The following is a 144,179-nucleotide window of genomic DNA, read 5'->3' on the forward strand; positions in this document are numbered from 1 at the left end:
AAGGATAGATAGTTTATTATTATTATTATTATTATTATTATTATTATTATTATTATTATTATTATTATTATTATTATTTTGTTCCCTTCATGTAACGTTTCCTTTTTCTCGGTAGTGGTAAACACAACACTCGAAACATTCTGCTCGATCGTCTGAAGGCAAGACAACACAGAGCAGCAAGCAAGCAAGGGCTACCTCTTTTAGAACGAATGGATGCTGCCAAGTTTCAAGCTACGTTTTATCAGCAACATGCAAAGTTGAGTAGCAGTAGCGAGACAAGTGCAATTACCGGCGTATAAAATCATATGATAGCACAATAATATTTTACGTTTCACTTCTAGATAGTACTTTCTGTGAATCGAAGCAAAATATAAAAATCTATTATTAACAATAGTCAGGGCCGGCTTTAAGCAGATTGGACCGATTGCTCCTAATCGGGCCCCGCGCCTAAGGGTGCCCCGCGCTATTGCCGTCTACTCTACCCTGCAGTCTAACCTACTCTCTAGTAACGTTTTAACAACGTATTGGGCCGCAGAGTAAACAAGTGTGTTGTGGTCCCTATGACTAAATTTTGTTCCTAGTACATGTACTTAATACATGGCATTTTGCTCGCGTGGTCCGCGGCCAAGAACATATTGCAATGCAAGTAGAAAAATATATCCATGGACTCCACAAGGGAGGGTATGGCCTCTCCCTAACAAGTAAATGAATAGTTTGTATTAAGTTACCGGGTATAAGCAAAAATTTTCTGAATTTAATGCTACAGTAGTTTCTTTATTTTTTTACGCTTACAACTTTTGTTGTAAAAATATATATTACGTCCATGGAGTATTCTGCACACACCCCAACACCTTAACACTTTCCCAAATTTCCTTACACACACCCCTTGGCGTGAAAATATTGATTTCTTTGAGTTTGTGTAAAAATGCATTGTATATCATTATTCTGGGTGCACAACCATTTTATTTTGAACACCCACTAAGTAAAAGTTCCTGGGGTTCTTACTGATTATACTATGTGATAGTACCGTAAATACCTAGATGGTATCAAATAAATCAGCCTCAGTGCGACTTCTTTGCATATCCTTTCTCTTATTATAACTATATTAAAAATACAAAACCAGAGAACAGATTTTGCCCTCTCCTGGAAAACATCCCGTGGATGTATTATTTTTTTTTAAATCAAGTCACGAAAACCGAATGTACAGAGACTCACTTTAATATTCTGCCACCACATTGTATTGGTGTTTTATCTTATATTATGAACTACAGTAAAGTAGAGTGATAATATTGTTTACGCTATGTGAAACTATTTTTTCTGCAACTTTTTACAACAATTAAACCATAAAATTTTAACTCTAACGTACAAAAATCGGAACATTTCTTCTCAAACACAAAAATCGTAATCACTTTAATATTCCGCCACCACATAATGTGGAACTTTCTTGTTGCCTTCTCGGATGCAAGAAAAAGGTTTTAATACCTAGTTGGATACATTTTATTGCGTATCACCTCCTTCAAGTGATTTTGCATATTTCCAGTTATTTTTGCTGTATAATTAGGAGCAATATTGGCCCATTCTTCTATTAACCTTCTCTCAAGTTCCACCTTTGATGTTACCGCTACATTCCGAACTCTAGCGTCGAGTTCATCTCACAAATTTTCAATGAAATTGAGATCCGGACTTTGTGGTGGAGTTTCGATAACTTTGGGGCAGTTGTACAGAAACCACTCACGCACAACATACGCCTTACGTTTTGGGCCGTTGTCGTGATAAGATTTAAAGGTCTCGCGGGTTCCAAATTTGTCCGCATTCTTGTGTAAAGTCTCTTTTAGAATGCTCAGGGATTGTTATTTTCTCATTTTAGCATTTATAACCTGAATTCATCCACACTGACAGCAGACATGCACTCCCAAACCATTATGTTACCACCACCATATTTGACTGTTGCTTGTAAATTCAGTTTCCTTAGTTCTTCATTTGTCTTATCCATCTTACTTTAAAATGTTGAATTTGCTTTATCTGACTTTAAACTGTTGAATTTGTTTTCCTCAGCAAAAATTACGCTTTTCCATCATTCTGGTTCCTTTTGCACATAGATTTTAGCGAACTGGAATCGTTTCTTTCTGCTCAGTTTGTCCACAAATGGTTTCTTTCTAGCTATCTTTCCGTGGTATACTTCGTTTCTCAGTACTTTCCGAACAATATCTGGGTGTACATCCTTTCCACACCCTTGCAACAATTCCGCTGCAATCTTCGGTGCACTTAATTTTGGGTTTTTCTTCACCTTTCTCACAATTGTACGTTTGTCTCGCTCATTTAGGTTGGTAGGCCGACCCTTCTGATTCACGGATTCTATCCTGTCTTCGTTCTTCTAACGTGGCAGGATATCACCGACTGTACTTCGTTGTATTTTCAAGAGACGGGCAATATACCTATTGGAATCGCCCTTTTATGACGAAAAATGACCAGCTGGCGCTGCTCAAACGTTGTGTTACAAATTTTTCGCCCCATTGGAAGTGTTATACTCCAAAGCCAATACCCATTCACACTTTCTAACACGAAGATGAGATATGAGTTAAATACTTACGATGTTCCTTCCCCCAATGTTATTGTTCACTAAACTGGAGATACAGCAATAAGATCATCAAGTCACTTTAGTGGCTGAATATTAATGTGGCATGATATGAAGCACTTTGTAGAAACATAACATTATAGGCGTAGTTTACATTTACAACTTTTACACATTACGAAATAGTACACGAAACATGATAATTGTTCCGTGACGTCGCTTACAAATTCCTATGTATTTACATTAATGCCTCCTTTGACATAAGTGATAACAATACTCAGACAACACGTACGTGTATGACACATGTGCCCTTTCCATGCATAAGCCGTACATGTGCACATGTGCATTTGTTTGGATGATGAACACATACATAGCCCGTGCATAAGCCGTACACGTGAATTTGCGTGGATGAAGCACACATGCATAACTCGTGTATGTGAACATGTGCATTTGCATGGGTTATGCACATGTACATAACCAGTGACTAAGTCGTGCATGTACACATGTGCATTTTCATGGATAAAGCACACATTTATGTAACCCGTGCATAAGCCGTTACGTGCACATGTGCATTTGCGTGGATGAAGCACACGTATAAAACCAGTGCTTAAGCCGTTATGTGCACATTTGCATTTTCATGGATGAAGCACACATTTATATAACCCGTGCTTAAGCCGTTATGTACACATGTGCATTTGCATAAATGCAGCGCACGTACGTAACCCGTGCTTAAGCCGTTATGTACACATGTGCATTTGCGTGGATGCAGCGCACGTACATAACCCATGCTTGAGCCGTGCGTGTACATATGTGCATTTGCGTAGATGAAGCATTTAAATTCCGGTGCTTAAGCCGTTGTGTGCACGGGTACTGCACGTGTGTATGAGACGTCCATAATACCGTGCAAGTGTATACTTTTACTTTCATTCTTTTACTCTCATTCTAATCAACAATATAAAGTAACCTCCATTTTCGGTAGGTGTCGTTTTTCCTTCAGGCGGTGTTATAGAGACTTTTCTACGAATGACAGCTGAATGATTGTAAAAACTCCATAACGTCCTCTGAGCTAGGATACAAGATCAACAGGTGGCAGAACTGTACCGTTATAACTACTGTCAGACAGTTCATAGGATTACAAAATTATTTTCGTGACCGATTATAGAAGAATATCTTGCGTTATTTGTTACTTGGCAAATATGTGAAAGATACTACCTAAAGCTTTGCTCGTTGCAAATAATAAACTCCAAAAGTAAAATTCTCACTGACAATTATTAATTATTTGTGAAATACTTTGAAGGTGATGTCTATTGTGTTCCGAACTGGCCACCTGGAATCTCTAACCAGGTAAAAAAAATAGGGTATCCGTAGCTGGCGGAGAAAAATAAACAAGTCGTTTAGGTTTTCCATCCCCCTTGGTTGAATTTTATTCGCGAACATCTTACATACGGTTGGATTACTTACCTCATCGAGGTAAATGAAACAACCGTCGAATTGTTTTGTGCCTCTACGGAGGCGAACACATTACCTTGATCTTATCTTTAGACGACCTTGCTATTATTTAGGTTTAACGAATTATTTTGATACTCTCCTCTTCGGAGGCAGAGGTAGTTGAACAAACCAGTTGACGACTCAGGCATCTCTACCGGCTAACGAATACTTTCTGTGCTTCCTCTTCGGAGGAAAAGGCATATTAAAGTACAACATTAGAGCAGCGCTCTAAGAACATATCTTTTCCTAAGTACTCCACTACCCTCCTTAGTGGTAAGCTGGCGCCATCTCCCACTTTCGCTATCAAGATGGCTTCTCAGAAGACCCCAGTCAAGACAGAGAAGAAGACACAATCATCCAAAAATCCTAGTATCAGGGGCAAAATAATGAGATCAACGTATAAGCCGGAAGATTTTCTTCTGCCTTTAGGCAAGAAGAAGCAATCATCCGCTCCAGCGAAGCAAAAAGTGAAAACGACAACTACACATAAACAGTCAAGTGATTCGCAGCCATCAACGTCCCATAACACTGACGATATGGATTTCACAGTGGTGGGAAAACTCAAGCGACGAAGGTCTTTTTGGAGAACCTCAACAAGGCAGAAAAAATAATTAATAGCACCCAAGAATATCCACCTCTTCCCGCCAGTAATAAGTTCGATATTTTATCACCTGAACAAGCAGATAATGCTAGTACCAGCAACAACAATGCACCGACTAACAAGCTCTCCAGTTTCAGTCCGCCTCCGATTTTCATATACGGAATAACAAACACATATACATTTATAAAGACCTTGTCGCGAGCATTGAAGGAGCCTCCCTTAGCTCAGCCCAATAAGGAGCGCATCCGAATTCAAGCGGCTACCAAAGATGACTATAACGCTATCAAAGCTTATTGTGAGCAAACGAAAACTGAATATGCCACAGGAGTAGCAAAAAATGAAAGGCCCATAAAGGTAGTTGTCCGTAAACTGCATACTGACACCGAATTAGATGACCTGAAGGAAGAACTTACACGATTAGGCTTCAAACGAATAAGTGTCCACCAAATGTCTCGCAAAAGCAAGACTGATGATAAGAAAATACTGATGCCACTGTTCTTGGTAGCTTTGGATAGAACTGCAGCTGTTAAACAGATATATGCAATTAATAACTTGCTGTACTACAAGGTCCAGATCGAACCCTATAAGCCTCCTTCAGTGCTGCAATGTTACAAGTGCCAACGCTTGGGGCATTCTCAAGATACCTGCCAAGCTCACCCGAGGTGTCTCAAATGTGGACAACTTCATTTCACACAGTCTTGCAGTAAACCAGACAGATCAACACCCGCCACTTGTGCAAATTGTCAGGGGGATCACCCGGCAAATTACCGTGGTTGCCCGGTATTTAAGTCTTACTCTGAAGCACTAAAATTACCGGCACAGCAGCCGAAGAAACACCCAGAAGCACCCAAGAAAAATTTACAAGAACCAACGACAGAGAAAACCTCCATTCCCACTTCTGTTAATAACCAGCCAATGACTACAGATAATGATCCTGAAGCTCCCATTTCTTCCAACATCGAGACAACTTCTGCACTCAATCAAGGGAACTCTAAAGAAGATCTGGACTTAAAGTCCGTTCTTTCCTTCCTCAAGGAATTACCTTTCCGTAAAATAATAACTCATATTAAACGTGGGATTACACGATTCCGACAAGCAGTCGATTCAGCTTCTAAGGCTGCAGTTGTAATAGAAACTATAGCGAAAATGGTTGACGATGGCTGCTCCTAAATCCAAGGTTCTCCATCACTCCCTTATTCTTGCTACGTGGAATGCAGATGGTCTCGAAGGGCAGAAACACCTACTTATTAGATTTCTCATCCAACATAAAGTTGATATTATGTTTGTACAAGAAACGCATTTTACTGCTCGAATCACTAGCTGGCGCTTACCTAACTACATTGTGTACAGACAGGATAGAGTGGGTAGACAGAAAGGAGGATTATTACTTATCATCAAAAAGTCATTCCCAGTCAGGTTGATTACAATACCACCCCTACTAACTTTGGAGGCCCTTGCTGTTGAGCTACTAACTCCAGGCGTTCCACTAATATTGGTCACTGGGTACAGGTCCCCAGCCACACAACTAGAGCCCACAGACTTTGATATCATAGCTAGCTTAGGACCAAAAGTCATCTTGGCTGGAGATCTTAATGCTAAGCATGGCGAATGGCACTCAATTAAACCTAACAACGCAAGGGGCGCCTTACACCAATATATCCTAACGTCTAATTTCATTATCAGTGCTCCAAGAGACCCGACTTATCATCCAAAATTCGGTGGTCAACCCGATGTTCTTGATGTCGCTATTTGCAAAGATGTATCCTTTACTGTATCCCTATGTCATCTCGGATTTAGACTCTGATCATGATCCTGTCATTTTCCACGTTTCACACCGCAGCCTCGCACATACCAGCCCTCTCATCAAAACAACAGAAACTGATTGGGATGTATTTAAACAGGAATTAAACAATATGATCGATCTACGAGATAGACTAGCCACTATTGAGGACATCCAACAAGCAGTTTCTCACGTCACCTTAGCACTTCGTACTGCAGAGGCAGCGAGCACCACCATCAAAATCTCTTCAACCCAAACCGGTCAATGCGACAGATTACATCTACAACTGTATATCCATCTAAAACGCTGGGCTAGGCGTCGATGGCAGCACACACTACATCCAGCATATAAGACACTATGGAACAAACTGCGTGCAAAGCTCAAGATATTGACTATGCGACAAAACCAACAATACTGGGAAGACACTTTTCGAAATGTTACAGTAAATGATCGCAAAATCTGGACGTACTCCAAAGCATTCCAACGTACTACAAACGCTTCAAAAGCTAGAGTCCTCCAAGGACCCCAAGGACTGACTCAAGACCCTCAGTCGCAAGCGGATATTTTCGCCGACTCTTTGGAAAAGCAGTTCCAACCCAACAGAGCTATTCTCGATCCTTATTTCCAACAGCACATTCGAACCACCTTATATACCATAACTAAAGAAAACCCTACAGATGATATCACTTTAGTAACACCTCGGGAAATAGAAAGACATATCAAACGTCTGCCGGCAAGGACAGCATCTGGACCTGATGGGATTCGAACTGAGATACTGAAACACCCAACAAGGAAATTTCTGGTCTTCTTAAGTTATTTATTTAATGCCATCCTTCAACTATGCTACTTCCCAAAGACCTGGAAGGAAGCTCGTATCATTACCATACCCAAACCTGAAAAAAATCCGCTGCTCCCCGAAAGCTATAGGCCGATCAGTCTTTTGTCACACTTGAGTAAATTATTTGAGCATGTTTTACTCTGGAGGCTAAGACAGCATGTAGTCAATAACGATCTCATACCATCCCATCAGTTGTGGTTTCGTGCACAACATAGTACTACTACGCAACTCGTACGCGTAGTAGATCACTTAACAGTGACTTTCAACAGAAAACAACACACCCTTGGAGTATATCTGGATGTCTCAAAAGCATTTGATAAAGTCTGGTTAGCAGGGCTATTATATAAACTATACACCCAGGGTCTTCCAGATCGTCTTCTGCATTTACTTCGTACTTACCTCATTGCCAGAGAATTTCATGTGTCTGTTGACGGTGTCAAATCCTCCTCTAGGACTATCAAAGCAGGTGTTCCACAGGGCGCTGTACTTTCACCTCTTTTATATACTCTGTATACAGCAGATCTTCCGACCCTACCACATTGCTTTCTCGCAACGTATGCCGATGATACTGCCTTTTTTACGACCAGTAGCTCTCTTGCACAATGCTACATCTATATGCAAAGACAACTAACAAGTTTTCAGGAATGGGCAAGACGTTGGAGGATTAAAGTAAATACAGACAAAAGTTGTGCTGTCATCCACAGCCGACGACGCATCCGCGTCCCTCGATACCTTATCTATGAGAACGCACATATTCCTCACGCCACCCACGCCAAATACTTGGGAGTGACCTTAGACCGTGAGCTAACTTTCGCCGCACATATCAGCAACATCAAGCAAAGAGCTTTACGAAAAATCTCAGCGTTATATCCCATCTTCCGCTGCAGTTCCATTTCTCATGAGGTCCGCGTTCACATACCTAAGATGATAGTTCTGTCCGCCCTCACATATGCATGCCCTGCTTGGCAACACGCTTCATACAGTCTGCTTCGAACACTTGAAAGTGTTCAAACTAGAGCTGGTCGTATAATCACTGGTCACGACAGATATACCCGAAACAAACAAATTCTGGAAGATTTGGAACTTCCTACTGTTACAGAACTACTGCGACATCTTCACAGTAAGTTCTGGCGTACTTTACCCCGACACATTAATTCAGCAATAGCTAACATCGGCACCGAATTCGCTCTACGAAATGTCTATCGCACGCCACGCATTTAATATCTTTCCAGCGATCGCACTGATATCATCATCTGCCACTCTGCGACAGTTGCCGATGTAGTCTACCACGCCTAACAAAACAATAGTACTACCCAACAAACCACCTGCACATGTTGCATATATCTTTTATACCATGTAATTCATGGAGTCAGGGGCTTCGGCTCGGTTCTCGATCCACCCGCTAGTGAGAAACGCAAAGCTTGCAGAAGAAATTCTACTGCATCAAATTCTTCCTGCAACACCGAATCGTGTTCGGTACGCTCGCGTTCTCGATCACCACTTGTGTGCGATACTTTTGTGCAACCAGGTACACCTCCATCAAAACGCCATCACACCAATCGATACACCGATGACGTCCCTAGCGATAACGATCAGGACTTCCCAACACTTGAGTCTACTCTGAAACCGAAGTGGTATCCATTCAAACTCACAAACTATGATACCAAATTCGAAAATCCAAAACTTCTGCTCCAGCAGATCACTAAATGTCTTCGAAGGGAAGCTGTATCGGAAATTATCAAAACCCGGAATGGCATTATTATTCGATCAACTGATCCCCGATTTGCAACCATCATTCGCAATAAGTTCTCTTACGAGATTTTCGGCAAGCAAGTCAAGCTTGAAAAGCTACAACCACCAACTGCTAAACAACTTCCGCCGCCTAGGAAAGCACCTGTAATTATCCGTGGCCTCGACCCTATCATCCAAGACGGCGAAGTCGAGGAAGAACTAAAGCTAGAAGGCATTGACATCCATAAGTGCATGCGTATTCGCAATAACCAAGGCCCGACTTACATGGTGAGAATCCTAACGATTTCGCAAGATGCGATTGACATACTACTTTCCAACGGCGCATACATCTTTAAGAAACGCCACCGTGTAGAACCTTCTCGAACTTCACAACCCTTACCGATTCGGTGTGAGAGGTGTCAAACATATAACGACCATCCTACAGCTAATTGTAAGAGAGCTTCGAAATGTGGTTATTGCTCTGGTCCCCATGCTACTAATCAGTGTACAAATTTGAAAACGCCACCTGTTTGCTCTGCCTGTCCTGAGAGTCACCCTACATACAGCTTTAAATGTAAATCACGCCCAGCACCTGACACCACAAAACCAAGTCTAGTTGTTCCAGTTCGGCTTCATACAACACAGCAAACTCAAATGCCTCCTACACAAACGCAACAAACTGTAACCGTAGCTCAGCTACTCTCCTTCATAACCATCGCTCTTCAAAACATACATCCCTTTGATAGGCCACATGTTCTTCAACAAATCCGATATGCTGCCAGAAATGTTTTTCATATTAACCTCAATGCTACATAGACCGGACAATCTGTTTATTTCCACGCTGCCCCCCTCGAAACAGCAGTCTAAGCATAAAGTGATCATGGAACTTGTGTTTATATTTCTTAATGTCCGATCGCTACTAACGCACAAGCTTTTGTTCGAGCATCTTCTTCTTGAAGAAAAAGCTAACGCATTTCTATTGAATGAAACGTATCTTGCATCCAAGCAAAGCTGTAAGATACCACAGTATCAACTTCTGCGTCACGATAACACTGTTCCAGCACAACGCGCAAATGGCGGCGTAGCTATTGGCTATCCTGTTACTCTTGCCATCCGACAACATTTCCTCACATTTCGACTTCCGGAATACCTTTTAGTCACGACCTATTTTCGCCAACTGTATGTCACTCTTGCAACCATCTATATACGTCCAGGTCACCCTATCCCACTTAACTTCTTTCATTATATCTCCAATAACTTCCGTAACTATATCATTATTGCAGATATTAACATTCATAGTCGGTCAGAGCGAGAGAAACAACAGTTCACTAACTTCATTGAAACAAACACGACAGGCATCATTCATCAACTTCCAGCGCACACACGACCCATCTCACAAAGCACCCCAGACATTGTGATTACCTCTGCCTCCCTTCATAATCGCTGTAATGTTACAGTTGTGGGGAATCTGGGTAGCGATCATTTACCAATCAAGTTAACAATCACATGTTTAAAATCTCAAACCCTATCCAGTCATCCTGCTCGACGTATCCTGCGTTTCGATAAAGCAAACTGGGAAGCTTATATAACTGATATAGCTACTGCGTTGGCGGAAACTCCTAGTCCAGAAACCGAAGAAGCAATTTATACTACACTAGATACTATCAACACAGCACTTCAAAATGCCTGGAATAAACACATCCCTACTACCAAGCTTACTTCTCCAAGCCGTCCTCCGTTACCTCCGCAATACTTACCTCTCATACGACGTTCCAGAGCCCTTTACAAAGAATATCTCCATACCAGAAACGAAGAAGCTCTTCGTCATCATCGTCAACTTCAACGCACCGTCTCCAATTACCTTAAAGCTTATAAATTACGCAACTGGATAAAAACCTGTAATTCCTTAGCCGAAACAGCTTCCAACACAATACTGGAAGCGCTTCCGTCAGCTCACAGGACAATCCACTCGTACTTCATATCCGTTAATATATAAAGATTCCCCTTTACAAGGTGACAAGGATAAAGCCGACGCTTTTGCAACGTATCTCCAGGGAATCTTTACCCCGTTACCACCTGTATACTCTCAGCGTCTTCATCCGGTTGAGAAACTTAATTTCGACACCTTTTGTCTTCAACCTGACATCTATCACACTCTCCCGCACAAGACTGCTCTTACAAAACCAATTACAGTAACTGATATAACTCGAACTGTCCAGAACAAGAAAAATACTGCACCTGGTTTCGATGGGATTACTTATCGCCATATTAAAGAAGCGCCTTATCAGCTGCTTTACCTTCTTTCTCTCATTTATACATTTATCCTGCGGACAGGTTTTGTTCCTTGTGAGTGGAAGACTTCCAAAACACTGATGTTCCTAAAACCACACAAACCACCAAACATTGTTTCTTTTTACCGGCCCATTCAACTTACTTCTGTGTATTGCAAAATTCTTGAAAGAATCCTTGTTCGACGCCTTCATTCTTATCTATAAGAACGTAATATAATCCCTCTGCATCAGGCTGGTTTCCGCCCCGGTTTTAGTATCAATGATCAATTACTTCGTCTAATATTATTACCAATCAGTTTAATACACAATTTCCATCTTGTCTAGTGCTCTTCGACCTGGAAAAGGCATTCGATAAGGTACGGCATGCAGCTCTCATATATAAACTTATCCGTCTGACACTTCCCATATCATATATCAGGCTTATCTATAATTTTCTTTACGACCGTATTGCTTATGTTGCTCTTAATGACACTCTCTCGCACACGATATTTATTCTCTCTGGAGTACCACAAGGGTCTGCCTTATCACCTTTGCTGTATCTTCTATAAGTAGCAGATATGCCACCATTGCCGCCAAACATACATATTTTTCAGTACGCAGACGAAACTGCATTTCTTACATTAGGCCGGACTATTCATCGTATAAGTACTGAAATTAATGCAGCAATTCAAACTTTTCTCACCTGGTGTACGAAGTGGCGTCTGAAACTCAACCCAGATAAAACACAAGCAATAGTCTTTCTCCCGCCAAAACGCAGATCACGGGTACATCGAAATCCTTCACTTCTGAATATCCAAGTAGATAACATGCGGGTCCATCCAGCTAAACATGTAACGTATCTGGGAATTATTTTTGACCACCACCTCACTTGGCTCCCTCACCTTCAGAATGTAATACAGAAAGCATATAACAGGATTAACCTCCTCAAACGCCTCACGGGTACTACTTGGGGACCGCGCGCTAATTCCTTTCTAAACACCTACAAAATATTCTTACGACCAGTCCTGGCCTACGGATTCACAGCATGGATAGCCGCACTCCAGCGTCATTATGAAAAATTGAAAATACTAGAACGACATGCCATACGAATAGCTTACAGAATAAAACTTCCTAGTCCTACTCAAGATCTTTACGAAATTATGCCTTTTCCACATCTTCTGTTCCATCTTGAAGCTTTACGGACGAAGTATATTACTAACCGATTCGAGTTCCGGCATCCCTTACTCCTCACCACAATGCAAGCAGACATCCCGTTCAATCCACCTCGCAAATTACTGGATACACCTTTGTCGCTACTCTTTGCACTTTACCGCTATACCCTACCTCCTGATCATCCGGATTTAGACGCAGTTGCAGCTTTTTCATCATCCGTCGTTCATCATTACATAGCACCTTCATTCTCTCCACAATAAGAACCTCATGTCATATCAGGGTCGTTTGTCTTCATCACGTCCAAAGTTGGACAGAACATAACATTCCTCTGTTACACTTTCACGTATGTGTTGTGTTGTGACAGTGTACTTCATGTTCCTCTTTTCATTTACTTTTCCTATTTTTTTTACCATGCTCAAATAAAATAGAACCTGAATAAAATGATGATTCACTCCCATTTAATGAAAATAAAATAGAACATCCTGCTCCTACTTTACGAACATCTTATAGCCCATCAAATTATAACTGAACTCCAATAAATTCTTTGCATAATCTCTTCCCGCACAGAAGGCGCAACCTTCTAACGGCTGCTGGCTTTTCGCTGGCATAGGAAAAAAATTTGGTGTTGTAGATTGCGTAAGGCACCAAATATATAAACTCTCTTTTTCCGTTGCATCTCGAATATGCTTTTACATTACTGCGTGTAAGTCATTTGGATACTGCGTGTAAATCATCTCTGTCCTACATGTAAATCATCTGTTTACTGCGTGTAAATCATATCTGTCCTACATGTTAAACACCTGGGTACTGCGTGTCAATCGCCTGTGTGCTACGTGTAAATCACCTTTGTCGTACATGTAAATCATCTGGGTACTGCGTGTAAATCACCTGTGTGTTACGTGTAAATCATCTGTGTTCTACATGTAAATCACCTGGTTACTACATATAAATCACCTGTGTGCTACATGTAAATCACCCCTGTCCTACATGTAAATCGCCTGTGTGCTACGTGTAAATCGAATATGTGCTACTTGTAAATCACCTGCGCAGTAGGTGTAACTCACTTGTGCAGGACGTGTACGTGTGCATTGCACATGTCCTGTGCACGTGAAGATGTTGAATAAGGCTTATGACGTGTATGTGCATCGAATGTACAGGCGTGCATTTATACAGATGATGCACATGTTGCATCCGTGCAATTGTACATGTACTATACAGGTACTGTACGTGCATTGTGCTGTCTGGGTATGGGGTGGCCGAATATTAAAGTGAGTCTCTGTATACTGCTGCGTATTGAATAGGTGGCTGCTTAGGAAGGTTTGTCTTCCAACTGGTGTAATCAAAACCAAAATATGTAATCCATTTTCCAACAGTCCCTTAACGTTTGTGATCGTCTCATCACCATTTCATTTTGTCTGCAGTCGATAACGATTTCAAGCTGATTATACCTTTCGTAAGTAGCTACCTACGATGTTCTCACTAGCATATATTAGGTTTTCCTGACTTGAATTATTTTCAAAAAGATACAGCTGTTAAGAAATCTTTGACCAGGGGCGTAATTTAGGAAGGGCAGGTGGGGACAATTGCCCCCTCCCAAGAGTTTGAGGAATGCATATACTTTAATCGATTGTCTACTAATATACTAGTACAAGACGAGGAAGTCTTATGTCGGTGGTGCTCTTGCCCCCCTCAAGCGAATTTGAAATGACGGCCCTGCTTTGAACCAACGAATTCATATCAATGTTCATTCCATTATGTCTTACAAATATAACCTTATGAAAACATAGACTCACCATTGTACTTCTTTTAAAATTCTAGCCCCATTTGGTATTACATGACCCCTTTTCTATTTAAAAAAAGTTGAGCGAGATACGAGATGGGAGACTTCAAGATAGCGGTCATGATAAGCATACCCCTAATAAATGTTTACTTCCTCCCGGTGTGGGTTAATGTGTTTTTTATCCTTTTTACCCGTTTTATAAATAAAATGAAATTTTCAAAGCTTGAAACACATTGTTATGGCCTATTCTGATCAATCAGGTTTTTGGCCACTGCGACCGTCTTTATGAACGGAAGCACTTTAAATTTTGCACGCGCTCTTTTCTTGATATTCTACACTTCTATCCCAAGTTTGGTCAAGAAACTAGTTTTCGACATTGATAGGTTTACTTGTAAGAGAAGAAAAGTATGAAATACTCGTACAGACCCTTCTTAAAAAAAAATTGAGGGAAGGGTGAAGTACTGTATGTATTTTAAAATTCATTCACTGTCTGCATTTCCATTTGAGTTATTTCTCTGAAAAAAATAGCCGCTATAAGCAATGAACAGGATGCGCGTTTTCACCAATCATTTTGCAGATGGAAAGAAGTTACAAAGGGAAATGATACCCGTCCATAATGAGAGATTTCTGTTAGTTTCCCCTGAAAGAGGATTCCACAACGTAGAAACGGAAAAATGTTTGGAAACTGTCTTTGCCGTTAATCATTTTTCTTAATCAAGCTTATAAGTAAGCATGCATGATGTTCCGGTAATAAACTGACAGACTTACCATATGTGTTCAGGATCTCAATACAAGAAAAATGTTTCTCTGCCACTTTGGTAGTAAACCCTTAATTACGAAGAGAGCTACTTAAAAGTAATTATTGGAATCAGTCATCCTCCTTGCCCTTTTATTATCCCTATCTCCGTAATTAAGCGTTTTCGATCAAACTTGCTGATTTTTTCTTGTATTGAAGTTCTTAACACATATGCGAAGTTAGAGCTCCTTCGTAGCTAAGCGGTTAGTGTATACGCCTTTGGCGTGGGAAACCCGGATTCCATTCCCGTTGGGAGCTCATGTGGTTTGGATTCCACGTTACTCAGTAAGTCCACGTCTCATATAGCCTCGCTGCTGAACAGGACGTTAAACTCAAAATCAACTCACTCAACATATGCGAAGTTTGAGGTTTTTCCTGGAACATCATGTATATGAATACGTTATTGCATATATGAATACGTTTACACATACGTTTGTAAATTATGTGTTGGAATGTTTAGTATCACACACATGTATTTCTTTAATTAAAACTTAGAACTTATCTTCATAAACACCTTTTTACTTTAAATCTCAAATTACATTTACTCCTGTCAGCCAAGGGTGCCCATTAGGGAGCAACGTGGGGCGCTCGCCCGCCTAGAAGAAATCGTACTTCAGAATATCGAAAACTTAATTGAATTTTTAGAATAAATACAACAAAATTTGAAACTATATTTGAAATGTCGTTTATACGTGCCCCCATTGGAAACTACAACATGGGCGCCCTTGCTGTCAGCAGTTAATCATCATCATTATCATAGCAGAAAATCTGAGGGTAATATCGGTGCGAAAAAACGGATTGCATTTTCGTTTTCAGGACATGTGAGTTAGTAACGATTGTGTTGCTTTATCTCTGCATGTTTTTGAAACTTGAAATTTGTAGATACTGTATGTGTTGTCAGTGCTTTAAAGCTTATTACTGAAATTATATATGTAAAATATATAAGTAAATAAATATATAAATAAATAAATTGAACCCGTGGCTGCTATTACTTACGTTATAGAGAGTTTTAAATTTAGGTTTCGCCCTACATTTCTTGCTTCTTCGCTAACCTTACTAATCAACAAAAATAATTGAAAGAGGGAGCTAGTGTAAGCTATGTGCAGGACGATACTGAAGTACACCCGTCAGGTCGACAGATTTACATTTGTTTGTGTCACAAAATAAAAGAGGGTGTCACTTGTGTGCGTTTTCGTGTTGTAAACACATTTGATTGTACTCATGCCCAGTGAAAGGAATAACTCAAATCCTAGGACACCAGTTTAACTGACGTGGAACCTAATGCATAAATTGTCATTGAACCCAGCGGCGTCGCCAGGTTTCGGAGGGGGTTCGGGAGTCCTCCAGGAAAATTTTTTGGCAGTGTGTGGATTCGAAACGCAATTTTCGGCTTTATTGTAATGACTCTTAAATCTTTCGGGGGTCCGTTGGTTCTCCCCTAAAAACATTTTAGCAATATTTAGACTGGAGACGCAATTTAAGGCTTTATTTTAACAGCTTTTTACAATTTCCGGGAGGTGGTAAACAGACTCCATGACCCTCCCACTGGCTTCGCCATTGCATTGAACTCAGTGTCTACTAAATATTAAATTGAACTATTACTCATTTGAGTAATTTGTGCGTGTAGTAAAGCTGTGAATTTATTTGTTTTGAAGTGATGTGAACAACATGGTAGGTTTTCCAAAGAATCTGATTTTACTTGAGACAGTGTTGTAACTAGATAGTAATAGGCTATTGACCATAAGAGCTCCGAAAAACCCACTCGCACTTCCAGTAATTTCTGCTTTGAGAACTGAACAGGGAATAATACCACAATTTCATTCCAGTATTTTATTCATTCCCTCATCATCACCGTTTCTTTTAGCCTAGCCGGCATAACTATGTAATTTAAAACTCAAATATTTCATTTCATTCTGTTTCCTTTATTTCATGTTTTGGCAAACGCTCACAACAGTTACTTCGCCCAAAACCTTGCTTTCCTTGTAGCGTTTGAACTAATAGTTATATCTGTTTTCAGTTAGTGTATTTTATATTTGCAATTTGTCCTAACACAATTTGAAAGGAAATGAGATGAAAAATTGTTACATAAAAATGTTCTCAGTCTCGGGGTGAAGTTAAAAGAACATGGCATAAAAATCACAGCAGACATAAATTAGTGTTAGCGTATTACTCGAAACCACTCGACTTTTCCTCATGCTCACTCGTTTTTTCACTTTTGTGTTAATTCTTTGCTTCACAAACGAATTCAACTCAAGTTACGGCGAATGATTGGAAGCTAAATCTCTTGCAATGTTTGAATATATTTTTTGAAGAAATCAAATGTTCTGTTTTACTCATAATATCTTATAAGGTTGAATCCTTGAAGGGATTTGAGTTGGAATGAATATATGTAACAGTTTTTAAGCACTCTAAAGTTACGTGTTGTGGTTAGCGAATCTCTAGAGCATCTAGGTACCAATTAGAAAGTCCGGGTTCTATTTCAGGCACAAGACATTGGAATTTTTAACATGCTTGAATTTCAATTTCAATCCATACTTAGTGTGAGGAGCAAGAGATATCATCTGGAAAAGAAAAAAAAAGATGTTCAAGGAAAGCGGAAAAAACAAAAAATGTAATAAAATTATATCATGAAATTGCTCGAGATTCTGAGCTAATTTCAACATTAATTAAACCATTTTCTAAATCATGTATGAATCGTTTTTCTTTTTCCAGTCGAAGCTCAAGTGGTTCTGTTCAATCTTAAGGTATAGGTCAACGTTTAATATACACCGTGATCAAAAGTATCCGGACACCTCGCTGAAAATGACTTACAGGTTCGTGGCGCCCTCCATCCGTACTGCTGGAATTCAATATGGTGTTGGCCCACCATTAGCCTTGATGACGGCTTCCACTCTCGCAGGCATACTTTCAATCAGGTGCTGGAAGGTTTCTTGGGGAATGGCAGCCCATTCTTTACGGAGTGCTGAACTAAGGAGAGGTATCGATGTAGGTCGGTGAGGCCTGGCACGAAGTCGGCTTCCAAAACATTCCAAAGGTGTTATACAGGATTTAAGACAGGACTCTGTGCAGGCCAGTCCATTACATTAATGTTATGGTCGTGTAACCACTCCGCCACAGGCCGTGCAGTATGAACAGGTGCTCGATAGTGTTGAAAGATGCAATCGCCATCCCAGAATTGCTCTTCAACAGTGGGAAGCAAGAAGGTGCTTAAGACATCAATGTAGGCTTGCGCTGTGAGAGTGCCACGCAAAACAACGAGGAGTGCAAGCCCCTCAAAAAAAAAAAAAAAAAACACGACCACATTATAACACCACCACCTGAGAATTTTACTGTTTTCACTACACACGCTGACATATGACGTTCACCGGGCATTCACCATACCCACACACTGCCATCGGATCGCCACATTGTGTACCGTGATTCGTCACTCCACACAACGTTTTTCCACTGTTCAATTGTCCAATGTTTACGCCCCTTGCACCAAGCGAGGCGTCGTTTGGCATTTACCTGCGTGATGTGTGTGGCTTATGAGCAGCGCTCGACCATGAAATACTAGTTTTTTCACCTCACGCCTGGATTCTGATGCAGTTTGAAATTCCTGTGTGATGGTCTGGATAGATGTCTGCCTATTACACTTTATGACCCTCTTCAACTGTCGGCGGTCTGTATCAGTCAACAGACGAGGTCCACCTGTACGCTTTTGTGCTGTACGTGTCTCTTCACGTTTCCACTTCACTATCACATCAAACACAGTGGACCTAGGGATGTTTAGGAGTGTGGAAATCTCGCATACAGACTTCTGACACAAGTGACACCCAATCACCTGACCACGTTCGAAGTCCGTGAGTTCCGCGGTGTGCCCATTCTGCTTTCTTACGATGTCTAATGACTACTGAGGTCGCTGATAATGACTACATGGCAGTAGGTAGCAGCACAATGCACCTAATATGAAAAACGTATGTTTTTCGGGGTGTCCGGATACGTTTGATCACATAGTGTAGATTTTGATACGAAATGGACGCAAGACACTAGTCCAACCAACCAATCTCACATCCAGTAAGTGTTTAGATAATACATTATAGACGCAAAGAGTTCCAATGCCATTAATATATGATATTAAACAACACGCTCAAAATAATAGAGATTCATCTTACCGTTAGAATGGAGAAATGTTTCTTTCTTAGGTCCAGGGTCTTAAGGAAGTGGCTGTACCAGTGATCAGAACATAATGTACCTTGGATCACTCACTTCATGTAGGCGGAATTATTGGAAAAGAAACAATAAATTCGGCTTTTTGTAAACATTTTACATTACACACCTTGTTGCAAATTTTCTATTACACACTTTGTGCATGACTATCTTTTAGATATGTATGTTTTCTATCAGGTGATATGAAACTGTTTGAATAGCATTCTTCATGACTTTAAGGTCTACAGTATTTCGTTTTCCCTCGCTTTACTTCGTGATATTGTTCTGCAATAAAATTTATCAATAAATATAACATTATATACAGGGCCGCAATTCCCATTAGACCAAATAAGTTCGTGCCTAGAGCGCAAACTCTTTTAAGAGCGTGAAATTTAGTAGTTATAACTTTTTCCAAAACATTTTGAGTTACAAACTTAAAAAGAGCAAATTAAGGGATCTTTTACGTTAGATAGAAGCCAGTGCCCTTCAAATCTATGTTGAAATAAATACAAAAACAGTCATCTGCATTAACAAAGAAGCACCCCACATCTACTCAGTAACGATACAACACGCTTCTTTTTCCTATACAAGGAATGGTCTCCACGCCCCTTCAATTAATTTGGAATCAAAGGAAGAGGGTGGGTGCCAACATATTTGTTAGGGGAAGGGGTCGCTGAGGTTCTAAATGCAGAGCTGATCGTGTACCTGTAGCCCCGATGAACACGGGCAATAAGTGTCGCACGATCAATCCGCGACTATTTCCTGTGTTGTTGATGCGAGGTCGTGTAGGCATTGCAGTGACAGTTGGCATTATTGGCAGCAGAAACAAATCTATGGATACGCATTCAAGATCGAATTTCACAGGAAACTAGTTGCTTTCGTATAGTTAGTTTATAACTTTATAAAGAAGAAAAGGAATGAATTCCCATTTCTTTATATTCGAAAAGCAATGGGGATACAACACTCGGGTACATCAATAGTTTATTGATTTCAGATAGGCCTACGACTTGGGAAATATTGTATTGGTAAGAAAAAGTATCCTGTTTTTCGATCGGTATGTAACGCAATATTTTTCCATACTATTTTACGGTAAGTTTTTAATTGTCAGTAAACTTTGTTACTTTTAAATGAATGAAGCGAGATAATTTTACTTTGATGTTTTAAAAGCTGGTCATTTGGGGATTCGAGGAAATCATTTGGGGGGGCTGGCCCCGATGGGTCCCCCCTTGACTACACCCCTGGCGCTTACCCATTTGAATCCATGTGTATGTGCTAGTATCGAGGGTGCAACCGCGACTTAAACCTCGATCTCGATCTCAAGATCTCTTCGGCATGTCCCTACCCGTAAGTGTGCTGCTTGGTTGCCTTTGCACAAACACATTTGAAACAAACAATTATGTTTTAGATGTTAGAAATTTTAACTTCCATCTCAATGTTTTAATTGCTTATTATTTTTGATAATGGCAATCAAGTGAGAAATGTTTATTTTATTTTATTTCTATCAAATTAAAAATCTTGTGGCTGCGGCTCACCCACAAGATTATTTGTGTGGGTGCTAGAGCCACGGAGCACCCACGTAGTCGGCGCACATGTATCGTACAGTTGCAATAACTTATTGAATGCTAACTTAATAGATTGGATGATAATTAAAAAAAAAAAAAAAAAACAGAACTTTTTAACGTAATATAATTTCATTAAAATATACGTTATTACCGTTTTCATATCGTAGCGAAAAAGAAAACTAACTGAATAACATTATTATGATAGGTATTACGTCAACTATTACTCTCATAATTATTGTATAAAAAATAATGCTATTGACAAAAAAAAACAGCATTTTTTACTAAGATTAAGAATCAGTTGCGTACAGTTGCATTAATGTTATTGAATATTATTGTGGTAAATCGTAAAGGAGAAGACTTGCTAAAAAAAATGGAAACGAAATATTTGAATTTTATGTCCCATACTTATGCCGGATAGGATAAAGTGCATGACGATGGTAAGAATAAATGAAATGATTGAAGAAAGTCGGAAGAGACGGGATAACCATAAGAAAAATCACACACATTGTGTTTGTCCTCCATAAAGCCACTTGGCGCAAGCTGGCATCGAACCAGAAACCCCACGCTGCATTGGTGAACGCTCTACGACTGAACTACCGCGGCCTCATTCCTTTTTCATGCACGACTAATCTTTGTGTAATTAATGAAAATTATATTAAAACTTAACCAATATCCAATATTTGTTAAATTTAAGAATACGTTCTCCCAAAGGGACAGAGTTTTGGAATTCCATCCATAGACGCTTCAGAAAATGTTAAGCACGGAAATTGAAGAAATTCTGATTAATTATTATAGTAACTCGTAAATGTTACAGGAAAGTGAACTATTTCAATTTTGAATTCAAACGATTAAATTATAACCAGCGTTTTACTTCTTCTGGGCACTTGTGTTTTGTGCGGGACGCCTGGGGTTGATTTCCGCCATGAGCTCATGTGATTTGGATCCTACGTAGGACACACCACACAAAGTTTTGACAGTAAAAATTACATTAAACTCCAGACAAGTAAGCTTGTTTTAATCACTCTTCAATGTCATATTTTCCATTGTCTATGATTGGTTAATTGATTGGTCTGGAGTTTACCCGTATTAAGCACTGAAGCTATGTGAGACGTGGGTCTATAGCTTACGTAGAATTATGAGGACTTGATTTTCTGCCAGGAATCAAATCCTGCTCTCCCACACCAAAGGTTTGTACAGTAATCATATAGCCACGAGGGAGTCCCATGTTCTATGAGTTATTAAAATAAATATGAAGTGTAGTACTTTCAAATTTGTGCCTGCATACGATGGAGGGCGTTTATTTTTAAACAATAGCATAAAAAATAATAAAAAAAACAAAGCACTCGGACTTCAGATCCATCAATTGCAACAGCACTATGAAACCTTAAGTAAAGTTATCTTCCAGTGTAGTTTACCTACTCGCAGAGATAGGAATACAAAGTAAAAACTGGATCCAATTAGCTAAGGATAGAAGTCAGTGGAGAGCTTTTGTGAACGCGGCACTGAACCTCCGGGTTCCATAGGCCATAGAGTTAGTTAGTTAGTTAGTTAGTAGTTTACCTACAACAGGTCATCAAATGAATTTACGTTTATGTGAAAAAAAATATGAATCATTTTGGTTCGCTGCTATCTCAATTCTATAAATACAGATATGAAGGTCTTTCAGGCAGGTGAAGTTTACGTAAGGTTTACTCCAGTAACGCCTCATTTTCTTCTTCATAACTAACTGACTTGACGAATTCTGTGGCCTATGGAACCCGGAGATTCGAAGCCGTATTCAAAAAAGCTCTCCATTGAGTTCTGTCTTTAGCCAATTGTCCTTTGCACTCCTATTTCTGTAAGATCCATCTTAATTTTGTCCTTCTACATACGTCTAGGTCTTCCTAATGGTATTTTCCTGATTTGCTTTCCAATTAATATCTTTAAAGTGGTTCTACTTTCTTCCATTCTCGCTACATGACCTGCCCACCTGAACCGCCTAGCCTTAATGACTAACGATGTTAGGTAAATTATATAAATGTTGTCGTTCCTCGTTATGAAGTTTCCGCCATTCACCATTTTCATCCCTCTTGGTCCGAATATTCGCCACAGGATTTTATTTTCGAATACTTTCAGTCTGCGTTCTTTCCTCACAGTAATTGAGCAAGTTTTGCAACCATACAGCCCAAGAAGCATAATAACTGTTTTATATATTTTAAGCTTCAACTTGTTTTTCTTTTTAGAGAATTCAGGAAGACAAAAGAGTTTGGACTGAATTCAATCCTTTCAATCGACATTTAACTTCTTCACGGATATGATTCTGGTCTGATAATGTGGATCCTAGATATTTGAAAAGGTCTACTATGTCGAAAGTATTGTTTGATATTTTAACGTATCCATTACTTGAGTATTGTGATCACGGTGCATTTTCATGTATTTAGTTTTATTCTGTATTTACTTCTAAGCCCATATCCCTGCAGGCATTTAATAAAACCTCTGCATGTCTTTCAATTTTCCTCACATCATCTCCTATTAGTTTGACATGATCAGCATAAGCCATAATCTGCTGAATGCCATTCGGCTCTAAGGCCTTGTTGCTATATTTAATTTTCCTTATAGCATATTCCAGAACAAATTTGAATAATAATTGCGACATTCCATCTCATTGTTTTAGTGCATTATGTATGTGAAAGATCATGACAAAATATTTTCCTACCCGGACTTTACTTTGAGTTTTATTTAAACATATCTTTACTAATCTAATTAGCTATTTTGGTATACACTGTAACCAATAACCGTGAAAATAAGTGCCTCCTACCATAAAAAAATATATGGTTTACCGTTTTTCTAAAATAATGGTAGGTGACCGTTTTCCTGTCAGATGCTTGTGTCGGGCATGCGCATTGGAGAGAAAAAGCACATGTTCGAAGCGAGGACTGATGGCGCGTAGGTTCGGATGTGTTGTGCTTTGTTTTGTTTCTTTCTTTCGTTTGTTTGTTTGTTTGTTTAGTGTGTGGTTTTCTGGTGTGATATATACAATAGACCTACCACTGTTGAAGATATCCTGGATATTCAACATTAAGCAAGGTGATGTATGGGAAAGCACCATGTTAATATTTGAACTTTGTTCGGTGACAAACAAAACTTTAGTTGGCTATCGTGGCAAGCAGATCGCTCCAAAGTGCGACGATTCAAAACCAAGAAGCTGCTGGATGTATAAAGTCTTATGATAATGTAGCCAACTATGAGTGGTTTGTGAAGCTAGAATTAGAATCACAATGTTGAAATACTTTAAAAAAATATATAAATAAATAAACTTTTAGGAAAAGTGCTTCGTAGTTTACCGTAACAGCATTACATAAATTGTGTTGCATCAACTGGAATTTTTCATGTTACAGAAACAAAAGTATACTGTCACTCATGTGTGCCCGAAGGAGGGGCAGGGGGTCGCTCCCCTAGCTAGTGAAAACGTATTAAATTTCTTAATACAAATAAAAAATATCAGGGTATATAGTAACCAGGGAGTTGAGTCCCCTAAAATTTTCATCGGGCGCCCATGCTGTCATTATTTTTTCTGGATAAATAAATTGTTAGATTTGAAAAATATTTATGTAAATGTTATTATCTTTTATTTTGTTCTGAGTACCTATAATCTGTTCTGGTGTCTTGTTAATACATTTGAGCGTTTAATAGTCTAAATATGCAAAAGTTCGATACTCTGGAAGTTTGATGATTTTTTTTTTTTTTTTTTTTTAGCATTGATGCCACTGTTTCATAATTATGCAAACACGTATTTATTAATTTGAGATAGTGGATACTGGATACTGTAGGCAGTGTTGTGAGAAGTCATATGGTTTTACACTTGTTTTGTCGTACTTCTGGTCATTCTCAACTATGTTGTCGGGTGTATGCTTGGTTATCTGAAACCATAATAATGCGACTAATCGAATGAATCGCTGATTAGAATATTTGAGGTCTATTAGTCTACTGGTACTCATAGCGAAAATACATGCGATAAAGCTAGTCTTAACACTGTAACAGAATATCGATTTATGTATTTCTTAAAAGGGCATGGATTTTTGTTCCAACTACATCTTCAAAGCGTGCGAAAACTCAGCTATAAAATTCAAGATTTTTTTTTTTTGTATGTAATATCGAATCCTCTTCTGGTGTTTTGTTCAATACAAGACAAAATTAGTAATTTTGAAAAGAAAAAGCAATGTATGTTCAAGATGATATCAGAACAAGGGTTCGATATTACAAACTAATTAATTTCAACTTTTATTCTTATGGAAATTATGCACGTCGTAGGTGCAACGCTTCTTTCGTTCACGTTTGTTTTCTTTAGTTAAGTAGTCTTTAACAGGAGTGGACCAGTGTGCACTCTAGTTGCATCCATCCAGCAAAAATTATTGCTAGCCAGTATGTGTACTGATACAGTTTCCAGCAATTCGATGAAAATTGGGTCAATATATATATTGACCAGCAAGAATTCTTACTGGATCTAGCAAGAGGGCACAGGTGTGTTATTACCGTAAATCTTGTACGGTAATAACACACCTGTGCTTTTTTTTTAAAAAAAAAACGACCCCTAAATATTACGGTAAATTACCGTAAAATATACGGTACCAAATTTGTTTCTAAACACGGTCAATATTATTTTGCTTCTAAATATACGGTCTGCCGTTTTTATGAAAAAACAGTGGTCCGTAAAATTTAGGGTAATTGGATGGCAGCGAGAGTTGACGGTAATCGGTCAGTAAATTTAAGGCGAATTTTTTTTTACAGTGTATGCCGAGTTCGGTAAGAATATTGTACAATATTTCCCAAGTCGAAGGCCTATCTGAAATCAATAAACTATTGATGTACCCAAGTGTTGTATCCCCATTGCTTTTCGAACATAAAGAAATGGGAATTCATTCCTTTTCTTCTTTATAAAGTTATAAACTAACTATACGAAAGCAACTAGTTTCCTGTGAAATTCGATCTTGAATGCGTATCCATAGATTTGTTTCTGCTTCCAATAATGCCAACTGTCACTGCAATGCCTACACGACCTCGCATCAACAACACAGGAAATAGTCGCGGATTGATCGTGCGACACTTATTGCCCGTGTTCATCGGGGCTACAGATACACGATATCCTGAATACAACCTAGGTCCGTTGTGTAACTCTGTGAGAGACTCAGCAACAATTTGTTTAACTTCAATACCTTGTACTTTTAAACGTGTTTTTCTGTTTTGTTATTGTCACAACTTAAGCTGGATCGCTAGTCACCTTTAGGGTAAAACTTTCTCACTAGATGGCAGAGCTCATTGCGATACATGCGATGTTGCCACATGAGTTACGGATGAAAAAGTGTTTAGACACGATCGCATTTTATGCATGATTTACAACAAAGAGAAATGAGAGCTTTTATTCCCATTTTACTCAATACTGCCTGCTTTAAAATATGAATTAATTATATTCTTTGATCAAAAGTAATTTTTTTTTAACTCATGAAACGTTATACGTATCTCTCAAACTAGATGTCTTTATGATGTAGATTAAGAATGCCTATACTAGTACAAAATCATTACATAAATTTCATCTTTTGGACAAAACAGAGTCTCAGTACGCTCAAAAATGGGGTTTTATAAGCGTAGTTGTAATCCTTGATGTAAAACATCTCTACTTTAGAGATTTAATATATCATGGCTAAAATTCCATTGTTTTCTGGTCAAAGGGCAACTCAATTTGCATTTAGGGGAAAATTATATCATTTCTATGGTAATAGTGTTTTAGAAAACGACAGTTAAACGTTATACATTTATTTATAATTAGATGCCTCTACGGTGCAGATTAAGGATACGTGTACAAATACAAAATCATTACTTAGGAAGATAGGACAAAACAGATTCTTAGTAGGTTCAAAAATGTTATTTTATAGGCGAAGTTGCAATCCTTGGAGCAGCTTTACTTTAGGGGCTTAAATATCATGCCTAACATTCCAGCGTTTTCTGCGCAAAATTCGATTCAAACTGCATTTAGGGGTAACGAAAACTGCAAATTACAAAGATATACGTTTATCTGTAACTAGATGTCTCAAAGATGCAAATTGAGAATGAGTATACAAATACAAAACCATCACACAAATCCGATCTTTTCAACAAAACAGACTTAGTTCCTTCAAGTGTGGTATTTTGTCAGTTGTATTCCCGTGCAGGTATTTTGTAAGTTGTGTTCCCCAGTGCATATATTTTGTAAGCTTAATGTCTTAGTGTAACTTTACTTTATATGGCATAATCATCAGGCCCATATCCAGGGGGGTTTAGGCGGGCCGGGCCCACCTAAATTTTGGCTGCCCCCCTAAAATTTTCACGGTAGGCTTGCAAATGAACTATAATATGGTGATGAACTATAATATTTTTGGATCGAGCCCCCTTTAACTTCAGCCGGGCCCCCCTACAATTTTGGAGTGGCTACCGGGATGATAATAATTATGGCTAAAACTCCAGCGTTTTCTGGACCAAACATGGCTTCGTTAAATGAAAACTATCACCAACTTTTACTAGCTTGCTTACTTACATAGACAGATTTGTTCCACAATCCAGGTGGAATGAGGAATCTGAGATAGGGCTTTATGCAGAGTCGTTTTGACATATGGTTAGAGTCATACTAAAGGTCTGACTACTGCAGGAAACATATGTTAGTCGAACTCTTTAGTAATCACGCGTCAGAATGACTCTGCATAAGTTCCCACAGCGAGTAAAACTACGGGATTAGCACGGGTGTTAGGGCGCCGAAGGCGCTATTTTAAATTTTCTAGTTTAATATTCCAAGATCATAATACGAATCTAAAAGGAGCAGTGATGATGATTATCGAAATGGTGGACTGAAGGAAGTGGGAAAACACCGAGAAAATCCACGCACACTATGGGTCCTACAGAAAGTCTTCCTGGCGAAATGTGGGATCGAACCAGCGATCTCGTGCGCCAGAGGTGATCTATCTACCAAGCTATTTACAGCTAATTTTATTAAAATCTACTAGTATATTTAACCTACTTCATTTCTCCAAGTGTGTTGCAAGTACTTGCTTTTGAACCTTGATTGCTGTACTTCATATATCACATGATCTTCAACAATAATAAGCTCAAATATGAATTCTGTAATTCTTGTTTATAGTAGCCAGTGGCGTATTTACGATTTTGTTTCGGGGGATTTTGCTAACTTTCGGGGGGCTTTGCCTGAAAATGTGAAAATTCTGCAAGATATTTCATATACTTCACTATAGTAAGTAAGATTTCGGGGGGCTTAAGCCCGGAAGCCCCTTCCTAAATACGCCTCTGGTAGTAGCATATATTCAAAACAATTTCACGCTATCTTTTAGTACTGGTTCATACTTGATTGTATGCACACTTGAAGATAATAACAGTTCCGAATAAGAACAATTTTATCTAGAAACACCCGCAGGACTTTTCCAAGGTCGGAGAAGGTTCAAAAGCCCGACGCACATTGATGCGCATAACGCATGATGCAAAACAGTTATTATTGAGGCATAAAACAGTTATTGCATAACTTTGTAGACTACATTAAATAGGTCTATATTAAATATTCAAGTAGGTGTAACAAAATATAATGTTCCTTCATGTGTGTTTTTGGGTAAAAGCGTTTTGAAACAACAAAACACGTTTCGAAAATGCAGGATAAAGGGATTGTTCCCTTGCCTTCACTGCGGACGCTCATGGCCTGATCGTTGACAGAGCATATGGGTCTATTGCTTTATTCAATGGTGTCATTCACCTAGTTCGCCCGAATCGGTTATTAAAATTTCTGAGGTTCTTGGAACCGGTTGTTAAAATTGTATCTCCACTTCCATATCCGGTACTTACGGAAACAACAATTTTCTAGTGTTGCGAGGTGTCAAAAAAAAAAACAACTTTAAAACTTTAAAAAAAGGAAAATATTGAGTGAGTACGGAACAAATGAATTTCATTTTTCTACACAATCCACTCTACGCTCATTATAAGTTTCCCATTACTTACAAAGTGTCCCAATGCCTCTAAAGATTTTTTTTTATTGGATACGCAATCAGTTATACACTATTCGTTGCACCTCTTCATTAGATTGCAACTTCTTTATCTTTAGTGCCTTTCACCACCGAGGCGAGATTCGGTAAGAAAGGAGAATGAAATGATCTTCAATGATCTCAGCCATTGCACAGGCAGTAGTATGAGGCCGAGTATTGTTATGTTATAGAGGAAATTTGTTTTCAGAAGTCCGTATTACTTCGTATAGGTTTAGGGCCTTTTTGGAGATCGGAATACTAGCTATCTTTGACTATGCGTTCCCTAGGCTATAATGCTCAAAAATGACACCCTTTTGGTCCCAGAAGAAAGCACTAGCTTCCCTGTAGATAGTTGTGTCCGATAATGGATACTGCCATTGCAGGCTCGCTTTCTTACTTCCGGAATGTAATGGTGCACCCATGTTTCATACACAGTAACGTATCTCTTCCGAAAGTCACTACCTTCTCGTTTACGGCGTGGCAAAATCTCGTGACACATCAACACATCGCTGCTTCAGTTCGTCTATCAACTGGCGTGATACCATCCTGGCACACACATTCCGAAATCTGAGCACAGCGTGGATAATGTTACACATTGAACAGTGACTTATGCCAATGATTGTAGCTACTTCATCCAGTTACTCTGCATTGCCTCTTATCACACTTTCAATTTACATAGAGCAAAACGGTATGCAATAACAAGAAATTACAGTGTGTCCCACTAGCTTTCGAACCCGAAAAAAACGTTATAATTTCCGAACAAATGTACATAAGAAAATGAAATTCACAATACACGTACCTTTTTTCATGCTAAACACGAGAAAAGGTTGAACAGAAGCGCACACGTGAAAACAAAGACTATAGGTGGCGCCAGGGAAAGTGTTGCTTGGCGTGGTGCGCGTAGTGGGACTCGAGTCGCTGCATCGCGAGGATGATTCTGTACACCGTACAGGAACGCGTGTTCATTGTTAAAAAATATTGGATATCGGGATCGCATCAGACCGTTCAACGTGAATTTTGCCGTGAATTTGGATGCCGTAAAAGACTATCGAAATCATCAATACATCATTTGGTGAACAAGTTCGAAACAACAGGAACGTTGCTTACGAGACGTGGAGGCGCGCGTCCACGGATGTCCGAGGAGACAGTACAGAATGTGCGGCAACGTCTTTAGCAGTCCAGTAAGAAGAGCCTGCGTCGATTATCACAAGAGGGAGGGATGTCAAAGTCAACTGTGCAAAGAGCCGCCAAAAGAGCCAAGCTGTTTCCATATCGCGTTACAGTCGTCCAGGAGTTGAAGACTACAGATTGGGAAAGCGCGTGATGTATTGTCGTTGGTTGCAAGCTTTGTTGCATGACAGTCCAGGAATCCTAGACTATACTTGGTTCACAGATGAAACTTGGTTCCATCTCTCCGGTTTTGTGAACTCGCAGAATACTCGGGTGTGGGCTGCCAAAAATCCGCATGTGTACCATGAGATTCCACTTCATCCCTTGAAGGTGGGAGTTTGGTGTGCAATTTCCCGACAGCGTATCATTGGACCCATCTTCTTTGAAGATGCAGTAAACACACAAGTTTACTTACACATCTTCAGTGAATTTGTGAATCAGCTGGACGATTAAGAACTGCGTCGCGGTTATTTTCAATAAGACGGAGCAACATGCCATACTTCCAACGTGGCCATGGCAGAAATTGAGTCCTTTTATGGTGACAGGATAATCTCCAAAGGATTGTCGCCGCCAAGATCCCCGGATTTGACACCACCTGATTTCTTCTTATGGGGTTTTCTTAAAGGTTGTGTCTACAAAAACAACCCACGATCACTGCAAGAGTTGCGAAACAACATTGAGAATGCGATTCATGATATCACACCGGAGACTCTACATCGGACTTTTCACAATATGGAACGCCGTGTACAAACATGTCTTGACGTCCAGGGAGGACACTTTCAGCATCTGCTGTGACGGTCATGTATTCAGCATGAAACAAGGTACGTGTATTGTGAATTTCATTTTCCTATGTATATTTGTTCGGAAATTATAACGTTTTTCTTGAGTTCGAAAGCTAGTGGGACGCACTGTATTTGTTGATATAGATTCAGCGTCCCAAGCATAGGTTCCATCTCCGCTCCTTATTCTTATGTTGAAACCGCAAGCGGTAAACGTATCACTTACAATTTGGAATTCACGGACAATATTCGTCAGAGTATTGGATCAATAAGAGCTAGACATAGATCACTCACTTCTGGTGGGTCAGGTTATTGGCTGGATCCCAGCTCGCGCCAAGTGAACTTTGTGGTGGACAAACCGTAAGTGGAGTTTCCTCCGGGTACCTCCCTTTCGTTCATTCAACCATTTCATTCGTTGTCATCATCACCTTCTATCTTTCCTTCGAAGCACAATGATAGGACGTTACAGAAAAAAAAAAACTTCATGTCTCTCGGTTATGCCATATAGGTTAAACGAGACGGTGATGATAAGAATGAATTAAATGGTAGAATGAGAAAGTAGGAGCACAAAGAGAAACTCTAAGAAAATCCACACACACACGCACACACACACACATGATGTGTATCCACCAAGAAGCTCACCTGGCTAAGCTGGGATCGAACCAGTGACCCCGCATTCAAGATGTCAATGCTCTTCCACGGAGTCACTGCAGCTCCGGAGTAGAAAAAGGATTTGCATTTCTACATGAGTGGTTGCGTTTCTCAAGTGAAGCTATAGGGTCTGAATACTTTCTTTTCATTAAAGGAAAAAGAAACAAAACAATTCAAGCTTTACGGTTTTATGAATTTTTAAATACTAACTAGAGAAGGCTGCGGGATATTACTCTGACTTCGTTTCGATATTATGACCAGTCAACGCCTTTTTACGTATGAAACAATTAGGCAACCAGAGAAATCCTCAATCGCAACCGTGTTCGAATTATGAGCGTTAAAAATTCAAAATTGAACAGATTTTGCAGAAAGTTTGAAATACCATTTCTTGAGATAGACGCTTCAGTTTTGATATCAGGAACTTCTGGATACCAACACAGTAGTAAGATCAAAACGTATGCATTTTGCAAGATAAGGACAATTATTTGGAATGGTATGAAGGGTAATGACGTTTTACACCATGCAAATTGCCTTCCATTTGACATACTGGGCCAACCAGTGTTAAAAGTGGATCTGAAAAGGTTGGGGGATGGTAGGTAGCGGCATGACGCCACGCCGTTCCCCTGCCTATCTTTGCCCATTATAGTTTTATTTTCGGAACTGGGGGGACGCCTTAATTTTTTTCGAGGTTGGGGTGCAGCGTCCCCGCATTCCCCTTCACTTTTACCCCTGGGGCCAATAGGCTAATAAAATGTATTTGATACCCCTATTCGACTATATTGTTATTCAAATACCACTTTCCTGTGTGGCCATCTTCAAATTTAACAATCACATTTGTCTTGGAAACGCTTTGTCAGGCGTGCAAAATTCAATGAAGAACGACGTAATATTCATAATTAAATTTGTGATGATCTATATTGTTGTGTTCTTCCTAGTCCCGTATCCATGGGGTCTAGGGGGCCGGGCTCCCCCTAAATTTTTACTGCTCCCCTAAAATTTTCACGATAAGCTTGCAAATGAACAATAATATGGTGATGAACTATAATATAGTTGGATGGGCCCCACTAACTTCTACCGCTTCCCTGCATTTGTGGACTGACTACTGGCTTGGTTCTTCCCCTTCTGTAGCTAGGTCCAAACAGCTCGAACAGCGCCAGACAGGCTTGCTCTGCCGCGGTACTCCGAATCCTGTCGGCCTATGCTTATGCATCGCAGAATACGGTGTTCCAATACATCATCGCTAGCCATGTGCTTAGTTTTCAGCAATTATAATGTCGATTATGGAGAAATATTGGTCAAACTCCAGGAAATATTTTAATATATTCAACGAGAAAATAGACCGAAACATTTAAAAAAGAAAAAAAAATGGTTAGCGGAAATGTTCGCTCAAAGTTGTGAACCAGGTGACTTTTATTCTCGAGAAAACCGCTGTTTGCATACATCATCTTTAGCCGATTGTTTGTTTTTTGGTCACATTTCTCGCGAAATACCGTAAAATATTGTCTGAAGTGTGTCCTCTATTTTAAGCAATCGCCATTGAAATTCGTTGAAATTTTTTAAAAATGGCTAGCGATGAAATATTGAAACACCGTCTTCCACAATGGATACCATCATGTCCATGGGTTTACTCGGGGTACTCCTGTTTCCTCCCTTCTTCTCATTCCATCAATTCTTCCATCATCATTCACTTGCCTTAAGCATTGTCTTCCTTAGCCTAAAAGGTATAATCATCGGATGTTAAACTGAAATATTTAATTTTTTCCACAATGCACAGAGGCCGGCTGGGTTGGGAGTCGCGTTGAAGTTAGTCCCGCGGCAAAGCGTTTCGGAGACAAATGTCATTGTTTAATGTTTAGGTGGCCACACAGAAAGTGACATTTGAATGACAATACAGTTGGTTTGAAATAAATTTTATTAGCCTATTTATCCGTTGTTCCAAATAGGATGCAATTTGCAAGTTGTAAGACGCCATTACCCTTCAACCCTTCCCCGAAAAGTTCCCTTATCTTGCAAAATGAGTACGTTTTGACCTCACCATTCCGTCGAGTACCCAAGAAAACATTCCAGTACCAAAACTGAAGCATGTATCCCAAAAAATAATTTCATCAAACTTTTTTTTCAAAATCTGTTCAATTTTGAAATTTTAACGCCCATAATTCGAACAAGCTTGCGATCGAGGATTTATCCGGTTGCCTAATTGTTTCATATGTAAAAAGGAGTCAACTAAGCATCAATATGAAGTCAGAGTAACACCCCACGACCTTCCCTAGTAAGTGGAATTAATTACTATTTTCCACTAACGGATTCAGGCAACTATTCGTGTATGTATGAAAGCTCAAAAATATATATAGATTATTTTCAAGAAGATATAATATTTTACCTAAGCAGATTAAGTTTCAGCAAAAATAAAGAAAGAAAGGAAAGGAAAGAAAAGAAGAAAGAACAATATTAGGCTACATATTTAACGTTCAAAATGATCGTCAAAATAAACTATCTTTGTATTACGTGGAAACAAACAGTTGAAAATTGAAAAGCACCTAGCTATTTCTTCAATTTATTCCCCCTTTCTCTTTGCTTCCTTTGGCTCTTCGATCTTTTTCTTAGAGTTGGATTCTTCTTTGTATATAGGGGGCGCGGTGGCTCAGTGGTAGAGCGTTCACCTCTGGTTCTTGGGGTCCTGGGTTCGATCCCAGCCCCCGCCAAGTGAACTTTGTGGTGGACAAACACCGTGCTCGTGGGTTTTCTCGGGGTTCTCCCGTTTCCTCCCACTTTCTTCATTCTACCATTTCACTCATCTCTCATTATCACCGTCTCCTTTAGCCTAACCGGCATAACCGTGGGACGTAAAACTTAAAGATTTCATTTTTTTCTTATATATATATATATATATATATATATATATATATATATATATATATATATATATATATATGATTCCTTCCGTTTCCCCATTTTCTACTTTTATTAACTATAATAGTTTTGTCACAATTCACAGGTTCCGCCTCTGGACTTCAAACGCTAACAAGAAATTGCCCTGCTACTGTGACTGCAACAGTACACATGTAAGTTTGGCAACGAAGCATTATGGCGTCCTGCGTAAGCATGAGATTCAGCCCCTAAAACTATTTCCGTAAACACAAAATAATATTTGGATAAAATGTAAAACATAACACGAAAAACGGGAATATAATATCCCTATTACGTAATGAGACAACTACTTGTAAAATAATTAATGCATGTAAGTAAAATTTTCATAAAACTAAGCACGGGAGTAGCAAAATCTAATAGCAAACACCATCTTGCGTACTCATCTTAAAACTAATCAAGTTTTCCTCTTACATGCTACTTTTTTAGCTAACAGAATACATAAGTACAGAAAATAGTATCTCATGTTGTAGCTGACGCATAACTCTATTTTATAGTGTAATACTTATAATATGTGCCATTTCTTTACGCGTTAATTAAGGCAATGAACTAATGCTTATACTGACTTCCCGGTAGTGATCCACCTAAACGGATTTAGAAGAGTGGCCATATATTTTCTGATGTAGGTCGTCTTGACATTTTGACCAGTTGCCCGTTTGAACAGGGTCATCATAGAGAGTTGAGATTTTTCTATCTTCTTTTATTTAACAATAGCTTTCATACAATATGGTACTTGACCCCTGGTTCAATTTGCCAATTTTGAGTTGTACCCCGCCTGGGACCCTGCGAGTGCCCCGGGGGCAACATTTTTTTCATTCAAAAGGTGGTGAGCTCCCAACACTAATTTGATATGTATTCGCTGAGTTTCCTTACCTGACCGTTTCCGAAAAATCTGACCCGGAAGCTGACTTTGTAATGTATAGTATGGAGCTCAATTTCTAACTTTTCACGCTTATATCTCCGCAACGGTTGCGATCGAGGATGTATCACTTTTCGTGTTATGTTCTTGTGGGACAAGGTATCCAACAACCATAGTCTCGACTCGAAGTCAGAGTTGCACTTGGATAGGTTCCCTCATCAGTGTAATAAAATAATTGTTGTTTTTTTTTTAGTCACGAATAATAAATAAATATTTTTGTCAGGAAACCATAAAGAAATTAAGTGAAATTTCAAAGAAAATCAATCTTGTGTACATAGGTTCTGTATACAAGGTCTTCAATTTAAATATATCAAGGTAACCAAGAAATTTTTTGTTGCTTTTTCACCCACAACCTTCAAACATCGATATGTCACCTAACAAGGAATATCAAATTTAGTCCCCATCGGCATCGACGACCTTCTGAAAACGTTCTGGAAGGCCATGGAATCCATCGCGGAAGAACTTGGTGGGCCGTGAAACGAAGAACTTATCACGTGCATTTTGGACTTTTACTACACTGAGAAAAAAAAATGTAGGTGGCATACTTAAAAACGTAGGTTACATTCGTAATTCCTGTAGTTTCTGGACTTAACGTACAACCGTATATAACATCCTGCAGCAAACGTATAGCTGAAAAAGTATGTATTATACGTACTGTCTGCACAAGTGCAATGACGTCATTCGTGTGACGTTATCTGCAGTAACAAGTATATACGGAGGTAATATCTAGCTTTGTGACGTCAGGGTCGTATGTAGCATGTGGGTTAATAATGACGACATACACTGACTATCAGGACGGAGCATGATTTCAAGAAGTATGCAATATACGTTCTGTACGTATGTTTCTTGCGTTCAACCCCGAGACAGCATCTATATTGTACTTGTGCCCCATACGTACGACTAGATACAGTATACGTATTGTACGTATGTATTATACAGATTTTCCTTATGTCGCACACAGCTTGTCCAGATACAGCATACAGAATATCCGTATGCACCATACAGAGTGCATATATGTAGCTTACAGACTGTCTGCATGCAGCATATAGATTATACGTATGTCGCGTACAGGTTGGCCATATGTAATGTATAGATTGGATGTATATAGCTAATAGGTTGTCCATATGAAATATACAGATTTTACCTGTATCGAATACGTATTGCCTTCTTGTAATGTATGGATCGGACATATGCAGGATCTAGAGTGTACGTATAGTGCACCATTATTAAAGTGCTGCAACATACTGCAAAGTGCATGATACATTCTTACTGTAATGTTGTCAAATATTGTTTTACTCTGTATGAAAACAAAAATAGCTTAAAATATGGTTGATCTCCTTTGTGCCAATAATAATAAAATTAACAATACTACACTTTTCAAATCTTAGTTTGGAGCAGTGAAACTGTCCAAAGAAATGTATTTACCTGCAGGGTGTCCTATAAGTTTGGGCTTCCTGCTAATTCGTTGGAAAGCTACTGCAAAGTCAAGTGTTGAAAAGTGACACAAGCGTTAATTTTAAAATTATGGGCACAAAGCAGGGGCGGATCCAGGACGGACTTCTGGGGGGGGGCGGTCGGCGGTAATACTGCTACTTTTAAGAGCTCCAAACTTGTTATGGAGGGGTTTATTTATATATAAAATAAGAAAGTTTCCTCTTGTGGGGGGGGCGATCGCCCCGATCGCCCCCCTCTGGATCCGCCCCTGGCACAAAGGAGGTTAACCATATATTAAACTATTTTCGTTTCCATACAGAGTAAATCAATATGTGATATATTACTGTAAGAATTTATCATATGGTTTGCAGTTAGTTAGTTGCAGCACCTCAATAATAATGCAAAATGCACAGCCTTATACAATCCTATATTCAAACTCAAACAAGATTTACGTACAATCATTTATTAAGCTGTTATCATCCATTGCTTGTACGATATAAAGATTATTTTACCTCATTCTTTTCCTTAATAGTATCTTCTACTAAAGTGCAGTTGTTACCACAAGAGGCCTGAATAGAATTTTCCAGAAATAACTTCTCTGTACATTTTAATTAACAGTTTTTTTTTTTTTTTAAATGTCGCAATAATTAAAAGTGTGGTGTCAGCCGGAAACGCATTCGCTTACAATATTATTCCTACTCAGTACTCGCCATTAAAAATGAAACACCAAGAAGGAGACTGGGTAGATGCGCCAAAGTTCCCAGGCCGATACCTAATAGTAAGTGCAGAATACTCTTAAACGTTCGCTGTATTCGCTGTGTGACAACGTGGTGACAGCGGAGGCGTTGTGCAGCCATCGACTAAACATATTTATTCTTCCCTGCTATAGACATTCTGCAAATTTGGACTTTCCTGGATGCATCCTTCTTAGTGCAACATTTTAAGGAAAGAGCAATTTAACAGTCTCATACATTGCTTAAAGAAAGAGCAATGATTCTCAGAATTACTCGGAAGATATATATACACAATAATTTAAAACGGTTATTTCAAACTTTGCAATTCAAAGCACGAAAAGAACTATAGATAAAGGAACACTGATTTTAGCCAAATAGTAATTAGTAAACTCAATCACACTCAGTACCATTAGTTGCTTGGTGTTATCCGTAAGTCAGAGATCACGGTATCTCATTTCGTATAGATTTTTGCATTTGTTTAACGCTAAAAATGTATTTTATCGCTAATTGAACCCAGTACCATATATATACCGACAGGACGTACCTTAGTCACAAGGTGACATGAGTGAAACACTAAACTATTCGATTGACACCTGCGGCCTTGTCAACACTAGAGAAAGTTACAAAGTGATTAAGTAAATACGGAACATAGTTCATACAAAGTATAGCGATGTATGAAGTCTCCGTTTCATACGACTTGGATAAAGGATACATCTGAAATAGCAACAAAGAAATATATAATGATTTCTCTGGATAATTTGGATTAGTCCAGAATTCGAACACACACACGCTGGTAAGTCCAACATTTTTTTTTTTTTAACTTCTTTCTTCGGATTCCCAATAAAGTTGACTACTGAAAAGCTGAGTTATAGATTCTGTATTAAAACAACACCTTCGCTAGACATGTTCAGTATACACATTGTCTTACATACAGAACAATACATTAGTTATTAATGCATGTCTGAAATAATAGTGCTTCGTATAGAATTTTACTTCATCCAATCGCAATAGCACAAAGATAAAAAATATTGCTAGGGATAATGTTCTTATTACAGAGAAAAAGAATTAAAATGACTTAACATTAACAATCGTTTTCTTTAAACAGAGATAATATTTTATTATAATTTATGGAAGAAAGAAATAATTTGTAGTACAGTATCTTTATTAGGGTTATATATTCGTACAAAATAATGTAAGTACAACTGAGTCTGTCTTCAGAAAGGGCGTACTTTTAGCCACAACCTACACTGCTTCTTTTGACTGTCTTTCAAGCAGAATCCTGGTTTGATGCACGAAATACCTGCAACAAAAATCAGAAAATATTTAAAATGTTATATTCAGTGTGCTTAATTTGGTTGTACTTAACAATACAAAGTATCTTAACATTTTTGAGATTAAATGGACAAAATCTGTTAGGTCAGGTATGGACTTTTGGGTTGCACGTAGAAAAACTATGAAGTGTTTATTGATGCTGAACAACAACTCAAAATGTATTACCATTCAAAAGTAAGTGGGTACCTCAATGGTGTTCGGGCTACCATGGGGTACCTAATGTCTGTATTTTTTAGATATATGAAAATATATGTCTCTAAAATGTAAGGAACTGACATCTGTTTACCGAAAACCTCAACTCGGTAAGCCTTATGGATATCGAGATATGGGAAAATAAAGAGCGACACTACAGAACTGTGGAGTTTGCGTACTAGATGGTGCAGTTTCGGAAACGTAATTACGAGGGCTTACAACAACCTCAAAAGTAGTTTCAATTAAATACACTACACACACGCCCTGATGGGGGTTTTCGGGTACCATGATATTCCCAGAACTCTCATTTCTAAATATTCTAAAATATGTCTTAATAACGTTTTAAAGAACGTTAGAGGTGTGTGTTTACCGAAACCGCAAGTCGGTACGCCTAACAGTTACCGAAATATGGTGAAATAAAAAGCGACACCATAGGTACGTGGAGCTTGCATATTAGACAGTACAATTTAGAAAATTAATTAAAATATGACTATCAAGATATTGTCAAATAAAGGGAGGATCCATATAGTTATGGGGTTTTCGTGTTAGGTGGTAAAATTTCCGAAACCGGTCATGTAAAGTTAATAAGCATCAGTAGCAATTTCATCTTAAAATAATTAGGTATTTCCATGGAGTTTAAGAACATCATGGGGTCTACCAAGATTAAATTTTAAAAGTTTTGTAAAATATATTTTGACATTTGTAAAGAGTATTAGAAATATGTATTTACCTAAAAGTTCCAGCTAGTACATCTAGCAGCTAGAGAGACACCATACAATAAAAGCGTATTAGATCTTGAAATTTCAGAAAACAATTATTGATCCTAACAAAAGTTAAATAAGATGGTACTTATATGGGTTAAGTGAGAACCTCAGACTCGTCAGTACAATTTCGATCGAAAGATTAATTCAGCTCTAAATTTTCTTTGGACAATTCCAAGCGTTCATCGGGCTCTGAAATAAAGTGAACATTTTTTGTCAATATCTAATATAGCAAGCGAGATATAAGAAATTATGTATTTTATGACGTCGTAAAAATAGAGACCCACATGGATTTGTACTTTTGAGTATTTGCTGTAAGAAGAAGAAATTTCAGAAAACAACCGTATATACCTTAATAGACAATTAAATGGGCGGGGGCACAGTGGCTTAGTGGTAGAGTGCTTACCTCTGGTGTATTGGGTTCTTGGTTCGATCCACGGCCAAGTCAGTTTGTAGTGGACATCGTATTCGTGGGTTTTCTCGGGGTACTCTCCTCCCACCTTTGCATTCCATCAATTCTGTCAACAACATTCACTTGCTTTAATCATAATCTCCCTGAGACTAAAATGCATAATCGTGGGTCGCTACACTGAAATATTTCCTTTTATTTAATTTTAAAATTAAATAGGGAGTTAAGTATGATCGTATTTCTATGGGTTAAGTGAATACTCCAATAGTTTCTGCAAAAAAAAAAAAAGATTAGTTAAATACCCTACCACTAAGCTACTGTGTCCCCGCCCACTGAATTGTCTATTAAGGTATATACAGTAGTTTTCTGAATTTTTTTCTTTTAGGAAAGACCCAAAAGTACAAATCCATAAAGATCTCTATTTTCACGTCATAAAATATACAGGTATAATTCCTTATATCTTATTTACTATCTTAGATATTGACAGCGAATTTTCATTCTTTTGCACAGCTCGATGAACCCTTGGAATTGCCTGAAGAAAATCTAGGACTGAACTAATCTTTCGATCGAAATTGTACTGAGGTACTGATTTAACCCATAGAAGTACCATCTTATTTAATTTTGTTGCGACCAATAATTGTTTCCGAAATTTCAAGCTTTTATTTCACAGTGTTTCTCCAGATGTTAGATGTACTAGCTGGAAGTTTTGGGTAAATACATATTTCAAATACTGTTTACAAATGTCAGATTATATTTTCAAAAGCTTTTAAAATTTAATTTTGGTAGACTCCATGATGTTCTAACACCCCATGAAGATATCTAATTACTTTAAGATGAAATTGCTACTGGTGTTTATTAACTTTCCATGACCGATTTCGGAAATTTTAGCATCTAACACGAAAACCCCTTAACTGTGTTGGTCCTCCCTTTATTTGACAACATCTTGATAGCCGTTAGTCATATTTTAATTCAATTTCCGAATTGTAGCTTCAAGTATGCAAGCCACACATACCTATAGTTTATTTTCCCATACCTCGGTATCCATAAGGCTTACCGAGTTGCAGTTTTCAGTAAAAAAAAAAAAAATCAGTTCTTTACATTTTAGAGACATGTATTTCCATATATCTAAAACGCAGAAATTAAGTACCGCATTGGAACTCCATTGGAGTACTCACTTACTTTTGCATAGCAGGGTAAAAACGCCAGTGGTTCTCACTTTAAGGTTGAAAACATACTATTTTGTCTCTTCTCTGAGCATCGTGAATCTGTCGGAGCTGTACCATAGTTGGAAAGACTCACTGATCCTTCCTATAATGACCATGTAGTTAGAATTAAAAAAGGAGTAGCCGTTGGAGGAAAAACAATATTTTAAAATCCTTGCACCAGTAGTCGTCACCTTAAAATCAAAATGTTCCAGTAGTAGTCAGGATTTTCTACCAGTGTTCGTCACTCAAATAACTTGACATAATTTATTCAAAAACGCACTGTGTATCAGTTTAGGGTTAAAAATACAATATAAAGTAGTAAGCTTAATAACTTTGCATCACTTTTAGCACTCAAGAAATAAAATAAAAACGTTTTTACATACTTTTTAAAGCAATTTCAGAGAGAAAAATGTTAACTGAATTCAAAAGTTAACTGTATATCACTTCCACGTTAAGAGTACAATATTAAATACTATGTTTAATAACTATACGTCACTTTAAACTCTCAAGAATGAAAATAAACGTTTGTACATACATTTTAAAAACAATCTGAGAAACAAAATAAGTTAACTGAATTCAAAATTTAATTATACATCACCTTAAGCTTGAGAATACACTATAAAATACAGAGATTAATAAAAATGAAATCTTTAAGTTTAACGTCCCACGATTATGCCGGTTAGGCTACAGGAGACGGAGATAATGAGAAATGAGTGAAATGGTGGAATGAAGAAAGTGGGAGGAAACGGGAGAACCCCGAGAAAACCCACGAGCACGGTGTTTGTCCACTACAAAGTCCACACGGCGCGAGTTGGGATCGAACCAGGGACCCCAAACACCGGAGGTTAACACTCTACCACTGAGCCACCGCGCCCCCCTGAGATTAAAAATAATGCATTACTGAAGAATGAAAACAAAAATGTTTTAGCTACCTATATTGTATTTACATGTTACCGGTATTTCTCATTAACTTTTTTTTTTTTTTTTGATACCTCATGATCAAGTGTAGGGATGCGCAAGAGAAAAGATTTGAGATTGTCTCCTCTCGAAAAGGTGCCGCGAAAGTTATGTCTCGTCTCGAAAACTGGATCCGTTTCTATTGGAAGAGCTCTATCTCGTCTCGAATTTCGTAACAAAAATTCTGTCTCGTCTTGTCTCGTGCGCATCCCTAATCAGGTCCATAGCCAAAAACTTCATTTCGGAGGGGGTTCGATAGGGCTTTGGGATATCCGAATTTAGATATAGATAATCGATATTGACAAACTATCGAAACTTGTTCGAAATATCGAAAAATACAGCAATATCGAAATATAAACAATATCAAAAATCGAAAATATAGAAATATGAAAGAGATCAAAAATATGGATATATCGATCAAAAATGGATATATGATCTTGGAATACGATTTGGTGGAATAATGAGGGAGAAAAATAATCATTGATTAAATATTAAATTGAAAAGAAATAAGAGCCTGACGCTCAAATACTTATCTATCCGGCACCCATCTTGATCCCCATAAAATATCATGAAGTGCTTGATTGATTCTAAACCCAATAATAGTAATAGTAATTTAAAAACAAACACAGAATATATAATTTACGCACCTTGAAATGTAGAAATTAATGATTGTAATCCCCAGCTTTCCAATAGACGTTTGATTTCTCCAAATGAAGATTCGGATATCTTGTTTCTTCTCAAGCAATAATGGGTTACAATAATCAGTTGCAGTCCAAAGCCAAGTCACTAAGTTAAGCATGAAAATAAAGAATTCATTAGTTAGATGCATACAAAATCTTACGCGTATAAATCCGAATCTACTTGTATTAAATTGTAAATTTAAACAAACTAAATTATACTACTTTGGAAAGCGTCTCCAAATATAATGTTTTCATTCTAAAGTGAAGAAATTTTTAAAATCGGATGACCCGTTTGCGCTGTACACTCGCTATGCGTCCAATGTGAAATGAAAATGCAGCATTGCCATTTACCTGGACCCACAACGTAAGTGAGTGAAGTTACTGTCTTTTACGCTAACATGTCGATGGCCAGCCCCCGTTTCAAACAGTAACTTCATTCACTTATGTTGTGGGTCCAGGTAAATGACAACGTTGCATTTTCATTTAAAATTGGGTGCATAAAGAGTATACAGCACAAACATCTCGTCCGATTTTTTTTAAAAAGTGTTCACTTTAGATTGAAAACGTCATATTTCGAGATGTTTTTCCTCTTACATTTTGTTGTAACTCTGATAATAACAGAGTTATCCTATGTCAGGGAACGTTTGAGACATCCTGTATACATCATAAGAAGTTCCTTTCTAAATTCTACACGGATGTGGTTTCATTGAATGTGAGGTGGGTGATACACATTAGGCCTTTTGGGAGTACGTCACACGGACGACCGTAATTTTGTGTTCAAAATTTTTATGAATTGATGGGATATGTGATACATATGGCCACGGACTAGAATTTTCTCAGTATGTCAAATATGCAATCAGATTTCATGCAGCTTAATTTGGTGAAAAGCTATTGCCAATTGAACGTTACATTTACCTCTTTCTTGCAGATGTTGAACCATGCCGTTAGCACGTGAGGAATGGATCGAAATAATCAAACTGTGGGGCGGGAGGAGTATATGTGCAGTGGTTGCCGATTGCAGTCATCCACAATGTGACTCTGTGTCACATGTTTCAGTGTCACAGTAATTAACTAAATTTGAGAAGACGGGGACATTCGTGAACATACATCGTAGCGGTTCAAACTCGCGGAACCTTTTTCCTTCCCCATTTTGAACCGGTACATGAAAATGCCATTTTCTCCATGTTTGCCTGCGCCGATTTTGAAAATTCCTTCACTAATCGATTTCTCTCGACGAGTACTACAAGAATCAGTTAAAATCTCGCGGAACCTTTTTCCTTCCCCATTTTGAACGGGTACATGAAAATGCCATTTTCTCCATGTTTGCCTGCGCCGATTTTGAAAATTCCTTCACTAATCGATTTCTCTCGTCGAGTATTACAAGAATCAGTTAAAATCTTGCGGCCCTTTTTTCTTCCCCACTTTGAACCGGAAAATGAAAATGAGATTTTCTCTATGTTTGCCTGCGCCGATTTTGAAAATTCCTTCACTAATCGATTTCTCTCGACGAGTACTACAAGAATCAATTAAAATCTCGCGGTCGTCTTTTCTTCCCCATTTTGAACCGGTACATGAAAATGCGATTTTCTGCATGTTTACCTGCGCCGATTTTGAAAATTCTTTCAGTAATTTATTTCTGTTGTCGAGTACTATAAGAATCAGTTAAAATCTCGCGGGCCCTTTTTTCTTCCCCAAGCCAATATTTTTGTATATTTTGAATGTATTCAAGTATGGAACAAAAGTATTATATAATTCCCTTAGTAGGTTTCTCAACTTCATATTTTTCAACTTAAATTTTATTTATTTTAATTATTTATTTTCTTGTGACTCAATATTTAATTGCAATCGTTCATTGGGGAGAAGGGTGGCCATTCTCAAATATATAAATATAGTATTCTTAAAATTTATGTGTTCTCGTACTATTAGTTTCTTCCACTAGACCTGGAAATTGAAAAATTAATACCTGGAAAACCTGGAAAATTCAGGGAAATTGAGTTCCATATTTATATATGAACACTGCTATTTACAATTTTTTTTTCGAATAGGGAGAACTGTACAAAAGGGTGTTTTGGGAATGGTATAACAATAGGTTTCTGGGAGTGTTGTTCGAAATGAAATCTTTAAGTTTTACGTCCCACTATTATGCTGGCTAGGCTAAAGATAACGGGGTGTTGTTCGCAGTGTTGAATTCAGACATTTACACCCGGGGGGGAATGTCAACTGCTCGGGGGAGGGTTATTTTTCTGTATTTTTTTCAAGAAAGCAGCATATTTAACAATTCCATTCACATACACATCTTACCTAATATTGAGACTAATTGCTGATAAATATTCAATGAGATTATAATTTTAAGAAAACAATCGTTTGATTTCATCTAAAACATTAAATAAAGACTGGCAAAAATAGTTTAGACTAAACTTTAACTGCTATTTACAGTAACTATTTTTATTATTTCCTATATTCAGTAATTACTGTTTGTTACTAATGTAAAAATTTTTAAAAAGATTTAAATTAACTGAAATATTTTTTCTCCTAAAACAAACATACTTAGGAATATCTTAATAAAAAGTTATCATTCTTTCTCACACTTCTGATTCTAAATCAAACATATTAGCCTTGGTTTCTTCACTGCATATACATCAATAGTTTAGTTGACGAAATCTTCAGTAGGATTAGTGCCGTGTCGTGGAAAATCAGCGCTTGGCGCGAGAGTATACGACGGCATCCCCGTATATATGAGTGAGGTCGACAGACCAGCCGCCAAAGGTGGGAAAATTTTAAAAAGTAAACCCTGCTTTTCCTTGATTTTGAGCACTTTTCATTACTTTTTTCCTTTCATTTTATATATGTCCACATGTATTTCATTCCTCTGTTTTTCTTTCCTTCTTTTTTCTTTTTCCCTCCCGAATTTTTCACCCCTTACTTCGGCGCCCGGGGCCGTCGCCCCGCTTGCCCCTCCCCCATGGAACGGCACTGAGCAGGATCTTGGCCACCTTCAATAGCAATCTTTCACTTATATACTATTATCATATTGATAAATTCTATATAAGTCTCTAATCAAGGAGGGATAACTGTTCCTCCCTGATCCCTCTAAATGACGCCCACTGAATCTCACCCTTTAACTGAATTATTTTTAATTAAAGAAAGATGTGTTTACTTTAACAATCGTAAAACACATTTACGTCTGTTACTTCCGATGCGAGAAATGGGATTTAGGCGCCCTATTTCAAATAATGTAGGAACTGTATATTTTCAAGAACTGAAGTCTGCTGACATGAGAGATTATATGGAATGATCGAAAGATCTTCCCTATCTTTCCTTTCGTATCTCAACCTGTGCTAGTGCTACCTACTAATATATAATATAGGGCGAGAGTATAGTACCTACTAAAATACAAACCTTTCTTCAACAGTTAACAATTTCATGTTCTGCCAAACTCAGTCATAGCGTTAAGAAATACAAGTTTTATTCACTATTTGGTATTCTATCTTAGATGTTACATGTTAACATTTATATAGAATGGGTCTGCGTCATTTATATGTATATTGAGAGATCGGATTTCGTCTGCACGTACACGGACAGAAAAGCAAATAATTGGGTGAAGTAATTTCTACATTTTGTGACTGAAATTTTGGGAGTTTCTCCGGGGGGGAATGAATTTTCTTCGGGGGGGGAGATTCCCCCGGGCTACCCCCTGAATTCAACCCTGGTTGTTCGGTGGGGGTCAATGTTGCCAATTTTGGGTAAAGTCGCTAAATAAGGGGAATTCGACCTCAACGATAGCGTAGGTTGACCATAAAATTTTCAGTTAAAAACGGGACAGGTTCTTGCAACCCTAGACTTTTAGATCTACCTTTGTTCTTATCAGTGCCTTGATATCAGATTTCCTCCTCTCTCTCTTTGTTACAGAACGGGTACTTATGAAAAAGGAAAGACACGTTGAAATTTGTTCAACACACAACCAACTGCTAAAACCTCTGCTGCCTTTCGAGCAGTACTACGAACTATAGAGTATGTTTAATATAGGGAATTTCAGTTCAATTTTTGCCTCTTTGTTATTATTAATTATTAATACTTTTAAAAGGAGTAAAGATACTGGGTTTGTTATTTACTTCTTTCATTTACATAGAACGGGACGAATACTACTTTTTCCATCTACTGACGGGACGGCCGGGACACGCCACTAAAACGGGACTGTCCCGGTCAAAACGGGACGTATGGTCGCCCTACGATAGCGACAAAAAATATTTTTTTCCGATTGGAGACTTTTTTGGGTGATTTTTAAATGACGATTTACCTACTTACACATTTAGCGACTTTCTGCTCCAAACAAAATGTTCATCTGTAGAGAAGCATTATTAGTTCAAAACAGTTTTTACGTTCTTTTTTTCTGTTTGTTTGTTTTAATCAGCGCAACTGATGAAGAGTTTGGAAATACAGCATACTCACTGCCCCACAATCCTGCATTGTTATGTTACCCTTGCCCTCTAACGAAGAACAACTACAAACTTGATGTCCTTTAGTTCGCAGAGTTTCCGTTGAGAAACACACGTAATACATCATTACCGATAGCAACAAGATTAGCTATAGATTGCGTGAATAAAGGCGAAGAAGATGTTTGTTATATTTGTCTTTTGGGGTCTTTTAATTATTCTGCACTTTTTCTTTTACAAAAAAATGATCCCTGAATTAAAGGATTGGTTGCGCCCTATTTACAAAGATGTGAGTAGAACCAGCGGCGCAAATCTGTCTTCAACATTGGGAGGGGGGGGGGGTAAGACCGTTACCATACTTTTTTTTGACGATGTCCAAAATACTTATGAAGTTGAAAAACAATGTTGTGGAGGATCAGAGTTGTTTTCAGCGTTGGGAGGCTGCAGATTTGAGGCTTATCTGGGGGACATCTATTTTATCTCACGTTCCTTTGTAGCAATCGGACAAAAATAATCGAATTTCTCCCAAAAAACACATTTCAAATCGAATTATTGGGGAGAAGTCCCCCTCAGTTCCAAGATTGGAGGGGACATGTATCCGTCATCCCCCCCCCCCACGGATTTGCGCCAGTGAGTAGAACATATTGTTTAGTTTACATCTACAACTTTAAAACAATGCTTATAGACAATGAATTTCTCTATTATTTTTTATAGCGACTTTTCACCCAAAATTGGAGTCGTCATATCCCGTTTCGCAAACTTATTGCCAACATTTTGGAAACTGGTTGCGAAGAGAGCTACAATGGATGAGTCGAGTTATTTCGTCGCTTCCGCTGTGAACCTAAGTACAAGATTCCAAAGAGATTAAGAAAAAATGAAATGAAACCTTTGAGTTTTACGTCCCACAGTTATGCCGGTTAGGCTAAAGGAGACGCTGATGATAAGCAATGAATGAAAGGTGGAATGAAGAAAGTGGAAGGAAACGGGAGAACCCCGAGGAAACCCACGCACAAGGTGTTTGTCCATCACAAAGTTCATTTGACGGGGGCTGGGATCGAACCCGGGACCCCAAGTACCGGAGGTGAACGCTCTACCACTGAGCCACCGCAGCTCTTAAGAGATTAAGAGTCACAAACATAGTCACTTTCAATTTTGTAATATATATAGGTCTATATATTGCATCACTGACTAATAACTAAAATCCTTGGATTGTATATATAAAAGTCGCCCCCTGCCCGTAAAAAGCTTCATTCGAACTCGGAATCGAACAATTGCATCTGTAAAACAGTGCTGATTTGATTTTAACGTTCCTTTCAGCAGCAAGGCTGTATGAGACGTGGACCTACAGATTAACGTGGAATCCGAACCACATAAGCTCCGGCCGGGAATCGAAAAAATGAAATGAAATCTTTGAGTTTTATGTCCTACGGTTATGATGGTTAGGCTAATGGAGACGGTGATGAGTAATGAATTAAATAGTGGAATGAAGAAAGTGGGAGGAAACGGGAGAACCCCGAGAAAACCCACGCACACGGTGTTTGTCCACCACAAGGTTCACTTGGCGGGGCTGGGATCGAACCCGGGACCCCAAGCACCAGAGGTGAACCTTCTACCACTGAGCCACCGCGGCCCCCGGCCGGGAATCGAACCCGGGTGTCCCACGCCAAAGGCGTGTTCACTAACCACTTAGCCACGAGGGAGCTCATCTATAAGCAGGGGTGCCCACAAGGGGGGGCTATGACGCAAACTGCGTCATTGAAATATTTGGGGGGGGTTAAAATCTATATAAATATGTTTGATGAGGGGGGTAAAATTAATCGAAAAGAAGATTTTTTTCATGGAAGAACACCTACGGATAGACAATTGGGGGGGGTGCGTCATACACATAAGGGGGGTGGGCACCACTGCTATAAGGCAGTGTAAGCAAACAAAAAAACGCACACTGGATGTTTGCGCAACTGAGGATCAAAACATTCTCAATGGAGTATGAGAAATAGTTAACGCCAATCAAATTGTGCTTTTGCTTATTTATTACTTCGTTAATACTTAATTCCTTCTAGAAATAGTGAAACTATACTATGAAGAAACACTAATAAACTAATAACAATTACGTTGTATTTCTTACCACACCACGACCATTTTTACCACCCATAGAATTTGAACCTAGTACTATACTGCATTAGTCACGCCGTAACGAAAGATGAACATCTGGCACTCGTAGCTGTTGAAGCTACCTGTATATCACGCGGCCTGCGTTGGTACTCCTCAACATAAATACCTCACAGCCCAAAGCCAGGAAACATCACAGACAGAAGACAGGGGCACAAGCAGTGCCTGACACTTCACGAACTCTAAACCCGCCAAGACTCAACTCAACATGACCTTCAATTACGTTCTAGAAACCAAACCAATGCTAAGGCACAAACTTACCAACTTCCTATATGAAAACACAAGAAAAAAAATCTAACTTTTTTGGTTCCAAAGTGATGACATAACAATAATACTAAAAAGGTTTTAATTTTCAGTAACCCAAACATTAATTAACTAGGGAACATAACAAAGCAAAAATAAATAAAAATAAAAATAAATTAAATTAAAAAATAAAAATCTGACAAGTAAACTCTCCCTGACTACTTTTTTTTTTTTTTTTTAATTTCAGTGAGGCTGTAAAATATGTTAGTATCTTCGTAAAATATATATATTTCAATGTAAACAAGTTCTTTAAACAAAAGAAAGTTTTGTAGTAGAGCGCTTACCTCTGACGCGTTAGGTCCCTGGTTCGATTCCTGCTCCCGACAAATAGCCTTTTGGTGAACACTGTAGGTGTGGTTATTCTTAAGACTTTCCAGTTTCCTTACATTTTCTTGATTCCACCATTATCATGTATCTCATTGTCACTTTCTCTCTTACATTGATGTACAATCATGGGGCGTTAAACTAAAAGCAAAAAAAAAAAAAAAAAATTTTTGCAAATATCCTAGTAAAAATGAGTTTTCTAGACTACACAAGTGGCCCCGCGTAGGGTAGTCGCTAGCGCTCTCGCCTTCGGTGCGAACGGTTCCGGGTTCGATCCCGGGGGAGAACTCGGTCGAAAAAGTATCAAAAGATTTTAAGTCCAGCCATCCTGAATGAGGTTTCCTTGGGTTTTCCTCATTCACAGCAGGCAAATGCCGGAGTGGTACCTAACATATAGGTCCCAGGCCGTTTTCTTCCTTCCCAAATCCTTTCTTCCCTTCCTTTCCCCGGATAGTGTACTCGCCGAGGAAAGTCATCCCTCATATGGGGTAACAAGGCCATTGATGCCGAAAGCCCAGAAATCTAAATCCTAAATCTTCACTACACAAGGAAATTTCCGCGCTGAAAACGGTTTATTAGCAATTATGTTAAGCAGCCCTGTAGTAAATCTGCACCAAGTAATAAATCGTCACATATAAAATGGAATGAATAAACACATAACATTCATTTTGCTACCTTGAAACATAATATGTTTCAAAACATTAATATTCAAAGTTTTTTCAAAATTCAGATTCACCCATTCCATTCTCCTCAATCATTTACGAGTTACAATAGTAAGAATTGTAGTCATAAACTACATTACTTACTTAGTACTATATTAAAGCAAGTTACACTAAAAGAATATATAATTAATGGGAATATTTAACTAAAGTAATAGTTAACTATTGTACTTACCCAGGCTTCCCAGGTTTCCTTCCTCTCTTCTGTTCCGTTTGTAAACAACCTCGTTTCGCAAGCAAAAGACGGTAGTTCAATGACGTCAGCCATGGCGAAAGAAAGAGTGTCTATAGGCGGTCTGGATCTTACACACAGATGGACGTATATAACGTATAGCTGAAGTATTTAACATACGTATACGTATGTAAAATACAGAAGATTGTTAGATATCAGACATCCTGCAGAGACATGATGTAATATCTAAGCGGGTAAAAGGCAGTACCTATGTAGTATATGGATAAAGTACGCTCCGTACAGATTTCCTTAGTAAACGTAACGAATCCTTGTATTTGTACAATATACCGCTGTCCGGATAATGGATTTTTCTCAGTGTAGGGATTTGAACTGGCGTTGTCCAAGGTGATTGTCCAAAGAATGGAACAGGTAATAATCGGACGGTGCAATACCCGGGGAATATAGTGGTTGCAATATTGTTTCCCATCCAAGGCGGGGAATGGTGTCCTTAGTCATCCTAGCCACATGCGACTTAGCGTTGCCCCGTAAACGAGGACCCATTTGCAATTCAGAAGTGATGGCTCCAGAGTTTTGAGTTTTTCTTGAACACAGCTCAACTGCTGACACTACACAGTTGCATTGATACTCTGACCAGCTAGTAGCAGTTCCCGATGCACGATGCGCCAAACACACAGAATGACCTTCTTCTGGTGCAGTGCTGGTTTCGGCTGTTTTGAAATCGGTTCATGGGATGCTAACCAATGATGACGGCGCCGTGGAGCATCGTATAGGACCCACTTTTTATCACATGTCAATACCCTGTCCAGAAATGGCTCCGAAACAGTAAATAAACACAGGCGACTGTCGTGTTGCCATCTGGCCCGGAGTCAAAACATGTGGGACCCATTGACCCAACTTGTAGTGCTTCCCAAGTTGATGGATGTGATGCCGAATGGTTTCTCCACTCACACTGAATTGTAGCCTCAGTTCCTCTTGGTACATGTGTTGGTCTTCCGGCACGTGGTGTTTTCAGTTGTTTCATCATCGTCCTTAAACTTGTTAAACCATCGCTGCACAGTCCGCGTCGTCACGACACCCTTACCAAAGGCCTTGCATATCTTCTGTCCCTCTGCAGCGGCGTTTGACCTCCATTTGAACTCGTTCAGCATACATGCCCTTATGACGCTCTGTGGATGTCCCATGTGCCCTCTGTCTTTACGCAAGTTCACGGTGTGTCTGAATTGCCACAACCAGGCAGTATGTTGGATATACCAACACCAACAACTGAACTTTGTGGTGGACAAACACCGTGTGCGTGGGTTTTCTCGGGGTTCTCCCGTTTCCTCCCACTTTCTTCATTCCACCATTTCATTCAGTGCTCATCATCACCGTCTCCTTTAGCCTAACCGGCATAACCGTGGGACGTAAAACTCAAAGATCTCATTTCATTTTTACCAACAACTGACCTTCGCCTTATTTCCACTCTCATTCAAGTAACGGTGTGAGGGCCAATTTAACACAGACCTCCACAAAAAGTGACAGAACTTCCTTAGTTACCTTTATAGTTATGCACAAAAGTGGGTCTCGTTTGGTCCCGGGCAGTAGTTCTTGATTAAGCATAATAAAAACTACCTTGAATGTAATTTATGGATAATAATAATAATAATAATAATAATAATAATAATAATAATAATAATAATAATAATAATAATAATAATAAGCTAAAATAGTGTTTTTATGTTTCCAGAAGGAAACCAAAATTTTCCTTTTTTTTCCAGGCCTCAAAAACACTAGCAGCAACACATTTTTTTCCTTGTACATTGTAGCTGCCCCCCCCCTCAAAAACAACGCCGCCCCTACATAAACCTGCTGGCTACACCCCTGGTAAGCGCATGCCGAAGATGTACTCTACGTGGCGACCTAGAGGTCGACCGCGAGGGTGAATTAGTGGTCGCAATGATGAACAACTGAGTTTGACATCGATATTCAGCGGAAGCATCACTGTGGCTCGTGTTTTCATTGGTTCTCCCTGAAGCGCTGCACGGAGTAGTCTTCATTTGTTTAGAAGTTCGTCTGCAGCGGATTGTGTGTGTCTCTGCTCAAGAGGTTTTGCTGCACTATTATATTTGATTATGAAAGACATATTAATAGAACTAATCAGGTATGTTCCAGCAATATGGAATAAGAAATACAAACAACAACATAATAGGCACGTTTTAAATACAGAATGGAAGAAAATAGCAACTGAAATGGGAATGTCAGATAAGTTATTTATTTGAGAATTATACTGTAGCTTATTATTATTATTATATAACGCAGTGGCTGTCACAGGGAGGGGGTTTTCGGACTGAAGTCCATAAATTGTAGAATTTTTAAAGAAAAAAGAAGCTACTGTTAACCATATCTATGCTTAAAAACTCCACGCCGCCCCCATTTCGAGTATTAAACGTATATAGTGCCTTATATAATAACAAGCTACAGTATAATTCTCAAATAAATAACTTATCTGACATTCCCATTTCAGTTGCTAAGAAGCTATTGTAAATAATATCTATGCTTAAAAACTGCACGCCCTCCCCCAATTCCGAGATGAATAAACAGGGTTTCATCTAAATTCGTTATTGACGTAAGGTAAAGAAGTACCTGTAAAGACAGGCACGTATCCATAGGGAAGAAACGTCGAATAATGGAATCGTAGTGAAGCAACTTCATTTGCTGCAGTTAATACCCCCTCCACCTCGAAAAATGAAGACCTATCTGATTTATTTATGTATTTATCACTTTATTAAATTTTACTTGAAAACGATTTCTCGCCTAAGTGCTGAAAGAGGGCATTTCCTCACAGAAAATTGAATAAAAGGTAAAAGTCTTTAATTTAGAATATTGATAGAGATGAACAAGAGATGAGACTCAAATACTTTTGCGAAACAAGAGACGAGACTTTGGCATTTCTCATATCTCATCTCGCGTCCATCCCTATTTATAAACTGTTTGGTACTTTCAATTTCAAACTGTAGTTTTGCAGTGATTTTTATGCACTGACGTCATAATTTACATGCGTCAAAGCAATATTTTCCCTTAAACTGAGAACTTAACAGCGAGGGTGCGACCTCCTCGCTATGTGTGCCCTTCATCCATCGCGACCTAAACATCGAGGAAGCGACCGCGACTTAAATCTCGATCTCGATCGCAAGGTATCTTCGGCATGCATTTACTGTAAGTCAGTTATTTTGTAGTTTATGTTAAGAACAAAACCCTTATACAGTTATTTCTGCAATACCATTAAAATTATTTGTTTTTATGAAGATTTTTTCACTTTAATATATGGTGTTTTCTTTTAGTGACGTGTTGATAATATCATTGCCTCTTGCGATCATTGTGTATCATATAAGTTGTTTTAAAGTATACACTTAATGGTACGATTACATATGTTGAGGATATTCATTACAGTAACTTATCCTTAACCTTGGACCCGGGTTTGAACCCGTTTCTCTTGCGTTTAAATCAGATGTGTTAAGACAGCCCCAACTTATCCTTATAGTACCGGTATATTTTATTTTATCACACCACAGCCCTTTATGACAGTGTTCAGAAAACATTTTAACTAAAAGGAAATCAATGAAAAAATATCGAGACTCCCCTGAAAACACATAACAAGTCCTGCCATTGATATGCACCCACATAAGTTTCGGAAAGTCGGCACCGTTGGTACGATAACCTCAACAACGAAATGCTTTCTTCGCCTGCTAATAACCTTATTTTTAATAAGTACCGTAAATGTGAGAGTAACATTTGAAATGATACCTATGACAATAACGTTACTAAATTGGTTTCGTTTTTCGTTACGATACAGGAAGTGTAACAAATAACAAATATATTTGATGCAATTAAATACAATGATATGAAGTTAAACAGTTATATCTTTAACATTATAATTATTACGTTATAATACTTTAACGTTATTTCAGCATAACTCAACGTTAGTAACGAAATGCTCTCTTCGCCTGCCAATAACGTTAGTTGTAATAAGTACCGTGATTGTGAGAGTAACATTTGAAATGATACCTATAGCAATAACGTTACTGAATTGGTTTCGTTATTTGTTACGATATAGGAACGGTAACAAATAACGAATATATTTACTACAATTAAATGCAGTGATATTAAGTTAAACAGTTATGTCTTTAACGTTATCATTTTAATGAAACCTATTACGTTACCATACATTAATTTTTTTTGCAGCAGTAACCCGACCTTAATAACGAAATGCTCTCTCCATCTGCCAATAACGTTATTTTTAATAAGTACCGTAATTGTGAGAGTAACATTTGAAATGATACTCGTGGCAATAACGTTACTGAATTGGTTTCATTATTTGTTAGGATATATGAACGGTAACAAATAACGAATACATTTACTGCAATTAAATGCAATGATATTAAGTTAAACAGTTATGTCTTTAACGTTATCATTTTGATGAGACCTATTACGGCACCATATATTAACTTTATTACAGTAGTAACCCAACCTTAATAACGAAATGCTCTCTTCGCCTGGCAATAGCGTTATTTTTAATAAGTACCGTAATTGTGTCGGTAACAGCTAAAACGGTATTTAATGCAGTAACGTTATTCATTTAGTCTTAGTTTCCGTTATCATATAGGTATGGCAACAAATAACTAATTAAAAATAACGCACATTATGTTAAGTTAGCAAGCCCTGGTAAATATGTCCTGAAGGTACTGTGCAAAAGCATTAGCCTTGTCAGTATCAGTATGAAGAGGCGTATTATTGTCGATAAGAAGGTTGTTCGAGCATTTTGCCCAGTGAGTTGCCGAAAACGCTTCCAATACTGCGTTGGATGAGAAAGAGGACCGAGATGATTGCAAGTTTTAATCCAGCACCGTAGTTTGTAAGCTCTGAGATAGTTGTGGACGGTACGTTGAAGTTGTCGGTGGTGATGCAGGGAGTCTGGGCTGCCAGTAGCAAGGAAATCCCTGTACAACTGACGAGAACGTTTTACCAACGGCAGGTATTGTGGAGGCAAAGATGGTCGAAAGAAAGAAGTAGTAGATGTAGGAAGGTATTTGGCAGTAGCATTTTGCATGACAGTAGTTAGAGATTCGAGACAATGATAGAGGTCTGATTCGATACGTGGTGGCAATAGATCAGAAAGATTTTCTGTGAGATGCGATGTGTATGCAGTCCAATTTGCCTTATCATAACGATAGGTAGTTCGTGGAGGTATATCCTGAGAAGAAGTAGTTGAACGAGTTGTAATAAGGAGTTTGATAGGAGCATGATCGCTGCCAATCAGATCAAGTACCTCAACAGAGCTACGATGAGATATGTTGCTCGACACAATAACTATATCCGGGGTAGTCTGGCTAGAAGGCCTGGTAGGTTTCGGCAGTGGTAGTGTCACACCGGTAGTATGGCTAGTGATGTAATTGAGGAACTGCTCTCGCTGAGTGGCCGACCGGCTATGTAAATTAACATCTGCCATGATTATGTAGGTGCGAAAATTATTAGAGATGTATTGAAAGAAACTGAGTGGAATGTCAGGACCAGGACGGATATATAAATTCGCAACTGTCACATAGAGATCCTTATAGTATAAGGACGTAATAAGATGTTCAGGAAGATTGTGTAAAAGTAGCAAATGACTGCGAAATAGAATTGAAGGAGAGAATCCAATCGCTACACCCACGCTTGCTAGCCTAGCTGCTATGGTGCTATCCTGTCGTAATAATTGAAATCTGGGTATGCGGCATGTCAGGTTATGTCTGAGATGTGTCCCATTGAGAATAAAGGCATGGATCATTTCTTCAAGCAGAAGAGCTTCAAAAAGCGGCTTGTGTTGTGGCAAAGAACGGATGTTCAAAAACAAGAATGAGAGAGCCATAATGTAATGAAGAATGATAAGATGGCTTTCAAACTTCGGTTTCCAGTACATTAGAATGATAATGTACATGATTGCCGGAATATTTAGGACAGATGTTAGCGTCGGGACCGTAATACGCCAAATTATGGAGGCGTTAAAATATTAAATAATGCTTTTGATAAAGTGGATACTTTCAAATATTTAGGATCAATATTAACAGACGAAAATCATATTCACGAAGAAATTAAATGTCGACTAAAAGCAGGGAATTCGTGTTACTATTCGGTTCAAAATCTCTTGTCGTCGCGAATTCTGTCGAGGAATTTGAAGCTTTAAATATATAAAACGATAATCATGCCTGTTGTTCTGTATGGTTGCGAAACATGGTCGCTTACTCTGAGGGAAGAACATAGACTGAAAGTATTTGAGAACAGGATCCTGAGAAGAATATTCGGACCCAAGAGGAACGAGAATGGGGAATGGCGGAAGCTTCGTAACGAGGAACTACATAGTTTATACGGTTTACCCAACGTTGTTAGGGTCGTCAAGTCTAGGAGGCTTAGGTGGGCAGGTCATGTAGCTAGAATGGAAGAAAGTAGAAACGCTTTCAAAGTCTTGACTGGTAGACCCATTGGAAAACGACCATTAGGAAGACCTAGTCGCAGATGGGAGGATAATATTAAGATGGATCTCGCAGAGATAGGAATACAAAGTAGAAACTGGATGCAATTAGCTAAGGATAGAAGTCAGTGGAGAGCTTTTGTGAACGCGGCACTGAACCTCCGGGTTCCATAGGCCATAGAGTTAGTTAGTTAGTTAGTTTTAGTTAGCATGGAAAATTGCCTTGGCTGCATACTGGATTTGTTGAGCGATGTGGTTACGTAAGAACGGAAGAATGTTTTGTAAGGAGAGAGTGAGAAATGTTAAAAGCTGATGGACACTTTTGGACTGCTGGATTTGTAGGTGGTTGGATTTGTTCAAGTATGCGCAGTGGCACTACTGTCTCTGGTTTTGAGAGTTCAGGAGCAGGTTTGGATTGGCATTTATAGCTGTATGTTGGATGAGAATTTTCTTGACATGTGGAGCATGTCGGAGGTGATTACAAATTAGAACAGCTACGTGTAGGACGTAGACCCGAACAGTAGCCACACTTAAACGGGTTCCTGCACTGAGAAGTAGAGTGCTGACCATAGACCTGGCAGCGCTCACAGCGAACAGGTAATGGAGAAGAACTGCGAGAAGGTTTCACACGATGACGCTGTTTGTAAATATATGCAACACGAGTAAGCAAATCATCAATACTCTGTTGTGAATTGGTAAGGACACGCACCATGTAGGTTCGACCATGGTCGCCTTTGATCCGGAAACATTTGATGATAGTGTAGCATTCTAGTTTGAGTTCTTCAAGGATCTCATCATCAGTATAGCTCGGATCTATCCCGCGAATAACAACAGATAGAGTGGGTGATTTTTTCGGTGGTGGTGGCCGTTTGGTGCGTTGGTCACTGAGCTTGGTCATAGTAGATTTTGTTCTGAAGATCTCGAAGCTGAATTAAAATAAACATAATTGTAACGGTTTTATTGTGACAAGCAACGCATACATACATACATACATAAAAGCATTTCATTTCCATCATGCGACGGGCGGGCCGTAGACGGTTACGCCGTCTCTGTGGCCAGAGTAATAACGAAACTGATGAATAAAGAAAAGAGAGATGGTCAAAAAGGATATGATTAAAGCTGGCGGAGTATGTTATTCAGCCTTGTGGCCAGGTGGATTGAAGAATTTGATGATGTTTGCTACGGGAGACGAATAAACATTGGAGTAAGTGAAAGTTATGTGGGATAGATGGACGGATGGCTGTGATAGATGCAACGGTCCGGGTTATAATCAGCGTGTGTGCCTCTCTTTCATAGATAGCCAGGAGATGATCCAAAGGGGGATATGCACGGCGAGGAAGTGCAGGTGTCTGGTCCAGAAGTTCGGCAAGAATTGGATGGTTATTATTGATGTGCTGTGTGATATAGCGGGTCCGGAGGCGATAGATGTGGTGTAGAAGAACCGGCATGAATGTTTGCTAATATAAACAAGTGCGGTGGGTGTGCGAGCTGATAGTGAATATGCTATGCGAATGGCTCGGCATCCCAAAACTAGGAAGCGATCATAATAGAGTTTATGGGCTGACAGCTAGGCGAGATGGCCGTAGGTGATTACGGGACGAACGAACACCTTATAGGTATAAAGTAGGAGGGCGGAATCTAAGCCCCAGGTAATGCCCTTTAGCCGACTCAGTAGATATAAGCGCTTGTGGACGTTTTGCTCCGAAGTCCGAAGGTGGAATCGCCAGGTCAGATGGCTGTCGAAATGCACACCCAGGTATTTAAGACTATTGCTGAGAGGTATGGTGGAGCCCAGGACGGTGATGTGTAGGCGGTCCGGATTTCGTGTAGGGCAATATTTGTTTTTATTAGGCCCGAAGAGCGTCATCTGGGTTTTAGTTGGGTTGATCTTTAGTTTGTACTTTAAGCACCAGGCTAATAGAGTATCTATGGCGGTTTGTAAATGGGTGGAGATGCGGTCCACCGATGATCCCAAGGCAAGATAGGCGGTGTCATCTGCATATTGGAGCGCATGCACCGGTGGGGGTGGGATCGGCATATCCGAAACATATCATATATATGAGACGGGGGATAGAACTGACCCCTGGGGTACCCCAGCTCGTAGTGGGAATTTAGTGGACTGTGCACCGGTGATATGGATAAATGTCTGCCGGTTAGATAAAAAATTGGCAATGAGACGGACATATGGGCCGTTGAAGTTTGTAGAGCAATCCTTCATGCCACACTGTATCAAAAGCCCGTTCAATATCAAATGAGATCAGGACCTCCGGAAGATATTAGTAGAGTGGGGACACTTGGGGGAAGTTTTTTCCTACTGCGCATGCGCAAACCCTCGACGCTGATTGGCCGGCGCAGGTCACGTGACCCGGCCACGCCCCTTCACGCTGATTGGCTGGCCACGCCCCCTTGACGCTGATTGGTCGGTGGAGGCCACGCCCCCCGCCACGCCCCTTGACGCTGATTGGCTGGCCACGCCCCTTGACGCTGATTGGTCGGTGCAGGCCACGCCCCTGACGCTGATTGGCCGGCGCCGTTACACCCCTTGACACTGATCGGCCACGCTCTTTTACGACCTCCTATCTACTGCGCTGACTGGCTGGCAGCGGACCCCCGCCCAGTTCACGCCGATTGGCTGGCGCAGGACCCCCGCAGATTGGCCGGCACCGGACCTCGCCCCCTTAACGGCGATTGGTCACGCTCTTTTATGACCGCCATTTTAGGAGTACCGCGCTGATTGGTCGGCGCCGGGCCCCACCCTCCGCGCACATGCCACATAAGATTCGTTCCCTTTTATGAGCACTTTACGAACACATAACATAGCACATATAGCATAGCAGAGGATGTATTCGTCCCCTTTTATGAGCACTTTTAACATAGCAGAAATTACACGGAGACTACGAACACATAACATAGCACATATAACATAAGACTATCTAACATAGCAGGGGTGCACTCGTTCCCTTTTATGAGCACTTTTTTCAACATAGCAGAAAATGGAGACCAATTTTTGACCTACTGCGCATATGCGCAGAAACATAAAATAAGACATAACACCCCTGTTCTCTTTTACGAGCACTTTATAGCAAAAATAACAACCACACATCCACGTTCCAATTAATTACACATTGCACTCATGCGCAGAAAAATTACACTAGACTACACCCTGTTCCAGTTGCAGTGCTGGTTCCGGTTATTCATCCCCTAAATAACATAGTATACACCCACACTTGGTTGCGTATGCCAAATCCGATTTAGTACAAATAACACGCATGCGCAGAAACATTTACATTTCCGATTCGACCATGTTGGTAAAGAATACCACACTTATTTCTACCAGGGTCTTATAGTTTATGTGGCATACGCCCTTTCTATGACAATTTTAACCGATTTGGATGAAACTCGGTATATGAGGGTTTTCGAACATGCTGATTACGAATATCATACTTATTTTTACCTGGGCCTTATGGTTCATGAGGGATACGCCCTTTCTATGATAATTTTAACCGATTTGGATGAAACTCGGTATATGGGGGTTTTCGACCATGCTAAGTACGAATATCATACTTATTTTTTTTAACTGGGTCCTATAGTTTTTGTGGGATACGCCCTTTCTATGACAATTTTATCCAATTTGGAAGAAACTCGGCATATGGGGGTTTTCGGGCATGCTGATTACCAATACCACACCTACTTTTACCTGGGGCTTATAGTTTATGAGGGATACGTCGTTTGTATGACACTTAAAACCTAATAACTCAAAAACGGAGCCACATATTGAGATGCTGTTTCCACATTTAGTAATTGGTTATCAACTACTACAAGTTCCAAAATAATGACCATCGAGGTCAAGGGTCAACATACTTAAAACCTAATCACTCGAAAACGGAGCCAAATATTGAGATGGTGTTTCCACATTTAGTAATCGGCCACCAACTACTACAAGTTCCAAAATAATGACCATCGAGGTCAAGGGTCAACATACTTAAAACCTAATAACTCGAAAACGGGGCCACATATTGAGATGGTGTTTCCACATTTAGTAATTGGTCATCAGGTACTACAAGTTCCAAAATATTGACCATTGAGGTCAAAGGTCAACATACTTAAAACCTAATAACGCGAAAACGGCGCCACATATTGAGATGGTGTTTCCAAATCTAGTAATTGGTCATCAGCTACTATAAGTTCCAAAATATTGACCATCGAGGTCAAAGGTCAACATACTTAAAACCTAATCACTCGAAAACGGAGCCACATATTGAGATGGTGTTTCCAAATCTAGTAATTGGTCATCAGGTACTACAAGTTCCATAATAATGACCATCGTGGTCAAAGGTCAACATACTTAAAACCTAATAACACGAAAACGGGGCCACATATTGAGATGGTGTTTCCACGTTTAGTAATTGGTCATCAGGTACTACAAGATCCAGAACATTGACCATCGAGGTCAAAGGTCAACATACTTAAAACCTAATAACACGAAAACGGGGCCACATATTGAGATGGTGTTTCCAAATCTAGTAATCGGTCATCAGGTACTACAAGTTCCAAAATAATGACCATCGAGGTCAAAGGTCAACATACTTAAACCTAATCACTCGAAAACAGACCCACATATTGAGATGGTGTTTCCAAGTCTGGTAATTGGTCATCAGGTACTACAAGTTCCAAAATAATGACCATCGAGGTCAAAGGTCAACATACTTAAAACCTAATCACTCGAAAACGGAGCCAAATATTGAGGTCGTGTTTCCACGTTTAGTAATTGGTCATCAGGTACTACAAGTTCCAAAATAATGACCATCGAGGTCAAAGGTCAACATACTTAAAACCTAATCACTCGAAAACGGCGCCACATATTGAGATGGTGTTTCCACATTTAGTAATTGGTCACCAGGTACTACAAGTTCCAAAATAATGACCATCGAGGTCAAAGGTCAACATACTTAAAACCTAATCACTCGAAAACGGAGCCAAATATTGAGATGGTGTTTCCAAATCTGGTAATCGCTCATCAGGTACCACAAGTTCCAATATAATGACCATCGAGGTCAAAGGTCAACATACTTAAAACCTAATCACTCGAAAACGGATCCACATATCGAGATGGTGTTTCCAAATCTAGTAATTGGTCATCAGGTACTACAAAGTCCAAAGATACATTATTTTTTGAAATATACTTGTGTTGAATACGATCGTGAAAACCACGCGTCACAGCGGTCAAAAATAAGCCGAATATAGATTTTTTTTAAAAATAAGCATTTTTTGAACTTTGTCAAAATTTTCGGTGGTGGATTTTAAGTGTTCCTCATAACCTCACCCATGAAAGATTATTTTTTGAAGAATACGTTGTGTTGAATACGATCGTGAAAACCACGCGTCACAGCGTCCAAAAATAAGCCGAATATAGATTTTTTTAAAAATAAGCATTTTTTGAACGTTGTCAAAATTTTCGGTGGTGGTTTTGCAAAGTAAAATTCCGTTTTTTTTCTATTTACAGGTTTAGAAAGAATACGTTATTGGGAAAAACACTAATTGGTGTTCTATAGTTGGAATAGCCCCCAATTACTTTTTCTTGCAAACACCTGATTTTTCCGAAAAGAATTTTGGAAATATATATATATATATATATATATATATATATATATATATAAGCATTGCTTTACAGTGAATAATTGTTGATCGTTAAGAATAATAGGTTATTGGGAAAAACACTAATTGGTGTTCTATAGTTGGAACAGTCCCAATTACTTTTTTCTTGCAAACAGCTGATTTTTCCGAGAATAATTTTGCAAAAAAAAATATAGCGTTACAGTGAATAATTGTTGAACGTTAAGAATAATAGGTTATTAGAAAAAACACTAATTGGTGTTCTATAGTTGGAAGACCACAATTAAGATTTTACAATATTCTAAAAGTTAGATAAACAGCAAAAAATGGAGCGGTTTAATATAATATCCGAATCTCAGCAATATTATAGACAGTTTAAAGATAATGGGAATTTACTGACAATTGAATGAACTCCTCCCCCAGAGGGAGAAAACCCCCTTGAATGGGTAGAAAATGGTATTAATGATTTGGTACGGTATGTAATGAGAGGTGTGCTCCCTCATCATCGTGTAGGGTTGACTTTTATAAACCAAAATCACCCAGATAAACCATTCTATTTGTCGTTTCGAACTGCTAATAATATGACTGCTGAAAATGTGTGGGGTTGCGTTAGAAAAAGTAATTCAATCCAATACTTCATTCTCATATCAAGATCGCTTTATTCTCTATTTTCACCACGTCGAATTACCTATTGGTATGGGACGGGTGAAACAGAATTTTTCTGACATAAACGAGTACATAAAACATAACAGAGGTATTATAGTCATTAAAAACCCTGAATACTATTGTTTGGGTCAAGCTCTGGTGGTAGCTATAGGGCTTATTGAACATAAAAATCATACAAAAGAAAGAGATAGATATCGAAATCAAAGCCCAAAACATATGTTTCAAAAGGTATCTGAGTTAAGTGAAAAGGCTGGTGTTAGCCTAGAGAATGGCGGGGGGATACCGGAATTAAAAAAATTTCAGGCATATTTAGCGGATTATAAAATCACAGTGTATGATGGGTTATCGGGAGAAAAAATATTTTTTGAGGGTCACGGTCATGGCAAACATATTAATTTGTTATATATTAACAACCATTATAATGTCATCACTAGTCTGACAGCAGCCTTTTCATGCGGATACTTCTGCGAAGAATGCCACAAAAAATTTCAGACTAAAGACAGGCACGTAGGGAAGTGTAAAGCTTTATGCAATAAATGCCAGAACAGACCACCATGCACAATTACGAAAAGTGTAGTATACTGCCGGGAATGCAATAGATGTTTTTATGGGCCTCAGTGTCTCAAAAACCATAAGGCTTCATTGTGCGATATTCTGAAAGTGTGCCCTCAATGTCGTAAAGCCTACGTGGTGAAGAAAGGGCGGAATCCACATGTCTGTGGGGAGGTATTCTGCACAGGGTGTAATAATATGATGCCGTCAGTCCATTTATGTTATATACAACCCTGCCGAATGCGTACCCCACAGAAATGGATATTAGTGTTTTACGACATTGAGTGCCGCCAAGATAAAGAAGTAGCCGGTGGTATTTTTGAGCATGAGCCCAACCTGTTAGTCAGCCAACAGGTGTGCTACTGTTCTAAAAACAGTGAGACTGAACGGTGTGGTGTATGCGGCGATAGAACACATGTATTTTACGGGGACAAATGCATTGGCGAATTTTTAGACAATTTAGCACAAAGGCGTTCTGAAATAAATAAAATAGTCGTCGTAGCCCATAACGCAAAGGGCTACGACGCCCATTTTATTTTACGTGCAATGATGCTTCATAAAGAGTGGACACCGCGAATAATTATGCGGGGGTGCAAAATTTTATCGATGGAGTATTTATGTTTAAAATTTATCGATAGTCTAAATTTCTTGCCGATGCCTTTGGCAAAATTAGGCGACGCGTTCGATTTGCCCGTCTCGAAGGGTCATTTCCCTCATCTATTCAATGCAAAAGCTAATCAGGAGTATAGGGGTGCTTTACCGGGTATCGAGTATTACGATGTGGGGGGTTTGAAAAAGAAACAGAAAGAGAAGTTTTTGCGTTGGTACAATGAGGAAAAGGAAACACTTGGAGAGACGGGTTTCATTTTAAAAGAACAACTTATAAAATACTGTATGAACGATGTAAACGTGCTGCGCAATGCTTGCGTAAAATTTGTGAACGAGTTTGAGGCTATATCTGGCGTCAACCCGTTCCTCGAGAGTATAAGCATTGCCAGCGCGTGCAACTTAATGTATCGAAAAAAGTTCCTGCGAACAGACACCATTGGTATTATCCCGCATAGTGGGTACAGGTGGCGTGATAATCAATCTGTCGGCGCCGTTCAATGGCTCGTGTACGAGGCCGACAGATTGAAAACACGAAACCAGCATTCGGGTAACGGGCGAGAGGTTGTGGTGAGAGGTGGGCATAAAGTGGATGGATATGCACACTATAATGGTGAAGAACACGTTTGGGAGTACCAAGGGTGTCTATTCCACGGATGAAGGGAGTGTTACCCCACAGGCCGTGACAACCCCATATATAATGACGCGCACACTACTTTCAATATGCGTTATGAAAGTAGTGTAAACAAAATTATTCGTTTAAAAGAGCTGGGGTATATAGTTCATGAAATGTGGGAATGCCGGTGGCGCGAGTTTTTAAAAGAACACCCACCGGTGAGTATATTTGTAAAAAACCACATCATGACTAAAAAAGCCCCAATTCACCCGCGGGATGCCCTGTATGGCGGTAGAGTCGACAACGTGAAACTCTACAGAAAGACAAAAGAGGGAGAACGTATCATGTATACAGATAAAATCTCCCTCTACCCTTACTGTTGTAAGGTGAAAAAATATCCTGTGGGTCATCCGAAAGTTTATGTGGGCGATGACGAGTGTCCCGATATTTCAGCGTTTGAGGGAATAATAAAGTGTTCGGTTTTACCCCCGGCCAATCTCTACCACCTGGTGCTGCCCTATCGGAGTGGTGGAAAATTATTATTCCCCTTATGCCGAACGTGCGCGGACACTCTGAATGAAGAAGAAGAATGCACGCATTCAGAAGGGGAAAGAGCTTTGACTGGAGTGTGGGTTGTAGACGAAGTGCGGGTAGCTGTCGAGAAAGGATATAGAGTGCTAGAAAAACACGAGGTATGGAGCTATGAGGTTGTAATGTATGACGCTGAAAAGAAAGAGGGCGGTCTTTTATAACGACTTCTCAAAAAGATAGTCGTAAACCTGGTTCGTTTGCTGAAATAAAAATCCGAAGTGGTAGTATTTCTTTGGCATGAAAATATTAGCTTTGATAATTAAATACCATTAATCTCACCTTTTTAATAAAAATGACAACGCCTATAAACGGTGCTAAACTGGTTTATTATTTGATATAACTTATAATATCCTTTTCTTAAAACTGTTAAGTACACAAACTCACTGACTAGGTAACCATAAAACATGTCCATAGCAACAACTATCCCATAATACTAATCTTACATATATTAAAAACATTCTTCTTTTGTTAATATGAAATTAACATTCTACTAAGTATAGTGCACATGTATGAGTACTTTCTGCCCCAGGTACAGGTAAATATTACACAAACCAAAGTATTTTGTTATATAAAAATGTCGCTCGACAAAGGGACTGAATATAAAAGTCATGAGTTGGCTTGGCTTTTATCTTCAAGAACCACTGGTCCGTTTACATTAGTGTTCTTACATAGCATATGTCCATCATATTTTGATCGCACCTTGTATATCTATTCATTACATTTCACATATACATATATATATATAAATACATTCATAACAAATCTTTCATTTCATCAATATTTATCTTTAATTACATTAATTATATTTATTTCATTATTATCCATTATATTATTAATATATCTTCTTATTAAAATATCGTCGCTTATTTAATTAGTCGTCGAAGGGTGCGATTTCAAAAATCGTAAAGGACAAACGTGGGTTATAAATAGTCAGAGCGCATTATATAATAAATAAGTTAGATGTTACATTTAAAGGTATACATCGTAGCACTAAGATGTTATAATAAAGAAGAATCTCCTTCAAGGTAGTCGTTGAATAATTAATTTTATAGAATGGATCTTATTCTTAACATAATCTTTGACAATTAAGTTTTCAACACAAATCAATCTAATATAAATAATCTTTGCTTTTAATCAATTATAAATCGAATTATAATTCCTCATATTGCTTGTATAGCGAAGTTATAAGGATTGTTTTCATTATTGATATTTACACATAAACTTAAAAATAAATATTCACAAGAATCTATAACTGATATGGTTTTAACCTAATTTCATTAACGTTAATCAGGTTACATTCGTACTTGCATACGATTCTAATAAAGTACACTGTACTGCACAATCATGATTAGGTTCTACATTATGTTGTACATGTCTTTCATCGTGATTTTAATGTTGATATGAAGTCCCATCTCTTGATCTCCAATTACGTCGATCCACGTAGTTCGCTGCATTTCTGGAATTTCGCTCAGTACTTCGATTATTTTTATATCTACTGCTGTTGAGTGATCTGACCTCATAATTACCATGATTAGTCAGGTTAGGCGGATTCCCTACATAACCTTGTCTATTTTGCTCATTTTGATTGCTAGAGTATACTCGGCTTAGGTTATGTTCCGTATTATTCACACTTCGGATATTTAAATTCCGAACAGGCACCAAATGATCTGAATTATTCTTATTTTTACCCATTCCTGATTGTGGAGTCATGGCATGGTATTGAGTTTCGTAGCATTGGACAAGCATCAATAAATGGCTGAAACTCATACACTGTGTGGAAAATAAGATCTGTTGCAATTTAAATGGAAGCAAATTTCGAATCGATGCTATTATTCTCGATTCCGATTGTAATGGATTAACAACCTTTAATTCGTTGTAGACATTTACAACAAACTCTACAACAGATTTGTGCAATCGAGGATTGAAGTGTTGATTTCTAAGGGTGGCATCTCTATTTGCCAGCAAAAAGTCATTTTCATTACACTTACCACTGAATTTGCTCATAGCTCGAATTTCACTCATCTTAACACTTAACTTTACCTTCTTTTTCTCATTCCTTGTTCTTGTTGAGTGATAGTTCCTATCCATGACGTGCTGTGTCGTCACACCATCTATGTTTCGCTCATCAGTACTCTTCGGACAACTTTCTTCATATTGCTTGTTAGCTTCGTCAAACCTCAGTTCTATCTTCTGTTCCATGGTCTTGTTAGATTCGTTGAACTTCTGTTCCATGGTCTGGTTAGATTCGTTGAACTTCTGTTCCATGGTCTTGTTAAATTCGTTGAACTTCTGTTCTATGGTCTGCTTTATCTCGTTAGACATCTGCATTAATTGTCGCTGTAAAACTAACAAGATTCGATCCTCCGATGTCAATCCTGGTGTTACACTAGTCTCATCACTGTCACTATTATTTGATTCAGGCTGCATTGTTACGTTGTCCATTTTTCTTATAATTACTTTACCACTTCGCAATATGGTTAAGTTCGTATTCATTAACTGTAGTATAAAAGTAAATTCAACCTTACTCTTCTTCGGGAATTGAATTTACAAGTTCCCGGGTGAGGTAAACCAAAATTTTTATAACGACTTATCAAAAAGATAATCGTAAACCTGGTTCGTTTGCTGAGGTAAAAATCCGAAGTGGTAGTATTTCTTTGGCATTAAAATACTAGCTTCGATATTTAAATACCATTAATCTCACCTTTTTAATAAAAATGACAACGTCTATAAACGGTGCTAAACTGGTTTATTATTTGATATAACTTATGATATCCTTTTCTTAACTTTTCAAGCACACGAACTCACTGACTAGGTAACCATAAAACATGTCCATAGCAACAACTATCCCATAATACTAATCTTACATATATTAAAAACATTCTTCTTTTGTTAATATGAAATTAACATTCTACTAAGTATAGTGCACATGTATGAGTACTTTCTGCCCCAGGTACAGGTAAATATTACACAAACCAAAGTATTTTGTTATACTTTTCACGGAATACATTAGCCTGTTTATGAAGATCAAGACTGAGTGTAACGGTTGGCCTGCAGGATGCGTCACCGAACAACAAAAAGACCAGTTCATACAGGAGTATTATGAGAAAGAGGGTATCCGATTAGACCGGGAAAAGATTATGCGCAACAAACCTAAGAAACGAATTTCAAAGCTAGGAGTAAACAGCCTGTGGGGTAAGTTCGCACAAAGAGAAAACATGGAGCAAATCGCTATCATTAAAACTCCCGAGGAGTATTTCGATAAATTAACAAATCCGAATATTGAGGTTAATTCGTGTATTCCAATCGGCGACAAATTCCGTGTTCTCAACTGGAGTGTTAATGAGAGCGTTATTGCTCCTGCTAAAAACATTAACGTGATAATCGCGGCATACACCACGACACATGCTCGCCTCGAGTTATTTCGTTATTTGGATTTACTTGGCGAGCGTGTGTTATATTATGATACCGATAGTATTATTTACACTCAATTGCCTGGCGAGCCACAGTTAAAAATAGGAGTGAATTTAGGGGAATGGAAGAATGAGTTGGCAGAATATGGTCCGGATGCATATATCGAAGAATTTTGTGCTGGTGGTCCCAAATGTTACGGCTATTCTGTTGTTAACACTCTTAATGGTAAAACAAAGACAGTATGTAAAATCAAGGGAATCACACTGAATAATAAAACATTAAAATATGTTAACTTTGAACAAATGAAAGATATGATTTTAAATAATTCGCCGCCTATTAGCGTTCCTCTCGGTCGACAAATTGTACGTACTAAAGATTATAAATTGATTACTAAGCCGGAGGTACATAAAATCTATCAGGTTACTGCTAGTAAAAGGAAACGAATAGAAAATTTTGATACACTTCCCTACGGGTATAAAAGAAATCGAATAGGGTAAATACAGTATTAGTAGAAACGATAGTTTTTAATTAAGTAGAGATAAGGAGAGAGTAAAAAAATGGATAATCAAATTTTAAATCGTTATTATTATTATTTCAATGAAATCGAGGTATGTGTTGGTCTAGCATACGATGGTGAGGGAGAATTTTCTGTTATTATCATTTTACATAATTACTATGATCGTATTCGTCTTTCACCTGATGAGTGGTATACTTTTCTATCATATTATTCATATATTGAAAACTACTTTAATGCTGATACAAATTCTTCATTGCCTACACAATTTTTCATTAGTGAAAATTATAAAATATCATTGTCAGATCCTCTTAAAGGTATTCGTCAGTGTTTTATTCACTCGTCAGATGACGATAGTAATGGTCAGGTAAATTTCAGTGTTTGTACATGGCGAAAACTCCAGCTTCATTTGCCGTGCATTCAGCGGACCATAATTACTAGTTCTCAATTATGTAAAGCTGTAAACATGCCTGAATTTACTACTACTACTACTGCTACCAATCTACCGTCTGAAAGTATTCACATTTTGAATCGTAATAATAATAATATGTTATTATATTCATAATTATTTTGTGGTGTATCAGAATATGGAGTTTCAACACCCATTTACTTGTATTATAGCTGGCCCCACTGGGTGTGGTAAATCATATTTTGTAAAAGAGTTTTTAAAACATTATGCTGAAAAATGGAAAAATATAGTATGGTGTTATGGTGAGTGGCAACCTCTGTATGAAACTCTATCCTCAGGTTGTACATTTAAAGAAGGGCTCCCCAAAATAGATGATTTTCCAGCACAAGCTGGCCCCCATCTGGTAATTATTAACGATTTAATGCGAGAATGTGATACACGAATTGTTGACTTTTTTACTAAAGGTAGCCACCACCGAGATTTAAGTGTTATTTTTATAACACAAAATATGTTTCATCAAGTTAAAGGTATGCGAGACATATCATTAAATTGCCATTATATAATATGTTTTAAAAACCCCAGAGACCAGGCTCAAATTAATTATCTAGCACGCCAATTATATCCTGGTAACACAGAATTTGTACAGGAAGCCTATCAGGACGCAACACGAGATCCTCATAGTTATTTGGTTTTTGATTTAAAACAGGGCACTACCGACGAACATCGTGTTCGAACAAAAATTTTCCCCTCAGATTCTTACAATTATGTTTATGTACCGGTAAAAAAACTAATCTCAAAAACTGATATATTTTAATACTCAATTTTAATATAATAGCTACAAAAAGAAAAATGATTAGCAAAGAGAGTGCACATTTACTAAAACTTTTTGCAAAGGCAAAACCCAAAGTACGCCAAGCAATTTTACAAAATGCTGATCCCGAATTAATTCGTTCTATTTGTGAATGTTCCTATAACGTATTACAAGGAAATGTTCCGTTAAATAAAAAAGAGAAAAATAGATTAAAAAGATATAGAAAGGAATTGAGGTATTTAGCGAAAAAGGGGCCATCATTAAAACAAAAGAAAAAACGAATAATTGTACAAAAAGGTGGGTTTCTTACTGCTTTGCTTGCACCTATTATTGGAGGTATACTATCTACTTTAATTAAATAATTATGCAGCATGCACAAAAGCTTGTTTTAATTGCACCAGAAAAATTGCACCAATATCAAACTATATCTAATTTAGACGATGAGATGAAAAATATTTAAAATAATAAAAATATGAGTGTTGAAGAAAAATGGATACGCTATAAAGAGGTGTTACAAAAATATTTACACATTGTGCAAAAACCTACTGCAACAACATCAACTAGTGTTGGTACTAAGAAGGAGGAGGAGGAGGATGAGGACGGGGAGGACGATGAAATACTATCTACTCTCCCCGAAAATTGTCTGCGTAAAGCAAGACCTTTATTACGTAGATTAAAACAAAATTCCAACATTCATTGGGATGACGATGGTAATGTTAATATTTATAATAAATTAATTCCTGGAGCTAATATAGTAGATCTAATAGCAGATTTTGTCAGGTGTCGCAAGAAAAATATTCCCCCTACAGGTTGGGAACCCTTTGCTGTACTGTTAGCAAAATCCAATATACCTTTAGAGTATATAGGCAACCCACAGCGTATAGAATATATTCGTAAGCTGACATCATCTGCTGCTGCTGCTGATCCAAAACAGGAAGAAGAGGAGGAGGAGGAGCCACCACGTAAACGTAAAGTTGTCAACAGATGGTGTGATTATAAAATATGAAGAAGCTGGCCGATATTTATTATAACCCTTCACACCCTGCCTCATTTTCAACTGCTACGTCATTATGGAGAGCTGTGAAGAAATCTATTCCTTTACACAAAGTGCAACAGTGGGTAAAAGAACAGTCGACTTATACTCTGCATAAGCCAGTACGTAAAAAGTTTCCACGTAATCCCTATTTAGTGTTCAATATCGACGATCAGTGGCAAGGTGATTTAAACGATATGCACAGTCTGCAGAAGTATAATGATGGTAATAGGTATATTTTAACAGTGATTGATTTGTTTAGTCGTTACGCCTGGGCTGTGCCTGTACGAACAAAAACTGGTGAAAACATTATAAAAGCATTTAAGCAAATATTTGCATCTACACGTCGTAGACCCTTACGTCTACAAACAGATAAAGGTACAGAGTTTGTTAATAGACCATTTCAGTTATACTTAAAAAAGCAAAATATTAAATTCTTCACAACACAAAACGCCGATATTAAAGCAAGTGTGGTGGAACGTTTTAATCGAACTCTTAAAGAACGAATGTGGAAATATTTTACAGCCAAGAAGACTTACCGATACATAGATGTGCTATCGAAACTTTTTCAGGCATATAATTCTAGGCCGCATAGACCTCATCAATTACCACCCGCCAGTGTGAACCAGGACACTTTTCAACAAGTTTGGTATAAATTAATAAAACCAATGCCACATACTAACATTGCAAAATATAAAAAAGGTGATACTGTGCGCATTACTAAAGCAAAACGGCATTTTGAAAAAGGGTACAAAGAAAAGTGGACTGTAGAAATATTTAAAATAAAACAGGTGATACATAAGGAAAAGAAAGTGGTTTATGTGTTGGAGGACTTAAATGGTGAAGTAATTGATGGTACATTTTACGAGGAGCAATTACAAGGAGTGCCTCTGCCTAAAGTTTATGAAATAGACGAAATTTTAGAAGTTAAACGTAAACGTGTACTTGTTCGTTGGCGGGGATATCCCCCTTCCTTTAATTCATGGATTCCTGTGTCACATTTAAAAAACATTTAGCCGCAATACAATATTATAAACGACTGTTATATTTGTGTATATAGGAAAAAATAATAATAATGAATGATCCATACTTTAAATACTACACTCACCAAGCAGGAGGTGGTTATAACGTGTATAGAGGTGCACCATATCAAGAAGGTTATGGTATTGGAAGTTTTTTAGGTGGTTTATTTCGAAGTGTATTTCCGTTAATTAAACAAGGAGCAAAAACTGTTGGTAAAGAATTGTTACGTAGAGGAATTAATGTAGCTGGAGATGTATTAGGTGATAATAGACCTATTGACGAAGCTTTAACATCACGTTGGCAAGAAGCTAAAAATAATTTAAAAACTAAAGCTCAAAATAAAATAAATCAAGTGTTGGTAGGATCTGGAAGAAAACGGAGAAAAGTTCATTTTGCAAAGACGACTGCTGGTACAAAGAAAAGGAAGAGTGATATTTTTGATTAATATGGAACAGACTAGCTTTTATCTTACACTACCGAGTAACAGTTCTATGGAGTATTTTCCACAAAATACTTTGTCATGTTATACTACCAAATTATATCATCCATTGGTGCTAGAGAAAGGTGAGTGGGAGACGGCAGTTGTTGAAGTACATTATACAAATTCATTTCAGAATGTTTCTAAATATACTAATAATATTTATTACCGTCTCATGAATACAAAAAGCTGGAACATAACTAAAATCTTACCAGGACACTATTATAATGTTGATGATATTCTATCTCAAATTAATCATAAAAGTGATATATTAAATTTACAATTAAAAGTTAAAGCATCAGTAAAACGAATTGAAGTCAGTAGAGTAATAAAAGATCAAGAGAGGCATATAGAAGTACGCCTATCTCCTGAACTAGCCAGAATACTAGGTTTTGATCACATACAACAAGAAGATATTGCAGTTGTGCATCATGCTCGTTATCCACCTGATTTACAAAAATCGCTACCTACACTTATGTATATTTACAGTGATATTGTAGAACCACAAATGGTGGGTGACACAATAGCTCCATTGTTACGTATTATAAATACAAATATTACAGAGTATGGTATTAATAATGTACATATTTTTGACAATCCTCACTATGTCTCCGTGCAACGTAAACAATTTGATCAAATTATTATTGATTTAAGAGATAGTACAGGTAATCCACTTCCTTTCCAACATGGCAGTGTATGTGTAAAATTACATTTTCGCAAACGTAATACGGTATTATAAATTTTACCATGTGTGAATATTAATAGTAAGAAAAGAGAGAAAAATGAAGTGTGAGTGTATGAAATCAGAATTAGATTTATTTGCTGGTTTACCCACTCAAACCAGTATTATAGGTAATAAAATAGTTCCATATAAGCCTGTGGCTTCGATAGCTGATAATGCACCAATAGAATTTGTTGTCCCCGGTCATGGGGATGACTATATTCACTTATCGCACACAATGTTATATGTTAAAGGTAAAATTACTAAATCAGATGGTTCTAATTTAACTTCTGCCGATAAGAAAATCGGCCCTGTAAATGATTTTCTCAACGCAATGTTCAGTGAATTGCAATTATATTTAAATAATCAACTTATTTCCTACTCTTCACACACATATCCATATCGGGCGTATATTGAAAAACTACTAAATTATAATGCTGAAGCTAAATCAACGCATCTTCAAACATCAATGTGGTTTAAAGATACTTCAGGGCATATGGACAGTGTGGCCGATGCTAATGTAGGATTTAAACAACGTTTTCTTCTCACTACTTTAAGTCAGTCATTTGAATTATTGGGTTATATTCATGCTGATATATTTAATCAGGAGAAATTTTTACTGAATGGTGTACAACTGCGCATTAAACTAATTCCAGCTAAACCTACATTCTGTCTAATGGGTGACGCAGATGCTGATGGAAAAGTTGTAATTACAGATGCAACATTGCTTGTGAAAAATGTTGATGTATCACCAGCAGTTAAAATAGCACAAAATAAAGTATTACAAAATCCTAAATTTAGAGTAAAATATCCTATAACAAAAGTGCAAGTGAAGACTGAAACGTTGCCACAAGGAATTATGGATAGTACACTTCCAGATCTATTTTCAGGCCTAGTGCCTAAACGTATTATTATTGGTTTTGTTACTAATACTGCTTTCAATGGTACTTATCAGACAAATCCGTTCAATTTTCAGCATTTTAATATGTCATTTTTTACACTGTATGTTGATGGAACGCCTGTGCCTTCCAAACCATTACAACCTGATTTTGATAATAAGCTATATATACAAGCATATTCCACGTTATTTACAGGTTCAGGTATTTATTATTCTAATCAAGGTAATAATATTTCACTAGCCGAATATCCTAATGGTTATACTCTACTGGTGTTTGATTTAACTCCCGATTCTAGTGCTAGTGCTGGATTTCATACTAGCCCACAACGGCAAGGAAGTGTACTCCTAGAGGTTCATTTTAAAGAAGCACTGCCATCTCCTGTAACAACAATTATTTATGCTGAATTCTCTTCAGAATTAGAAATTGATTTCCAGAGAAAAGTATATATTAATTAAAGGGAAAAATGTTAAATACAATTGAGCTTTATGAAGCATTACAACAAAATTTGCCTAAAGATCATTTTATTGGTGTGTATGCCGCTGATGAGTTACCTCTGTTTATTCATACATTTCCAGCCGCCATAATTATAAACACTGATTCTAGTGATAAGCCTGGTGAACATTGGGTCGCTGTTTATATATCTAATATGTGTGTGGGAGAGTATTTCGATAGCTATGGTATACCTCCCTATATACAACATCATATAAGGTTTTTAAAACGAAACTGTCTGTATTATAAATGGAATAATAGACGTATTCAAGGTGATTTATCTCGATTTTGTGGACATTACTGTTTTCTATATCTAGCATGTCGTGCATCTGGTTATTCAGTGCACGATTTCTTAAACAAATTCTCACTCACCACTATTGATGCTAATGATATTATGCTTTATTCATTTATGAGAGTATAATGGTATTATTTTTTTAAACTCCGCCATTGCCGGTCCCAAGCCCTGGATGAGAAAGGAGGAGGTTTGGGGGTTGCTTGCCCCGTAAAAGAAAATAAGCCATACTCTGCTATGCGCTAGGATGAAGAATGTGATATCTGCTCTGCTATGTGGTTGTAAAGTGTTCATAAAAGGGAACGAGTCTCTGTGTAATATGTGCTGCGTTATGTGTTCGTAGTCTCTGTGTAATATCTGCTATGTTCAAAGTGGTCACAAAAGGGAACGAATCTTATGTGGCATGTGGCAGGTGCGGTGATCCGGCGCCGACCAATCAGTGCGGTAATGGCGGTCATAAAAGAGCGTGACCAATCGGCGTCAAGGGGGCGAGGTCCGGTGCCAGCCAATCGGCGTAGGTCCGCCGCCAGCCAGTCAGCGCAGTAGATAGGAGGTCGTAAAAGAGCGTGACCGATCAGCGTCAAGGGGTGTAACCGTGCCAGCCAATCAGCGTCAAGGGGCGTGGCGGGAGGCGTGGCCTCCACCGACCAATCAGCGTCAAGGGGGCGTGGCCAGCCAATCAGCGTGAAGGGGCGTGGCCGGGTCACGTGACCTGCGCCGGCCAATCAGCGTCGAGGGTTTGCGCATGCGCAGTAGGAAAAAAAACTTCCCCCAAGTGTCCCCACTCTACTATATTTGTTTTAGTGGTTGATGAGCAATGAATAAAGTTTGAGCAACTGATCCGACGTAGCAAAAGAGGGTCTAAAGCCGGCTTGTGAAAGCGCAAGGATGTTATGGCGTTGAATATAAGCATGGAGCCGTTTCACTATAATGCGTTCAAAGGTCTTACTGAAAGCTGTGGTGAGGCTGATGGGTCTGTAGGAGGTGACCAGGCTGTGATCTTTCCCAGGTTTGAGAAAGACAACGATTTTTGCTAGTTTCCAGGCAGGTGGAAAAAAGCCCATGCTGAGGATGGCGGTGTAGAGGAGTGCGAGCAATCTGTGACAGTTCTTTTAACCTCATTTGTAATTTGGAGAAGATATGTTTTTTTTTCCGTAGCAGTTTTGTGTTGTAAACCACCGCTAATTGTTTTATTCTATACACGAGCGCTGGTGAACGATTATTAGTGAGTGAGACTTCGGAGTGTTAGGACGTAAGAAACGCCTGTCAGCTACGTGAAGTTATTGGCATGTTGTTATTTTATTTTAAGTGTCAGTGTTATGTGGTGTTCTTCCAGTATTGAAATCATCAGGACAATTAAGTCAGCAGATAAGTACTAAGCTCTTATTTTTATTTTGAGATAGCTTGATTGGCTTAACTACATTCCCTTTTCAGAGAGGCGGCGCCTTGGATAGCTGGCGGTAGCTGGTGGAGTCCACTCCCGGAGACGTGTTACGTTGATTTGATAGAACAGAGGTGATATCTGCAGCGGTGATTGGTGGAAGTTGATCTCCGGTTTTGGGAGGCTGGGGAGGGCAAAGCGGTTCGAAGAGAGGCTGATGCGGGGTGCCTGCTGCAATGATATGTTAGCGAGTCGGATGAGTGAAGATTGGATCCATATGCGGTGTGAAAACTGTTTGAAAATGGTCGGCGAAACCTTGTGCTGTGGCTGCGTCTGTCGCTGGAGCGGTATTATTAATAAGAAGTGGATATTGCAGTCGAGTGGATTGGGAAGTGAGTCTTTTAAATAGAACCCAGAATTTAGTTGGATTTTGCTCGATGCGGAGTTGATGGCAGCAGGTGCGCCACGTAAGGCGTTTCAGGGCTATTATGAACGATTTAGCCATACGTTGGAATTGCTTGTGTAAGTGGAAAAAGAGTGGATCTCTGGTGCGTTTATATTCTGTAAGATAGGCATGAGACCGAGCTAGAAGCGTACGGGCATATGAAGGCAGAGGGGGCCTGCAAGGATTTGGCATGTGTGTAGGGACCGCCTGGGCAGTTCCATGAATGATAGCATCAGTGAGCGTTTCCGTGAGTTGGAGAATGGAATCTGATGTAGAGAGATCGGTGGAGGCGCCGGTAAGCGTCTCTGTGATAGATGATTGATATTTCGTCCAGTCTGCCCGATTAAAATTATAGTGTGCAGACGGGGTGGTTGGAACAGCATCACGGCCAGGTTGAGTGATGGTAAGTAAGACAGGAAGATGGTCGCTGCCGATGGTCCCCAAGTCGTCAACCGTTGCAGATGGTAGCAGGTTGTGGGTGACAAACACATCAGGCGTAGTGCCACTGACAGGACGAGTTGCTTGCGGGATTGGCATGAATGATGATTTAGTCGTAAGTAGGAAATCTTCAAATCGGTGTCGTTGGTCGGCGGTACGAGAGGAGTAATTAAGATCAGTCAGAAGTATGTAGGTTTTGAAATTGGTATCGTGATAAGTCAGAAAGCGGTAAGGGAGTGGTTGTGTGGAACGTACGTAAATGGTGGCAACGGTAATGATTCGATTTGAAAAGTAAACTGTAGTAATGACGCTCTCCGGGTATAGACCAGCACTAATAGGCGTGATATGGCGGTAAGGTAAGGAAGATCGGACGGCCAGAGCAGCACCACCTCGAGCAACAGTTGGCGAGAGATCTGAACAAAGCAGGTGATAATGTGGAAAATAATATGGTTCATTGCGTTTGAGGAAGGTTTCGTTCAGAAGAATGCAGTCCGCTTGATAAGCTGTTGCCATCGTTTCAAGGAGAACACGATTGGTTGTCAGCGAGCGGACGTTGGAAAAGAGGAAATGTATCGGACGTCTGCCTGTCGATCGGAGATTCATGATGGTGGGTCAGAGTGAAAGTGGAAATAAGTTGATAAACCGGAATAAGTGGCAGCCATATGGAGGTGGAAGATATCCATGGCCGCTTTGGTAGCATGGGTGAGAATGGCTTCACGCTGGTAAGGAAATATATTTTGTAAGACAAGTGTAACGAATTGAAGCACATTCTCTACTGTTGGTGGTGGTAAGAGAGAAGTTTGAGTGCCTGTAGATATTTGAGCGGCCGGATGGAGTCTGAGAGGTACAACTGTTTCCGGTTTATCAGGTAACGGCTGTGGCTTCTTCGGGCAACGATACGAGTAGGTAGGATGGGGACCATCGCAGGTATTGCAGGTGCCCGGCTGTTGAAGATTGGGGCAGCATTTGACCTTGTGGGACCCCTTGCAGTGTGGCAGATCGTAGGCAACGTGCATTTGTTGGTAGGGTGTGTATTGTAGGAAAGACAATTTTCACACTACAACGGGACTGGTGAAGTACGGGAAGGCTCCACTAGGTAGTGGCAACGATAGATATAAACTCCGTTCCGGAGGATATTGTCAATGAGATTTTGATCATCCGTGAGGATGCGCACCATATACGTGGGCCCGTAAGCAGTTTTGATGCGAATGGCACGTTTAGGATGAAGGCCTTCCTCTTTGAGTTTGTCCAAAATGTTTTGCTCTGTCAAGGTGGGCTCAGCTCCACGAATCACCGCGGAGAGAAGAGCGGTACGACGAGGTGGTGGTGGTGTCTTTGGAGTTGTGGACGACAGAAGTTGGATTTTGGCATTGGGGCCAAACATCGCCGGTCCTACTTTATGGATTAAGTTTTGATATAGTTGCGGATTAGTAGATTTAAGAATGATGCCGTTTTGAGTTTTGAGTAGCTGCTTTAAATCCAGTCTATTGCAGTAGCGCATGATTTGTTGGTTGAAGGATTTGATATTTGAGTATGCTGGGTTGAGGTTGCTGAAGAGTATATTGAAGACAATGGGAGTGTCAGCACTCGCGTCCATGATATTTTCGACAGAGGAGGCTGGTGTAACTTGAGGAGAGTCACTGAGTGAGGCACCAGGAGTTGGTTTAGGTGGACTGTTGAGAACTTCGGTGTAGGACGGCTTCGGTGGAGAATGCAGCGCACCGTTGCTTCTTACTAATATTCAATATCTTGCTATATTAGCCGCGAGTACTTGAAATTTCTGTTTTTATATACAAGCACAGAAAAATGTTTAGACTTTAAACACAACATTGAGATGAAGTTTATACTGTAAGTTAAACTTTAAGTTTATATTAAAATATCGGCAAAAATTCTGTATTCTTTCGCGAAATAAGTAGGCTCAAATCTGCTGCCATCTATGTTCACATTTATGCTTTATACATAAATACTACAATTCGTTATGCCTCATGGTTACTGAAATATAAGGAAATGAGTTACATTATATGTACGTGGGACTAGAGTACTACGGCACAATTAAAAAAAAAATAAGTTTGTCCTTTATTCAGGGTGAATGCTCAAAGAACGCTAACAACGCGAACACTATCATGTCGCCGAAAGTTAAGAGATCAGCGTCACGTGGTTTTTGAGAACAACTGAAAATCGAACGCCCGCTGGCTTTTTACTTCAATCTAAAGAAAAGCGTCTCGCAAGTGAAGCCCGGGTTCCCCGTACTACAGCTTGCGCTAAGCAGAAATAAGCTTTTGTGTATAAGCCAAAGCGAAATAAAATCAAAGAAAAGCAACAGGCAAGCTTGCGGCAAGCAAGCATGCTGTCTGGGTTGACTATGAAATTGTGTTCAGTATTTCATATTATTTATCTTCCTTTCCCTTACTTGGAGCATTTGTTTCATACGTGTGACAAACTGTTTTGCACTTGCTAACAATTAGGTTACAGCTGCTCTTAAAGAAAATTACCATAGTTCTAAGATAAGGACCAGACATGTGAGTTACCACGAGAAGATTTCATATGATAATTCAATCAAAAACACTACTGACGTTGCATTGAGCATATTAGCGACTCGGGAGAACATAATGCTATGTCACAATTTGTAACTTTTGACTAAATTGGAAAAGAAGGTTCAACAATGAAATTCAATGCAATGCCTCATATCAAAAAATCTTCTCCTCCCATCTGCAGGTACATTTCTGAAATTAAATTACCTACATACTGTTCTGTAGTTTGATGGCGACCCATTGTACCATATAGCTCAAAAAGAGACGCTCCATTATATTCCCCTGATTCGTTCATATACACAAAGGATAAAACTCGAAAATCCAAATTCAAATTGGATAATCCAAATGAACCTATTTGTTCTACAAAAGTATGATCTTTTTAAGCATGCGATCCGCTGGATCCGAAACTGCATATATCCTTACAAAGTTAATGTCCTTAAATTCTTGGTTAAGAGAGGAAACTGTCCTTACGAAGTTATTTTCAAGAAGTAAACAATTATAATACATAACTGAAACATTTAAATAACAAAATACATTTTATACCGTCAATGACGCTCTAATAAACCAGATTTCGCCCGAAAAATGATTGCTAATAATCAAAATCTAAGAGGCTCACTAGTGGAACGCGACCTGGGTCTGTTCTATCTATGTTCAAAGGCTTACCTTATTGCATTTGACTCCTCATTGGCAAATTTGAATATCATTATCCAGACTCCTATTATACATAATAAGGATCATTATACGCTCTATAAAATTTTCAACAATGGATTTTTAACGGATACTGCCCATATCCACCTTAAATTGCCAAATCACGCTATATGGACTACCGAAGGAATCTACGGATTAGATTTCTCTATATGTCAGCTTCACCCGATGTACTCTATCTGCAAGACACAGTCTCAAGCCCGCTCTCAGGGAACTGATTGCCTCTACAACTTAGTATTCCGAAATTCGACAGCTAATTGCCACTTGATTCCTACTCTTTCCATAAATGAGGAATTCTACTTATACTCACCTATGGATCTCCATCTGACGACTAGGAAATCTGTAAAATTTAACAGGCATAGGAACCATACAATGCCTGCAGATGGCGTTAATACATCTTCTACATACTTCTTTCAATATGAGGATGTCAAAAGAGTACTCACTGACACCATGAATTTGCCTTCACGTCATACGGCCAATTTCACGATTAAATATCGGCACCTGCCTGCCCAAAACGATATCAATTTTTCCCTGAATCTTCAAAATTTTCAACGAACCATAACTTCTGTGCATTCCCTCTTACATCATGAAAAGAACTTTCTCCCAGACCATTTCTCTGATTTTCATATTACACTAACTTTTTCCTGGACACTGATTATCATCGCGGCCTTAAATGTTTTATTACTAATTGGAATTGGATGTTTTCTTTATTATTTATACAAGCGCGTGGTTACGAACGATCGCTAATCTCACACAACTCCTTCTTTTGCAGTATGTATCATCTTCTTCCAATCATTATCACGGCCGCCATAGTTCTTCTATTTTTCGCCTTCCTATATATTCTATACCGCCGCCTCAGGATACGGCCAGCCCTAATATCCCTCCCTCGCATCGAGATCTCACATCCACTACCGATGGCCTCGTTCCAGTCGGTGCCAGAGACAGTGTTAGCATCACCACAATCTGCTACGGCCCTCACTATAAGCGACCTAGTATATATATACTAACTATCTTCACCAGAGCTTCGACAGTCTCTCCTTTGAAGGAGTTGACGGACTATACTGATCCTGCTTATATTAAGAGGACAAACTTCAACTTTCATTTTAAACTTTACATATGTGAAAGTGTCTCAAACAGTGATATCAGTGACCAGTGCTTTTTAACTTTACTTTGTGTTTCAGTGTTATAGCGCATTTGCGGTGTATCCTGTGCACAATATGAAGATTCCACATGAGGGCACAAACAAAAAAATAATCCAGTGGCTTACTTTTTTTTCTACGCCCCGGGGGTGTAAGGTTCCGCATGTCATATGTCATGTAATAACCACGTGTGAACTACATGTGTTAATAATAAATAAAAACAAACAGACTACGGTCCCGAAGCGGAGTCGATCACCATCGCTAACCGTCGGAAAGACGAAAATCAACGAAGGAAGCCGACAATACAGGATAAAAGGGACCTGCACGCCTCGACAAACATCAATCTTCCCGGATTGATCGAAACACCTAAAACCCCTCTCACTACGCTTGGTCACCGAGAGGTACCTATCCTTATACCCACGACGCTTGGCCACCGGGTTCCTCTCCTCTTTCTCACTACCCCCGGTCACCGAGAGAGAGATACCTAATCTACACCCCTCTCACAACGCACGGTCACCTAGAGTACCTCACCTCAAAGCACACGACGCTTGGTCACCGGGCTCCTATCTAATCTTACCTAAATATTAGAGGAATTGCTTATTATAAGTTGTGTACATAAAAGACTTTTTATAATAAAAGGTGAAGGGAAGTTCAACTCCCGTGTACATTTTTATTGCTTTACCCAAGAAATTTTACAACATATATTCGGAGCCCAAGGTGACGAAAGCGCGGGAAAATGACATTCAAAGCTCTATAGCTCGACTATGGTGAATGATAGAGCTAATGCGGCGTGGTCACGTCAAAGACACCGTGCTGCTGTATTCAAAAGTGCTTAGGTCGAGATCGTGCAATTCGCGCACAAGGGATTCCCAAAAGGAGCGTAGGGAATCCCGGATAATCTATCAAGAAAAATGGGTCGAAAAGGATACGGATGAATAGCTGTCCCAACTGCTAGCAATAATGGGTCTGTACTAAGTCGATATCTCGCACAAGCACAAAATGGCGAACAGTTTTACACGTGTCATGTGTAGTTGCATAACGCGCACTAAATAAGAGTGGGAAACACGAAAGGAGAATGTGAATAATTTGGTACAAATGGTAAATACATGATATTACGCTGTCCTATCATTGAACAGACGCTTTTAATAAAAGGTAATAGTCATGAAACGTACTAAAATGTTTTAAAGGGTCACACTATTAAAGTCTTTCTTCCATGTCATTTTCCCACGCTTTCGGCACCTTGTAGCTCCGAAATTATGTACGTTTATATATATATATATATATATAAACAAAGGCATCTCTTATCTCTCCTATAAAATAAAGTTATTTTTAAAGCCCTCTTACCTTAGAAGTACTGAAGTTTCATAACGGAAATCCCCCTCTTCCCCCCCAAAAAAAACATTCTCACGAGAACATAACATTTTAAAGGCGGAAAGCAAAGTTGGGTCTGTGCTGTTGAGTTCATACATAATTTGGGACATGATATGTGATGAACAAGAAATGTAGAGCCTTGTTTAAGTTCATAGGCTATATGTTGAGTATAAGAATTATGGAGACTATTTAGTAAATTAAAGCTCCGTTTTTTGTTTTCATTTAACGTTTTTTTCTCTTTCTCTCTTAACGAGTTTCTTTTTCTGTTTTCTTTTTTCTCTCAAAATGGGTTCCAAAGTTCACAGTCATATGAAGTAATTCTGTCACCCAGACATTGCTTCTGTTTTTTGTTATCCTGTCGCGCTTTCCTCTTACAGCAACAACATGGAGGCCATTTCAATATTTATCTATATCTTGTTCGTCCATTTGTGGTTGCCAGATCAGAAGAAATTTAGAGTTGCAATGCTCGACTTATTTAGGCTACTTTTCACTTTTTCAACTTTGTATTTTACTAAGTGGAAAACGCTTTCAGTTTAAGATAGCTAAAACAAAACACGGCTAAGGAATTCTTTAGTAAGTGAATGTATGGCATTTTATCTTTAAAAGGAAACAATCTAATTAAAAGTTTCATCGCTTCGCGTGATCCTGAGAGTACCTTTTGCTAAAAGTTGTGTCCCGTTCACATTAAGTGTATCTCAAGACCTTACAATATTTACGTCTCGTATTGTGATAAACTTACTTGTGCATTACTTTTGTGTGCCCAATTGTCTATTTATTGTCACATAAGTCTGAGTGGCTTTTGACAAGTGTAGTGTGGTGTTTTACGTGTTTTTTTCTTCTTTTTCTTTTTTCTTTTGGCATGTGTAGTTGCTATATTTTAATAATAGGTATTTGCAGTATCTTTATGTGCTGAAATTAACAGCACAGAAAGTGTTATTTTATTGTTTTAATTATGGTAATTGTAATGGTATGTGTACCATTTTGTAAAAGTAAAAGCAGGAAAGGGAACTCTGTATCTTTCCATGAATTTCCCTTGGATTCTCAACAATCCGATACGTGGTTGAAGGCTATATCTAGGGAACATTTCACCTAAAATTGTAAATCTAGGTCACCTGTAGTATGTAGTTTGCATTTTAGTGAAAACGATTACCGTTCAGACACGAAAAAAAAAAAAAAGAATTCTCAAGAGAGGAAGTGTTCCAAGTGTGTTTAGTGACCAGCCCTCCCCAAAATTCCGAAACTTGTTCAGCCCCGTAGAACAATTCTCAGAAAGAATATCGACATAAAGAAAAGATAAATAAAATCATATGTGAGTCCGCAGTTCAGTAGTGAACACAACGAAGCTGCTGTTGTTAATTGCATCCATGTACCTAATGAAAACCGATCTGTGTGTCCTGTTGGGCTACAAACAAATAATTAAACACTTGACAGCAAGTTGAAAACAGCTTGGATAGAAAAAAAAATACGGATTGAGTTGTGGCGAGTACAAAAGAAAATACGCGACCAAGAGCAACAAATAAACAGTTTGAAAGATAGATTAAATTATTTCGAAAATAAATATAATTCCTCATTAAGTCATATACTTGCTTCATATAAATGCGATCCAAATAATCAAAAAGCTGGGTTTCTCTTCGAGCAAGCGCTTTATTTCAATAAATCACGTCCTCTGTGGTCTGCTGACGTAATAAAGAATTGCATTATTTGGCAACATGTTTCTCCAAAAGGCTACAAATATGCACAAAATGTTCTTCAACTACCTAGCCGATCAACCTTGTCACGCTATGTTGGAGATATGTCATGTGTGCGGGGGTCACACTTCTAATCAAGCAGCGCTTAATATTAGAGTGCAATGAAATGAAAGAAGCGGAAAGACTGTGCTCCCTAATGATAGACGAAATATCAGTAAAACAACTTTTAACTTACAAGAAACTCGATGTGTTCTTCGGCGAGAAAAATACAACTTCTTAGGTAGCTGAGAATGACAATCAATGTGCCAATAGATTTGATTCAAGTTCTGAACCACCAAAAGTTTTAGAAATGATGACTGTGCTTGCCAATAATTTACTTTGCTTTCTCTTGTGTGGTATATCTACGAAGTACAAGCTCCAAGAGGCGTCTAAAAAGTTGTCAGGGGCAGAATTGCATAGACTGACATTAATTGTTATTAATAAAGTTGAGGCATGCGGGTTTCGAGTGTTAAGGCTTGTCACCGACAACCATAAAACTAATGTAAATATGATGAAAAGACTCAGTCAAGCAAAAAATCTTAAACCATTCGTTGACCATCCCGAAGATTAAAGCATACCACTATACATAGCTTTCGACCAATGCCATATACTTAAAAATGTTCGAACAATGTTTCTAGAGAGAACAATGTATGATGCAGACGAGCAAATTAGTGGCACTCACGTGAAAAATTTGTATGAATTGCAGTCCAAAGATATGGTGAAACTTGTCCGATCTCTGTCTCGAAAACATGTTTCACCAACAAATTTGGAGAAAATGAATGCTAAAAGGGCTCAGAAAATATTTTCAAACGAAGTAATTGCCGCATCGGAATTCCTCAAAGATAACTCCGTTCATTCTAAGGCGCACACTTTCTCAAGTGCTGGCGCAACTTTAAAATTCACGAGAAACATAAAAAAAGATTTGATATTCATGATGTGTGCAGTCCAAAATACAACCAAGGAAATCCAGATAGGACGCATTTCTTTAGTATTGATGATTAGAGGTTGAAGTGGTTGGAAAATGATTTCTCCAAACACTTGCGTGAGGTAAAATATTCAAGTGAGGAACATGGATGTACATTCCTCAGTAACGAGATGTATAAGGCAATTTTACTTACGTCAGAGTCTATTTCCGCCTACATTGTTTCCTTTCTGCAACACACTTCGTATTTACAGTGCCCCATTTCGGACAATCATTCATTCACATTAAGAGTCAACATTTGTGATGTAATAGTTCCAGTGTTGCTGAAGGACATAGCAAATGCTGAAAAAGAACTATTTGAACGTGCCAAATTTGTAAATACCAAACCACGAATATTCTGCGTTTGTAATTTGTGAAGGATTATTTTCCTAGTAAGTGTTTGTATTGTTTTTGTTTATTTCTAATTAACCGATAATAATTGTATTCAATTTTAAAAACAGTTTAGTTTTTGTGATACTATAGATATGTTTACTTAGAAATAAGGGGAAGGGGACTTAAGAATTCTTCTACTGTTATAGTTATGTCAATTGCCTGCTACACACGACATAAAATATTGGTGACGTAACTAGCGCCACAGCGGCTCCTAAAGAAACTATTCCCTGTTCTCTTACCTGTGCGATTTGGGAAGGCGCTAAGGGATCGTAGCAGGCGATGATGGTGCTATTTCAAACATTTTTTATGCTGACTTGGCAACACTGCTTTACTTATGGCAACACTGTTTATGGTTTTCGACAGGGCATTGTGTTTTCATCATTGTGCAATTTTTGTTTTGATTGCTTTAATGGTTTTCAAGATATTTACTTTAAACGTACATAATTACATGATATAATTTTTGGGATATTCAAATTTTGAAGCCCCGTAGCTCCTATCCTTCTCGTCCATAGCATCTTAAGTTTTGCTCATTTTCATTTCTCATGACGCTCTATCAGATTTTGGCGACAATTTGTTTGACCCTCCCGTGTGAGTTAGCACGGTACTAATAACGTATTCTTACGTCTATTGACATAATAATGTCCTTCCACGGAACTTTCCTGAAGCAAACAACAGTGCACATTCCTCAGTCTGCGGAGGTCTCTGCGCTGTCATAATTAATTATCTTTACGGACTTATTTTGTTATTGTGAGATATGTACTTTTTGCAATTACGTTGCCATCTCTATATTATAGAATGCTCAATTGCTTTTATGTCCAATGTTTCTGTCTCCTTTTTTTTATACCTCCTTCCCTTACTGCTTGACATGGTAGTAATTGTCTAAGGGTTTGTGCCTTTCCTCGGATTGATAAACTGAACTGAAGTTCAGTTTTACGTAACGTGAAAAAGCAATTTTGCCCGTCAAAAATCCAGCTAAATAGTGTCGATCGTGGTGTTACATAAAAACATTAAAAGATCCAGAAGGAATTATCTCTAACGTTTCAAAATGACTATCAGGTTAGAAGGGGAAAATAGAAACAAGGACCATAAACAATACTGAAAATAATAATTTTTGGAGATGCCTTTCTTTAATTAGGAGTACCAAATCCAATATTTAGGCAACATTCTTTTTACACAGAGATGGGTAGTGTAGAGAGACGGTGTCCTTATTGGATTTGCTTAATTGAAATCTCCATAACGTTTGTTTCGTTTCCAAACGTACTTACAATTAAAATTTTAGAAGTGGAATGGAAGGCACGGCTGTTCAATGACAGAGTGCTTACTTTGGGTGCATAAGGTCCCTAGTTTCACGCCAGAAAAGTAAGTTTGTGGTGGACAACATCGTGCCAATGGGTTTTCTCGGGGTACTTCCGTTTCCTCCTCTCATTTCACCAATTCCTCCATCATCATTCACTTGTCTTATTCATCCATCTCTCTTGGCCTAAAGAGCGTAATTGTGGGACTCTAAACTGAATAAATATAGTAATTAACTCGTACAACCTATTGAGTTTTCGCGTTTATGAAACACAAAAAGGTTCAATAAGATGTAAAGTGAAAAATACATTTGTATGAGAACTCAGGCGTGTCTTCTCATCACCTGAATAATTATATCTTAGGCCGGCAGGATGAAAAAGGAATGTCACTAGTTTCATCTCAATAAATTCACTGGAAGATACATATGCACTTAATCATAAAAAATGGAGATACGCATATTTAGGTACAATAAGAGCATTACTCCCAAATACTGCATAAAACAAAAACTACTTCATTTAGATTACTTTCTTTGTTATTCTTAATGTATCAATTGTCTTATGCTCATTGCAGAGACCTGACAATATAAATTATACTGTGTTTTTAAGCCCCAAGTTTCGAGATAGCAATATTTATTTACTTATGTTATTAGCAGTGTTTCAATTAATGTAGCCTTATGCAATTGTGATAATAATGGGAAAGGGAAGGAATTTTGAGCAGAAAGTCGATCATGTTTACGTATTCGAAATTATACTCTCATCATTAGACGGGTAGGATTAAGTCACTTATTTCTATCAAAGTGCTTAGTAGGTCTATTGTGTAATTTTTTGCTATTAGAAGTATATAGACCAAATAAAAATACTTTTAATTGCTATTGCCTTGTAGCGTTACGTCAATTTACAGTGAATCAATCCAATTAGGTTGCTGCTATAAGTGAAAGTTTCGAAGACTAATTGTCAGTTGGCGCCCATGTTTTTGAGTCATCAGCAACAGAATAGTATTCGAATTCTAGTCGTTCGTAACTTCCTCCATAAGAACAAGTCAACAATATGTGAATAACGGACTTAATATTTTATTATGTGAATGTACCACTTAGAACCTCGCGAAGTTTACGAATAGGCCATAGAGCAAACAAGGGCAGAGCATAGAAAATACCTAGGTAGAATGATTACAGAGGGATAAATTTGACGTCTGTAAGTTTACAATGTACAGTTGAAGAGTTCAGTGCTATATTTAGCCAATGCCAATATATGGTAAGTACGCTGCTTGTATGAAAGAGTAGACGCCATGGGCGGAATGGTTAAAAGTTTCGTACTGCTCTCTTAACTATAGGCGTGCGCAACATGGGTCGCATGGGTGTCTTGGCATCCCCATTAAACAAACTTTATTTTATGTAGAATTATTACAAACTTAGAAGAGATTACGTGTAAATTATTTCCCGTCTGCATTTGTGCCGTGCGTCGCCGACGCAGCGACGGGTGCAATGACGCTATCTTTTCTTAGGGGAAAGGGGGGAGGACGAAATTCCATATGGTGGTACCTTTGATCTGGCACCCACATTCCCAATGTCCTGCGCACACTAGTGCTCTTAACTACATTATGTTTCACTCTCAGAAAAAAGGAAAGCCAATAAGAACTTCTGCAAACAGTGCAAGCTTACTATATAAAAATAGACAACATAATACAACTTGTGATTCCTGTCTACACTACAAATACCTACCAGCAGCAGTCACAGCGCCTTAAATCATCATTGCTATTATCACAGCCTCAGCTGTTTTTTTTTTAAAGTTTGCTGCGTCACGAATGGGAGGCAATACAATTTTGTATATTTTGTTGGAAGAATTACTTTTGTTTAGTGAAATAAAATTCCCTCTTGTTGTTTCAAAGTGTGCTCGCCTTGCGTAACGAGCCTAAATTACTGGTCCAGAGAACACCATGAATAGTGAGGCGTGGTTACTTACTCAAGATGTGGTCGTTAAAAATGGAACATTCATCTTCAAATCATTGAATTCTGCTAGCCATAATGACTGGAATAAAGACCTAATTGCAACGAAAATAAACGTGAAATAGTAAACACAGTTATTGAAAATTGCTTTCCAAAAAAGTTTGAAGGTGAAAGCATTGAATTCTACGCAAGATAGTGTTTGTTTCTCGTTATATCCTGCAAGACCCTCTTTTCGAAAGACGTTCAAGCATGAAGCAGATTGTGTACAGAAAAAAAAGCATGTTAATAGAATTAATACCATTTCCAAAGAAACCATCGAATAGAGTGTTGGGAGTAAAGTTCTTTTATACCGAAATCATGAAATTTCCTTTCATTTTTCAAGGCTACATTCTAATTGTTGTCCAGTTTTACGCAGCAACCGTCAGGAATAAATAATATGAAAATATAATATAATATAATATAATATAATATAATATAATATAATATAATATAATATAATATAATATATAGTATAAGTTTATATAGATGGGAGGACAATGATGTTGAATAATGATAAGGGGAAAATAAACTGTTCATCATGTTTATGGCAGAGAAATTCGGGAATAATTAACTTTGTCATCTTTTTAATTGTTACGTCATCAGTGAATTAACAATAAGCTTATGTCTGAGTTATAGTTGACAGCTGGAATAGCATGAGAGAACAGTAATGCTAATTTGGCCTATTTTTGATTAGATACAGCCTATTTGGAGATACATTTAGCTATACAAATCTACGAAATGCTTAAGGCCTTAAATATAGCTTATTTTATGAAACTCAATTGCAATTTTTGGCCTTTATTATTAGCCATTAAATTAATTCTAAAAACATTTTTTCCTTTGAAAAAAAAATAAGCCTATTTGTCATTATATACAATCGTGTTAAATTCTTTCTCAAGACAGAGGGTGTTTCATTACACAAAAATCCTTATTTTTACTTCTTCTTCTCTCCCCAACCACAGATTTACAGGTACTTAACAACATTTTTCTACTCAGAATTCTAATGCCGCTCCTTTAGTTATTTTTTTTTAATTATTTCAATTTTTGCATTTCATTGCAGGGATGAGAGCTTTCGTATACACGTTTTAATAACTCTTCGGTTCTTTAAGCCATGGAGATCGTTCACTTTATTAAAGAAAATAAATAGGATATCTAATTAACTTAAAATCACTAAACGCATTCATGACGATTCGTGTGGATTTATGACCTGCCGAAAGAAGTACTACTGACAACTAGGATAACGGCAGCCTATACAACCAATCTAAAATCCAACAATGGTGTATCCAGTTTCAGCACCTAGCTGCGACTAAACCCATGATGACTTACTTCATTTCCACTGATTTGACTTTCACTAACCAGGTGAGTTGTTGATTGATTTTATTGTAATTAAAAGTCATATACTGAATAAAATTCAATATTTCAAATTTTAATATAACTCACTTATAATCCTGCACACAATCAAGAGGTATAAATCTCCAATGTGGGTTATAGGCCAGCAGTTTAAAATCTAGCCGTTTTATGAGTAATATATATATATTTCTGAATGCCATCTTCAGAGGTTGTCGGTAACACTGTGAGGGAACGACTATTTTTTTTTTAATTTAGAGAGCAAACGTTTTAAATCAAAGTAGATGAGGATTAACATCTCGAATATTTGTCTCTTAACTGGGTGACCTTAGTTTTGAATCCCTGCTATCTTGATTGATGTCTTCCAGGAATTCCCTAAGCCAATGCTGCAATGGTATCTTTAACATCTTTAATTTACATATTTATTTCCAGAATCCTTTCTTGCGTTTCACTGTTAATTGTTTCATCACCATATCTACAACTGTGTTCAAACAATCAATTAATACGATACAATGAATAACTTAATAGGTTAAATTCCTTTTTAATGGGGACAGGAACTTTCGATTATTATGGACTACAATACTTTTCAACAAGGCAATACAAGACGTATATCTAAAATTCCATGTTAATGCCCAACTACGTTAACTGTGAATGTACGTCAAAGATAGTACATATAAAGCATTATTTAGCACCGAAGATTATGCCTCCGTAGGAGGTATACAAAAATATCGATTTTTTGTATCAATGTAAAGCAACACGAACATTGTTGCACCTTAATAAAGTAGCAAACTCTAATCTTGAATCCGATTAGAACCGATGTGTTAATCCAACAAACAAAATGACCAAAATCTTTCGCAGGGTGTATGAAATGCGTGTTCGGCTTGAAGTCATTTGTAGCCCAATTCTCTCGAAGATGGGCCCACTAAAGCAAGAGTTGAAAAGTATGTAACCTATTATTTTTTCTACGTTTCAAACAAAGAAGTGGAGAGTTGAGGATTAGGAAGTTAGGATTAAAAGGCTAGCTTGGAATTTGAAATTAGAAAAATCACGTATATAAGAACTGAACATTATTGTTTGCTATTACAACATGTCAAATAATATTATCCCTATGTAAAATATTGAATACGCCGAGGGGTCCATCTTCCTAAACTTCACGAGCTATCTCGCAAAATTTCAAAAGCGAAATTAATTTGAAATTCCTAAATAGTTTTGGTCTTCATATAATTCCTCCACCTCCGTGGAGCAACCTTGACTAAAAGAATGGATATTGCGTACAATCTGGACTGTTTATCGACACGCGTTGTTACTGTTTCATTCTTAGCTCCTCCTAAAAAATTTCATAAATCACACCACGCATCAAGACTCTTGAGGCCACAATTTAATATTTCGAGCTAACTGTGAAGAAATAGGTTTTTTGAGCCCTTTGGAATTTCTAACGAATCATTGCAGATTTCTTATAAAATCGCATGTATTCTCTACAGATTTTCTATTACAGAAACAACACTATATCTTTAATTTATTCGTATTTCAATACTAAATAAAATGCGATATTTTACTTAACATCACGCAATTGTGTCCTGGAGAGTAACGCAGGTCAAGGATGAATCATAAGTGAATGACAACAGTAGAAATAGAAGCGAATGGAAGGACCTTGAGAAAGCCTACAAAAACGATGTTATTCACTACATATCCATATAATATTCCATTTGCTAGGGACAACAACTGCACTATAAAATCCTGAAAAGGTTTCGATGAGCAACTGATTATATTTCGATATTTCGAATTTATCAAAGGTAAAATGAAACTTCGTTCACTGTTGTTTGGGTCTCATATATGCTATAAGTTTCAATAGTGACTAAGAAATTCCCTTTATTTAATTACTTAATAGATAAATAAATATTGCATTTTTATTAAAAAACGTACAGAAAAGAAACTCACATCGCATTTCTTGAAATAAATTTTGTCTTGGCTACCTTAAAAGACTTTTTAAAACACGGATTTTCTACCATTATCTTTCTTTGTGATATGACGGCAGTATACTAATGAAATGATCCGTCATGGCTAAGTGATTAGTGTTGTCACCTTTGCCGTGGAAGATTTGATTCGACTTCTGGTTTAAGCAGTGCCGGCCGGTGGATTGTAGTTTCGGGTGTTGCAGTACGAACGATAAGAGACAGAAGATATAAAGTTGACTGATTGACTAATCAGCATAACTTTAGATGCAAATGCTAAGAGACATGTTAAATTAAATAAAATTGTGTTTTTAAAAAAATAAAAAAAAATGCAGAACATTTTATCCGATTAATCACATTAATTAATTAGTAAGTTCATTCTCCTCTCTTTGATTGGAGCAAATCTATCTAATACATTCTGGTTGAACTCTGGTATTCTTATTGTCAGGTCTTTTTCGATGGGAAGCATAACGAATGGTGATAACTTTTCTTGGGACATTCAATTTCTTAAAAATGTCAATTCTTTCTCATGTGGAAAAAAACTTGTCGTCTTTTGCTGAGGTCATAGGTACAGTTAATATCAATTTCAGAAGCTTTGTAGATTCACTAAATATTTTTTTCTAGATTGTTGCGAACGATTCATTCTAGCAAACTCAGTCCCTGACAGTGATCCGAATTCCTCTTCACCGTTGACTGAAGAGAGTTCATAGCAGAGATTAGTGTTATAAAAAATGTACATTGAACACACTTTATTCACAGTTTATCCAGGAAAATTTGAAATAAATTGAGAAAATGTATCTGGTGCAAACAACACTACTGCCATAAGATATCCTGTAAATTTAAACTAGATTTTTCTTTTCGAACACTCTCCTGAATTGCCTTTGCTTGTTTTGTCTAAGCCTTAATTGCAAATTTTTCCTCAGTTGAAAGCTGGTCAATGTTTTTGGTAAGTTATTTACAGAAGTCATGGTATACAATTCATTCAGAATGTGTAAGTTATTTACAGAATTAAAGCACACATAATAAAATTAAACCTAATAATTAAAACTAAAACAGCCGATACAAAATAGTTACTGGTATATGAATTCCGAATGTCACATATTCATACATCAACACACACACATGTGCGTAAAAGAAAAAAAACTACAAATCATTTGTCTTGGTTGTTACGCAATGCACGATGAACACAATATACTTCCACATGAGGCGAAACAATGCTTATCAATGTGATATGTTCTGGAAAGGAAACCTCAAAACCCGCCAGATGATGGATCAGCATGTAACAGAAGCAAGAAATCAAAGAACATCAAAACAAACATCACTGCCAGTTCTACACCCAGAAATGTTGACTGGGAGGTGTCCAAAGTATTTGAGGGAGGTCCAATACGTCCACATAATATGGAACCTGTCTTATACTGCACCCGAAAAGACGATAAGTAATTCTTACTTACTGTAATTTATATTTTTAGAAAAAAAAAAGATAGAAGAATTATTTTTATAAGAAAAGAAGAGTACATGATGAGGCGTAAAATAAAATATTTAGCCTGCATCAATCGTTTCTCTGTTGAACAAGTATAGCTCGTTAAGAAAGTCTACAAATGTTAGTCAAGTTTCGAAATTTTTGGGAGGTCCGGACCCTGTGGACCCGCTCGTGGCTACGCCCCTGAGCATTGCTAACTAGTCCCAAATTCGATGTGGCGTTCTCCATCATACAGTTTTATGTGAAAATTATCAAGAGTATAAAATATTTTATAAAAGAAATATGTTTATAGTTAAATACTATCCACAAAGGGGGGGAGAGCGATTCTACATATTGACTTATTAATATTTGATTCACAAATTACTGTAGAAGAAGCCTTCATTATCAATATAAGCTAAGAATTAACTTGTAATTCTGCAATTACTTTTTTTAATTGTCATTATATTGATTTCCTTCAGTGTGGTCCCGTAATTTAAAAATATGAATGCATAAAAACAAATTCCATTTATTAATTGCTGAGTGAAAAAAAAAATCAGAAATCTTATTTAGCGTGAAAAACCTTCTCGTTCGCTAGAAACCGTGCTGTGTTGCAGAAGCACTGCAACGACCAGTCCCTTTAACGTCTGAGATAGGGGAAAGGAGACTTAACATTTGCTACAATTGCCGCGCTGAAGGAATCTGGTCGTTGTATGCTCGCTAGAACACAATATCTGGAAATACATCCCTACGTCGATTTAAGTGAAGGCATATTTGGAAATGCGCCAAAACTTTTGAAGTCCTGAATCTCTGCTCCTATTGAGTTCTGAGATACATTTCAGAGATGATAAATATGATCATGAACAAATCAGCCTTGTGCACCAACGAAGTTTAAACGAGCGTTCACTTAAACGCGTTCAACATTGAACTTTCCAGTTTAAACTTGGTTCCCGGACTTTTGTTGCACCATTGAAAATTGAAGTTAAGTAAACCTCGTTTAATGGCCGTGTGCACCAACAAAGTTCAACTGTTGAACTGGGATCATAGCCAAGTTCAGTGAAAATGTCTGTTGCACCAACAACGTTCAAGGTTATGTCTCAGCCAAATGGTGGATGAATTTGGTTTTAGCTTGAACGGCCAAATTTGGGGTTTAAACTTCGTTGATTAAAGTCAGTCTGTTTACATTCAATAATGTCTTTGTATTTTCCACTAATGAAATTACAATTCTCGTGATCGGAGAAATTTTCTGCTCGGGGTTCATTATTTTTCCTTGATGTAATGTATATCAATAAAATGAAATAAATGTTCTGAAGTTTTAGGAATATAGTTCTTTTTAATTTTCAGTTAATGTCTTTTAACTAGCAAAAAGAAATAAGGAAGATATGTAGCTAGAAAACCTGCGATGCAGTAGCTTGACAATAGAGAACCCACTAGAAATAATTTGCTATGTGTTTTCTTTCTTTTCTTTTTCTTTTATTTTTTTGAGAAAATCAGCCCAGCATTTTCGGCAATGTATTTTCTAAAAAAAAAATCCCAGTAAAGATTAACGTTAGGAGGGCACGCAAGTTATGTCTATAAATACAGTATTTTCTTGTCAAAATTCTATGCAAACAGCGTAAAACTTATCCAGTTATTCCTAGAGTGTTATCAACCAATTGCGTAGACACATAGAAACTTAGATACTATAGTGAAAGCCACAAGTCTCAAAACCACGTACCAAACTTTGCAAGCTACTCATTACAAGCTATTTTTGAACCTATTACGGTTTACGCCAAGGTGAAGCTGCTGGGCTATATTCGAGGTATGTCCGTAGTGAACAGGCAAATTTGCGATGGTAGGTATACGTGTAAGCAAATTAATGGTTCACTTCAGCAGACAGTTCTGCCAAATAGAAAATTTATTGGTAAGAAACGACGTGAAATATTTTTCATGAAGGAATGAAAGTGTGAATATAAGTAATTACCATCTGTCACAGCGTATTGAAGTTAATTATTAGTGGTAAAGAAATTATATTATGTGTAAGTGTGCTCTTCCACCGTCCTCGTTTATGTGTATACCCCGTCGCTGACGCGCCTGCTCCCTATGGACGCAAACGCTCGGGCCACCCTACTGCGCTCCTACTCTAACTCGGTTAGATAGCATTCCTTTCTTTTTAGTGATCACCTAGCATAACTTGGTTTGTGTTTTATACACAGTAGTTTTTATGCTATACGTCCACATTTTATTTATACATTACTGAGCCATCCTAAAGTAATGGAGCTCTTCATTTAGTTCATGCTCTGGTAAAAGAAAGCTCTAATCTAATCTGAAAATGTACAAAAAGCGTAAAAATTTGGTAGAACCATCTGCTGGAGTGATAAGCAAATTAGTACTGAAAATACGTACTAATCTGTAGTAGGTGATCACTACAAGCTAGTTTTCCATTATAATTGCATAATTATGAACAATACCTCTTAACGCTGTTTCCATAATCACAGATTACTTACATGTGTAACGAATGTATTTTGAGAAATTGCAACGCAAAACACGAGTGCGATATTTTAAACAGTGGCCTTTTCTTATGCAAACACCACCATCGCTAATGTGCCTGATTTCGCGGATAAAATCACGAGCGTTCCCTCAAATTGTGCCCTGCTTTGAATCGGAATAGATACAAACTTCGGTTGTTTTGGCCATTTAGCACAGATTCGTGCGTGGTTTTTGCACTGATTGTATTTATAACATATAAGTTTGCAAGCAAATTATAAATGTGTGCGTAGCTGGTGCACAGGTGAGAAACTAAAAATGCAGAAGATCGTAAATGGAAAGAATAAATGGTAGCGCTCCTCAACTTTACCTACACTAACTAGGAATTGTAGGTAAACACCAACAGGGAAAAGGATGTAAAAGGAATTAGAATAAGATTTTCACACTGAAATATGAATAACTGTTGAATCAATTTTCCCCATCAGTGGATTCCAGAAGTGTTTTTTTTAAATTATTTTTTTATTTTCTAGTGGTGGCGAATTTTAATATACTGGGGATGGAATGTTAACGAAAATACTAGGAATCCACAATGAGGATGATAGGATATATGGTCGATATCGAGATGATAGGTTATCGAGAACAGCGTGCAGTTTTACTCTACGTATCCATAGTATAAGTAGTGGTAATAGTAGGATCGGGTTAGAAGCTCCGCAGGGTTTAGTTTGGTCTGTTCTAGACATAAAATGAGCAAATTAAAGACTTGCCCATACTTTTCTATACATTTTACAATCTGTGTATCCGTATAGTAAAACTGCACCGAGAACAAATGTAACAAACTCCTGCGGGACTTTTAACCCTTTCCTACTACTAGTACTACTACTACTTATACTATGGATCCGTATAGTAAAACTACACGCTACAATCTAATCTAAAATCTACTACCAATATTGCAACACCAAGTATCGCTCGTTTATTTCATTACTGGTATAATTTATTAGTCCATTCTTTGATGTTTTCACTCGAGATGCACACAATCTCGAAAGTCGAAAACCCCGGCACGCGGTATGCTTTCTTCATTTGTCACTTTGTTAAACGAAGGTCAGAGACAAAAACGACAACCAATTAGAGTCGATTTTACAAATTGACCGAAGTTTACTTAAACAAGGTTTACTGAACTTCGATTTTCAATGGTGCAATAAAAGTCTGGGAACCACGTTTAAACTTGAGTTTAATTTTGAACGCGTTTAAATGAACGCTCGTCTAAACTTCGTTGGTGCACACGGCTGTAAGTAAACTTCGGTCAATTTGTAAAATCGACTCTGATTGGTTGTCGTCTTTTGTCTCTAATCTTCGTTTAACAAAGTAACAAATGAAGAAAGCATACCGCATGCAGGGGTTTTGGGCTTTCGCTATTGTATGCATCTCGACTGAATACATCTAAGAATAATCTAATAAATTCTACCTGTAATAAAATAAATGAGTGATACTTGGTGTTGCAATATTGGTAGTAGATTTTAGATTAGATTGTAGCCTGTAGTTTTACTATATGGATCCATAGCATAAGTAGTAGTAGTAGGAAAGGGGTAGAAGTCCCGTAGGGGTTTGTTGGGTTTTGTTCTCGGTGCAGTTTTACTATACACAGATTGTAAAAAAAATATATATGGGCAAGTCTTTAATTTGCTCATTTTATGTCCAGAACCCAACTAACCCCTGCGGGTCTTCTGACTCGTTCATACTACTACTTATACTATGGATACGTATAGTAAAACTGCACGTTGTTCTCGACATAAAATGGACAAATTAAAGACGTCTGCAATTTTTTCCATATATTTAACAATCTGTGGATCCGTAGCCCCTATAGCATAACTGCATCATAAAGATTACACTGAACTTATAACAAAGAACAAATATAATGTGGATCTATGTGGACCAGTGGTGATTTTAGGAATTGGCAGGGGGGAACTTCTCCCCGAGAACCATGTAATTCCCTCGAGACCATATATCCTATGCTCAATGTGGATTCCCAGTATTTTCGTTACTAATACATTTCATCCCCAGTTTACTGAAATTCGACACCACTAGAAAATAATAATAATAATAATAATTTCTGGAATCCACTGATGGGGAAAATTGATTCAACAGTTATACATATTTCAGCGTGAAACTGTTAAACTAATGTCTTTTACATCATTTTCCTTGTTAGTGTTTGCCCACAATTTCGAGTGGGCATAGATAAAGTTGAGGAGCGCCACCATTTATTCTGTCCACTTATGATCTAACGTCTTCTGCATTCTTAGTTTCTCACCTGTCCAACAGCTGCATACACATTTACAATATGCTTGCAAACTTATATTTTATAAATACAATAAGTGCAAATCTGTGCTAAGTGGCAAACACGACCTGAGTTTGTATCTATTCCGATTCAAAGCAGGGCACAACTTGAGGGATCGCTCGTGATTTTGTCCGAGAAAACAGACACATTAACGATGGTGGTGTGTGCATAAGAAAAGAAAAGTGTGGAAAATATCAATTTCCTGTTTTCCGGTGCAATTTCTCAAAATACATTCGTTACACATGTAAGTAATATGTGATTATAGAAACAGCGTTAAAATGTATTCTTCATAATTACGCAATTATAATGGAAAACTAGCTTGTAGTGATCACCTACTACAGATTGATACGTATTTTTTGTTCTGATTTGTTCATTACTCAAGCAGACGGTTCTACCAAATTTTGACACGTTCTTACATTTCCAGGTTAGGTTAGAGCTTTCTTTTAGCAGAGCATTCACTAAACGAAGAGCTCCATTACTACTAGCGAGTTGACTTCAGGATTGCAGTGTTGTATAAATAAAGTGTGGACGTATAGCATAAAAACTACTGTGTATAAAATACGAACCGTCTTGTGCTACATGGCCACCAAAAAGCACGAGTGCTATCTAACCGAGTTAGAGTAGGAGCGCAGTAGAGAGGCCCGAGCGACAGCGATAGGGAGCAGGGATCAGGCGCATCGATGACGGGGTATATCCATAAACAAGGACAGTGGAAGAGCACAATTACACATACAGTAATTTCTATATCACTAATAATTCATTTTAATATGCTGTGATAGATATTAATTACTTATTCCTTCATGAAAAATATTTCACGTCGTATTTTACCATTTGGTATTGGTTGAACCGTCTGCTCGAATGAACCCTTACTTTGCTTACACATACCCACCATCGCAAATTCTCTGTTCCCTAGAGACGCACCTCGACTATAGCCTTCCAGCTTCACCAGGCCTGTAGCAATTTGAATAATTAAACATAAGCCAAGGAGAGAACCAAAGTTTCATCAATATGAGATGTTAATAGTTGCTGGAAGATCTACTAAGGCATTATTAGCAATTTTAAAAAGGGGATGATGTAAGCGAATTGGCGTTGACATATATCTTGGAAGGTCGAAGAGGGCCTTGGTATAATGAAGTAATTTTTACAACTGCAATTAATGTAATAAATAAGTATGTCGCTAATATAATAGTATTTATTAAGATTGATGTTATATAAAATTTTATATCGGGGATTTCTTGGTAGTTACTTACATATTGATGAGGTCGGTAGTAGAAGGAGGTCAATAATTATTATGAGAATTAAGAGGATTGGAAAGAGGAAAGTTAGTAGGAAGAGGTTAGGTGTTAAAGCGAATATTTCATTTGATGCTAGTATTGTAACATAAATAAATAAAACTAATATACCCCCTAGGAAAACTAAGAAGAGAATATAAGAAAATCAAGGCGATTCTCTTATAGTTGAAATAGTTAAACAGGTAGCAATAGTGTTGACAATAAGTATTAGTTCTATTGATAAGGGGTGGGATATTTGAATTAGAATGAATCTTAAAACTACTAAAATTATAAATAATATTCAGGTTATTTTAATTTCAAGAGGTAGTTTATTAAAATATTTGTTTTGGGGACTAAAGCTAAGTTCATACTTTCTCTTGATGCTTTTAGAATATTATTCATTAATGGTTTACAAGACCAACGTTTTAATTAAACTATAAAAGCTTATGAAAATATTATTTGTTTTGTTTTCTTGTTTTCTAGTTATTTTAGGAATACCTTGTTTTGTTATTCAGCGTAGACATTTACTGATGGTTTTATTAAGACTTGAATTTATTGTGTTGATAAGTTTTTTACTTCTATCTTATTTCTTAGGTAGTTTGTATGTTGAAAATTATTTTTGTTTGTTATTTTTAACTTTTAGTGTTTGCGAGGGTAGTTTAGGCTTGTCAATTTTAGTGTCTATTGTTCGAATCCACGGAGGTGATTACTTGAATTCTTTAGTTGTATTACGATGCTAAAATATTTAATATTTATTTTGTTTTTAATACCTTTTAGGTTTTAACTTTAAATTATGGCGAGTTGTTCAATTTTGTCTTTTTAGAGTTTGTTTTTTATTTATAATAGGAAATAATATAGGACTAATTCCTTGGGAGGTGGGCTATTATTTATGGAGAGGTAGTTTGAGACATTCATTGATTTTGTTGGGTATTTGAATTGTTATTCTTATAATTATGGCTAGAGAAGGTGTGTTGAGAAGTTCATTTTATAGTACGAGTTTTATTAGTTTAATTTTATTACTACTTGTATTACTTTATTTGAGATTTTCTTCTTCTAGATTGCTTATATTTTTTTTGAGGGTTCATTAATTCCTACACTATTTTTAATCTTGGGTTGAGGATATTAGCCCGAGGGAGTTCAGGGAGGAATATACTTATTGTTTTATACTTTGTTTGCTTCATTACCGCTTTTGATTGGTATTTTTTATTTGGAATATATTAAGGGCAGCTTACTAATGGTTAATATGAGAAGTGTAATAGATTTAGGAATTATATTATATGTGATATTTTGCTTTAGCTGTTGCTTTTTTAATTAAAATGCCTATGTTTTTAGCTCATCTTTGATTACACTGCTCTACAATGATTTTCCTGTTTGGAAACTATTAAGGTTTTCTTAATGTTTTTGACCTGAGAAATGCAAAAATTTAGTTAGTTTTGCCCGCTAACATTGAAAATATATGTACTGTATCTGGTAGCACTTAATATCACAACGCGTTACACGTTGGGAACGCAATAACAACGCTGTGTAAGCTGTGATTGCGAGAACTATAATGCAGATGAATGGAGGCTATTTATTGATTCCAACAAGAGAAGTTTGAACGGTCTGCTTCTTCACAACAGCAACCAACAACCCTCTGTATACCCAGTATTCATTCTGTACCTTTAAAGGAGATTTACGAAAATATGGATTTTTTTCAATAAATAAAATAAAATAGGAGGATCATCAGTGGTTATTGTATGGCGATCTGAAGGTGATATGTATGCTTCTTGGACAGCAGTAAGGGTACACCAAATACCCATGCCACATTTTGCGAATGGAACAGCAGAGAATGCAATAAACACTGGACTCAAATTGATTGTCAGCGAAAGCCGCAATATAGGAAGTAAAAACTTGAAAACATCTGCCTCGTAGACCCTTTACAAGTCATATTACCACCTTGCATATTAAACTGCGCCTAATGAAACAATTTGTCAAAGGTATGAATAAAGATAGGCAGTGCTTCCAGTGTCTAGTGACAAAATTCCCACAACTTTCAAGTGCTAAATTAAAAGAAGGAATATTAATCGGTCCTCAGATTAGAGAGTCTCAGATCAGTCAGACTTTGAACATTGTATGACAAGTGTTGAAAAGGAAGCATGAAGTGCATTCGGGGACGTGTGTCATAATTTTCTCGGGAACAACAGAGACGAAAATTACAAGTGCATTGTGTCTAATATGGTCTAGAAGTTTAAAAGCTTAGGGTACAAAATTAGTCTTAAGATTTATTTTTTGTAATCCCATTTAGACAGGTTTCCTTCTAACTTCGGTGATTAAAGTGGAGAACATTATAAAAGATTTTACCAGGACATCAAAGCAAAATTCAATTCCACTATCAGGGACGTTGGAGAACAACAATGTTGGCGGATTACTGTTGGAACGTTGGTACGTGAAGATTTACAAACTACTCACAAAAGGAAGTCTAGTTTTAAGAGTTTCCAAGTGATAAAACAGAAACAAAAACGAGGTAAATTGTTTATCAATGACCTTCAGCGACGTAAAGACGCTAGTTGTTCGCTTGGGGCAAAAACGCGCCTTAGCGCCCCCTGACCAACCAAACCAAAACGCTTCCCCAAATATTTGCCCAATTTGGGCCCTCTCAAGCCGGCGCCAGGGGCACAAGCCCCGTTTGTCCTCCTAGTTACGCCACTGATGACCTTAATTATTTAGAATATCGATGTTTAGATTAGTTCTAGCGCAAAATAATGTTCCTTTGTTGGAAATATATAGTCATAATGCTACTCTATATTAGCAGCGTTGCTGTGTAAATAGCACAATTTATGCAATCATGTTTTCCGATTTGTGAAAAAACCTGACGTGATGGGGGGAAACTAATTTCATTTTCGTAATTAGCAACCTCAAATTATATAAAATCAGGTGTCAAATCAAAAACAGCTTTCAAAAAGTTTCATTTTGTAGAGCAGTGTTACCTAAGGCACACGTTGAAGCGCCCGTAAATGGTTCATTAATTTTGGCGGGAGTTTTATTGAAATTAGGGGGGTATGGACTACTACGTATTATATATTTTGTAGAAAATGTAGCTATAAATATAAATTTAATTTGGTTTGATATTAGAGTTGTAGGTATTTGATCGGTTAGATTAGTATGCTTACGACAAGTTGATGTAAAGTCTGGCGTAAATCTTAATAGGTTCAAAAATAGCTTGTAATGAGCAGATTGCAAAGTCTGGTGCGTGGTTTTGATACGTGTGGCTTTCACTATATGCAGCTAAGTTTGTATGTGTCTTATACAATTGTACGCAATTGGTTGATACCACTCGAGGAGTGACTAGATATTAAGTTTTAAGGTGATATTAACTGGATAATAAGTCTTACGCTGTTTGCATGGAATTTTGACAAGAAAATACTGTATTTATAGACATAGCTTTTATGCCCTCCTAAGGTTAACCTTTACTGGAAAATTGTTTAGAAAATACATTGTCGAAAATGCTATGAGCTGATTTTGTCAAAAAAAAGAAAAAAAACGCACATTATATGTAGTTTATTTCTAGTGCGTTCCCTAGTGTAAAGCTACAGCCTCGCAGGTTTCCTACCTACATATCCTCTCTTTTTGCGAGTTAACAGATTTTACCTGAAAATTAAAAAAAAAAAAGAACTGTAATCATGATCTACGCCGTTTATTTTATTTTATTTATTTATTTTATCCGAACACGAGAAATGTCTTGTAAATTCATTAGTGGAAAAATAAAAATACACTATTGGGTGTCATGGGATTGACCTGGATCAAAGAAGTTTAAACCCCCAAAATTTGGCCGTTCAAGCTTAAACCAAGTTTATCCACCATTTGACCGAGACTTAGCCATGAACGTTGTTGGTGCAACAGACATTTACACTGATCTTGGTTATGATCCTCGTTCAACAGTTGATCTCCGTTGGTGCACACGACCGAAAGTGACAATAACTGAATTTCAAGAAAGCTCAGATACATCACTATGACAACCTACCGACAATATTTCTTAGAAAACAGCTTCTAAAGACAAATGGGTTTGTTGGCTAATCTATTTGCAACGTTCCCAATTCTCCGTTCGCTACAACTTGACACTGCTTTCCTTCACCCTATTTAGCCCCCGTGTCAAGTAATCTACCGCGCGATCTGTCCCGACTTTACCTTAATTCAGAATATTGTTAAATACAGTATAACCCTGAGTAATAAATATAAAACTTTATAATGACAAACGTGTCGAATCTCTAGCTTCATACTAAAATTTATGATAACAATACTTTGGTCTTTTCAAAAATTATTAATAGTAACTGTCACCTAGAATGGAAACTTGTCTCCTTTACTTTTAGGAGCAATCTTTATTGTTCGCGTTTCACTTTACCTTTTACTTTTGGGAAGTAGTAAACCAGATAAACCATGTTGACAGCATGCGTTAAGCCTATAATGGATCAGACTTTTTCGTGCTATTTGACTGTCGTTTAGGATTAAGGTGATGAATTATATTAAAGTATGATAACTTCTTTCTTTCCTTTATTAAAAGAAAAAAAAAAACAAGTTTGAATCTCAACTTAAAGCACCAGCTCTCTCTTTCCGCTCCGTAAATTTCTATCTTATACGTTACTTAAAGCAACAGTCTAGCATTTTACATGACACATATGTATGTTTGTTTCACATTGTATGTTTTCTACAACATTTTTCAGATTAGTCTGTTGCTCATTAATGTTGTAAACAAAGGATATGAAGTTTTAAATCTAATGTAATAATATGTTTAATAATGTTGCTTAATATGTTACTAATTATGTGATGCTAATAATGGTACTGAATATAGCAACAATCAATTGTTACGTTTAGTAATCAGAATGCTAATAAAATGACAAGTGTCATATATTTGTGGTATTTATTAAAACCGTCACCATAAATGCAAACGATATAGATACAAACAATATTTACAAAATCATGATGTGTAATATAAGTAGTACAATGGTAGGGTCTATCAAGGAGAAATCCCTGATACTTTCGTGTGTTTATAATGTCTTGTAGTCCTCCCTTCACGACATTTATGTCATGCAAAAGTTCATCAGCGCAAAGCTCATACTCACAAACACAGGCCTTCCATCACCGCTGTCAGTCCTGGGTGGTTCCTCTGGACGCAGAATAAATGTACCATACCACACTCTTAGTAGGTGTAGGTCGAATGATGATAATTTTTAAAAATGCCTGGTTTTATAGTATCACTAAAAACTGTTTTAGTTTTAGCAAGGCACTGTTTATTCTGGAAAATGTTTTTTTTTTCAATTTAAAATAGACACCTTGAAGATTTTAACTTATATGTTTTGACACCATCACCTTGAATAAGCTTGATATTATCACTTTGAAGGTTTTTATGTTTTGATGCCACTGAAAAATCCGTTTGCGTAGGACGTGTTGTTTTTCGTGGTTGTATCGTATTGTTAATCTTGATCTTAAATAGGATTTTCAAGGAGAAATCACGAAGTATATGAATGTTTAATAATTTTAAACTTTTCATCGTTTGATGATTTTGGGAATATAATAATCCCCCTTTTAATAAAGTACAATGGTCAACTGTTCATGAGAACCAGTGACATGGAATCCCTTAAAATTTTTCATCGTTTGATTTTTATAACCATGGGGCTGGTGCACAAAAGAAAGGAAAAAAAACACTAGAGGAAGGAGGCACTAGTAAACACACACACGAGAAAAAAAAAATCACTAAAACTGCTGGATCCGTGTAGATGTCGAGCGTGATCCCAATGGTGTATCCGGGAAGGCTGGAACTCGGGAAATCCTGATGGTGGTGGTGCAGCACGTCGACATACATGTCGTCAACGAATGATGTAATATTGTTGGGGAAGATGTCCCTATAAATGGTTTGAAGAGCTTGTTGAAGTAAAATGGAGGCATTTTTGAAACCCTGAGGAACAGATGTCAATTGAAGATGATTGAAGGGGAGAGAAAGACCCTTAATGGAGAACGCAGTGGCCGGTCTGTCCTTGGGATCTAAGTCTAATTGATAGAAAGTGGAGTGTAAATCAAAGGAGTTGAACCAAACTGAGTCAGAAAGAGACTCTAGAACGTCCTGTATATCTTCTAAAGGAGAAGCTATTGTTCTTGAACGGGAGTTAAGGCCCCTGAGATCAAAAACGGCCCTTAGCTCAGTTTTGGAATTTGGTTTTAAAACAAATAATATGTTATTTCTATACTGAGAATCTGATTGTTCAAACACTCCTTGATTAATGAGGCGCAGGACGAGTTGTCTTGCTCGCGGTCTAAGTGTATGTGGAATGACGAATTGGGGGGACTGAAAGGGAACGTCCGATTCTAAGTCTAACGTGGCCGAAAAGGTGGGTATTTTTGTAAAATGATTGTCGTGCCATTGAAAAAGAAAAGCATATTCAGAAAGTAGCGCCTCCATTTGAGCAGTTTGATGTTCGTTTATGTCAGGAGAAAAGTGAAATTTGTTAATGTCAATGAGATGACCGATTTCCTTAAGGCGTTGTGCTTTGTGTCGTGAAGCGTCCTCGTCCGTGGGAAAATGAACCTGTCTGATGGTGTAAGCGTTAGTGTTTTGTTCCGGTGGTGAAAATATGGAACCAATAACAATGGGAGCATTGGCCTTTATAATCTGGGGACGAGACGAGACGTTTGCAAGTGGCAAAACAAGGTTATCTATGGAGACAACAGCATGCGTCATATAGCAGTTACTTAAGTTTCGTAAGATAGGAGTATGTAGCCGGAAGGATGTATTTGGAAAGTGACCGTTAACCTTGAGAGGAACTGTTTTAGCTGAACGGGGTGGTATGACAAGTGTCCTACGTGCTTGAAAAACAATGTGAGGAGTGGGATGTTTTTTGAAAAAGTGAAATGTGTTTGTATTTACGCTGTGTATTGCATTATCGGCTGGAGGCATGCGACCTAGATGACGTAATGATAGGATGCCTTTGTCAAAATCAAGGGTTGCTTGATGGTCTTGAAGAAATTTACTGGAAAGGATAGCAGGAAAGTTTTTGAAAGGAACCAAACGAAAAAGTACAGAGTATTGATGACCATTAAAATTCAAGTTGAGGATGGTAGCACGGGAGAGATGTACCGGAGATGATGAAAGACTATTTAGAACCGTGTGAAGCTTGAAAGTACGAACCGAAGGGTCGAGTTGGTCGGCTGGAAAGAGACTGACTTCAGCACCAGGGTCAAGGCAAAAGAAAACATCCTTGGTCATGCAACGGGCTTTTACGTAAGGTAATTTGCCTTTGAAATGCAACGGTAATTGGAGGTAATCTGAGGAAGAGGAAGGGGAAGAAGGGGATGAGGGAGAATTAAGCGCGAGGAGACTGGTGTGCTCTCGCGCTAATTTTGGGCGTTTTTTGGTTTATTGGTACGAGAGTTTGTGGAGACAGGGGAAGGGGAAGGGAGGGAGGGTAGGTGGGTAGGGGTAGGATATTGAAAAAAGGGATGATAGAATGGATATGGGGGAATGGGTATGGTTGGCTGTTGTGTAGTATAGACGTTTTGGGGTTGGGAAGAATGCTTATTAAAACGCTTATTGTTCTTGCCTTTACGAGAGTCGTTATTGTGATTATTTCGTGGAGTGTTACGAGTTGGGGGAGACTGAGGGACAGTTTGACAATGAGAGGAGGCGGTACATTGACAACAATGAGATGGGTGTGTGGAGCAATGAGTACACGAGTTAGAAGAAGAAGAGGTTGGATTGGTGGAATGAGAATGTTGAAGACAGGAGGACGGCGGATGGGGTGAGAGGGACCGTGGAAAGGGAAGGGATTTATGGTTAGGAGAGAGGGTGTTGTGATTGTGAGGACTAGGAGAACGAGAACGGGCAGGAGCGAAATGAACAGAGGTAGGTTGAGAATTTGAAAGGGTGTTGAGATGAAGCTGCAACTGTGAAACTTGATGAGTTAGTTTTTGAATGGCGCTAGAAGTTGGGACATCTGAAGTTTGGCGTGAAAAGGAAGAGTCCGTTTCTCGCTTTTGGGCCATTAGCTGAGTGCGTTCTAAGGTTGTAACCTCATTAATAAATGTGGGATAGTCAGATATGGTGCGAGTGCCAAACCAACGTATGTTCTCGGGTGTCATACTCGACACGCATTCTAAAAGAAACTCCTGAAAATCTAATTGCGTGTATGCCTGATCTGCCAGAAATTTCTTTGCGAAAACGTAATGAGAAAGTGGTTCATTAGGGAGTTGAACTCGAGCCCTATACCGATGAATGCGAGATCGTGGAACCAGATCGTCGCCAAATTGTTTTAGGAATTTTTGTTGGACGGTTGACCAGGGAAGGGTAGAGAGATTTTGGGTGGAGAACCAATGTTGAGCGGGTCCAGAAAGGGACTTTTCGAAAATCTTTATGCATTTTGAGTTATCCCAGTTATTGACCAGTGCGATCTTTAAAAAATTTTGTAAAAATAAATCCGCGCGTTGTTCCTTGGACGCACTGTATATATCGGGAATAATGGAAGAAATGCCTGCCATATTGTTGGAATTTTGAACTTGAGGTGTGTTTAAGGGAATGAAAGAAGCCTGACTGCGAGTCGTGGGCATGACAAGAGAATGTGAGAAATGAAATGACCACAATGGAGTTAACAAAGCAAAATAAGTGCCTTATATGTGTGAAAAGAGGAACACAAACACTAAGAACCACACGAGAGAGATTCCTCTGGGGGAGCCATAATATGTTTAATAATTTTAAACTTTTCATCGTTTGATGATTTTGGGAATATAATAGTAATAACAAAATTTTTCCCCGTTTGACTTACCACGTTCGAAAATTGGGGAGCATCGGCCGAGAATCGCTCCAACGTTGTCAGCACTACACTACGTGTTCTCTATCCAGAAGTTTTGCTGGAAATAAATTGGAGAGATTATTATTATTATTATTATTATTATTATTATTATTATTATTATTATTATTATTATTATTATTATTATTATTATTATTATTATTATTATAGAACATTTGAGAAGTCAATACTGCATCTAAAAATCGCAAAGGGGTTCAGATCTACGAGCGCCAAGGAGGATGGGAAGTGAAGTACCATAAGTAGAATTCACGAAAGCGTGCTTGGAGTATGTGGAGCTCACCAAACGGAGCCAGATAAATACGATTAGGAACCAGTGCTGAACATTTTCTTCGAATTTGGAAAATGAATGTTTTCATAGAAACAATGTTTTCTCTTCAATGAACGCTTTCTGAAACAACGTTGTCCTTTAAATACCCTTTGCTTATCAATATGTTGTGTTAAATTAACGTTTTCTAAAAACAGAAAAAGAAAAAAGAAAAAGAAAAAAGAAAAAGAAAAAAAATTAAATAATCGATCTTCAGAAACAACAGATTATCTTTAACGAATGTCTGAGAGTTAAAACTACTTATATTTTCTGGTAATATCATCCCACATAACTTTATTAAAAAAAAAGATAAATCCTGTATGCTAACAAACATTTTCTTTCTCTGGAAATACATTTCAAAATTGAGTAATTCAAGTTATCATCATCTAATAATTCGCACCATGTAATTGTTTTGTATTGCTTTATTGGAACATGTACTGATTACAACGATATTAAATATATTTTACTTTGTCTGTTCTTGTGTACTCATTCTTCAATCAAAATAAGTCAGAACTCGGTTATAGTGTTTGTGTGAGTGCAGAAAATTAAGTTTTAATCAAAGGAAATTGAAATTGATGTTAATATCAAATCAAGAGAAGATGAGTTTTGCATATTTAAACATGAAATTCTCTCGGTTAGTTTTCAGAGACAAATTACCAGCGTTTTCTCTTTCCGCAATCATCCGGTTTAAATGTATGTATTAAAGAGATAAGCAGACACACTGTTTTCTTAAAATTCATTTATTGCATTTTAATCCATGATTTAATGTGTTCGATTAGATATTCCTGAAATACTTTTTGATGAATTAATACGCTTTACAATTTTAAAAATATTGTTTGATATTTTTGAAATGAGTTTTTTCCCCTTCAGATAGTGAAATTGTTTACAAGTAGAATAGCAATAATTGAAAGACAATGAGTACATAATAGGCTGGGGTGTAAAAAATGCAGAAGAAAAAAGAAAAAGAAAAAAAACAGAAAGAAAGAACGTAAAAAGGTCAAGTCGTAATACCACGGAAACGTTGTCAATTAAAAAGGCTAAAATGAAGTAAAATAAGTTATATCTTCCCATGTATAAGCCAGTTTATATCTTCCGGGAGCGTACAAGTGCTCTAAAGTTTGCCTAAATACGGGAAAACTGTCTACTTTCTAAACATTTAAAAGAAATGTTAAACATTTTAAAATTAGCCCAATGTAATAGATCAAACTCTTATGTATTAGAACCAGAAAAATAACGTTTGCATATTATTTAACTCCGGTCGCTCATGGTCTTAAAAATTAATTATTTTTTAAAAACAATATTTTCAAATAAATTGGATTGCAGTTCAAGGGGGAAAACACACACAAAAAAACTTACATATCTTATTTTGTTTTGTTCATTAAATACAAGTTTAAGTGTTTGAAAGCAAAGTATTTTATACCATTAGTAATATTTATATACAAATTGTTATTGACGAAACAACGTTCTATAAATAAAAATTTTGTTGTCACCGACCCAGTGATACCAAACTTGAAATGCTATCAAACCCATCTCGAGAGACAAAAAATCCCATTTTGCATCTTAATATTCCACGTTGAACTACTACTACTACTACTTCTACTACTACTACCACCACTACTACTACTACTACTACTACTACTACTAATATTAATAATAATAATGATGATGATAAAATATGAAAATTGAACTTTTGTACGCCGAAATGTTATTTTTTTCAGTTTATGGCTAAATTGTCAATAAATTTCCATATTTTACATTTACAAAATAGTTCGTGAGTAACTATTTTCCTCAATTGAAAACAAATATATTTGTAATGTTGTCAGAAATATAATCCATACCTTTGTACCATCGTCTTGTACTGAACCGAATGATATTAAAATGATTCTTGATTCTCCACGTATTTCGAGTCGTTTGGAAATTGACTGTTTCCTGTTTGGTATTTTACTTTCTTTATTTCATTCGTTCACTTTTTTGTTTTTTCCTTTTTCAAATACCAAAGCTCATATTTTGTTTCCTGGTACTTGATATTTAAGAATCACATATGATTAATTCACTCCTCACTAGCATGGAGTTTGCGATATGAAAGAAAAGACTAGAGACTAAATATTGACAATACTGGCAGGCTTATTGATGAATATCTGCTTCTTACAAGTAGAGAATCTTATTTTCATGAATTATAAATATAGTGGAAAATCCCATGTATGTTTCTAATTTCGCCAAAAATGCCTTTATCCAATACCAAATAATTAACGTCAAAATTCCACAAAATGGGATATTTCCAACGGATTGACATCATTGTAAATTCGAACTAGAGTGCATTCGAAAAAAAAAAAAACTTGAAAACTTTACTAGACTTTGGGACACTTTTTTGTAAATGTTATATTATCGATTTCGCGATGTTTTGAGGTGCAATTTTACTGTTATTTTACACTGATTTCTGTATTTAATTTTCAATTTATACAGCTCTTAAGTCAAATCAAAAGAGAGAATGTTTGAAGGTGTAATTTGGAGAATTGACGGTTTCAAGGATTATAATATGATTGGCATCTAATAGTAAACTCTAATTTATATCATATATGTTAATAGAAATCACACGTTATGGGTATAGTTACCTCCTAAATAAGCCAACTTTACTTAAAGAATGTACAAAAACTAGAGCTGTTATTCTTTTTCCAAAGATTTTTACTTGGTATTCTATCTTATTTGTTTAGCTTTTTACTTAAAATGCGTAATAATATTACATAAAAACGTATCACGCAAAAGTAATATAAGACGACTGTATAGTACAGGCTATCAGTGCATTGTTGTTGAGAAGAAGGAAAACCAATGTTGAAATGTTAGAAAAAGATCAACTCTAAAGAAATAGAACGATGGAACAATCCTGGAGGTAACTAACAAGGGAAAAATAAATTAATTAGAACATTCTCTGGGAACAAGGTTAAAGGGATGCTGAAAAGGGAATGAAAATAAGAAAACACAGCTGAAAACTAACAGACTGCATGGACACGGATAAATACCTTCAGCAAAACAAAATCGAAAAGCATGGAATCATTGAAACTTCTTAATTTGCGTAAAAATAAGTGCTGTTCATGGCAGAACGTACACGAAATAGAGTCCAATGTAATCTAAGTTCCAAAGTAGTTAGAAATCCAAGTTGGTTCTCTTTTCTTCTAATGTGCGAATTCAGAAGGTTTCTTTAATCGCCTTCTACATCTCTGAATATTATGAAGATAGTGATGTAATTAAATGGATAATGTACTGTATTAACATCCTTTACTGACAAATTAAATTTGACCTAATTCTATCATTATTCATCCCAGTAAAAATCATCTGTGGATAACGGAAGTATCTGATTTTGTTTAATACAGCTGATGAATTGTAGTTAATGGAAGTTGATTACAACTTATTCATCAGAAAAAAATCTGTGTATCTTTTTTATATCTTTTAAACAATACATTCACAGCACAAGATTATGGACGCAAGGTAGTTTGTAATTTGTCCCGCTACAGTTTCCTTTCTACTTTAACATAATGTTTTAAAGAACGTTTCACGGTTGAATTTTTGAAGTCCATTTTCACGTATGTTAGTCATCTTTGAAAGAGAGTTTTAATATATGTGTTGTATAATTAAGAAATAATTTATTTAGCATGACTATAATTTTGTAAAACAATAATAGCTCAGCTAAAAAGACTACTTTTCTTTATCGTGGCAGGATGTTTAGTAAGTTATTAATATCGCTTATTCTCATATTTTAATAAAGTAATGTTTCCATAACCTGAATCTTAAGACTGAACTACATGTCTCTTTATGTTTTCGTAATTCATAATATTTTTATTTTGTCGATTATTAGTGCTTTGTCTTCGTATAATTATAAATTAGATTCACTTAATGTTGTTGTTAGAAATTTTAATGTGACTTTAAGCATGAAATGCAACTTCCTGTGCCTCTTACGAAATTAGAACAGAGGCTACAAGAAGGGAGTTGAAGATAGATTAAAACGGAGCATGCTACACTTCCGAAAACTAATGAACATTATACAAGAGCTGGACAAAAACTAATTGCAAGGTGGTTATAAATAAATTGTACCCTTCATTTATGCACAGAAGAATATGTGATACATTTCTTACATGTAATCCCTTCCCATCCCTATCATATTCTGTAGTACGTGTTGAAAACGTCGTACTGTCAAAGCATCAATATTTGTCGATGTTCAACTGGGATCGCTCTATGACACAGATAAAGGCTTCCATTGTGTCATAGTGTTTGATGTGAAGTGCTTTCCTTCATTTTTGCGAAAAGGGTGTCACGAAGTACCTGAAGACACTGTTGTGTTGTGCGTTCACGTACCATTTCAGTCTCCACCACACACGTTGTTCGTCTTTCTGAAACATACTGCTATAGTGCTTCGACTTCCCTTCTCTTATGTTACGGTTCAGCTGCTTTTGACTGAATAGCATGTAGCCGTTATCATTTCCTATCTTTCATTGCCTCGCATTCCCTTAATAAGTGTAACAGAGCCTTCAGACGTAAGAACAGTGTTGCCACCACTTTTGATCCAACGTATATATTGCGTACTCAACCTATCTGCTATTAATATCAGCATACCTTTTCAAACGTTCCACCAACTTTCTTTGAATTCCGTTCAATATGTGAGGGGCCCAGAGCAATCGTTCTACACATTACTATATTACATACTTTATTAATCTTATGAAATGAAATGAAATATTTATTACATGTTCTGTAGGCTCAAGCCATGATAATGTGAGCGGATGATAATCGAGAAACTGATGATGATAATCGAGAAACTGATGTAATAAACTGAGAAGGTAAACATAAGAGAACTTTGTGAACATTCAACAGATATTGTTCATTAAAAAAGTTGTAGGTTAAAACTTGTTTAGCAGTTTAATAAAACAAACTTACAGCTTATTATACTGCGTACGCCTACACTTCAGATTCATTTATTGCATGATTCTGATTATTTCCTATAGTGAAATCAACAAATAAAGCATCATGCACCATATCTCATAATTATATTGTACAAATATCTTAGTTCCGGAGACCACATATATCTATAATTGAAGATTACATTATCTAGTTCCTTAGTGAATAAAGATACGACAGGCTACCTAGTCTAGAATTGAAACAATGACCTATCGCAGCAAGAAGAGAGTGCTATACTATATATTATGTCGTGCACGTTGATGAGTTCCAGAGTTTTATGACCATGGTGTATATATATATATATATATATATATATATATATATATATATATATATATATATATATATATATATATATATAATAACATATACATTAGATAGGTCATGACTAAAACTAACACAACTCACGCGGAAAAATAAACTGATTGTTTTACTCCAGGCTTAAAAGAACATACGTATTTTTATGGACTGCATAGCTATATAGAATATCTTTGTTTATTGTGTAGTTGCAAAATTAATACAGAATTTTGAATACTTCCACTTTGACACGTTACTCTGTCCATAAACCATCCTGTCTGTACGTCCTGATAGATACCATGCAAAGGTTCTGCAGTTTCTGGTTCCACCATACCAAACATCATTGATCTTTCGTTTGTTTTCAGGTCTGAGAAGAAAGTATGTCAAAACAAGATTTTAGCAAAATTTACTTCAAGAAATTTAAACTCGGTCGCAGAGGGGCAAAAACAATTAGAAATATTATTGGGGTGTAAAGAAAAAGCAAAGTATAATTTAACGTCCAATTAAGCCCTTTAAACGAAAAGAGGATAATTACGTTAAAGTTAATAGTCATGACAAACTGATAGAATGAGATTGTGAGAGGAAAGGCAAGAACGCAATTGCTGGAAATTGGCAGATTGCCTTCCTCAAAATTACCACAGCCATATAATCTCATAACACGAAACACACCTGTCTCCACATCATAACATATATGCAGAATTCGTTACATTGGTTAGCCAACTATATGCATTATGTGTAGAACATATATAGTACGGATATAACTGATATATCTGTAAGACGAATATTCGGAACCAAGAGGATCGGGAATAATGAATGGCGGAAACTTCACAACGAGGAACTACATAATTTATACGGCTTACCAAAGATTGTTAGGGTCATCAAGTCTAGGAGGCTTAGGTGGACAGGTCATGTAGCTACACACAGAGCCCGAAGGACAAGGAATGGCATACAAAATATATGTCAAACCTGTCCGTAATAGGGCACACACACACATGTCGTAATAATACTAAACACACTGTCAACAACGTAAATAATACTGTCACTAAACACACTGCAAGAAGACGCTGCAAATATTAATTTTAGTGGAAATAATGCTAGTGTAGTCATTGAACAACATTTAAAAGGTGCTAAATTTATATTCTAACAACATAAGTGAACCAATTGTTTTTGATAAAAATATCCTTAAAAGTTTCTAGATCAAGCGACAAAGTGCTACATTGGTAACACTGATAACAAGAGACAAACGACAACCGCCTCACGTTTCCGGGCATGTGTATAAATTTTTGACGTACAATTATATCACCTCAAACATTGCCCCAGTGATCAAAACATAACATACTAATCCGTCAAAACTAATGAAAACAAGGCAGTAGATCATTTGGACATGCTATAGTTGCTCACATGTTTTATGTTCATGCCGGGCATATCCGTAATGTCAAAAAAAATAACACAATTTCTTATGTCCACCATTAGAAGGCAATTCATTTGTACACATTAAAGTATGTCCAAATTTGAAGATATGCATTTTTGTGTCGTTTTGAGTCGTTTCGGGCTCTGTGTGTAGGATGGAAGAAAGTAGAAACGCTTTCAAAGTCTTGACTAGAAGACCAATCGGAAAGCGACCGTTAGGAAGACCTAGGTGCAGATGGGAGGATAATATTAAGATGGATCTCACAGAAATAGTAATACAAAGCGTAAACTGGATCCAGTTGGATAAGGATAGACGACAGTGGTAGCTTTTGTGAATGCGGCATTGAACATCCGTGTTCGATAGACATAGGTAGTTAGTAAGACGAATATATATTATGAAGTAGTCACTTTATTCATGTTGTTGTAATACTGCATAATATCATATTATCTTCCAGGTGTCAGTTATATATGTATTAAAAACGTGAAAAATATGATACCCATCTATAGATTTCGGGAATTTTTCTGTCCAAAGCAGCATTGGTAGTTGTCTAGAGCTATCGTTTTGGAGCTTTGCATCGGGACCTGCTTACTTATATAGGCATGTTCCTCTTCTAAAAAACTAATGGACATCAAATATTTGTATGATTCCTTGGTATTAAGAAACTTTTCTTTCCGATCTGGTTATTGAGATTATTTGCATATTGTTTACTAAACCCGAGTTTCTCACTCGTTGAAAGACATATTTGTAGTAAAGTGGTCATTTTACGGAGAACAACAGTATTATTTTCTTACAGAAACCATTGGTTACTTATTGGGAGGGAAAATAGTCGGTATTAAGAAGATTCAAATACTTTGCTTTTTCAGAACTATGGTTCCAATCCACTAAAAGCCGTCGTTTGACTGATGATCCTCTTAAAGAAGTGATCATTCTGAGAGTTTTCGCAGTGTGTATACATGCTTTGCGAACCAGTTACGAAGTACCTCGGTGTCCATTGTAGTTATTTTTGGCCACATGTTGTTAATAGTGTACAGAAGTGATACACTAAGTTCGGTGAAATGGGAAGCATTTTAGATGGTGATAGTATTAGTGAAGAACAGGTGAAAGATGCGCACATGATCTTCACTGGAAATTCATGAAAATCTTTGAATCGCGCTTCACGTGAATTGGGTACTCCGCAGTACATTGTGTTGAAAACTTTACTCAGATGCTCGCAATTATTCGGGCCCTTTGTATAGTAAGTGGATTAAACTCAAAGTTGAATTGTTTTCAGAGAGAACTTTGAAGATCAATATATCATGAACAATTCATATTTCTTTTATGGTTGCAAAACAAAAGCATAAGTATGACGTTTATTTTCTAATGTTGATAGTGAATAGCATTCCCTTGATACAGTTTACGTGCGATGTTGAAGTTCTAAGTTCTCATCTTTAAGAAAATCAATTTTGGAGTAACACTATGTTGCACTCAAGTCGCTAATTGCAAACTGTTCAAATCCTTGTAAAAGCGGACGTCCTTTGCCAGTAACTCCTGTCTGAAACGAATGTGTGTTTCTGTCTTTCCTTCTTTTTTCGTTGAAGCAATGTTTCACATCTTGGGTAGAGTAAAAAATCATAATGTTACTATTAGAGATTGTGATGACCCAAACGTTGTTTTAGGACATCAGATGGTCAGGTAAAATGTTAGTACGGTGAGGAGTGATGCATGGTTTATTTGGGCCATTCTTTTTCCAAGAAGACACCGTTACCGAAGGTATATTATTAGTCAGATGGTGTATTATATATTGCCCTAATTACAAGAATATCAATCATATGTTGCTCTGCAATTAGAGGGGTGACCATATCCATATTGGAGCACACTTCTTCCTGGATTTCTGAATTAGACCTTCTTTGGGCAGGTGATTAGGAAACTGCCGTGATCCTCAGACATAACACTGCTCGACATCTCCCTTTAACTTTATATTAAAGACAAGGCTCATACAAAGGAATCATTGTGGCTCAGTGGTAGAGCGCTTACCTCTGGTGCGTGGGGTCCCTGGTTCGATCTCCGGCTAAGTAAGTTTGTGGTGAACAATATCGCGCTCTTGTGTTTTTTCGTTTCCTCCCGTTTTCTCCCATCCTCTCATTCCACCAATTATTCCATCATCAGTCACTTGATTTAATCGTCGTCGCCCTTAGCCTAACAGTCATAATTGTGGGACGTTCAACTAAAAGAATTCATTTCAAGGCTCATATAACACCTATGACAGATATTTGCACATTGACAGAAAGAAAAAAGACTGCAGTGACGACGGCCACACGTGATATATTGAGGAAGAGATAAATGGAAGTCGAATGCCGATTTATAATGTTGGTTGCAACTAATGAGTACATGTGAAAGTGTTTCTATTTATTTGTTGATATAAAAAAGCTCCTTGGACTTTCCTATAGTCTGCTGTAAAGCTCATGTCCCTATCATCTTCACTTTGCACGTTAATACATTTTTCATCAGAGAGAGAGAAAAAAAAACAATGTCCCTTTTGCAATTATTTCGTAAATAAGTCTGACGAAGTTTCGTCGAGAGGACACACAAATCAAGAAGTTTTGAGAATGATTAAGCCCAGTTGTGCAACTAAAATTGAAATTAGTTCGTATACAAAAGTATCCTTCAAGTTTCGTTTTCGTTTGACACCATGTCAGATAATACAGTTTGTTTCTGTATTGATGTAGCAAGTTGATTCACTATGAAAAAATATGCGTTTCCAGTTTTGGTTTGGTTTATTGTTAGTGTGGGTTGCAATTTCTAAACAAGGTATCCTCATTTGTCATGGGAAACATTGCTCCTCGTGAGAGAAATTTTGGTTTACCAAAGCTGCTAAGAAATACATTTGTGGTTCACGTTTAAGTGAGAAGCTGTCTGCTTTTTAGTAACTAATGCTCAAGGAAACCTAATAATATCCACGAAGCGTAAGTCAAGTATGTCATTATGGAATTAAAATAATTCACTTTCAGAATTTCGTTCAATGTTTGTTTTAGAGATTAGAATCAATATATTGCTTGACAAATACAATACAATGAAGATCCAGGACCAACAATTTTAGGTAACCATGTAAGAACTCCTCAATTTTAACAGAGGAAAATCATATTCACGAAGAAATTAAATGTCGACTAAAAGCAGGGAATTCAAGTCATCATTAGGTTCAAATTATTTTATCGTCCCAAATTCTGTCGAGGAATTTGAAGCTTAAAATATACAAAACGATAATCATGCCTGTTGTTCTGTATGGTTGCGAAACATGACCACTTAATCTGAGGGAAGAACATAGACTGAAAGTATTTGGGAACAAGATCCTGAGGCGAATATTCGGACGCAAGAGGAACGGGAATGGGGAATGGTGGAAACTTCATAACGAGGAACTACATAAGTTATACGGTTTACCCAACATTGTTAGGGTCGTGAAGTCTAGGAGGCTTAGGTGGCCAGATCATGTAGCTAGAATGGAAGAAAGTAGAAACGCTTTCAAAGTCTTGACTGGAAGACCGATCGGAAAACGACCGTTAGGAAAACCTAGGCGCAGATGGGAGGACAATATTGAGATGGATCTCGCAGATATTGGAATAAAAAGTAGAAACTGGATGCAGTTAGGTAAGAATAGAAGTCATTGGAGAGCTTTTTTGAACGCTGCATTGAACCTTCGGGTTCCGTAGACCAGAGAGTTAGTTAGTTAGTTATGTAAGAACTTGCTCATAGGTACAAGATGAGACTTTTATGCGAAGTGTCTCAAGTTCGACCTTACATTGTCTGGGCTATGGGTACTTCTGACAAAAAAGATGTACTCGAATATTTTCTTATGATATAACTTCGTGTTTTTATTGATTCTTTCCAGTAAAGTCCATGATTGGTCTACTGTATAAGTTTATTAAAACAAGTGTGTATATCTGCCATTATCATCGAGAGAATTATGTTATTGTAATAATAAATAGAACCTATGGAAATATCAGTTTATTTGCGAATCCCTTTGGAAAGCTCAAGACTCGGGTTCTTCTACTTAGCGCTTGAATGTGTTATAGAAGTATGGTACATCACACAATATCTGAAAACGCATTTCTAACTCATGATTGTTCCTAATTTACATGTATTCTATAATATTATTTTTTATTTTTCAGACTTTTCTGTAAGACCTTCAAATTTTAATAACACAATCTGGGATCTGGTGTAATGAATAACATAGAAAAAAGATCAATGAGTGAACCGAACTTGCACAACTCCACTCAGCACAAAACAGACACATTTTTCATTCCGAGAATGAAAGAGCAAATACCTTCAAACACGAGAAACATTTCAATGTTTTCGTCCTTTGCCTTTGAGGTCCAATTGTGTACATTGCAGTGGATTTGTTCTATTCATCTTTTGTTTATTGTTTGCGCAAGGGTGGTAATTATTGGTAGTGACTCAGTTGGCAGCAAACGTCAAATACTAAAATAGCAAAGGATTTGGCCACGCCGTGAGTAATGCAGAATACAAAGGGATATTTAAAACGGGGGAAATAAAGGGTAAAAAGTAAACGGGTAAGAGTATTGAAAATGGTTTGGATGTATAGAACTAAAAACAAATGTATAAATACATCTTGGAGCGAAAGAATCAAACATAGACTTTAGGAATAAATACTTTCTTACTATTAATACAAAAATATATACAGAGTGAATCAAAAGTCTGGACACGGTGGAATCAGTGTTGAATTCAGACATTTTCACCGGGGAGGGAATGTCAACTTCTCGGGGGGAGGGTTGTTTTTCTGTATTTTTGCAAGAAAGCAGCATATTTAACAATTCCATTCACATGCACATCTTACCTAATATTGGGACTAATTGCTGGTAAATATTCAATGTGAGGTTATAATTTGAAAAAATCGTTTAATTTTATCTAAAACAGTGGTTCTCAAACTTTCTAATAACGCGGACCCCCTGTTCATTCGAGAAGTGATCTGCGGTCTCCCTTGCAATGCTATCTAAAATTTTACATAGTATTAAAATATACTAATTAGAATTATCTCTGACAATGAAAAAATCAAGAAAAATAATGCAATGACTAATTTATTCTAAAGATACATGATTGTTTCCTAGTGAAGGAAATTTCAATTGAAAATGCCATAACTTTCAAGACTAAAAATCATTTAAAAAACTGAAATTTACTTGATAAACAACTTTCTCAAATGTGGGGTCACTAATGTGAGAAATGAAATTATTTGTGCTTTTCCATAATAACATTGAAATCTGGTATAATTTTTGTCACCTTCAATCTTAGGTCCGATTTCACATTAAGACGATTTCGCTTTAATGTTTTAATATTCCTAAGAGCGGAAAAGGTCTGCTCACATAAATTAATGGTAGGGAAAGGCACCAAATGTTGCAATGTCTGTTTAGACAACTCTTCGTACTCACAGCGCAAGCGCAAACCAATTTGAGTCAAGAGTTACTCGCAGTGGCGGATCTAGGAACATATTTTGGGAAGGGTTTTCATCCCAGAATTGGGGGGAGACTTGATGACTAACATTTACTTCTTTAATAAAATAAAAAAAAAATCTGAAATTAGTGCTAGTGGTGGAAGCTTTCCGCCACTTGAAGATAAAGTCCATGAAATTCAGAGTCGTCGTAGAGTTAATGCATAACTATTTTTGAAAAAGTGCCCCAACAAAGAAGAAATTTCTCTCACCTGAAGTAGTCCTATATAACGGTTGACCAACTTCAGGGCAGAAATTTACTAAAGTAAGAAAACATTTAAATTTACAAACGTAGGTATAATTTCTAATTGCTGTATTTGTAGTAACTGAAAAAAAAAATACTTCTTGCGTAACAGCTGTGAGTTCCATTTTATTAGAACACATCTCAATTTTTAGGCTCCGCGGAACCCCTGGATAGGTCCCACGGACCCCACTTTGGAAACTACTGATCTAAAACATTAAAAAAAGACTGGCAAAAATATTTTAGACTAAACTTTAACTGCTATTTAAGTAGCTTTTTTGTTATTTCCTATATTCAGTAGTCACTGTTTGTTTCTAATGTAGAGGTTTTAAAAAGATTTAAATTAACTCAAATATTTTTTGTCCTAAAACAAACATACATGGGAATATCTTAACAAAAAGTTATCATTCTTTCTCAGACTTCTGATTCTAAATCAAGCATATTAGCCTTGGTTTCTGCACTGCAATAGTTTAGTTTACGAAATCTTCAGTAGAATTAGTGCCGTGTCGTGGAAAATCAGCGCTTGGCGCGAGAGTATACGACGGCACCCCGTATATATGGGTGACGTCGACAGACCAGCCGCGAAAGGTGAGAAAATTTTAAAAAGTAAGCCCTGCTTTTCCTTGAATTTGAGCACTTTTTATTATTTTTTTCCTTTCATTTTATATAGAATATGTGCACATGCCCACATGTGCGCATGTGGTTCATTCCTCTTTTTTTTCTTTCCTTCTTTTCTTTTCTTTTTCCCTCCCGAATTTTGCGCCCCTTACTTCGGCGCCCGGCGTCGTCGCCCCGCTTTCCCCTCCCCCATGGAACTGCACTGAGCAGGATCTTCATAACCTTCAATGGCAATCTTTCACTTATATACTACTATTATATTGATAAATTCTGTATAAATGTCTAACCCAGGAGGAATAACTGTTCCTTCCTGATCCCTCTAAATGACGCCCTCTGAATCTCACCCTTTGACTGACTTATTTTTAATTAAAGGAAGGTGTGTTTACTTTAACAATCGTAAAACACATTTACGTCTGTTACTCCCGATGCGAGAAATGGGATTTAGGCGCTCTATTTCAAATAATGCAAGGACTGTACATTTTCAAGAATTGAAGTCTGCTGACATCAGAGATCATATGGAATGATCGAAAGATCTTCCCTATCTTTCCTTTCCTATCTCAATATGTGCTAATGCTAGGCGAGAGTGTAGTACCTACTAAAATACAAACCTTTCTTCAACAGTTAACAATTTCATGTTCTGCCAAACTCGGTCATAGCGTTAAGAAATACAAGTTTTATTGACTATTTTGGTATTCTATCTTAGATGTTACATGTTTAATATTTATATAGAATGGGTCTGCGTCATTTATATGTATATTGAGAGATCGGATTTCGTCTGCACGTGCACGGAAAGAAAAACAAATAATTGGGTGAAGTAATTTCTACATTTTGTGACTGAAATTTTTTGAGTTTCTCCGGGGGGATGAATTTTCTTCGGGGGGAGATTCCCCCGGGCTACCCCCTGAATTCATCCCTGGGTGGAATAACTCGAGAACTTAACTACGAATCGAAAAACTAAAAAAAACACGTGTTTAGTGATATTTAAAAAAAAATCTGATGAAACCAAACTCGACCCTCTAGACCCACACCCTCGGGACTAGGGTGGGGTCAACTTTGAAATTTCAAATGGAAACCCCAATTTTTGATTGCAGATTTGGAATCTACGGCCCAAACTATGTAAGATTTCATCAATACTTTTCCGTCGATGCATAATATGGCGCTATAATCGGCGAAAGTAAATTAACTGTTTGGGGTGAAAAAGAAAGACATTTTGCTGTTAGACCGAGAATCGTTACAAACAGATCCGTCACCGTTAAAGACTTGCCACTTATAAACGAATCGTTCAGGTGAACGTCGCTTTAACATGTGAATGAACGAACGAGCAATGCCATCCCAATGTTGCAATCCCATGTCATGTGCCACTGAACGTGTTATAATTCACACATCCATACATTGCATGTGAGAATAGAAAACAACAATGAAACGAATAACACACACACTCACACACAGGTATCACTTCTTTTACAAATGCTCCACTATAATGCCGAAATTACAGGTTACGCCTATAATATTCATCATGTCTATCCCGAACGAAAGTTCGATCAACGTACTAAAGAGGCCTCCATGTCACGAAATTAAGGTGGTACCATGAATACGTATTAAAATGTTCACTTTGTTCACACAATGTTCTTTAGTGGTAACTCCTTTAGTTTTGAAATTATATTGGAACGACAGAATCAAATCTTGTCAGGGGTCCGATGTGATCAATTTGTTGATGACACATTATAGATATTTAAAAATTAAAGGATGAAAGGATTAAAAATGAAAAAAATACTTCAGACTACTACCCTTTACAGACTACTACTACTATCATTACTACTGTTATTAGTACTATTACTATTATTACTACTACTACAACTACTACTACTACAACAAGAACTACTACTAATGCTACAATTACTACTACTACAGCTGCTACTAGTTCTAGTACTGCTACAACTACTAGTAATACAATACAACTGTTACTATACTATTACAAGTAGTAGTAGTAGTAGTACTAATACTACTACTACAACTAATGCTACAATTCCTATTACTACTGCTGCTACTACTACTACTACTACTACTACTACTGCTGCTACTACTGCTACTACTAGCAGATGATAATATAATAAACTATAATAATAAAAATAAGAAGAAGAAAGATGAAGAAGAAGGGAAAGAAGAAGAAAAGAAAGGATTCCATAATAATTTCACCCATCTAAAACTATGCGAGACCGCGAGCAATCTCGTGAGACTACTCGCACAAGTCAGGCGAAACGATGGCAAAAATCTTCATGATGCCGTCGCTTCGGGGGACGACGTCGTGCCACTGCTGGGCCGAAGACAACCGTCTGTTTCATAGCTGCCGTTCCTGAACAGCGGCGGGGCCGTCATGGTGCCCGCTGCCAAGCCGGCAAATAGACAGCCGCCTTTGAAGCAGCACTAGCTCACCTTTTCGCTGCTGCCACCCAATTACCGACGACGGTCGGACGAACTTCGTCAAGAATTGTTCATGGGGAACGTCTCGGTTCCAAAACTTAATAGAGGTTCGGATCCCACTTTCAACTGTAGGTCCCGCCTCTCGCGTCCCACTGCGGAAAAGGAACGATGAATACCCTAGCAAACCCAATAGTCACACATTTTCTTTTGTTTTTTAATCACATGTATACATATTTCACCATGTCCACAGCATTGAAGCTAATTAAAGTTCATATAGGAAGTTCTCCTGATTTCGCCAATACAGCGCCACGTCACACAGCGACAACAATGTTTCGACTAAAGCTTATACAGGTTTGTGCGCAGAATCCGACATTGCAATAAGAAATAAAAGCTTACATTTCAAATCACATCAGCTAATCCCACCTAGCGGTAGGGTGCGGTATCGTGTTTGGTACCATTGAATAACATTGTTGATCCGACGCGTATTTCTCGAAATACTGCACCGTGTACAGATGGTCGGAGCTAATATCAAGCTCATGAACGATGAGGGGAGCATCTAATTTCGCCGATTATAGCGCGATATCACACATCGACGAAAAAGCTTTGATTATATCTTACATTATTTGGGATGTAGTCTCCGAATCTTTAATAAAACATTGGAGTTTCCATTTGAAAAATCAATGCCTTCACTCCTTTCCAGAAGGTGGGGGTATTTTTTTTCTATAGTGTTGCGTTTGATATCATCGGATAGCTTCTTGAAACATATTGAATTTCGTTTTTTTTTTTGTGCTTTTTTGATCTTAAGTGTATTTCTACAGTTACTCTACCGTGGCCAAACGTTTGGTTCACCCGTTATTTCAAACATAAATTAGCTTGACAGTTACAGGCTATTTTTGATAATTTCACACCATTCGAACATTTGCACGTTATAGGGCCAATTCTACACTATCCTGATATATTTTAATCGACCGATAAGATAACACTGGTCGAAGTGGTCATGTGTTTCTTTGTGTAAGATGAGATCTACTACCGCGACAAGGTTGGATCATTCCGATAATTTATCTTTATCAGAGAATGGTACAATCGACCCTAATGAATGTCATATTTTAGCGATTAGAAAACAGTTATATCAATACATTTTCATCTCAGACACAGAAGTCAAAAAACACCATAGTGCAATAAGCAGATACTTCAATAGTTATATTTTCTTTAATTTTCCTTTTACTTTAATTGTTTTATTTTTTGTCCTCTATTCGCCGCTTTTGAATTTTCTGGTTTGCAACACTGATGCAGCCCGAAGCCTGAATGAAGAAGGTGTGCCTTTCTCTGTGTCTTCTGTCTGTGTGTAGTGTGCTTCTATCCAGTGACGAGAAGGAACAGAGAAGTGAACCAGTGACACTGAACGAGAACAAAGGTCGGAAATACTACAAAGCTCATGAACGAAATGGGTGTATTTAGGGGCCATTTATTTTCCCCGATTACAGCGCCATGCTATGCATCAACGGAAAAGTGTGGATGAAAATTTACATAGTTTGGGCCGTAGAATCCAAATCTGCAATTAAAAATTGGAGTTTCCATTTGAAATTTCAAACTTGAGCCCACTCCAACCCCCAAGGGGTGGGTCTAGAGGGTCGAGTTTGGTTTCATCAGATAGTTTTTTCTTTTAAATATTACTAAACAGGTGTTTTTTTTGTTTTGTTTTCGATCCGAAGTTCAGTTCTCGAGTTATTCCACCGTGTCCAGACTTTTGATTCCGTCTGTATATATGGGAATGGGTATTATGTACAGATACTTATAACAAGGTCGTAAAAATGATCACCAGTCTCTCATTGAAAATGAGCTACTAATTGTTATCAAAATAATAATAGTGGTCACACTAATGATTTCTGATGGGGTAACACTGAAGATGCGTTGCAGCACCTGATCGCCATTAGTTGTGTGTTAGGAGTTCGTCTGAAGTATGCCAGGCGAGTTGACAGAGGTTTCTGTTTGCAGCTAACAGATGATGATCATGTTAAATGGAAGACATTTCTGAGTTTTAAAGAGGCCAAATTGTGAGTGTACTATTAGCCTATTGCAACAAATACAGTTTGACGCGAATTGCGTAATCAAGCATCCACTTTAAAGTTCCAGTTCCCAACTGAAATTGAAGTAAATTTGATTAGTTGCAAGTACAAATTAAATTTTTAATATACATGAAAAGAACAAAAACTCGAATTCTTTGTATATATAATATTGATAATTGAATTTCAATTAGTTTGTTCATACTGTTGGTTCAGAAATATATGTTGTATCAATATTCTATAAACAAAAGCAAACAACTAGTAGGTCAAATATGAATTATGAATAATACAATGTAGAAGAACGAGCATGGCTGGAAACGCAGGTTATATTTTTTTTTTATTACAACCAGGGATAAAAGTGGATCTGATAAGGTAGGAAGATGCATGATGTCACACATACCCCCTTGATTAGCTTTGAATATTGTATTTTTTTCAAGAATGCGTCCCTGAATACAACTGAATCTATCCTAGTTATATCAGCAATTGTGGAATGCTAAGAGTAGTGTCTTGACTGCTTGCATTCAAATTGACTGGACTAATGTGTGTGTAAGGGAATTAGACAACGTTGGTTAAACCATTTAGATCCACATTGTATATGTGTGACTTAAATATTGACAATCACATGGAATTGCAGTTAGATGTGCAAGTACGTCTTCCGAACTTGCTGAATTAAATTAATATATCTAATGGTAAATTAAATATTATTTATAAATAATTATTTTTAAATTATAAGGTAGCTATCCATGCCTGAAATACATTTATTCATAGAGATATTTAACATATTCTTTTTTCAGTTAGCAAAATATTATTTTTTTACATACTAGCTTTTGCTTTTCAAGGATCCTGTTGAGAAGCTAACTAGAGAATGGCATTGTATTCTGCCTCCCTAGCTTGTATTTTTCCATCCAAGTTGTTGGTGCTAAATTTTATTCAATGGAATTTATCCTTATGACAAGGTTTGGCTAGCCAACCTATGCACTGGAAGTGAATAGTGCAGTGGTAGTATTCATTTTAGTTAGTTACTGTATGTAATCGGATGAGCGGATCCGTTGCATTACATATATCCGCTGAAGCAATTGGGCTTTAGTCGTGAGATAGTTTTCCATGATAGAGGTTTAGGGTGTTGAGAATTGTATTAGTGATTAATCCTGCGCCTAAGCGGAGGCAAAATGAATTATATTTGTTTCTTTATAATGATAGCATATAGGCTATCTATGGGGTCTATGTCAAAGGTGAGTGACGTCGAATAGGCTTAGGAATTGGTTCTGTCTCAGTGGTGGATGAACTTTGCTTGAATTCAAATGTGTTTGGGTTCTATTCCTTGTGTATTCACTTCTAAGCACAATAATTGTTAGGTGATATGAAAGTTTAGAGTTTTTCTCACTGCAACTTTCATGTAGGAAAGTGTAAGAGTGGGTGTTTGCCTGATTCCCCATTCCTTGAATGGAAGGAAATTTACTCTGAGCCAGGAGTGAAGGCTCACAACCTAACCCAAAGACAAAATCTATCCTATATAATTAGTTAGTTTATTTATGATAGACTTATTATTGGAGTCTCCAATTCATGAATAGGCCAGACTGTGTCCTATGTGTCAAGTATCAGTCCTTGAAATGTAAGGGAGTACAGGCCAGAGTTGAATGTTTACTGCAACCCGTATTTCCACAGGTCCCCTTTTCGATTAGAGAAATTTTTGAATAACTAATGAAAGTAGGAATTATATAATTAGCTTGATTTTTTGCTGTTTTTATTAATTATGGGGGAATGCAAGCAAGAAATTAGGGGCCATTCAGAGCGGAGTGGCGTCCTAAGATTCTAGCCAATCAACCACCTTCTAAATTAGAGTTGTATTTATAAATAAATATTTAATTCTCCAACTTTAATTCCTCTTTGTTTCATTTAATTACCTCGATGCGAGCCGTTTCTAGACACGTAGCGAGCCTGTTTTCATTCTCGGACGTATTTATTTATAGAGCAGAAGATTCTGATTGCGAATTTTATATGATTATTTATTTTGATTGGAAGTAAAATGGTATTAATATTTCTTGAGTGAAGTTATATTTCATGAGATATTTATAATTTATGAAGATGTTAAATTAAATAGCATCAGAAGTGGGGGCTGAGCCAAATGCATAAGAGGGCATCACTGCTCAAAGTAAAGAGGGCAGTGATAGAGTGTTCATAGAACACCTTAGTTTTTATTTTATTTATTTATTTATTTATTTATTTTTGCTTCCAGATGCTGCTTGTAACGTTTTATCACACGGATCACTGCTAACAATGCTTTAGTGTGTAGGAAATGATACCAAGAAAAGCTAAAGAGATAGGCAATTACTAGAAGTACATAATATGGTAGCATGATCCTTCTTTTACTTTGTTCCTACTTAAAATCATGTTCATGCATGGCACCAGTCCCAAGAATTTTATGCTTCGATATGTCTCCTTCCTTCCCTAATATATGATGGCTTCTTTGCGATGCCGTGGATCGTAATTTCCTGGTATTCAGCAGGCTCTGTTGCTACTGTCATAGGAGGCATTACTGCTGCTGATAATTTGGAATTTCAAATGACAAAATATATATCTTATTATCTGGAGATTGTTCTGTGTCAATGACGCATTCTTTCCAATGAATTCTGTTTATCATCATTGCCAGTGCTTCAAATCAAAATATGGGTAATCATTATAAGCAATCTACATTCTTCTCGTTTACTATTTTATTAATAAATTTTGAAGGATTTAGAATGTACAGAAGAAATAATATTTTGGAAATTTATGTTACCTTAAAGTACTGTCAATAGCTACATGAATTTCAACTACCAAAGTGTTAAAGAAGTATGCATTGCATAGATTTTCCCAAGAAACTTGGTTCCATTTTGTTAGTCACGAGTTTGCTCCCCTAAATAGAAAATGGACCTCCGCCACTGCTCCCAAGTCTTTGGTACTAAAACTATATGTTTCTCAGTAAGGAGAAAAAAAGTCTTTGTCTTATTATGATGCAAAGTGACTCCCTATAAAGTTTGTTTGAATGCATAGTTAACACGTCTTTGTGGAATATTACCAAATGTGTTTCCTATAACGTTAAAGATTTTGCAGTCTTTGATTTATGGACCTTCTTCGTCTTACTTTTGACTCTACCCCACCGACAACGTAATTTGGTTAACCATCTGAAAGGAAACCTAGAATAGTGAACCGCGAGATGAATTAGCAGTCAGTTTTAAAGAAAATAAAGCATCACCTTCATCACCAAGACTTTCTTACCTTCTGCAGAAGAAGGAATCATATTTGCATAAACCCTGTAGCAACAATAAATATTGATTTAGCAATCTACTGTTGTTCGCTACTACAACCAATATCAAACAATAGAAAAAAAGTGGATCCTAGCACGCACCAATTGCTTACTGAGCTCTGATATAAATATAGACATCCAGTGCAATGCCGTCAGGGAGGCGAGCAAGGCGATGCCCCCCAGGCGCCAAAGTAAAGGGGCGAAAAATTCGGGAGGAAAAAAAAGAAGAAAAGAGAGAGGAAAATTACTTGGAATATTACTAGTATGTACTTACATTCTCTTCCTGCTTTACAAGGAGGTCCTATAATGTTACTCACGTTAGGGAAATCCACATGCACAAATATAAAAAGGAAGGAAAAAGTAATTAAAAGTGCTCAAAATCAAGAAAAAGCATGGTTTATTTTTGGAAATGTCCTTACGGTTCGCTGCAACCATAGGGGCGCTTCGCTACTGGTCTGTCGACGTCACTCATGTGTACAGGGGTGAAGTCGTATACTCTCGCCGAGGTCGCTAATTTTCTCGCCAAGACACTGCAGACATCTTTAAAGAGGGTTTGTTGGAGATTGCTTCTAGTGTCAATAATATTCTGAACACTTGCGTGCAAACATCATCACCCCTCTTTTGAATCTTCATACGCAATGCAAAGACAACGATAAATTTAGGAAGTTAGAAACTAAGTAAAACGTTCACATGCATCTTAAGACGTGTCAGTCATATTACAAAGAAACTTTGGCAACCATGTTGTCAGTTTATTTTTGTTAATAGCGAATCATCACAAAAAAAAAAGATATTCAAAATAAAGAAAAAAATCAGCTAATAATGGATTACTATATCGAGTAATCATTATTTACCTTAATACTTCCGTACCGCAGCGTTCTTGTGATTCGTTTTCATGTAACTGAAAATATTGCAGTGTTATATCTACAATGTAGTCATATAATTGAATCCAGAAGATTTTCGATACATTAAATTGAAATTGAAATATCTTTTTCCTTCACAGAAAATTAATACAAAATACGTACCAAAGATTTGGGGGAGTTGAGTAACGTTATCGTTTCTACTAAACCATTGTATACAAAGAATTAAAATTTGGTGTAGAGATTATCATTTTAGCACCCAGAGCAATATTAAACCAGAAATGGTTGATTTCTACCACTTTCGAGTTGAATATCTTTCGGATTGAACGAACTCTTTCTAATTTTTGATTCTCTAAATCCTGGTCAAAATTAATGGTGATGCATCAAGTAGTTCTTGAGATCGTTTTGTGTGTGTGTGTGTGTGTGTGTGTCTTTCGGACTGATATGCTACAAGACGTCTTTAAATACAACAACTATACATTATTCGGCGTAAGCTCTAAACTGCGATAAACAAAACCACGTGAAACTAAATCTCGCTGATTTGCTGTTGTCCTACCGACGCTTGTACTCCTCCGCAAAATAGTCCATGTGATTGGATTATTACTTTTACCATGAAGCTTCATATAAAACTGCTACATTATTGTAAATGACAAAAATATACTACGAATTATCTAATAATACTGCAATCGAGTGTGGCTAATGAAACAATAGAAATAAACACTAAGCATGGCGCCAACTCAACTGTGGACGGGTGTTCTGCTTTTAAAGTCTGAAAGATGGCTGGCATGAATCCCGGTTCCGCGAGTGTTGTGGTGAAACACCAACAAGGCAAACCTTTACTCACTAAGCAACAATTGTTTACGAGCGAAATTCAAATACTTTTTTTTAATCGTTCGAGTTTCTTTTCTTTCTTTTCTGCTGCTGCTATAAGTATCTGGACAACACGAGACAGTATTGTCAAAATGCACGTGTATAATTTGCTCCTCCTCGTGGGGAGTGGGAGTGATACATCACTAGCCAATCGTATTTGTGACAAGCGGAAGGATACAAATATTTTGTTTATCGGAGTTTAGAGCTTACGCTGAACAATGTTTCGACCTAGTGAATTTATATCACATGTTATAAGAGCTTCTTCGTGACTAAGCGGTTAGCGTGCGCGTCTTTGGTTTTGGAGACCTGCGTTCGATTCCGAGTGGAAGCTCATGTGGTTCGATTTCACTTTAATCAGTAGGTTCACGTCTCATATAGCTTCGCTGCTGAAAGGGACGTCAAACTTTAAATCAACTCAAAAGTTATAAAGTTCATACAGAATTAATTTAGTAACACTAACACCCTTTCTATTAATTCTCAGGACGGAAGTATATACTCGTTTCACTCTCTGCAAATAACAAATCATTTGCTGTTTAATTACAGTATGAACTAGTAGCCCCGCGTAGTAAACAAAGTATCTAACTCTCTAGGCTTTGATACGAGCGATGTCGGGTTCGATTCCCGCCGGAAAGTGTAACAGCTTATTTAGGCAAGCCATCGTGAGTGACATTTTTCTGTGTTTTCCTCATTCACACCAGGCAAATACAATAATGGTACCTCATATAATGGTCCCAGGTCGCTTCCTCCCTTCCCCCTTCGCTTTTTATCCCCCAATTGCTCGTGCAAAGTCATCACCATGGGATGTCATTTCTTATACATGTGTGACGGACTAACACGGACATAGTTGCCGAAAGCGTAGAAATCTAATTCCTAATTCCTACACTGTGAATTATTTTTTAAATAATTTCAAAATCACAATAAAATGTAGAATTTGGGATGTCTTGTTAGTTTAAATGATAGACTTCATTTTGTCTTATTCAATTCATATACCTATAGAGGAATTAATGATCTTCTCAAAAGCAAATGGAGTATAAAATATGGACATGCACTGGCAAATAGAAATTAATAGTAAACAAAGTGCGATACAGTCTTACCTTGTGGCAAGGCCTGTCAATAGCAAACTTGTTACACACTTCATTGTCACTAACGTTCACATAAGTAACACATAATAACTGCAACAAACAAATTAACGCCAAACATCACTATTTAAACACGAAATGATATGAACTCCGTGAAAGTTTTATGAACATTCAGCATTATGATAATAAGAAACCTCGTCCCAAAGCCCACAAACAAATACTGGTATGATAAAACACGAATGTATTACAGTCTCTCACAACACTCTGAAAAGAAGATAAAATTGTTCTCGACAACCACGAGAAACGATATTCATACCATTCTTGTTCCTACACTAGGAACAGTTATCTAGCAGAATCAAGCGAAATATTCTTTTGCTATTATTAAAGTGTTTCATTTTCATTATAATTGCAGTGAGGTTAAAATTCACTCTTTCATTACCAATCAATTTCAACTCGATGTATTGAGAAAGATTGGCAATTCTCAGGAAATAAATATACATTATACTCGCAACTAACTAACTAACTAACTAGCCCTATGGTCTATGGAACCCGGAGGTTCAATGCCACGTTCATAAGAGATCTCCATTGACTTCTGTCCTTAGTCAACTGGATCCAGTGTCTACTTTCTGTTCCTATTTCTGCGAGATTCATCTTAATATGGTCCTCCCATCTGCGCCTAGGTCCACTAATGGTCGTTTTCCAATTGTATTTGCAGATAAAACTTTTAAAGTGTTCCTAAAATCTTCCATCCTAGCTACATGACGTGCCCACCTGAGCCTCCTAGACTTGATGACCATAACAATGTTTGGTAAGCATTATATATTATGAAAATATATAAATATTATATATTTCTCTTTATGAAAATTTCGCCATATATATATATATATATATATATATATATATATATATATATATATATATATATATATATATATATATATATATATATATATATATATATATATATATATATTTGTAAAATACTTTAAATTTGCGCTTTTTCTTTCAGAGGAAGGGATCATGTTTCGGAACCATACATCACAGCAGGCAAAATTATGATTTTATACATTTCAAGCTTCAAATTTCTCAACAAAATTTGCGACGACAAAATATTTTGAAGTGAATATTAACGAGAATTTCCTGCTTTCAGTTCTAATTTAATTTCTTCGTAGATATAGGTTTGGTCTCTTAACATTGACCCTAGATATTTGAAAGTATCTATTTTGTCGAAAGCATTATTTGTTATTTTCATGTATGCAGAATTTTCAATATTACGATCCAGGCGAACTTTCATGTATTTAGTTTTCATTGTATCTACTAAACGTTGTATTGCGAAAAAAAATACATTCTTTTTATATTGGGACATAATTTTCTTAACTCGGCGGGGGTTCAGCTTCACTCTAACTGTTTCTAACCCAAGCAATGGATAAACTAGAATGCCTCAATGAAAATATAAACCATCTTGCATTAAAATTAAATAATTTTGGGGAAAGATAAGGTGAAAGTCTTCAGCAAATTCGGAGAGAAAGGAAAATCCATCGTCACCTTGTTGACCAAATAATGTGAGAATGATTGAAAAGTTCAAAGAAAAATATGCATCACTGTGCAGTAACATCGATTTATTTTAATCACGTATAACACAGCACAATGAACTTCTCTAGATTCAATGTCGTTGATGTTTTGTTTAGTAAGACAACATTGTTCGGTGAGAATTCTGGAGCTGGATCCGTTAAACAAATGAGTAGAATAAAAAGGAAAGAAAAACTTACACGACACAATATTTCCGTTCCCAATAGATGCATTGGCATTCAGAATAGAAATCGACACTTGAATTTCATGTAAGTTTATACAGGAAATAAAAGGTTCCTAACAAGGGGAAATATTCTCTTTGATTTAAAGTGTGAAAGGCACCCTTTTACTCTGCTTTACCTTACCAGAAGCGGCAGTCAGTATTCAACCTCAGTAATGATGCCCAAATTGGATATTCCTTTAGCCCACATATTGTCTCACTGTTACTCATTAGAAGAGGTTTGGAAATATATTGTGCATACTTGGAAAAAAATAGAAAAACTCAGAATATATCACTGCATTTGACATAGAAGTGCATAACCAGGCTCAACCTTCATCCGCTCGCGAACTACCAATTCATATTTCCTCTCGCGCCGACTGCAATTTGGTCGACATCCATTGTTCACGTTTTTCGACATTGTGCATGATGCAAAGTCTATATTTTGGAGTAATTAGGTTTAGTAAATTCAAACAAATCATTGTTGACCAAAAATATATATTTAAATTAAAATACAACACTGCTAAATGTAAATAAATACACAGTGAATAAAACTCGAAACACCATAATCTAAAATAATCAATATCTATATCACTGTCCTCAGTGATATTGCTGGCACTTATAGCAAGGAGTAGTAATGATTAAGTGCTTTTCGCATGTGTTTTACAGCAATCGGTACATTGAGGGCGAGTTCTAAGCTACTCAACATCCATGTCACTGTCCTTGTTGTGAAATCGCAGTTATGTATTGCAAGTAATAGTAATGGGTTCAGTGCTTTTCGCAGACGTTTTTATCACAGTCTTTACATACTAGTCGAGTTCCGTTGTTTTTTCTTCACCCTCAGAAGTGGCAAATACCTCTTTGGATTGGTTGGACTGGTTCATCATCGGTAGTTTGCTCTCGTTATTGTGCGAAGAACACCAACAAATCTTTTGGCAGAGTTTTGATTTTGGAACGAGCTTTCAGGTTTTCATTCATTAGCTCTAATCCTAACTCATACAAATACGGTCTTCTTGCATTATTTTTTGGTGTTAGGGCAGTTAAATTGAAAAATCCTCAAAGATTTGATGTCTGCCAAATCAAGTAATCTGAAACATATTACCACAGGCCACCTTCGTGTTTTCCTTGCAGTACTTATTCTTGAACACATTAGGACAACAGTATCAACTCCATCTGTTGTGGAATTGTAGTCTATGATTTGTGTGGGTTTGCCAGTGTGAGGATCAACAGTGTTAGATTCGTGCATGGTATAGAGTACAACAACAGCTTTCTTCTTCTTTGTAACTATAGAAACTAAACTTTTAACATTTTGGCATCCAAAAATGTTGCTAGCAGGCAAAGAGTTTCTGGTTGTATTGACAAATTCGGGAGGGATTTTTTTTCTTTTTTTTTCTCATAGTTCCTAAACATGTTAGGCCCAAACTAAGTAGGTGTTCTACTAATTGGTAATTACTAAAATAATTATCCATTGTTACGTTGCGTTGGGTTCGTTTTATACTTTCTACCAATCTCACCACAACATCACTCGGTTTTTTCGAGAGCTTTCCACAATACACTTCAAGATCATAAGTGTAGAACATACGGGCATCACAAAGTGCATAGATTTTCAAGCCGTATTTTGCAGACTTTTGAGCCATGTATTGAATAAAGCTGCAGAGGCCTCTGAATGCTACTAGCATCTAATCAATGGTAGTATATTTTCCTAAACTGAATAAACTTTGGCAGTTGACACGAAAACAATTGAGTAGTTCCCGGACTGGGGCTAGTTTGTCAACTGCATTACGTTGTGCTCTACTACGTATGTCATCAATCCTTATTGCCCGTATCAAAAATCTGAACCTGTTTCCGCTGAAATTAGGTCGTAAAATTGTGAATCCCTTCTCGTTTGCATTTAAAAATTCTAATATGTCGGCGTAATTTCCTCTTTTTACCCCAATCAGAAACAAAGGGCCAAACACCGCTAAAATTTCTGCCTTAGTTGTTAGCCTATAATTTCTTGCTCAAACATTAAAATCATATTTTTTTCTGTGAGCGTTTTTCGATGATTTATATTTTGTTGTGTATAAATATTAGTATATTTTACAATATTGTCTACCATCGCTGGGCTAATTACACTACTCGACAAAAAATACTTTTTCTCTGGCACATGAAAGAAAATACCTGATTCCAATAGAACTTTTCACGCAGAATTCGAATCTGCAATCAATTTTTTTTTTTACTATTTTCATACTTGTGGCTCCGGTACCCTTAGGTATATAAAAACACTTAGTAAGCCCTCTACGTTTCATAAGAATCGCATTATTCTTTCTAGAGAAATAAACATATTTATATAAAAAATGCTATGTGTACTGTTCATTTTACCATATTCATTAGTACAGATATAATCAGATATAACTTCCACGAAAATCACATTATAAGCACGGTTTATACCTCATTGGATTTGAAATAAAACATATGTTCAATGATGTATACACCGTGTCACCATTTTTGAATGAGGGAATTTCTAGAGGTATTTTGTGGGAAATTCCCTCCAAAAAGTAGTTTATAAGATTTGTTTTTCCCAACTTGCTATTTGTATATAGTGATACAGAAACAGGAAGCGCACTAAAACATAATTTTATGTCTACTTAATAAATAATACAAAAGAAGTGAGTGGTATCTTCTTAATAAATGAACACTTACTTACCTTAAGCTTAACTTACCTTTTAGTTATCGACTTTCTTCTTCTTTTTTTGGCTTCTGGAACATCTCTTTTGAGTGTCCAACAGTAATCAGCTAGCATTTGTGAACTCCAATGTCTCTGGTATATCTTCTCCATGGAGGAAATGTCCTGATAAAAGCGTTCCCCATGGTCATCACTAACAGCACCAAAGTTTTCTGGAAAGAAATCCAGGTGGGAGTTTAGAAAGTGAACTTTCAGGGACATGTTGCAACCCATTTCTTTGAATGATTGCAGGAATTCACTCACAATTTCACGGTAGGTTGGGGCTTTCTGGTTTGCTAAAATATCTCTGTAAAACATTTAAATGAACACTAAACTGCTTTCTCAACCGGAGTTAAGAGATTCTCAAATTTTTGGTCACGAATCAAACGTCTTATTTGGGGGCCTACAAAAATCGCTTCCTTGATTTTAGCGTCACTAACCCGAGGAAAATTTTCCTTAAAGTAACAAAATCCTGCATTACTCTCGTCCATTGCCTTAAGGTGGATCACCACCAGGAAGTCAGTATGTATTTCATTTCGTTCCCTTAACTACTGCGCAATGAAACGTTACATATTTTAAATATTGTGCTGTAAAATAAAGTTATGTTTCAGCTACAACACAAGGCACTGATTCATTTGGTTGTGTATTCTGATATCGAAAAAGATAACAAATATAAGAAAAATATTTGATTCGTACAATAAGCACACAAGATGACACTTGATATTAGATCTTGCAAGAAGTGCTCAATTTTATGAAATATTTATTTGAATGTGTTAAGCACTTTAAAGTAACGATCTTATTGCAAAATAGATATATTGTTTGACCGTTTTTCGTGTTATGTTTCACATTTCAGTTAAATATTAATTTACATTTAAGAAAATAGATTTTGAGAAGAAACTTGCGCAGAACGCCATAATGCGTTGTTGCCAAATTTGTACGTTTAATTCCTGGACTTTAACGTTGCAGTTTGAGAAGCGAAACTTAACTTTGATTTGCGGTAAGGGTCAAAAACTAATTTCTCCAGTAAGTTTCCAAGCAGAATCCCATGATTATTTCCTTTATTATCTGGCACCAGTAAACACTCGACACTACCTGGCCAAGCCACACTATTCAAGCAGTTTTTATCATAGCACCTAGAACACCTAGTGATCCATCTTAACAAAGTTTTTGAAAAGCTCCAACTTTATGTGAACAGTGGGTAGAATTATCTTATGAGGGCTCACCAGTAAGGAATAAAATACATTCTTCTGTCCAGGAGTTAATACACGCTTTGGGCCTTCCTTCTTGATGTAATGTTCCGCTTTGTTCCTGCTGACCCATTCGCAGAAGAAACAACAATATTTCGTGTAACCAAGCTGCAAACCCATTAACAAAGAAATAACTTTTAAATCACAGCAAACGGTCCACTTGTATTTCTCATACTGAATTCTTTCTAACACTATTTTGAAGTTTTCATAGGTTTCCTTCATATTAGTTGCGTAAGCCAAAAACACTGAAAGAAATGTGTTGCAATTGTGCAAAAGAACAGGCTTCAAACTAGTTTTGGAAGTCAATAAACAATCTCCACTCTGTACTTATATGTGCATGTCCGAGTGTATCCATCACAGCATAGACATTATTATAATACACTAAATCATTTTCTTGAGAATAGTAGTTTTGAAACTCTGTATGACGGTTTCGAAAAATACACACTTAGGTGTCACGATGGTGCAGATTCCAGTTTTTAAGACTAGAAGGAAGAAGTTCTGCCTGTATCTTGGAGAGTTTTAAATCCCGTACGAAGTCATTTAGTTCACCCTGAGTTATCAGATAGGGATCCAATGTAGATGCTTCCTACATAAGTAGGTTCATCTTTTTCATTTGGAAATTTAGTAGTTGCCTCAAGTACGTAATTCTCATTTACCGTAAGATGAGCAGGAGGTACTGGTACAAGTAATTCTGCACTATGTGGAACTGGCCTAATTGCTGATGACAAATTAGGGTACTTAGATTTACTGGTTATTCCTTTTATCTGTGTCATACAAAAGTAGCAGTCTGAAGAATGATCTTTTGGTTCCCTCCAGATCATCGGTACTGCGAAGTTCATGTTTCGTTCACCATTTGCCCACCCAGTCAGACGTTTCGCGCATGTACAACAAATGTAGTGAGGAGCCCAATTCTTATCTTGGTCTCCTACACAGAAACCAAAATATAACTGATAACACTTCCTCACAATTGGAGTAAAACATCGACGTTGCGATTTAAATGCCAGCTCCCCACATACATAACAGAAATTGCCCGGGTGATTTACACACTTGCACGGCATCTTGTATCCTGTGAGGTATCACACACACATACACACACGAATCTACACTCCATCAATCATGAAGCAGCACAAACGTAATTTAACTCAGTGCATCAGGACACAACATAATCTATTCGAACTCCACAATGCACACTTCTCGAACTTCTACATACACGCGGCCACATCTAAAACACGTCCAGCTTGGACCGTTACTCAAGGCTACTAACAGTCATCAGGCTACGTGAGTCATCAATTTTTTATGCATTGTTGCCAGATCAAAATATTAAAAAGTGACTTATTTTCCACAGAAAACATGTGTGTACTTGTGTTTGTATTTGAGTATCCATGTATGTGCCGACAGTAATACGTTAACGTTAGGTTTTTGTGTTTGGTAAAAGTCTTGCATAGTATATTCTTTATTACCTATAAATAGACACAATAGTTTATATCTCTAGACAAAATAATGCTATTCAAAATAAATTAACATTATTTATTAAGTAGCCATAAAAGCATATTTTAGTGCACTTCCTGTTTCTGTATCACTATATACAAATAGCAAGTTGAGGCAAAAACATTTTATAAACCTCTTTTTGCAGGGAATTTCCCAAACAAATCCCTCTAGAAATTCCCTCATACGAAAAATGGCGACACAGTGTATACATCATTGAAAATATGTCTTACTTTAGATCCAATGAGGTATAAACCGTGATTATATTGTAATTTTCGTTGACGTTATATGTGATTTTATCTGCCCTATAATTAATATGGTAAAATGAACAGTACACATCGCATATTTTTATATAAATATGTTTATTTCTCTAGAAAGAATAATGCGATTCTTATGAAACTTAGCGGGCTTATTAAGTATAAATCTAGCTAACATACAATACAATTTATCTGTTTATATACCTAAGGGTACGCGAGCTACAGGTACAAACATTGTTAAAAAGGGAAATTTGAGGGGACATTTCCGGAAAATCCCTCTGTCACGGGGGAACTGAGGGTAATTCAGAAACACTGATTGCAGATTCGAATTATACGTGAAAAGTTCTATTAGAATAAGATATTTTCATTTTTGTGCCAAAATCTTGTTGATTAGTGTTATTAGTGAAAAGCATTCCAGGCGAGTTTTTCAGATACGAGCTTGTCTTCTAGGGTCTGGGAGTGTTTTTTATTATATTCACAGACTTTGATTTTGCAGGTTTCTTGACAGTATGGTTTGCCCAAATTGTATCGTTATCATTACCGAGGTAAAATTGCATACCTGTTTTTCCATCTTTTGCTAACTCTTCATTTTCACCGGAATCCAAGTCAGTCTCTGTGTCACTATTATGAGTAGCATCTTCAATCTCGTGTGTAACGTAGTCTGGATCGTCTGAATCACCATCACAGTCTTGCATGTTAAAGTCAACTTGTACATAGAACACTGTACCCTCATTCTCGCTTTCTTCCCTTTCCAACTCGGCCAGGACTCGCTGAATATCCTCTTCGGTAATATAGTGTTCATCCGTGCACAAAAAACAAACAAAATACAGGTTTATTTTTCACAAGAAAATACACAGAACATTTGGAACAAAGAAAATTGGACATAATGTGAGATAGATGGAAACACTGGTAAGAATTCAAAAAGAAGATATGATTCAATTATCCCCTTCCTCCTTTCCCTACACCATCCACCTGGTAACTTATATTTCCCTGCATGCAGACTTTCCTGTTTTTGAGCTGGCTACACTAACGTATTTTCGTTCGTCTTTTTCTTATTTTGCTTTGTTAGGATTTTTTTGGTGAAATCTCTTCTCCTTTTAAGTGCTACAAAAGGATGTAACGTGTCCGTTACAAGTAACAGGGGAAAAAAATAAAACTAAATCTAAGATGTAGTTATTGCTAATAATATTGATGTATCTAATTTTATATATATATATATATATATATATATATATATATATATATATATATATATATATATATATATATATAATATAGATATATGTTGAAGAAGGAGGCAAAAACTTTAATGTTAAAAAAAGTTACTTTTAAAAATAGGAGAAAAAGAAAGAAAGAAATATCGCTTGTAAGGAGATTTCCTTTCAATTCAGAATCAAGAGCCTCAAGGTCTTGGCTTATGCGCTGCAAGCAGCTTGCCTCGGCAAGCTGACTTGGGCAGAAATATTCCACCGAGGAACATCTGAATAGTGTCGCTGTTTGAATGGGCATATAATCGAAATAGACGTTTAGGCTTCGCTTTGAATTTCTTATACTTCAAGTCATTGTCTGTAGAAGTGTGTGTGATAACTGCAGTCAAATAAGAATAATCATTTTTAGCTGAAGATTATAACAATTCTAATATTAAATTTGATGCAGTATTACGGGTGTTTCTTATTTTTCAAGACTGTGTGAATTTAGTGTTGGTTGAAAAGTTGGTGAAATGACTGGAAGGAAGACTTGGTTTAGCTCTCCCTCTGTTGCTATTAACAAGTTAAAAGAAAGAAAAGTGTTTTTGGCACTATTTAGGATCTTAGAATTGCAGTATTTTAAGAATTATTTCTTTTTCTTTGTTTTTTTTTTTTTTTTTTTTTTTTTGAATGTGGGAAATTGTGGGTGCACGTCCCATTTTCTCATTCAGTTACTTATTCAAATTGGGATCGTTTCAACTAAAATTCTAAGCAAATCCTCACTATATGTTGGATTATTCTTGTTTTATTATTGAGTCCGAGGCAGTTGAGAGCTGGAGAAATCCAGAAAATAAAAGGTAACAAGGTGGCAATTCAAAGGTGAGCAACTTTTCATTTTTACTAGTAGTTTCTCTTGTCTGTGTCTATTATTTGTTAATGTGGGTCGTATATTCGGCTTCCATTTTGTTAGAATTGTCGAGAATTGTATTACAAGATTTAAAGCGATTAAACTCCGTAAATCCAGGGAGAAAAGGTGGCGGTCTTGTACCTAAAACCTTGGAAATATACCTATTTTGTTGTGTTCTTTTTAGGTTTGAAGTTCCTGACTTGGATTAGTCGATTTAGAATTAAAATTCCTACTAATTCTAATTTTGAAGGGTATATACTGAACGTGAGATTTTTTTTTTTATTTTTCTAAAAAAAAAGTAATTATTGTTTGAGGTGTTTGATTGTTTAAAATTAGTGTTTTACCGGTTTGAGACTGATAGTTTTCTTAATTTATTTTTTTCTAGATAGAATGCAATTGAAATCCCGTTTGGGATAGTTTTT

This window comes from Thermobia domestica, chromosome 17, assembly GCF_964235325.1.
Source record: "Thermobia domestica chromosome 17, izTheDome1.hap1.1, whole genome shotgun sequence".
Classification (NCBI taxonomy): Eukaryota; Metazoa; Arthropoda; class Insecta; order Zygentoma; family Lepismatidae; genus Thermobia; species Thermobia domestica.